The sequence below is a fragment of the Rhinopithecus roxellana genome, chromosome 9 (assembly GCF_007565055.1).
Source record: "Rhinopithecus roxellana isolate Shanxi Qingling chromosome 9, ASM756505v1, whole genome shotgun sequence".
Classification (NCBI taxonomy): domain Eukaryota; kingdom Metazoa; phylum Chordata; class Mammalia; order Primates; family Cercopithecidae; genus Rhinopithecus; species Rhinopithecus roxellana.
The window spans coordinates 117,615,364-117,759,542 of NC_044557.1; the positions used below are offsets into that span (position 1 = coordinate 117,615,364).

General features: G+C 40.2%; 2 protein-coding genes across 7 annotated transcripts in view; one reads left to right on the top strand and one right to left on the bottom strand.

Moving 5' to 3' along the window:
• Positions 1-29,085: 29,085 nt before the first annotated feature.
• JPH1 (junctophilin 1) lies at positions 29,086-111,502 on the bottom strand. 5 transcript variants are annotated; one of them, XM_010366004.2, is made up of 6 exons: positions 110,879-111,502; positions 104,820-105,579; positions 48,773-48,891; positions 38,989-39,635; positions 31,597-31,692; positions 29,086-31,146 (listed from the first exon to the last, which is right to left on the bottom strand). In XM_010366004.2, exons 1-5 carry the CDS (start codon positions 111,255-111,257, stop codon positions 31,612-31,614), a joined length of 1,986 nt encoding a protein of 661 aa, XP_010364306.1. In that variant the 5' UTR covers positions 111,258-111,502; the 3' UTR covers positions 29,086-31,146; positions 31,597-31,611. The 5 variants fall into 5 exon arrangements, with proteins under 5 accessions (XP_010364306.1, XP_010364304.1, XP_010364308.1 ...); XM_010366002.2 differs by having other exon boundaries at positions 29,086-31,426; XM_010366006.2 differs by having other exon boundaries at positions 29,086-29,869; positions 110,879-111,499.
• Positions 111,503-141,359: 29,857 nt separating this feature from the next.
• The window catches only part of GDAP1 (ganglioside induced differentiation associated protein 1), a 15,120-nt gene continuing 12,300 nt past the window's right edge, over positions 141,360-144,179 (top strand). Inside the window, exons 1-2 of one of the 2 annotated variants that reach the window (XM_010366007.2) lie at positions 141,360-141,550; positions 142,236-142,428. In XM_010366007.2, coding sequence (XP_010364309.1) covers positions 141,434-141,550; positions 142,236-142,428 — 310 coding nt within the window. In that variant the 5' untranslated portion in view covers positions 141,360-141,433. The remainder of the gene's footprint in view (positions 141,551-142,235; positions 142,429-144,179) is intronic. The other variant, XM_030937994.1, reaches the window with a different exon arrangement.

Sequence of the window (144,179 nt, forward strand, 5' to 3'; positions counted from 1 at the left end):
CTTTTGCTGTATCCTACTACCCGCTTTATACTATTTAGAGTGCTGAGGATTTTTATTCATTCTTGCTAATCTATCTATTGGCTCATTAAATCAGCCAAATTCCACCTGTTGTCATATAGATTGTTGAGGGGTCAGGGTCCAGAAGCAATGGGACGAGAGAAGGCTAAGTGTTGATGGTTGAGAAGCTGTTTGGAACCTAAATGCTTTTAGAATGTTTAGGATACTGGGCATTGGGTACAGAGAGTGTTCTAATGGGTGATAGAAGGTTCTGAGGCACAACTAGTCTGGCTTCCATTCTAGGAATGACTCTATTGGATTAGGCAGTGGAGTTCCAATTGTGCTCTGCCTTAACAAAATATGTGCATGTGTGTATTTTTGTGTTGTTGTTGTTGTTGTTGTTTTTGAGATGGAGTTTCGCTCTTGTTGCTCAGGCTGAAGTGCAATGGCACCATCTCAGCTCACCACAACCTCCACCTCTGGGTTCAAGTGATTTTCCTGCCTCAGCCTTCCTGAGTAGCTGGGATTACAGGCATGCGCCATCACGCCTGGCTAACTTTTTGTATTTTTAGTAGAAAGGGGATTTCTCCATGTTGGTCAGGCTAGTCTTTGAACTCCCGACCTCAGGTGATCTGCCCACCTCGGCCTCCCAAAGTGCTGGGATTACAGGCATGAGCAACCGCACTTGGCTTTGTGTGTGTTTTGATTAGTCAGTCAAAAATATTGTCTGGGGTCTGCTATTTGGCAAGCTGTGTTCTAGGTACTGGGAATATAGGAGACAATGAGATGACAAGGTCCCGTCCTTCAAGGAGAATTCCAGAGTGTGTGTGTATGTATGTGTGCATGCATGTGTGTATTCCTGCATAAATCCAATCCTGAGATTTGCAGCTGTCTAAATCTGCTCCTGCAACATGCATACTCTTCTGGATTTCCATAGCCTCTCCTTCCACACATCAGAGCAGCTTGGTATATGGAACAGAGCACTAGGCCAGGAGTGAAAAGGCTCCATTCTTAGCTCTATATTAACCAGCTGGGTCACATTAAGAACTATACCTCATGTCTCTGAGCCCAAGTGTCTTCATTTATAAAACAAAAGTGTTGGAATACATATTCTCCATTTGCAGAATTCTAGGGAAACATTTACTGTGGGTCTACTATGTGCTGGGCACCTTCGTGGTATCTCATGAGATTCCATTTTCTCATTGAATTATCAGTGGAGCTGCTATCCTCCTTGATTTATAGATGAGGAAACTATTGAGTTACCTTCCCACAGCCACTTAGCAAGTCAGTGTCAGAGTCAGGATTAGACCCATTAGACCTGAACTCATGTCCAGTGCTATGCTTCATCATAACATCTGCTTCTCACTTCACTGCAGTGCCTGCCACTGACAGGAAGTGAAAGGTGGATTTGGTGGGGAGAAAAGAAATGGGCGAATCCCATCTGGATTGGCTATGACACTCCTACTGCCAACCTGCTTTAAATCCCTGTCTCCACACGTCCATCCATGCTGGGGCAGCGAGGCAGTAGCATCGCTGGGAAGGAGAGCCCCAGGTAAGGCGCTGGGCAAAAATGCACAGAATTTAGTGCTGGAGGCTAACCGAATGCATGTTCAATGATGTGCACAATAGCTATTATATTCTATAGTTTTTAAGAATCAATAGTAGTTTATGTAAGTATGATAAATATTAGATTTTAAAAGTTAAGCCGAGTGCTGTTAGTTTTAGAAGAAAAGTCTCAGCTAAGATAGAAAATTCTTCACATTCAACTTTTCCCCTAAATGATTTGAGTATCAGCTCTGGCCTTACCTGATCGTGTATTCTTGGACAGCGGTTCACTGCGCCCACTGATACGTAGTTTCGTCATCTAGAAAATGGGGACAACAATAGTAACTATTTTGGAGGGCTCTGGTAAAGACCAGATTATGTCATGAAAACAATTTTGTGAAGTGCCAAACAAATGTTCATTTTTATTTTGTGGTAGTTCTTGTGCTATCCTAGTTGCTGGGGATATAAAAATGAAGAGGACACAGCCTTCTTAATAAGCCAGGGTATCTGGAGACACTCCTCAAGTACTTGGCTTTTTGATGACCTTTAAATGCTGTTTCCTTGAGGCCCTTGTGGGCAGGACTGCCTTTGACTTGTGTGTTCTAATTGCTGCAGGTCATATAGTTTCCTAGTCCTCTCACTCCGTTGATTTATGTTACCCATGGAGCAAACAGTTGATTTAAGGGAGCATCTCATTTCCTGCCATGCAAACCTCCAGTCTTCTACCTTAGATTTTCCTGTCAGATTGCTTTCCTAACACCTGCATTCATTTGTCAGTGACTGATAGCACAGCAGAGAAGCTCCATGCAGAGTGGATTGCTGGCATGGGGTAAGGAGGAGAAGCCATCCAGAGTGACCTGGCCCAGCGATTGGGAACTAGGGACCTTGACTAACTTTGTCCAGATATAAAGGGTGAGTATTGCAGAGGCTGCCACTGTCCACTCATAACAACCTCCTTTCTTCCTTTAGTCAGATATCCCCCAGTTTAAGCTGGGTATGTGACTTCTACTCTCCGTGACACGTATGTGTGCTTGGGAGGCTAAGTTCTATGATGTGAACATGATTGACATGTGCAACCCCCGGGTTGTGTCCTCAGGGGAAGGGGTTTTTACCCAGCCTTCTTTTCTTTCTGCAGGCTAGAATGTTGGCACGATGGTTGGAACTGTAACAGCCATCTTCAACTACAAAATGGAAGCTGCATGCTACAAATGACAGAATGACAAGATCAAAAGAACCTGTGTTCCCAGCGCCCGCAGAGCTGTCGGAAATAGACATAACTGTTACATAAGAAAGAAATATACCATACTATGTTTAAGCCTCTGTTATTGCAGCATGTGTTGTAGCAGTTGTATACTAAGTAACTACTGAGAAAGAGTATTTTGTGCCCTGGTAAAGACGGATATCTCTATATAATAAGAACCATTTGATGAGGTAATTGTAATTTAGTAGAATAGTATCAAATATTAATGTCAAATGACTAGTTTGGAATTGCCACATAGTAATTGTTGGGCAAGTTATTAACCTGTGTCTCAGTTTCCTCACTGGTAGAATAGCAGTAACAGACACCATGGTACTAGTGTCAAACATTTTACCGAATATGTAGCTTGGCTCAGTGCCATACATTATTTGAATTAAAGTAGAACAAGAGAGTCCTGAGTAAATATAACCCAAATGTAAATTATTTTTAAACTTTATTATATATGTGAATATTATTATTTGAGTTTTCTCATCCTGACTTCTTATTTACTTAACTGATTCTAGGCATTGACCACTCCTGAGATTTTACATCCATAAGCCGTAAAAGATCTGGTCCAAAATTTGCACATAATACATATTTAATGAGGGTGTAGCTTATTTTTAAGTGGATACCTCTATTCACAGAATGTTTCTCTCTTGATTAAAAAATTAATTGCATTATATACATAACATAAAATTCACTATTTTAGCCATGTTAAATGTGCAATTCAATGGCATTAAATACATTTACATTGCTATGAACCATCACCACTATCCATTTCCAGAATTTTTCATCATTCCAAATAGAAACTCCATATTTATTGAATAATAAATAACTCTCCATTCTTCCTTCCCTCAGCCGTTGGTAAACTCTTTTCTACTTTCTGTCTCTGTGCATTTGCCTATTCTGGGTACTCCATATAAGTGGATTCATTCACTATTGGCCTTTTTGTGTTTGACTTATTTCACTTGAGATAATGTTTTCAAGGTTCATCATGTTATAGCACAGCCTGTGTTAGAATTTCATTTGTTTTAAAATTTATTTTACTTTATGTTCTGGGAACATGTGCAGAATGTGCAGGTTTGTTACATAGGTATACATGTGCCATGGTGATTTGCTGCACCTATCAACCCATCATTAGAATTTTATTCATTTTTAAAGCTCAATAATATTTTATTGTAGGTATATGCCATATCTTGTTTATCTATTCATCCATCAATGGACTTGGATTGTTTCTACCTTTTGGCCATCGAACAATGCAGCTATGAACAGGGTGTACACGTTCTTGATTTGTTGTTAAAGCAGCAATTTTGACTTCATTGCAGGAGTTGACACTGATGTTTCTCTGGGGTGGTGCAGCACACCGGAACCTGCTTGCTGTGTTTCTGTTTCCGGTAGAACAAGCTGGTCCAACCCATGGCCCATGGGCTGCATGTGACCCAGAATGGGTTTGAATGTAGTCCAACACAAATTTGTAAACTTTCTTAAACATTGGAGCTTCTTCTGAGGTTTTTTTTTTTTTTTCCTCCTCATCAGTTGTCGTTAGTGTTAGTGTATTTTATGTGTGGCCCAAGAGAATTCTTCTTCTTCCCTTGTGGCCCAGGGACGCCAAAAGATTGGGCACCCCTGTGGTTAGCACGATGCTTGGAATATTGAGTATTTCATTGGTGCCTAGACACAAAAACTATCCCTGGCAGAGCTGTGAGAATGTTCACAGTATGAAGCCATCTCACTTTGCACAGAAGGACTCTAAGTCACAAAGAGAACATGGAGAGGGTGACATCAGGGTATACAGGCACAACAAGAGTTTGTGCAAATGAATTTCTCTCTGTTCCTGGGTATAATGTGTCACACCTGATACTTCCAGACTGGATGTAGGGGTGCTTCAATTTACTGAACAGAGTCAGAGTTGGAGATGGGAGCTGCAGGTCAGGCCTTCCATACCCAGTACTGTAAATGCTGTGCATGTGTTTGGCCGATAATCCTTCCATCTCTCAGTGTTGGCTCCCTGCTGTAGAGGCAGAAGCTGATGACTTTGAAGCTGCGTTACAGCAGAAGATTGCCTGAAGAATGTGACCATTACTCCAGCTTCTGCAAAATGCAGTCATGAGGATTCTCACTTAGGTCGTTTAGCTCCAAAGACATGGCTCCCTAGGCCTGTAGTTTTTATACTGGCTGCCAGTCAATTTTAGAATTGGTGTCAACATAGAAAGCACTGCATGGCCTTGGAGTCTCTGATGTTGATCCTGCAGTCTGACAGATCAGATTCCGGGATGATGGGATTTTGACTGTCTCTAAATTTCAGCAAAGTCAGATGAGGACACCACAGGCAGGTGCTCTCATACATCCCTGATTTTAGCTCTGTCCCTTTGAGTTTCAGTCATTCAGTACAAATTCATATCCTTTTATGTATTGTAGTTTAAAATATTTTTGATTGTTTACTGCTTCTTAGGCTGTGTAAAAGACCTAATGAGATATACTAAGAAAAGTAAGGATGTTGGGCTGTGCTAGAAAAACAATGGACTTATATTTCATGTTTTGGTTAACTGCAGAAATAAAAGAGTTTATGGAATGAAATAGCTCCCAATCCTCTGGCTGGGGTCCAATGCCCTCATTTGTGCTCTGCTCACTAGGTTTCTAATAAAAAAAAAGAAGTAACTAGTTTTTTTAATTGAAAAAGAAATACATGCCTTAGTCTGGGAAGCCACCTGAAAAAAACTGAAGTGCTACTGCTTAATTGGTAGGTACAATGCCAAGGCAGCAGGAGCAAGGGAAGGGGTGTTGAGGCAGGGAAGGATGGAAGCAAACACCAGGTGGTGTGTTACTGCACATATACATACAAGGTGGCTGCTGTTCACAAATGCGTCAGCCCTTGGAATGGCTCTGGACAAGATATGCAGAAACACCATATCCTGCAACAGTCCATGGAGGGATGAATGACGAAGACATTTATTTGTTGGTTCTTTCCCATTTTCTGTACTTCCATAAGTTAAAGTTCACCCTATGGGCTGTTATTGACCCGGTACCCTCAGGTTGCATCCCCTGACCGCTTGGCAGCTGTTGTAGAAGTCAGACTCCACAGGGTGTCACTTCATCTGAAGCAGTGGGAAGAACCGGAGACTTTGACCATTGATCTCACTGGGGTAGACCAGGTGGGTGGGGCAAGCGAAAGAGGTCAAGGAGAGGGCTGAAGCTAGAGTATCTCTGGTAGCCCACAAGATGGGTTTCCTACAGACAAAGTAAAAATTTCAGCAATACCAAAGAGTATACAATAAATACATTTTCCTTCCAGCTCAGACCACCAAGTCACTGTCAGTGGTTTGCCCTAACATCTTGTGTATACCAAACATTCGTCTATGTTTATAAGATCATATGTTACAAGATTTTGCTGCTTGTAACAGAAACCCCACAAACATGGCTAAAACAAGAAAGAAATTTATTGTTCTTTGTCATGTAAAAGTCAGAGGAAGGCAGGAAGGCAGACTAATGGCAGCTCCCTGGTGATCATTCTGCTTCATCATGTTTAGCATGGCTTCTATCCTCAAAGCTACTTTATCAGAGCAAAAAAAAAAAAAAAAAAAAAAAAGAAAAAGAAAGGACAAAAGATCGTGTCTTCTAGCTGTGTTAGTCTCATTTAAGCAGTTTTCTCAAAGGCCCTACCCAATAATTTTCACTTCACTTTCATTGGCCAGCCCTAGCAGCAAAGGAGGCTGGGAGGCTGCGAAATAGAACCTTTTAGACAGATATTTTGCAGCAAAATAAAATCAGGGTTTATTTAGTAAAAATGAAGGAAAGAATGAATGTTAGGTAGACAACTAGCAGGTTCGTTTTACACAAATTCAACACCTTGCTTCTTATAATGTAATGTGTTTTGGATATTGTTCAAGAGTAACGCATATAGATGTACTTCATTAATTTGAATACATTCATTGTATTCTATTGTGTGAAAATACTAAAATTTACTTAACATATTCTCTGCGGGTAGATATTTAAATTGTTTCTGATCTTTTGGCTATTATAAACAGCACCACAATTAACATCATTAGACATATATATTTACTCATTATTTGAATATATATTTCTAGGATAAATTTACAGATGAAGAATCATTAGATTGAAGGGATAACTGCATTTTGAATTTTACTATATATTGTCAAATAGCCTTCCAAACTGCTGGTGTCCATTTGTATTCTCACCAACGGTATATAAAAGTACCTATTGCCTTCCACCCCAGATAGCAATGTGAGTTATTGAATGTTACGGCATTTTCCAATACAATAAGTAAAAATGGCATCTTATCAATTTGGTTTTCATTAATTGTCTCATTAACCTTCTAAGTGATCATAGAAGTGGTCAGTTTCACCTATTTCCTAGCCCAAACCAGTTTGGATCAATGGGTGTTTATATTACTCTTCAAAATTTTACAGACAGGGATAGATTCTCAATATGTAATCCATTCTAGTCATGAAACATTTTTGAAAAAGAACAGCTTTATTGAGGTGTAATTCACATATCATAAAGTGTACAATTTAGTGTACAATTCACAGGTTTTTAGTATATTCATAGAGTTGTGCAACCACTGCCATTATATAATTTCAGGACGTTTTCATCATCGCAAAATAAATCTTGTATCCATTAACAGTCACTCCCATTCCTCTTCCCTTCTTATGTTCCTTGGAAATCAATAATCGACTTCCTCTTTCTGTGGATCTGCCTATTCTGAACATTTAAATATAAATGCAGCTATACAATATGTGACCATTAGTGTCTAACTTCTTTCACTTAGCATAACGTTTGTCAAGATTCATCCATGTTGTAGGATGTACTAATACTTCATTCTTTTATTTCATTTTTCATTGTGGTAAACTGTATATAACATAATATTTATTATTTCAGGCAATAAATATACAGTTTAGTAGCATTAAATATATTGACAGTGTTGTGTACCTATTACCACCATCCAATTCCAATCTTTTTCATCTTTCCAAACTGAAACTTTGTACCCATTAAACACTAAGTCCCCGTTCTCCTCTCTGTGTCTATGAACTTGACTACTCTGTGTACCTCATATAAATGGAATCATACAATATTTTTCCTTATGTGTCTGGCTTATTTCACTTAACGTAATGGCATCATGCTTTCTAGACCATTCATATTGCAGCATATATCCAAATTTCCTTCCTTTTAATGGCTCAGTAGTATGCCATTTTACATATATATCACATTTTGTTTATCCATTAATATGTTGATGGACACTTGGGTTGTTTCTATCTTTTGACTATTGTGAATAATATTGCTATGAACAGTGATGTACAGATATCTGTTTGAGTCATTGCTTTCAATTCTTTTTCATATAACTTAATGGGTGTGAAGGAGTATCTCATTGTGGTTTTAATTTGCATTTCCCTAATGACAAATGTGTTAAGCATCTTTTCATATAATTATTGACTATTTGCATTTTTTTCCTCAGAGAAATGTCTACTCAAGTCCTTTGCTCATTTTTAAAATTGACTTGTTTTTGTTGTTGAGTTAAAACAATACTTTAAACAATCTGCATTTCCATATTGTTCAGTGTCTTCTCCTGACTATTTATTTGTCAGTTTCCTTTTTCCTCCTATTATCCTCCTGTGTCTTAGTTCGTGCAGCTGTGGTATCATAAAATACCATAGACTAGGAACTTTATAAGCAATGAAAATTTATTACTTACAGTTCTGGAGTCTGGGAAGTCCAAGATTTGGTGTCTGGTGAAGGCTTCCTCTCAGCTTTTAAGATGGTGCCTTGTTGCTAAGTCCTCTAACATTTCCCTTGTACTTCTTTTGCAAGAAGAGGTGAACATTTCCCTTGTACTTCTTTTGTAAGGTCACTAAACCCATTCATGAGGGCTCTGCCCACATAGCTTAATCACCTCCTAAAGGCTGCACTTCTTTTTTATTTATTTATTTTTTTGTGATGGAGTTCTGCTCTTGTTGCCCAGGCTAGAGTGCAATGGCACGATCTTGGCTCACCAGAACTTCCAACTCGCAGGTTCAAGCCGTTCTCCTGCCTCAGCCTCCCGAGTAAACGGGATTACAGGCATGCACCACCAAGCCTGGCTAATTTTGTATTTTTAGTAGAGACGGGATTTCTCCATGTTGGTCAGGGTGTTCTCAAACTCCTGACCTCAGGTGATCTGCCTGCCTTGGCCTTTGAAAGTGCTGGGATTACAGATGTGAGCCACTGTGCCTGGCCATGGCCCCCCAGGGTGATCAAGTTTCAACATACGAGTTTCCTCAACATATTTAGACTCTAGCATCTTGCTTTGATGCTCTGCGATCATCCACCTCTTAGATGTATCTGCTCTTTATAGAAGATCCTTTGATCAGAGTCATGCATAGCTCTCCACTGCCTTATTTTTATTCTCCATATACCCTAATCATTCCAGGTTACTCTTATGATTTAATTTTCAAACTTTTATGACCTCAGGACTTGCTTTTTATGTAAGATAATCCTGAATCAATATGTGCCCTGATGTTAAATTTGTAGTCAATTTGATGTATCCAAAATTAATGTATATGATCATTTTTTTCGCATTGTCTTTGTCCTGTTCCCTCTTAACCAGTTGTGTGCTGGTTAAAGGGGCATAGAGCCCAAATGAATGGCCACTGGAAAATTTATTTTCTTTTTTATTATTTGTCATTTTCAGTTAGTTATCTTGGTAGATGTGAATTGGTATTTCAATATGGTTTTGATTTGCATTCTCCTAATAACAGATGATGCTGAACATCTTTTTGCATGTTTATTTGTATATCTTCTTTGGAGAAATGCCTATTCAGATCTGTTGCCTATTTTTAAATTGGGTTATTTGTCTTTATATTTTTGAGTATAAATGTTCTTTATATGCTCTAAATACAAGTACTTTATAAGATATATGACTTGCAAATATTTTCTGTCATTCTGTAGGCCATCTATTCACTTTCTTGATGGTATTCTTTTTTCTTTTTTAAAATTGTAGCTTCAGGGAGTTCATATCCAGGTTTGTTACATGGGTATATTGCATAATGCTGGGGTTTGGGCTTCTACTGAACTCATCACTCAAATAGTGAACATAGTACCCAATAGGTATTTTTTCACCCCTTCCTCATCTCCTCCCATTGGAGTCCCCAGTGCCTATCGTTCCCATCTTTTTTTTTTTTTTTTTTTTTTTTTGAGGCCGAGTCTCGCTCTGTCGCCCGGACTGGAGTGCAGTGGCCAGATCTCAGCTCACTGCAAGCTCCGCCTCCTGGGTTTACACCATTCTCCTGCCTCAGCCTCCCGAGTAGCTGGGACTACAGGCGCCCGCCACCTCGCCCGGCTAGTTTTTGTATTTTTAGTAGAGACGGGGTTTCACCGTGTTAGCCAGGATGGTCTCGATCTCCTGACCTCGTGATCCGCCCGTCTCGGCCTCCCACAGTGCTGGGATTACAGGCTTGAGCCACCGCGCCGGGCCTATCGTTCCCATTTTTATGTCCATGTGTACTTATTGTTTAGCTCCCCCTTACAAGTGAGAACATGTGGTATTTGATTTTATGTTTCTGCATTAATTCACTAAGAATAATGACCTCCAGTTTCATCCATGTTGTTGCAAAGTATATGATTTCATTCTTACTTATGGCTAAGTAGTATTCCATGGTGTATATGTTCCACATTTTCTTTATCTAATCCACCATTGATGGGCACTTATGTTGATTCCATGAATTTGTTATTGTGAATAGTACTATGATAAACATAGGAGTGCAGGTGTCTTTTTAATAGAATGATTTCTTTTCCTTTGGGTGTATACCCAGTAGTGAGATTGCTGGGTTAAATGGTAGTTCTATTTTTAGTTCTTTAAGAAATCCCTATCCTGTTTTGCATAGGAGTTGAACTAATTTTCATCTCCATCAACAGTGTATAAGCATTCCCTTTTCTCTGCATCCTCACCAACATCTCTTACTCTTTATGTTTTAATCATACGCATTCTGACTGGTGTGAGATGGTATTTCATTGTGGTTTTAATTTGCATTTCTCTGATGATTAGCATTTTTTCATATGTTTGTTGGCCACATGTATGTCTTCTTTTGAGAAGTGTCTGTTCATGTCTTTTGCCCACTTTTTAATGGGATTATTTGTTTTTTGTTGTTGTTGGTTTGAGTTTCTTATAGATTCTGGATACTAGTCCTTTGACGGATGCATAGTTTGCACATTTTCTCACATTCTGTAGGTTGTTTACTCTGTTAATTGTTTCTTTTGCTGTGCAAACTCTTTAATTAAGTCCAATTTGTCAATGTTTGTTTTTGTTGCATTTGTCTTTGTGGTCTTAGTCATAAAATATTTGCCTAGGCCAATGTCCAGAAGAGTTTGTCCTAGGTTTCCTTGTAGCATCTTTTAATGTGAGGTCTTGCATTTAAGTCTTTAATCTATCTTGAATTGATTTTTGTATATTTTGAGAGGTAGAGGTCCAGTTTCATTTTTCTGCATATGTCTAGCCGGTTATCCCAAACCCAGTTGTTGGATAGGGTGTCCTTTCCTCATTGTTATTTTTGTCAACTTTGTCACAGATCAGTTGGTTTTAGGTATGTGGCTTTATTTCTGGGTTCTCTATTCTGTTCCATTGATCTAAGTGTCTGTTTTTGTACCAGTACCATGTTCTTTTGGTTACTACAGCTTTGCTTGAAATCAGGTAAAGTGATGCTTCTGGCTTTGTTCTTTTTGCTTAGGATTGCTTTGTTTATTTGGGCTCTTTTTGATTCCTTGTTGGTGTTCTTTGAGCACAACAGTTTTAAATTTTGATAAAGTCCAAGTTATTTAGGGTTTGGTTTTTGTTTTTGTTTCTATTTGTGCTTTTGGTGTCATATCTAAGAAACCATTGCCTAATCCAAGATCATGAAAACTTATTCTTATATTTTTTTGCTAAGAGTTTTATAGTCTTAGCTCTTACATTTAGTCCTGTGATTCATTTTGAGTTAGTTTTTGTATGTGGTATGAGCTTAAGGTGAAACATTTATAAAACCATTTTTATAAAACAAGAAGGTTTTTATTATATCTAAGCAGTATACCTCCTCCCTTAGGTTTAGCTCATTTTCCTTCAGGAAAGATTTGTTCATTCATTTATTCAGCAATGATTTGTTGAGCAACTGCTTAGTGCCAGGCTCAAGCACACAGTGTGAAGGAGAATAAGGAGTAGTATCTATTTCCAGTGAGCTAACGCTGGAAGAGAAAAAAAGAGAAGGAGATCAACAATTACTGCATACTACAGCAATAGGAGGGGTGCTTAATTCTGCTTGAGGAGGTCAAGGGGGAGTGTTTCTCTGGAGAAATAATGATTAACTTAAGCATTGGAGAATGGAGTAAAATTTATCAGGTGCATGAGTGTGGTGGGAGAAAAATGATATTCCAGGAAGGCGAAAGCACGTGTAAGAAAGTCACAGAGCCCATGAGGAAGCATGGTACATTTGCAGACATGAACGTGCGGTTGTTATTTTTCAGGGCATCATACTTGGAAGCTGTAGTACAGTTCTGGTAGCAAAAGCAGAACAAAAGAAAAACAAACAAGAAAAACATAGGTGAACAGACCTTGTTCAGGAAGTCCTTTGCTATAATGCAGATTAGAAGTTATTAAAGGCTTAACTGAATCAGAGTTAGTGAAAATGAAGGGGGAATGTAGATTCAAGGAATACTTAGGAAAGTTGAATTGATGGGAGCTGGTAATTGATAGATTTGGACAGTGAAAAGGAGATGCCTAGGACACAGCTTTGCAGTACGGAGGGATTGGAGTGCAGTTCACTGAGATGATGAATTCAGTTTGGGACCTAACTATGGTTTCTAAACTTATCTACCACATTTTAAATAACCCTGGACCAGATCCAAAGCTTTCAAGAGTTCCCAATAATGTCATTTAAGTGCTTTACTCTTCAAAGTCCAATTCAGTTCTTTTACATTTGAATTATTAAAATAGAAGAGTTCTTAAAATATTGCTAACACATCTCCGAATTAGGCTTATATTCCTTTCCCTACCTCTGTCCTGCCTTCAAATTTTTTTTCCCCCTTTTCAATACTCTTTTTAAAATTTGTGTTGAACTAGCCTATTGCAGGCTGGGGAAAGAAAGAGCAGAGAAGTTCTGACTCCCAGCACGGCTTTTCCCCACTGCTTCCCTGTGTGGAGTTTTGTCTCCATATTGAAGAACTTGCCAGATACCAATGGATGCAAAAGAATTTGCTTTGCTATTTGTTCCCTTCGTAAAAGCATTGCATGGAACTAGCAGATGCCTCACAAGGAGAAAACACTGCTTGTTAGCATAGGAAATGCAGATAATTGGCATGCTTCCTTTCCTGTCTGCCAACACTGGCCTGAAAACAAGCCATCATTGAGTGCAGCTTTTCCTCAGTGCAGCTGTGGCTCCCAGCACTCAGTGTCTGTTCTTTGGGGATTAGAAACACATTGATCTGAGCTGTAAAAGCTGATGGCTAAAGACAGTTCAATTGCATAAGTCGTCTAAGAGGCTCTAACTAATGAATGCACTGTTCGGTCAGTGGGGCTGTCCGGGTGGTGAGTGAGCCAGCTCTTTACTTCTGTTTCTCCTTTCCCGTGACCCAGCATTTCAATGGCAAGGTAATGAGCATCCTTATGACAGGGCCAGGAGACCCAAGGGGAGCCAGAGAGGCAGTGTGTATGTGTCTCCTTCGCTAGAGTGTAAGCTGCTTGAGGACAGGGGAGTAGAATTTATTTTTGTATTTTCCATAGCACCTAGCATGGTGTTCTTCCAGGAGAAAAGTTAGTTTACATTGATTCACCTAAGTACCCTTGCTCCGAGAACGTGGCAGATTGGCTTCATCTTTGATTCCTTCTCTTTCTTGGCTCATTCTTAGGTGAGCTAATGGGGCTTGAAGTGGGTATTTGAGCTATGACACCAGATGTCTAGAGAGAGCGGGCACAGGATTTTCTTCTCCCTGGTATCTGGAGAGGGCTGAGGGACCAGCAGAAGAGAAGAACTTGCCTTACCTTGAGGTCTAGGCAACACTGACCTTTCCTGGTTCCCCGTGGAGGCTGAAGTTGGAGAATTACTGCCTATGTTACTTTCATCTGGTAATCCTGATGGCCCCTTCCCTGAGCCTCAGTCGTGTAGTCCTGGTGTGCTGACTGGCTTGTGGGTCCACCTGCTCATGATGGTCCACTTCCATCCATCATTGGTTTGCCAATGTGCCAAAGCCCCCAACAGCCTAACTTGGTTGCTTGCAAGGCTGGGGTGGACACAAAATCATGAACAAAAAACCACAGTCCCTGGATATGAAAGCCAAGTGGGACATCTGGCCCAGGTGACTCTCTCCAAAGCTAAGCTCTTTCCATAAACAAGGTAAAAAGGAACTTGAACAAAATATATCACAAAAAGTCTTAAGGCATTGAAATCACAGCATTAGAAAGTCTTTCTGAAACAAAAGAACTATAATTTTTAAAGAAATTCAGCAGATGCATTTTGAGCACTTAGTATTTAAAAAAACCCTATGCTAAGTGCAACGAATACAGTGATGACTGGGACTGTCCCTTCTCTCAAGGACTTTACAATCTATTGAAGAAGACAGACTTATGGATAACTAGACATGGTACAAAGGAGGATGACATCAGAGCTTATGTAAAGTAGGAAGAAAGTGTTTTGCATACAGAAGCAGGACCTATTAATTCTAAATGCAGATAACGGAATGTTTGCAGAGGAAGTGTTGTTGTAGCTCAGTTCTGAGAGACGAGAAAGGTCTCAGCAGTGGGAGGATGAGTGGAAGGACAAACAGGGCTGTGAGGAGTGCTGGGCTTGGGGAACAGTGTGTGCAGGCCTGTGAGGCTGGAGAGAGGTCACAGGAGATGCAGCTGGAAAGAGGATTCATTCCACAGGTGTAGAATCAGCATCAGGGACCTAAGACTGGCATCAGGTACATATAGTTTTCAAGGCTCATTCTGTCACTCACAGCTGTGTGCCCTTTTGCAATGGCATTGTTACCATGAAAAGAGGAATGCTGTAAGAACTGGGAATAATACATGCACAGGGTGTAAGGTACATCGTGGTCTCTTGGGGTAGGTTTGCGATCTGAATAAACAAACCAGAGAGAGGCATGGGTATGTTATCTCCATTTTTATAGTTGGGCTATTCGAGATGGAAAGAGTTGAAATAACTTGTTTAAGCTGTTTCAACAGTAAGAATTCCTGTCCAGATTTGAATCTACCTTCTGCCCCTTAAAATACACTGTTTCATGGGGAGAAGGCACGATGTACGGAGGGGCAGTATAAACAACGTGTGTCGCTGCCTTCAGAGCATACAGTCTGGTTTGTTAAACATGAAGGTTGGACTGCAAAACAGAAGGTGCCACAGAGTGGCAGTGCTAGAGGGGCTTAGAGGAGGCATAGTCCCAGTGAGGGGCAGTGGTGGGGGGGACTTTCTGGAGGAAGTGGAACTCTCCCCTGGAGTTGCTGAAGACAGTAAGCAGAGAGGGAACCCCAGAGTGGTGGCTGCTGTAAAGGCCCCAGTGTCCTTCTTAGGAATGAGGGACTTACTCTCCTGGCTGTAAGACGTGCTGCAGGAAATTGGCCCTCAGCTGCCAGTCCTTTGGGGACTGCCTCTACTGAAGAGACTACCTCGCCCACAGTCCCACCTCCTTCCACACCCAGGAACTGAGGCTTGGGTCTTTTGCCCAACTTGTGCCAACTTTGAAGGCTCTCTCAGAGCTCAAGGTCCTCATGGAGTCAGCTGAGATCCTCTTTGGGGCTGCACTGGGGCAACATAGTGAAGCCACACACACACACACACACACACACATATATATATTTCATAACATTGTGTTACTTTAAATACACACATTGTATATATTATATATTCTATACACATATAACACTATGTTATGAAATGTATATATAGTATAATAAAATGGTTACTATAGTAAAATAAAAGAACATATTCATTGGGTTAAAATAATTAAACAGGCATAAATAAATAGCACATCATAAGGAAAAAAGAGTCATGCTTGAAAGGATCACAGATGTGCAGAGTGGAGAGCCCAACTTCTGCAAATCCCCTCAGGAGAGATGGTTCCATTGGGATTTATTTTCTGTAGTTTGGATCAAGAAGCAAGTTATTCTTCATTCTACTTAGTGAATGTAAAATTATGATTTGTAAATCAGAGACTCCCCTTTGGAAGCACAGCAGCTTGAGGCTATATGTACGTGAAGCTGGAATATCTGAATACACGGAGGCCTGTTTCCCTGTTTCTTCCAATGTGTGCGACAGCAAAGAAGCTGGTACACATTTTTGAATAAGGAAGCATGAGGCTCAGAGCTCACTTTTGGAAAGATTTGGCTTCGTATCTCTGGCAAGTCCTAGCTGCAGCAGTAGAGAGGGCAGATTGGGGGCAGGGAGACCAGTCTGGATGTGCCTGTGACCCTCCAGCTGGTGGTAAGGAGGAGCTGCACTGGAGTGGTGGCTGTGGGAATGGAAAAGGGGATCATCCGAGGTGCACTGGAGGCAGAATGTGTGGGCAGCAACAATGGCTCAGACACAGAGAAGTCTGGTTTCAGCCCTGAGGGAATGGTGGCTGATAATGCCATTAAAAGAAACTGGGAAGTCAATTCTCACAAACCCTGTGAGACAGGCTTCAAAAATAGATCTGGTTTCAAATTCTAGCCCTATTACTACCAGCTGTGTGGGTGCCACTGGATATACAAGTCACCTTACGGAGTCCAATTGTGTGTGTGTGTGTGTGTGTGTGTGTGTGTGTGTTTTAGATGAAGTCTCTCTTTGTCACCTAGGCTGAAGTGCAATGATGTGATCTCGCCTCACTGCAACCTCTGCCTCCTGGGTTCAAGCAATTCTCCTGCCTCAGCCTCCCGAGTAGCTGAGACTACAGATGCATGCCACTACACCTGGCTAATTTTTGTATTTTTATTAAAGATGAGGTTTCACCATATTGGCCAGGCTGGTCTTGAACTCCTGCCTTGTGATCCGCCTACCTCGGCCTCCCAAAGTGCTGGGATTACAGGCTTGAGCCACTGCACCCAGCCCTTGTTGTTTTTTTTAATTTGTAAAATTGGGGATGATGATGATGATGATTTCATAGTTACTTATTGCAAAGAATAAAAGAAAACATCACAAAATATTTTCAAGAGGACAGCACACAGTTGGCACTCAATAAATGGAAGTGACTGAAGTAGAGTCTGATTAGTGCAATTTATGAGGTTGTAGAGGAAGTCAGACCCTCAGAGGAGAGTGAAGGTTCCAGTTGAGCGGCGCACGGAAGGCTCATGGAGGAGCCAGAGATTGTGCTAGTGTCTCTTCAGGGTTTTTGAGGTCTTAGAAGGCCAACTCTTCTAAGCACAGAAATGAACCAATTTATAAAATGGTCTCTTATTTTTCAGAGTTAGACGCAAATGATAAGCATGAATACTGTTGATAATCTCTTTCATACATAAGGTAGAAATAATTTTCTTCCTCTTTTTTGCAATTTTAATAGCAGCTGAGATTTTTAAAACAGGGAATTAAACCATAATGACATTTATTTTTTCCTTAACATGAAACATTCAACAATGTTATTAAGGAGCCAGCCTCTTTCCCAATTCTTTTTGGGTTTTTCATCTTATACCTGTTGCTTCATGGTTGCAAGATGGCTGCCATAGCAGAAGGGATCACATGTATGTTCAAGACAGACAAAAGAAAAAAAAAAGAAAAGAGGAAGGTGCAACACCATTGAGCTTGCTGATACCTAGCCCTCTTATCAGCAAAGCAAACATTTTCTAGAAGAGTTTCATTGGCCTGAATTAGGTCACATCATCACGACCAAGGATTAAAAATGTCTGGGAAAGCAAATATCTGGCAAAGAGGAATAGGATTGCCTGATAATGATTCTGTATGCTAGTGAAAGATTTTTAAGCAGCTGAGATTTTGGCAACTTAGAATTTTGGTTTATCCGGTGATTTACCATTTAACTGTAGATCAATAACATTTTAATAGATGACTGCTGTTTTCCAAAGCATAAGAGAACTGAAAGGGCATTTGAGAAGAAGAGATATTTTTGCCTTTTTGGTTTTCCAGGGCCTACAGATGCTTTAATTCTGCTTCCTTATTTTTTTTTTATTCTTTTTTTTCTTTTCTTTTCATATTTCAGTAAGTAAATAGAAGACTCTTCAATTAGATAACTAAAAAATATTGGTGGACTTCAAGCTTAAACTTTGTGGTTGGTTTTTAAATTTATTTCTGAATTCAGCAGTAGACTCAGTTGCACTGGAAGCTGAAACAACAGGAAGGAGGAAAAAGATGCCCATGTCACCTCGTGCAGGAAGGGGCCTGTGCAGTAGTCATCAGCAGCTGCTCCTCTTGTCCTGATGGCAAGGCCCAGGTTCCTTCTGGTAAAGAAAAACCCTCCTCATCCTTCATGATTAAGCTGAAGATAGCTTAAGCATCCACAGATACTTAACAGTAGTTTAATTATCAAATTTCTTGTTCTAAAATGACTTAGAAAAGTTGTATATTTGATTTGGTATTCGATAACTTCAACAAGTTACGTAATAACTTCAAATGCCTCTGTAGTAAAAAAGAGCTTCTAATAGTGACATTAATTACAAAGTAGTTATTTTTTGAAAGGCAATTTTAATAAATCTTAATTTAAAAAATCTACTGAAGATGGGTAGTGGTGATGGTTGCACAAAAATGTGAAAGTACTTAATACCACTAAACTGTACACTTAAAAATCATTAGAATGTGTATTAGACCTTTTTCATGCTGCTGATAAAGACGTACCTGACACTGGGAAGAAAAAGAGGTTTAATTGGACTTCTAGTTCCACATGGCTGGGGAGGCCTCAAAATCATAGTGGGAGGTGAAAGGCACTTCTTATATGATGGCAGCAAGACAAAATGAGAAAGAAGCAAAAGTGGAAACCCCTGATAAACCCATCACATCTCGTGAGAGTTATTCACTATCATAAGAATAGCACAGGAAAGACCTGCCCCCATGATTCAATGACCTCCCCCTAGATCCTTCCCATAACACATGGGAAATCTGGGAGAAATAATTCAAGTTGAGATATGGGTGGGGACACAGCCAAACCATATCATTCCGCCCCTGGCCCCTCCAAATCTCACATCCTCACATTTCAAAACCAGTCATGCCTTCCCAACAGTTACCCAAAGTCTTAACTCATTTCAGCACTAACCTAAAAGTCCACAGTCCAAAGTCTCATCTGAGACAAGGCAAGTCCCTTCTGCCTATGAGCCTGTAAAATCAAAAGCAAGCTAGTTTCTTCCTAGATACAATGGGGGTACAGGTATTGGGTAAACACAGCCATTCCAAATGGGAGAAATTGGCCAAAACAAAGGGGTTACAGGACCCATGCAAGTCTGAAATCCAGTGGGGCAGTCAAATCTTAAAGCTCCAAAATGATCTTCTTTGACTCCAGGTCTCATATCCAGGTCATGCTGATGCAAGAGGTAGGTTCCCATGGTCTTGGACAGCTCCGCCCCTGTGGCTTTGCAGGGTACAGCCTCCCTCCTGGCTGCTTTCATGGGCTGGCATTGAGCATTTGCAGCTTTTCCAGGTGTGTGGTGCAAGTTGTCAGTGGATCTACCATTCTGAGGTCTAGAGGATGGTGGCACTCTTCTCACAGCTCCACTAGGCAGTGCCCCAAAAGGGACTCTCTGTGGGGGCTTTGACCCCACATTTCCCTTCCGCACTGACCTAGCATAGGTTCTCCATGAGGGCTTTGCCCCTGCAGCAAACTTTTGCCTGGGCATGCAGGCATTTCCAACATCTTCTGAAATCTAGGCAGAGGTCCCCAACCTTCAGTTCTTGACTTCTGTGTACCCACAGGCTCAACACTAGATGGAAGCTGCCAAGTCTTGGGGCTTCCACTCTCTGACGTCACAGCCTGAGCTGTATGTTGGCCCCTTTCAGCCACAGCTGGAGTGGCTGGGGCAGAGGGCAGCAAGTCCCTAGGGTGCACACAACATGGGCACCCTGGGCCTGGCTCACGAAACCACTTTTTCCTCCTGGGCCTCTGGGCCTATGATGGGAGGGGCTGCTGTGAGGGTCTTTGACATGGTCTGGAGACAATTTCCCCATGGTCTTGGGGATTAACATTAGGCTCCTTGGTACTTATGCAAATTTCTGCAGCCAGCTTGAATTTCTCCCCAGAATATGGGTTTTTCTTTTCTATCACATTGTCAGGCTGCAATTTTTCTGAACTTTTATGCTTAGGTTCCTTTATAAAACTGAATGCCTTTAACAGTACCCAAGTCACCCCTTGAATGCTTTGCTGCTTAGAAATTTCTTCTGCCAGATACCATAAATCATCTCTCTCAAGTTCAAAGTTCCACAAATCTCTAGGGCAGGGGCAAAATGCCACCAGTCTCTTTGTTAAAACATAACAAGTGTCACCTTTGCTCCAGTTACCAACAAGTTTCTCATCTCCATCTGAGACCACCTCAGCCTGGATTTCATTGTCCATATTGCCATCAGCATTTTGGGCAAAGCCATTTAACAAGTCTCTAGGAAGTTCCAAAATTTCCCACAATTTCCTGTCTTCTTCTGAGCCCTTCAAACTGTTCCAATCTCTGCCTGTTTCCTAGGTCCAAAGTTGCTTACACATTTTCGGGTGTTTTCAGCAATGCCCCACTATGCTGGTACCAATTTACTGTATTAGTTTGTTTTCATGCTGCTGATGAAGACTTACTTTAGACAGGGAAGAAAAAGAGGTTTAATTTCACTTACATTTCCACATGTCTGGGGAGGCCTCAGAATCATGGCAGGAGGTGAAATGCATTTCTTACATGGTGGCAGCAAGAGAAAATGAGAAAGAAGCAAAGGCGGAAACTCCTGATAAACCCATCAGATCTTGTGAGACTTATTCACTATCATGAGAATAAGCATGGGAAAGATGGGCCCCCATGATTCAATTACCTCCCCGTGGGTCCCTCCCACAATATGTGGGAATTGTGGGAGATACAGTTCAAGTTGAGATTTGGGTGGGGACACAGCCAAACCACATCAAATGGTAAATTTTATGTCATGTGTATTTTACCATACTAAAAAAAATTACCGAATGTAGCCATGTTAAGCTGAGAGGTCTGCTTCAATAATGGATAAATAATTTGTAAAGAGAAGAACAAACAATTGCATTTAAGTGTTTTCTTGTCTCTCTACACTCAGTACATATCTTGGTCACAGTATTCTCTTTAACCTTGGACCTGTACATTCAATCTACTTGGCACGTCTCATAGACACCTCAGGTCCACCATGTCTAAAAGTGAATTCAGTGTCTTCGGTTCACCTGCAGACACCTGCTCCTCCTCTTCCATTCTCTATCCATGCAGCCAACTGCCCAAGCCAGAAATCTGGATGCCATTCTCGAATCCAACTTTTCCTTTATCCTCCACACCAACTGATCACCATGTATGGTTAATTCTATCTTCTCAACGTTGCTCTAATCTGTCCACTTCTCTTACCTTCACAGTTACCATGCTAAGGTAAATAAGGAATCAGGAATTCTTTCTCTAAGCTCCTAGCATCCATTCTGCCAAGCACTGATCTTAATATGAGTCTTTCCAAGGAAGTAAGAAATCATTTTCTTAGTCAAGGTAGATGATCTGCTGGCCTTCTTGGAGATACTATCAAGTTGCTTAGCAAACCAATTTTACAAAGGTACTCAGCCATAATTTTTGAAGAATGGAAATTAGTGATCTCTCAGCAGGACTTTTGCATATACTTAAAACTTCTTACCCTTCCACAAAATATTCAACCCCCACTCCCCACTTAGCATAGTAATACTGATTGTGTGAGACAAAAGAACTGGGGATCAGGTGGTCAGGGAGTGTTATGGAAAATGGTTATCTTACATTAATATGTGAGTTGTCCAGGACAAGTTTATTTTAGTTTCATCAATTTACTCACCAGTTAGTTAACATTTATTCAATATCTATATGTATGGAGCACTGTTAGGAATAGAGAGATGGGACAGTCTCTACCTGCAGAAAGCACACAGCCTAGGGGTGGAGACGGATGGAAAAGCAGATGATTGCTTTGCAGGGTGGAGTGCTGAGAATAGAGTAAGGTGGTCTGGAGTCATGGTGAAGGGCATTTCTCACAGCCAGGGATGATCAGGGAAAGCTTTCCAGAGCTGGAAAGTAAAGAAGATCTGAATTTAAGATCCAGTCCTGATCTCACATCTGGCCTTTTTCCCATTTCAGCTAAGAATGTAATCAATGTGACAAGGCGCTGGACTTTAATAGTCTCAGTATTATTTCACTTCGTACTTCCTGCCTACCAGTCAGGCTGAGCATCTTCTCACGTTTATTGACCCTCCGCATTTTCTCTTCTGTGTATCATTTAGTTTTATCATTTGTGGAAAATCTTAGTATTGAGAATAAACTCTCTGAGGCAGATAGGGAGCTTGTCTTTTGCTCTTTGAAGGATTGATTTCCTAAGTCCTACACACATCTACGGACAAAATAAGAATCAGGATGTTTTTCTAAAAGCCCCCTTGCTTCCTGCCAGTCTCTGCCTTCTTGCCAGTAATCTGGCTTCCTAAGGGAGGTCAGCAGGACACGATGGAATCTGTATGTGCAGACACCGTCGTCATTTTTAACAGTTTTTTTCTTTCAAAAGTAAGCAAGAAAGTCTACCCAGATGGACAGAGGGAGTTATGTGTAGGTTTGCAAATGTGAGAACTGTCTGATAAATCGAAGTATTTGAGTGTGCAAATGTTAAAGAATGAGGTCCAATTTCATATCTGGTGTGAGAGAAATGTCTATAAACTACTATACGGATTTGAGAATGTCTCTCATTCATGTAACAGAAAATGCAATGCCTTCAACCAGTTATCAATGTCCCAATTAACACAAGGACTCAACATTCCCGCTCTCTTGCCTGATGGCAGGCAGAAGGACTCTCCAACTGTGCTTTGTGTTTTAAATGCCTGGTGGCCAGAGGACAGAATTAAAGCTGACTGAAATGTAGGGGAAGCAACACTCAGGACTTGGAGCCAAAAGTACCTGGGTAGGACTCTTGGCTCTGTTACTTATCAGCTGTGTTCTGTTAAGCAATTCTCTCTACCTCTTTGTGCCTTGGTTTTCTCAAATGCAAAGTAAATGAAACACCTCTTAGCTTCCTGAGTTATTATAAGGATTAAATAACATGATAATAAATTGTTATACAGATGTTAGATGTGTGTACATATTCTTTTCCACTCTTCCTTTTCTTTACTCTATCACACACACAGCCAAGCAGAAGGCCTTGAGTGTGTAGTTGATGCCTATACTTGTTCATTGCTTGACTAAATACTACAGCAATTCCTTTGGGGACCACTCTGATGTGGCCACCTGATTTACAGCATTGGCATCACCCGGGAACATATTAGAAGTATAAATTCCTACACCTACTTGATCAAAAACTCAGCAAGCTGTTTTCACTTCTAGGCAATTCTAATACTTGCTAAAGTTCAAGAACCACTGAAATAGTCTCCTTTCTATTGTGGTCAATATAGAATGAGATTTGGTAAAATACTTTTTTGTCTTTTTTTTTTGAGATGGAGTCGCGCTCTGTTGTCCAGGCTGGAGTGCAGTGGTGCCATCTCAGCTCACTGAAAGCTCCGCCTCCCAGGTTCACGCCATTCTCCTGCCTCAGCCTCGGGCGTAGCTAGGACTACAGGTGCCCGCCACCTCGGTGTAGCTAGGACTACAGGCGCCCACCACCACGCCAGGCTAATTTTTTGTATTTTTAGTAGAGCTGGGGTTTCACTGTGTTAGCCAGGATGGTCTCGCTCTCCTGACCTCGTGATCTGCCTGCCTCGGCCTCCCAAAGTGCTGGGATTACAGGCGTGAGCTACTGCGCCCAGCCGGTGAAAGAATGTTTTAATGGGCCAGGCGTGGTCCCAGCACTTTGGGAGGTCAAAGCAGGCGGATCACCTGAGGTCAGGAGTTGGAGACCAGCCTGTCCAACATGGTGAAACCCTGTCTCTACTAAAAATACAAAAATTAGCCGGGCCTGGTGGCAGGCGCCTGTAATCCCAGCTACTCGGGAGGCTGAGGCAGAAGAATTGCTTGAACTCAGGAGGCGGAGGTTACAGTAAGCTGAAGAGTGTGCCATTGCACTTCAGCCTGGGCAACAGAGCGAAACTCCGTCTCAAAAAAAAAAAAAAAAAAAAAAAAAGTTTTAATGACACAAAGGCTAACATTTAAAGTCCTAGGAGGTGACTTTCATCTAATGTCATATTTTCCTTAAAATATAAATGACATGTTTAAAGGATAATTGTTTCTTGTTACTTATTGAAGAAAAGCACAAGAGTTTAAGCTTAACACCGGATTTGAGATAAGCTATCTGGATGTCTGCACTGAACTGGAATAGATATATGTTTTTATCTTTTCTGTTCTTTATACAAATGAATCACTGAACTTATAAACTAATGGTTGCTACCCTGACTACTCAGCTATGGAAGATCTGACATGATACTTTGGCATGCTATTATTTCTGATTCAATGTATTAATGTTATTTAAAGCCAAAACCATTTGCTCGTATTCATGACCACAGTGATTAAACATAATAGCTAGGCCCATTAACACATTTCTGCATATCAGTGAAAATCCTGAGGCTGTACACGCACCAGGAAGTTCATTCCTACAACCAAGAGTGTAATCATCGTGGTGAATCTTTGTCAGGATCATTTCTTATATACCTTAATTGTATCTTTTTATCATGCAGTCTTTGTAATAGACATGAACGCACAGTTGTACCTAGTGCATATAATGAGTGCTCTGTGTTATTGAATATTCCTAGGCCTCTTACGAGAGATGCCTCAGTAATCACCAGTGTACCTTCTGATGACTATTAAAAAGCTTTGAATTTTATCTGCCCTTTGCTTTAGAGAAGAAACCCATTTAATTGTATAAACTACAATTGATTCCGTATGAAGAGTACATTTCTTAGGGCAGGACCTGATGCTTCATGACCTAAGGCTGGTAGAATTTTTTTTTTCAATGAATTTAAAGAAGTATCAATTAAGCATATAATAAATGTTTGATGAAGTCAAAATTGCTAATAAGGCAATTAAAATTGCTAATAAGGCGCGGTGGCTCATGCCTGTAATCCCAGCACTTTGGGAGGCTGAGGCGGGCGGATCACCTGAGGTCAGGTGTTGGAGACCAGCCTGGCCAACATGGTGAAACCCCATCTCTACTAAAATTACAAAAAATTACCCGGGTGTGGTGATGGGCATCTGTAATCCCAGCTACACGGGAGGCGGAGGCAGGAGAATCCCTTGAACTTGGGAGGCAGAAGTTGCAGTGAGCTGAGATCCTGCCGCTGCACTCCAGCCTGGGCGATAAAAGCAAAACTCTGTCTCAAAAAAAAAAAAAAAAAAAAAAAATTGCTCATAAAACTGAGACTATTAATGTAATAGTATCTATGTTGAGAGTCTACTATGTGTTGGGGAGTTAACTAAAGTTACCTAATTTGGTTCTTATAAAAAACACTATGAGGCAGATATTATTGTTCCCATTTTACAGACACCAAAACAATCCTTAGAGTTTACCAGAATTGGGCATGTGGTGTTTGGTGCTGGCAAACCCAACAAATGGTATTTGAGAAAGGAAGACCAGATGCCCAAATTTCAAAAAATGGCATCTGAGAAAGGAAGACCAGATGCCCAAATTCAGTTCTTCTTATACTTCTCTATTCGAGTTAATATCACCAACTAATCTGATCTGCTTGTCAAACTTCACTGGTGAACTCTGAACATGCTACTGGTGTGGTGATGCTGACAAGGCGCTATGGTCAGGTGAGAGGGAGAGCTCAGGTTTTGCAGGGGACTAAGGGACTAAAGTGTACTGAACACACAGGCAATGTTAACATTCCTGAAAGCTAGCAGCAGGAGAGCAGAAAGGTTTGGAGTGCTTCTTTTATAACCTACTCAGGTAGTCTTTAGAATGTCAAAACAAATCCAGGGGAACTGTTGATAGTTTGAGTGAACCAATGAAAACTCCCAAATATAGCCTGCCATGGCATTTTGGATTAGTAATACTACTTTGTGAAGAAAAAAATGAACATGATTGTTAGTAAAAATGGAAAACAATTTCTATACACAAAAATTTGAATGGAATAAAGCTGACACCGAGACAAGATTATGCTGAATTCCTCACATTACTTGCTGTATCATGACAAGTTGAATGTAGATAACATCAAATCTTATTTTGAGCACATAAATATCTCATTCTTTGGTGCTCTATTGTGTGAGATTTTGTAAACTCTTGCTTTGTTTCAGTGAGTAACAGCACACTTACATATTTATCCTTTTGGATAATGTATGAATTAGAATGTTTTCAATCTTGACTTTTTATTTGGCCTAATTATCTGATGTAAAACTGCTTTTACGATGCATCTGTAGTTCTTAGGTCATGGATTCCACCACCTGCTGGCTTTACAGCAATTCTATGTCTAAGCGCCTCCTTGGGCTTTATCAACTTCCAAAGCAGCTATGCGACCTCTAGATAGGTACTCACTGTACTGGTCGGAAACAGTTGTTAAAATATGTCCAGAAAATAATCATGTCCAGAGAATAATTAATCTTTGGCTTATCCTCACCTTTGCTTCTGCTTTTATTGTGCAGATGATGTGATATTTATGACTCTTTTCTTCCAAATATATGTTGTAAGTGGCAAGGATGTGGCATATGCATTCCTGAAACTGAAGACCTCCACTGTTTTCTCATAAGCAAATATCATCATGAAATCCACTGCACATGTTCAATATCATTCTTCACATTTTATGAATGAGTTTGCTTGGGTTGAGGCAGCGGACGAGGAAGAATGTGTATATCAGTGCTATAATCTTCTGTTCATCTCTGTCTCCATTTAAGGATAGATATGCTCTTTACCACAGTATGCAAACAGCTTTATCAACCACCAGCTGAACAAATTTCAGGGCCTCGCTTCCGTGTTAATTCCATTATGGCTTACCTAAATCAGACTTCAGATTCAAGGGAATACCAAGGAAGTTTTATGGAATATTGACATAAGGTATCAAAAGAATACCACAGCATTGGGCCAAACCTTTTTATGTCTTCTAGGTACTCTATGCAACTTCTGTGTTCATTATTGAGCTTAAGTTCAAACACAGATGCCAAGTTCATGTACAACATGCCTCTTCAAAAACACCATTACTTATATGTTAAATTTTAGTAATATTTAGTATAAGGTTCAAATATATTACTATATAAATATCTTGCTAAGTGATGAAACAGGATTGTAAATACATGCTATTCAGAACTTTTAAAAGACTCTGCTGTAGTTATTATTAACTCAGTGGCTCATTAAGGAGCTTATGACAGATAGAAATGGGCCCATTCAACCCGCACTCCTACCTTGGATTTCACGGTATTTGCCATCACATCTTCATGGCTGATGAGTGGCAATGTGGAATAATTCTAGCCAATATGTGAAATGAAAAAGCACAAGATGTAGTGTCAGATCTGGGACTCTGATACAGATTTTTATGACTTTATGGCTACGTGATCTTGTGCAAGTCATTTAACTGCAGGAAAACTTTCCAGGAAGATTGCAAGAATCCAGTGAGACACTGATGTGAAAGCTCTTTGTAAAGCAAACGTCTTCGTATTCTCCTATATTGGAAAACACATGTTAGCAAAGAGAAGGAACTCTGTAGGTGGGGCCTTTAATTTTCCCGGTGAGAAAGACTGACTTGTCATTACTGCAGCAAGGACATCCCATGACCCATGACCTAATTAAACATTACAAAAAGACCCTTAGAATGGAGTCTCACTGTATTTTTCAATGTGTCTGAGACACTAATAGGAATTTAATTATTTTATCCCTATTTCTTTCAGTCAGTAAAAAACATACAAAGCAGTTACTATGTGCCAGGCACTACAGTAAGCATTTAACATAAATAAGGTCATTTCATTCTCACCATCACCCTGTGAGGCCAGGTAGTGCTATGACTACACCCATTTTACTGATAAGGAAACCAGGGGCATGGATTAGAGAAGGATCCATAATCAATCATGACCAAAGCTGGAATTTCATCTATATTGACTATATTCATCAGTATTCACTGTCTTCTCTATCTCTGCTATTTTCTCCTATTCCTATAAACCAGACCCCTATCATAGAGGCCACTGCATTTCAGTACCTTTGGGGTGAGAGTGAATTGTCAGAACAGATAATTCTTAAACCTGGAATAATCAAATGCAGTCTGATGAACCGTGACACTGTACTGGCAGAATACGCCACATCAACAGCCACCTATTAAGTTGGGACGATGAGGCTATGTTACTTTCCAAAGCATGGCAGGAGAGCTGCAAATGGCAGGGAGGGTATGCCTGGGGTGCCTGCTAGCCACAACTCTTGAGAAACAGTTGTTGCATTAAAAGGGCATGTAGAATATTTTCCAGACTTCCCAACCACACAAGCTTCACCCTAGCTTTGGCATCAGCGCTCACAATGTGTGGCTTGGACACGAATCTGGAATCAATAATCTCTCTAGCACCTTGTGCTTTCCTTCCCTGCTTCAAAAGTCTGTTCTGTGTTCTCCTCCTTTAGGATTTGCTAGGAGGCTAATTACTGAAGTTGAGTAATCTGTTCAGCCCTAGAGTCAATAACTCTGTGCATTATTTATATGAGGGGCTCCAAGATCTTAGCCCTCAACAGGTGTGATGAATTTGGGAATTTAAAAGCACCATGGCACCTCCCTGGAAAGCTGTTTTGGAGATGGTCCTTTTATCACAGTGCACAGGTGGCTTGCCTACGTGTCAAGCCAGCAGCTTAGGCCAGCACCCTGGATGGCTTCAAAGGGAGCACAGTGGCTGGAAGTCCCGGTGGCGGCAGGTTTATTCAACCCATATTGTGCTTAACCTTCCAGGAGTGCACCTAAGCAGCAGGGGTCATAGCAACATATTATTTGGGGCACAATGGTAAAAAAAAATTCTAATTAATTGAAAAGTGCCCATGTAGGAGGGAGATTTACTTCAACTTTTCTTTAAAAATAAGAGCAGTCTTTAAACTCTGGATAAGGCACTAATCCAATTAATGAAGGCATTAAGCAGAGCAATGAACCTTATTTTGCAAAATTATTTGAAAGGCCCAGGATGAAAGAAATGTAGAACCAATTGGTGGTGCAGTATAACTACCTTCTGGCACATGGCTTCTTTGTGCTTTTTTTCCTTCTATTTCTGCTGTTAATTTTTCAGCAGATCTCTTTCAACACCACCACCGAAGCATTCCACATAACTCAAGACAGTAATTTACTCACAAAGAAAACACACTTCCGACTTTATTAATAACCAACTTTTTTTTTATTAGAGCAGATACAGTTGTGAAAACTGTACATTATACATTTTGGTTTTGAGAATTATAAATAAAGGAACTCACAGGTAAGGAGTTCTTTTTCACAGCAAGAAACTTTAAATAAACAAAGTCATGTTTTATTAAGTACACTGGCAGACTTCATGTGCTGTCCAAAATGTTGAGTACAGTATAACAACCCATTAGAAAGAGCCTTCATGTAAAATACAGCTGTGCACATTTTAGAAAAATACCAACAATTTGAGCTTTGTTTTAAAAAAGCTTATAAATCATACATATATTTATAAATGGGACCAACATGCTCACTTTATAAACATATCCTCTCGCTATCTGTTACCCATGATTTCCAAAGCATTACACATTTTAAATAAACACTTAATAAGATTAAATATTTTATTATTATTTTTTTAAAAAACCAGCTTTCCCAGCATAAGGAGCTACAGGGTTTGGAAGGGGCGGTGAGAATACTGAGAGTGACACAGGAACTTTAAACGTTTGTTCTCAGGTAAAAACGGACTTCCTAAATTTAAAAGTCAAAGCAAAATGTAAAAAATGAATATACAAGTTGAAATTTTTCATTTGCTCTCTTTCTGCCTTCTTCTTTATTCCATATTGGTCACACCCAGGATTTTCAACATATTGTGCTTCTGTAAGAAACATCACTGGGTTACTACCCTGCAGGTGGCAAAGCACTCAGTCCACATCTGTGCTAACCAGGGAATTGTGTGAACTGTCTTCTGCATTGAAAAGGTAGCTAATACGGTAAAAAAAAAAAAAAAAAAAAAAAAATCTGATTAAACCATGCAAATCATGAAAATATTTAGGAGTAGCTCCCCCTCTGCAATGTAATGTTTTAAAAAGATTTAATAGATTAGATAGATACTTTTCCTCCCCTGATTTCTTTTTAACTAATTACTTTTATAAAGACCATTTAGTTTCTCTAAGTAAGCATGCTTCTCAATATAAAGGGTAAATTATAAAACAGCAAAAACCCAGAAATGTCAGAATGACAAAAGACTGTAAAAGACATATATTTAAAATAAAAATGTCTAAGCCTTTAAAATGGGAAATGAAATTACAAAAGGACTTTGAAAAACAGGAAAGGCAGAAAACTGAGAGGCAGTGATTGAACAAGGCTTTATGTTCTACCTGAATGTATTCAACAGAAATTTAAGTTGGAAAAAGAAAACAAGAAAGAGCAGAGCAGTTTATTAATAGCATCTTGCTTAACTTTCATGGGAATTAACACAGCCACCGACAAGATTTTATTTGGTTGTAAAGTACGTCAGCAAAGAAACTGAATCCTTTAAACACTGATTACTGCAATCCATGCAACGTTTGGACTATACTTCTTAGAATTCTGTTGTGTTTCGGCTTTTAAAATTTAGCACTTCCTAAGTGCATAAATAATTCACCTCAGTAATGTTAAAAATATTTAAAATTAAATTAGTTCTTAGGAAGGCATAGTGTCTTCAAATCGCTAAAATTTAAAGATAAATAACCTTTTACAAGTATAGGAAGAATAAATGACATAAAAGATGGTATATTGCTATCAAAATAAGCACATGTTCACTAGCATTTTGTTGTTTCTTTTCCTTGAGATGCAACACGTGTGTTTCGGTCCGGCCAGGACCGCAGGTGGTAGATGACTATACATCATATTTAAATAAACAGCAAAAATGAACAGAGTCGTGCACAAGCAAACGAAACGTTCTCTCCCAGAACATTCCAGGAGATGTTAAAGCAGCAGGTCATGGCATAAGACTGGTGAGTGATGCTGCTACCTATTTCTTCTAATGAGATAGGAGTGAATGTTGGAACCACGTCCACAGCAACACAATCCTCCGACCGCATTCCTCGGGCAGTCGTTTCCCCAGCTCCCTACTAAAAACGTCAGATGGTAAAATAGTAAGGCAGCTGTTGACTTCCATCAAAAAAAAAAAAAAAAATGCAGCTCCATACATTTCCAGTTTAGTCACACTCTGCTCGGACAGATGGAGTAGCCAATGCCAAGAACTTCGCCGGATGGGGCTGCTTCAGCAGATTTTAAAAAAGAATTATTATTAAGTTTTGCTCTCCAACATGGCCGTGCGCTTCAGCTCCCAGAGGACCCCAAAGCCACAAAGCACTCCCAGGGGAACCGAACAGGTCCTCTGGCTGAATTTTCCAAGTTTCATCTCTCTTGCGATCCCATCCTAATTCCAAGCCTCCTTCCCTGTGTCTGAGTCTGCCTGGGGTGGGCCATTTAAAGGGCTGACGGCACCACTGCAGAGAACTGTGGGCTAACACACCACTAGTTGTCAGGACTTCACTGAAGGGTCAAAACAGTTATAGCATTAAGTAACTATGTTGAATCACATTCAGGCATAGCCAAAATTAAAGTGAAGGACAATATGTCATTGTTAAAAAAATAGCAAATTTGAATATGAGAAAAGAATATTATTTACTATGATTTTAGATAGAAATTAAGGCGATTCTTACCTTTCCTAATTCCAATCAAGTTAGAAAGTGAACAAAAAGAATGGCCAACCCGATATTCAACAGCATGACAAGGACAATCATGATCGAATTAGGGCCCTGAAAATGAAAGAGAACAAAATAATTCTAACTTTTCCATGTTAATATCAAGATATTACCAAAGCCAATTACTGAAAAAATAAGAAAGTTAACATGATTGCAGTAAATAAGGCATAAAAGATGACAGCAGTTCCAAAAGGTGTAGACTAAAAACAGCAATGCTATGTTTAGATGGAGACATTTCAGAACCTTCACTTAAAAATGAATCCAGGCTTGAATTAGTTTAAAAACGTTTTAAACAACTGATCTACTTCATTCACCTCAAAACAACGGACAACAGCGTGGGCTGAGAGACACAGCTCACCATAATGGGGCCTACTAAGGGCTGGGAGTTAGAGGTACATTTGTTGTTAGAAATGCAGGTCAGATGAGGAAGAGCTGCTTCCTCCTCAGGGCAGTTAGAACAGGAGAGCAAAATCTGTAGGACAAAGCCGCCTCCAAGGAATAATTCAGGGAAAACTCAAAACGAGGTTCTCTACCCCCTGCTTTTTCCCTGGTTCTCTGTTTGGACACCACCCTTTCCGTTAAGTAAAAGCTGTAAGTGAGAAGTTGGATACTTGCAGAAGTTATCTTACAGGCCTAGCTTTTTAAATTTCTCTAATCACAATCACAACATTTTAGAAATCAAGTTATATTTTACAAACTACAGGATCCTATTTTGATAAATATCATTATAATAAATACCGGATAGTCCAAGGGCCCCAAATTTTACTTGTTTAAACAAACCAACCTCATATAACCCATCTTTTCAGATCTGCTCCATGAAGAAGCCACCTTTTTTTACAAAGTCATGGTATTTACTGTGAAACAACCCACATCCACAGCATTACTGTGAAAATAGTGTCCAATTCTTATATAGCATTAAAAGTGTTCTAAACTGGCTTTATGAGGTAGGTAGTTTTACTGTCCTTATTTTACAGATGAGGAAACAGTGGTACTCTACTTGGATATTGGGTAGGACTACACTGAAACAATGTTACAGAGGCCTCAAAAGTATTGATGTGTTTTGGGTGTGGGGTAAGTGAATAAGGGAGACTGGAGCTATCATTGGTCAAGCACTCTCATCAATTCGGGTCTAGGGTTTGGGTCACACATCATTTACTCAAGAAGGTCTCTTTCCCTGACTGAGCCCACATCTCTGTGGTAGAGGTCAGAGTGCCCTGCTTTCTCTATCACAACGAATTTCACACTTGACTGTCCTTTGTTGTTTAACTGCTATTTTCCCCCACAAGACGCTGAGCTCCACAGTGGCAGAGGCCTTGTCTTATTCACTGCTACGTACCCAGTGCACAGACACGTGACATTGCCCAGTTCATTCAGGCAACCAATATTTAATGAGACCCTACTATCTTCCAGCACATTTCCAAGTGCTGTGGATGTGGGTTGTTTTGAGACAGGCTCTTGCTCTGTCGCCCAGACTGGAATGCAGTGGTGTGATCTCAGCTCATCGCAGCCTTTACCTCCCAGGTTCAAGCCACCCTACCACCTCAGCTTCCTGAGTAGCTGAGACCAACAGTGTGTGCCACCAAACATGGCTAATATCTGTACTTTTTGTAGCGATGAAGTTTCACTATGTTGCCCAGGCTGGTCTCAACTTCCTGGCCTCAAGTGATCCTGCCACCTTGGCCTCCCAAAGTGCTGGGATTCCAGGCATGAACCACAGTGCCTGACCCAAATGTGGGTTGTTAAACAAAACGCATTAAATCACTGAAATGATTTAATTTCATTAATCATTTCATTAATCATTTGCATTAAATGAAGAACAAACAGGGTGATGAGTAAAATGGGGGAGGGAGAGGAAGTAAACATGAGTCCCCTTTAAGTGGGGACTATTAAGAAGAAGAAAAGCATCAGTTCCTAAACCTCAAGTAAATGGGAGGAAAATAAACATTTATTGCAGGTTTTTATAATGCTGGGCAGTGGGCTAAGTATCTCTGAGTAGATTTTTTTGTTTATTCTTCACAAGTGATTATTAGTTCCATTTTACAGTGCTTATGAGGATAGGTGTCTTGCTCAAGTTTCCTCAGCCAGTTTGAGTCACTTTGGAGCTCCATGTTCTTTTCTCCATATGTCTATTAAAGATACAGGCCTTAGTTTAAAGGCAGTTTCCCATTCAGTTATTTAAAATGACATTTTTATCTATATCCTATAATTTCCACAGTATCAGAAAAATATCAAATTGTGATAACGACCAACTGCTCTTTTAGAATAGTTATGTTCTAAATTAATAGGAGAGTCCTAACCTGTGCAACTCCTCAATTATGGTTAATTTAGAGCATAAAAATAATGCAGGAAACTCTGATAACTCAGAAAATAGTGGAGATGATCTTTCAATGTCACAACAGCACAGAGATTAAGGAAATGCTATTACAAGCTGAATATCCCTTATCTGAAATGCTTGGGACCCTAAGTGTTTGGGATTTCAGATTTTTTCAGATGTACGGGTTCGCATCCCAAATACAAAATTCTAAAATGGTGCAATGAGAATTTCCTTTGAGCATCATGTTGGTGCTCGAAAAGTTTCAGATTTTGGAGATTTAAAAAATTTTAAAGTTTTGTGGGTACACAGTGGGTGTATATATATTTTGATACCGACATACAATGTGTAATAATCACATCAGGGTAATGAGGTATCCATCACCTAAAGCATTTATTCTTTGTGTTCCAAACAATCCAATTATACTCTTTTTAGTTATTTTATTTTTTCATTTTATTTTATTTTTTTGAGGTAGAGTCTTGCTCTGTCGCCCAGGCTGGAGTGCAGTGACGCGATCTTGGCTCACCGCAACCTCTGCTTCCTGGCTTCAAGTGATTTTCCTGCCTCAGCCTCCTGAGAAGCTGGGACTACAGGTGCTCACTACGATGTCCAGCTAATGTTTGTATTTTTAGTAGAGACGGGGTTTCACCATGTTGGTCAGGCTGGTCCTGAACTCCTGACCTCAAGTGATCTGTCCGCCTCAGCCTCCCAAAGTGCTGGGATTACAGGCGTGGGCCACCGTGCCCAGTTCTCTTTATTTTTATTTATTTATTTATTTTCAGTTTTCTTTATTTTAAAATGTACAAGTAAATTATTATTAACTATAGTCACCCTGTTGTGCTATCAAATACTAGATCTTATTTGTTCTATTTTTTTTTGTATCCATTAACCATCACCACTTCTCCCTCCCCTATGTCTTCACTTTTCTTCCAGCCTCTGGTAACCATCCTTTTACTCTCCATCTCCATGAGTTTGATCGCTTTAATTTTTAGCTCCCACAAATAAGTGAGAATATGCAAAGGTTGTCCTTCTTCTGTGCCTGGCTTCTTTAGCTTCACATCACGACCAGATGTTGGAACATTCTGGATGTTCCACTTGTACTACTATACGCACTTGGATTAGATTTTGTTCATGAGTGTTTTAAGAATTTTGGATCATTTCAACTATTCTGGGCTACTGGGTTTATTTTATAATTTTCAAAGGTAATTTAGTGATATGAAAGATGAGGAAAAATACACCTGGTCAGAACAATACAACGTAGACTTCGGTGTCTTACGGTGGACCCAGGAAAGTGAAATTGCAGAGAACATGCCTTCCATGAAGCTAACTTCTAAAGTCCAAGGTGTGCCTGAACCTTAACTCCCATTTCGTAAATCTGTATAAGATTCTGTGAATTTATCTAACCCCTTTGAATTAGTATTTTGAATTTGTATATTCTCTTGGTTCGAATTTAGTTTACTATCTTTTCTCCAGTTTTTAGCCCACATATCACTGTACTGCAATTCAGATTTAATGAATAATGAATGAGTGCTTTATCCAAAATGAAAAATACATACATATATATTTTTTTCTTTTGCACACACACACACATTTCTCCTGTATATGTTCTAATACACACACACATATATATATTTATCCTACCAGGGTGGTTCCACTTAGAAAGCTATTTTTAAAGGTGGACTCAGTGAAGATGAGGGAAAACTAGACATGAAAGGTTCAAACAGCAACCAGGGGAAAAAAAAAATCCAGGATGCTATGTTCAGTGGCAGATACCAAGCCCTGGCCTCTGTGTTCTTTATATACCTAGGCACAGGATACAGGGTGAAAAGCTTTAAGGTAAAGTCCCATAAATATGACTGTGGTGGCCAGTTGTAGCTTAAAATAGCAAAATGAAAAAAAATCTGTCTTGCTTTTCAAGACTGACTGGGACAGGTGTAATACAAGAAGCTGTAGCAGGGCACAGGGTAAGTCTTGATTGGAAGAAATTTTCAGGAGGTCAGAAAATAAAAAACAGGAAATCAAAATACAGAAAGAAATCCTAACTCAAAAAATTAATCTTTTATTCCTTTAAGAGACTGTCATTCATAGTAAAACTGTAAGGAATTTTCTGCTAGAAGAGTTATTATGGTTTATGTGAAATCTAAAGCTTCTCTAGTTAGAAACACATGAGAAAAGCAAAGTTTAATTAAGTATTAATAGCAAAGTTTAATTATATATATTTACCTCTTTTTGGGGTGAGGTTCAAACCCGATTTGATGGGGATGCTTTAAATTTTACACACATTCAAATAAACCTCAAACTTGGATGCAAATCACAGGAATGGCTGAGAAAAAAGTGCAGTCGTTTTTCAGAATGGGCTGAGATACCTAATTGGAAAATTCCCCCACTTGATGGTAAGATGCTAAAGATGCCTCTTCTGACCCTACCAGAGTTGTCATGTTGCAAAATCCTACAAAATTTCGGGATCATACTGAATGTGTGTCTCTAGGACATGAGTCCATACGCAACCATTGCCCACAGGGGTCACAGAAGTTTCTTGAGGAAAATCTTCCTCAAGAAAGTAATCAAAGCCAGAGTCTCCCTTCTCCTACCTCTCATACTCAAGTTAACTAATTTCCTGTGTTAGTCTGTGTCCCAGGAGATTTTCTGTATTTCTAGGAGACCAATATCCAGGGTGATCCTGAGGATGGATCAAATCTACTTGAATATTTCTGAACTGCTTATGCTTCAACTAGCATTGTGTTGAAACAAACATCATAACAGCTAAGGTTTCTTCATCACTTATTCTGCGCTAGGCACTATGCTAAGAACTTTTAAAGTACTTGACTCATTTAATCCTCACAACAACCCTGTGATAGGTACAGATGAGGAAACTGAGGCACACAGCAGTAAGGAAACTGTCCAGCGTCACACAGCTGGTAAGCAACAGAGCTGGGATGTGAACCAAGGAAGTTTGGCAACAGAGTTCAATTCTGTGAATTTTAAAATTATTTATGAATGTCTAACTTACACCATGTCTTTCTCTCAAAACTATGTAGTACTCCATTGTCTTAAAGGTCATCCACTGACAACATTTATGATGACTCTGTGACTGTGACACATCCTGACTCTCAGGAGTGGGGAAGGCAGCTTTCTGTTACTATTAGGAAGACAATGTTAATTCTTAGAATCTTCGCGTGAAGGTGCCAAGTCAATCTCGAATTTTGCAGAGGCAGTCTAAAGCTCAGGGTGGTTGCAGAGCTGCTGGGGCCTCCTTTCCCCCTTGGGGTGTAGAGGGGAACCCTCTACAGGGTTCAACTACTGTCCTCTACAAGGACCAACTACTGAGATGGAGGATGCTTGGCTAACTCCAAGAATCTGAGAATTCCACAAATAAATAAAACAAATGATTTTTCTAAATGAGGAGGCTGTGAATTTACCAAACATATGTATACTACTGTTTTACGGAGAGACTCTTTCAGCTAAGAGCTGGGTAATTCAACTTATTTTCCCCCTACCACAGCCTAATATACAGGACACTGGGGCATACTCTTCCCCTTGTAGAGGTCTAGAAGTCAACTAAAGCCCACAAATGGGTATCCAAAAGTATAAAAGATATGGCCTTGCATTGTTTGAATTTTTCTCCTTGTAAATCAGGCAAACTAATACTGATATATGCGAGGCCTTATTAACTTGGGGATAAAAATGCTGAAAGTCAAATGAGAAGTAAACTATTACATTTAACAAATTCAATAGTGATTATTACAGTTGTAATGTCAGGATACTGACATATTAAGGTTTCAAATCTTTAAAATGAATGCCTACTGAAGAGTCAGAATCTTAAAGTTAGTCTGTTTTGAAAACAATTTTTCTCCATGCAAGTTGACTCTTAGGAAGTTGGTCCAGTTAATCTGAATAATTTATGTCCAGCTAATTAAAAAGTTGAAAATTTGAAAAAAGAAGACAACCAGTGTTTTATAGATACTAGCAAAATAAACACACTTAAGAAATTTTAAGCATAAGTTAACAGAGGAATTTTAATTGCTTAATCATGTGAGTAAATAAAACAGACAAAAATAAGAAACTGATGGCTGTACTATATTCTTGTTGGCCAAGATATTAATCCGTACCATTATGCAAATATGTCTCTATAATTACTAGTGAATACTAGGTGTGTAACATTCAACACCTCTGTTCTAAAGGGATGTGACCAGGTCAAGAGGTCATTTTTTAATCAATAATTAGCTTCAGATTTTACAAATTCTATAGCATTTGATAAAATACTAATTCCATACATTATTCAAAAAATTTCCTTTGAAAGAGGGTATAAAGATTTTTCAATAATACAGAGCTTTTCTGGCTGAATAATAAATATCTTAAATGCTTAAGACTAATTGATACTAATAACCTGCATCTACCAGAAAACTGAAATTGTAAGAGTTCTCACACTTTGAAAACACAGAAGACCAAAGAAATTCTCTTGAACTACTGGAAATTTTCAGTTCTCTTTTGGGGAAGAAAAATGTTCTAGCTGCAAAGGCTGGCTATTTAAAATCCAAACTGGGTGTGTATGAGAAGAATGCACAAGGGCTAGAGGAGAGGTTCTTTTGTGTAAAGATGCTGACCGCTGTGGTGAAAACAGGAGGGCTAAGAACTTGGTGGTGTCCTTTTCCTAGAGCTCTGAGAGCGGCTGGCCCTTGGCAGGGGTCATGATTCATTTCCAGCAATCAGAGAGCAAGCTACCAGGAAGCTCACCAAGACACGCTGTTTAAGCCTTGCTAAAATGTGCTAAGACTGCTGTGCTAAGCTGGTCAGATCTTACCTACCTGAATTACATCTAAAGTGGGGCCGGGTGAACACAGGGGTAGTGGGGGGAATTTCTGTCTGGAGAGCTCTTTGCTGTCTCAAACTACAAACATGTTATGTGCTGCTTTAAACAACCCTGTGCTTCTAGAACTTTGGTTAGCCTGGCTGTGATCAAGATGCACAGTCACACCACACAGCTCACTGAAAGAACCAAAGGGAAAAAAGAAAGAGAAAATGCTACTTGCAGTACTTACTGAATTGGCTTCTTTTTCCAAAGCAGGGCATGAATCGTTGCTTGCGGGATTCTTTGGTATAGCAAGTTCAGACTTCTTAGCTTTTGGCTCAGCTTTGCTTTCTTTGGCAACTGGTTTTGTCACAGATTTGGAGGGACTCCACTTGTTAGCGGATGGCTTGTGCACCAGTGCTGAGGAAGACTGGCTGGATCCATCGCCGTCCTCCACGTCTACTGGAGGGTGCTGGGGGGCGTTCAGCTTCACGTAGTAGCCGTGATACTGAGAATGCAGCTCCCCATTACTGGGGTTGGGGATGTGGTGGCGGCCAGAGTACTTGGACTGGGGCACAACCGCTCCTGCCTCCTTCGTGGGAGCCTTTGACATCAAGGGCTTATTGACAATGGCCGTCACCTGCTCATCAGCCACACTCCTTTTGTCTTGGTTGAGTCTCGCCCCTGAGCTGGGGTTTTGCTTCTTCAGGGTCTTTGGGGAGGAAGTAGGAGAGTGGCTGTGTTTGGGACTTGCCTCAGGAGATCTTGGGGGTGTCGTGCCTTTGCGATAAAAATGAGGAGATTCCTTTGGTGTAGGTGGCTTTTCTGGTACCTTTTCTTCTGGATTTTCTTTAGCATCTACACCTTCCTGAAATCTCTGTTTGACGTAATCAGGGCCTGGCCAACAAATAAAAAATAAAAAAATAAAAAGGTGGTATGTATATGTATGTGTATATATATGTGTATACATATATACATATATTTTTTGCTAAATCAGATTAACCTTTTCTCTTTTAAAAATAATATATTCATAAGGTTTTGACTAAGTACACATTTCATTCTCTAGGGGAAAAGTTTATTTATTATGGAAAGGTTTTAAGATAATACAGAATCTAAACAGTTCTGACTTTCCTGATAATTGCATTCTTTCTGCCTACTTGCAGAATATAGAGGCGAAATTCATGTTGATGGAACATTGGTCACAATATCATAATCTAGCATAATCTGCTAATTCAAATTATGTGGTGTAACTAAGACATAAAGTATACACTTGTACAAGGAAGTAAGCTGATGACTGTATGTGTCTGAAAATTTAATCAAGTATACTGCAAGAGGGGAACCTGTAGATACTGTATTTTTAATGATTTGTCATCAAACATGCATTAAAACTTCCTACTTAGAAAGCCTAAGTCTAAGGCTTAGGTTGCATGACACAAAGTCACTTCCATGTAATCCATTCACAGTTATGGAAAACATGGATTTGCACAAGCAGTGTTTTGCAGATATCAAAGTCAACACAAGGCAGTTGTCTCTGGTTCTGTAGCTTCAAGATTTTTTTTTTTCCTTTTTTATATACCTCTGGATTGTTTATAAAAATCTTGTTATTTTTTATAAATGGGAACAAATTTTCATCAAAAAAGTGGCTATTCCTCTGACAGAGGAGAAAAAAATGAAAAAAAAAAAAAAAAAAAAAAGTGGTCCCGCTGCATTGTTATTTTATGGGGAGTAAGCTGTAAAGAAACAGGGTGTGTGCCACAAGATGTCCTGGCCCTAGGAACTCGAGGAGGCTGTGGTCTGGAAAGGGGCATCTCTGGGCTGACACAGAGACCTTAGACTTCCAGGGCCTTCAGATCTCAGTAAGTCATGTGCATACTTTGGCTACCACTCCACCCATCTGCCACTTTTCGCCTCATGAGGTCAAGGTCACACGCAGTGCAGTTGACCCTCTTCCTCACAAATGGGCAGAAGCTGACGTCTCTTGAGTATACATGGAAGACACTGACCCCACTGACATGCTTATAGAGAGTTGACAGGCTCTTGTCAATTCCACAGCACTGCATCTGTTCATTTTCCTTCCTGCCTTCCACCCCGCAACCCTTCACCCCAGACAAACTCACTAACTCACTAAAAGATTTACAGAGGGGCTGAACAGCAATTATCCCTAATTGTGAGAATACATACTGCATACTTATACTTTAATTGCTCTTCTCATGGTGGTCTGAGTAATAAGTTATTGTAATGAGACTGCTATTTAATTATACAAGGAATTATCCAAAATTTAGAGCCTCACCAAAATCTTAGGGAGTACATGTTATTATCCCCATTTTACTGAAATGGAAACAGCTATAGCAGCTGAAAAATAAAAAATCACATAGCTCCCATGTATCTTTTAAGAAAAAAGCATAATGCAACACATAATATTTTAAAGCCAGAGACAAGAATTCCTGAGCACCCAGCATTGCAAGTTATACTCAGGGCACAAAACATAACAGTATTATCACAGTTTCCACCTTCTAGAAGATACATCCACTCCTGGGGATTCAAGTTTCCCAAATCTGTCAAGATCGCCCATCAACAATTGAGACTTCCTTTCTAAACTGCGTAAGCTCCCCCTTTATATAACTGACAATTTTCTTTTAATTCCTCCATCAAAAATGGCAGTGTGAATTCTTAGGCCAGTGAAAGGTATCTTGAATGACGAAAAGGGGCAACTGCTAGCATTCAAAATGTGATGTCCTTCTGTTTCTGAATTCTTTCTTGGTGCTGTGTGTCTGGACATAGCATTAAGGGGAAACAGGGCAGCATGAGCACAAAAAAGTTATGTCTTCCATCAGCTGAACTGCCTCTGCTCTTTAAAACTCATCAGGTCACTGATACTAGTCTGTCATGGAGAAGCCCCTCGTGATTCAACTGCAGGCGTATTTTAACAAAACCCCTCTTCTTCTGTGATAAAGTACATTCTCTAATAGATCTTGATGCAATGTGATGTTTACATAGTTTCCCCTCACTTCTCTACCCAAAATTTCACTACAGTTGGTTTTATTTGTGCTTTACTGATATTCGACTTCACAGCTTTACTAAAATACCCATCTACGTATGGTAGTGGATGTACTGTGCAAAGATAATTAAAATAGTCAAGGGCTTTGGAGCCAATGGACTTTTAATTTCAGCCACTTAATGCTGAAACAATTACACAAAATACAAAGTACTTTTAACATCTTTGATCTAAAGATAAATGCAGGTTATTTTTGCCAAGAAAAACTGGCAATATCTACTAAGATTAAGGCACATTAAAAGCTAATGTTTAACTTAAATATACAGAAAAGAGTGAAAAAAAACTCTGGCAAACATTATTCATTATACATTCTCAAAGTTGGAGGGAAAAGGTAAAGAGTCACTGCACCTTGAGAAATGCAGCTGTCACAAAGCCCATGCATTTCATTTAGAAGACGTGAGATCGTGAGATCGTAGCTTACAAATTTAGGATTTAAATCTTTGTGATGTCCTCATCACAAAAAAAGTGTCATTTTTTGAGGTGATAAATAGGTTAATTAGCTTGATTTAATCATTCTGTATTGTATTAAGAAATTGTAACATCACTTTGCACTTCAAAAATATATACAACTATCACTTATCAATATATACATTAAAAACATTAGGATGCATCCTAGTGACCTTCAGTACCACCAATATAGGTGGAGAGGCCAAGGTGAGACTGATTTGGCCATTGGAAGAATTTGTATTAATGAACTTATGAAGCTACATTTTAGATTCCACTCAAAGTATTTATTGTGATATTTATCAACTCTCAAATACTGGTCTAATCACTTCTTTAACCTTTAGAAATCTGACATGTCACCTCTTTAGACAGTTTTCTTGTCCTCAATGTAGTAAGAAAGGCATGTCTTACATGATTACTCATGCCCACTCTGCTAAGATGAGTTTAGGTATACTTACTCAAATTGATCTACAGGGCTTCTGATGATACTCAAAATCTGTTGAGCTCAAAGAATTTACTAGAATGGTGGAAGTATATTTTAGCATCAACTTTCCCATCTAAAAAATTCCCAGCTTCATTATGCATTCAAAAAATATCTGGGTAAGAGAAAAAAACGCATTCCCAAAGCAGGGGCGCCTATGCTTGCTGCTTATCAGAGCATCTGAGGTGCTATGTCCAGAGATTTTAATAAGTATGAACATTGAAGCCTAGAAATATTGTTTAACAAACTATCTGAGTGATTCTAACACTCTGGGTTATAGGCATTTGACAGTATGCAAGCAATATGAGCAGAGGTGGACATAGCACCAGCCTTACATGACTATATCCCGTTGGAAATGGTACCAATGTGGCACAGTCATACAAGGCCTAGCCAACTAAATGAGAATATATGGTTAGATTTTCCAGAAGAAGATTAAATGCTTTTAAAACAAGACATTTAATATAATGCAGAAGACAGAAGTTTTTCCTGGACTATTTTCTCTTGGAAGGCACATGTTGTGCCTGCTACTTGTTCTGTGTAGTAAATGTGTGTGTCAGTATTGCAGAGCCAGCAACATAAAGTTGATAAGATGCAGCGGTTCATTAAAAAGCCTAGTCAGAATATTGCCAGGGAGGGAAATTATGACAAATGTTGATAGTTGTTGTAGTCAGCATTTTCATCTGTTTATATAGACAGTATCTATGAATCCCAAAGGATTTTCTCCTCCTGGAGACTCATATTGGGAAGAAGTCAGATAGAGTTCACCCGCTCACGGATATGGCTGCCATACAATGTGAAAAAACAAACAACATTCAGCATGCCATCCACCAACACTCAAAGGTTACTCGTTCCAGTTGGCACGAAGGCTCTGAACAGATATGGCAGATGGTGGCAGCAGGGTATCCAGCTAGTTCTTCAGAGGTGAGCCTTGGTGGGCTGGCTATGGGCAGAAGCACCATAGATTCCCCAAAACAAATGTCTATGAGGACAGTGCCAATATCAAAAGTTTTGTAGCAACAGCAGTAGTCATTAAGTAGCAATTGGACATTTTCTGTGGAGACTGACAATCAGTGAAAAGAGGACCAGATTGAAAGAGTCTAAACACATTGTGTAACTGATAGCAGGATCACTTTTGTGTTGGATATAGAAAGAACACTCCTTTCCTATAGTACTTCACAGTCCCGTCTATAACAATCCTGCAATTTCTGTGACTACAGTCATATTGCTCTGGTCTGCAAACTGTGGGACATCCTTTCTAGTACCCTGCACTTGGCTCGCACTCAATACCCATTTGTGAAACTGAATGTACCAGAATGAATATGTGGTATGAGTAACCAGCAAACTCATGAATTATTAATTTCATGTCATCTAGTGGATTATTCAGTTTCCCTTTTTAATGAAAAAATTTATTCAGAATTTTGGGTTTGGAAGGTGAGCTTAGAAGTCATCTATTCCAGGATGCTTCCCTTTTCTTAACCAAATCCATGACATATTAATGATAGGCATAGACAATTATGTAATGGAGATATGCTTTGATTTCTGAAGTCTTCTAATTCATACCAGAAATGCAAGCTCAGTTAACACTGGTCCATAAAAATCTGTGCTAAAGACTTCACTCTAAATAGTCAATACACTGTGTGTATGAGCACATTTATGCTTACACATGTGAAGACAAAGCTTGTTGGGGATGACACCCAGGGAAGCAGGCTGGCTCTCTCCCAAGAGGGCTCCAAGTACTAAATTTACCACATTCCAGGGCAGTGTTTTAATGTAACTCATACTCAGCCCCTGCCCCATCAATAAATATAAAAATTTTACATGCTACTTAATATCACTTGAAATTAAAATGAATTATCTTGACTAAAAGGATTTTTTTTTTTTGAGACGGAGTCTCGCTCTGTCACCCAGGCTGGAGTACAGTGGCACCATCCTTGCTCACTGCAACCTCTGCCTCCTGGGTTCAAATGATTCTCATGCCTCAGCCTCCCAAGTAGCTGGGATTACAGGCATGTACTACCAAGCCCGGCTAATTTTTGTATTTTTAGTGGAGATGGGGTTTCGCCATGTTGGTCAGGCTGGTCGTGAACTCCTGGCCTCACATAATCTGCCTGCCTTGGCCTCCCAGACTGCTAGGATTACAGGCATGAGCCACTGTGTCTGGCCTAAAAAGAAATTGAAACAGTGGGAGAAAGAGCCACAAATCTAGTCTCCCAATCCTCCTTCCCAGGAAGGGTCGCTGCCCCAGTCCCTCCTGCTTCCTTAGTGGTTACCCTCTAAAGCAAGTCTGTGCAACCTGTGGTCCAACACAAATTCACAAACTTTTCTTAAAACATTATGAGATTTTTTTTTGTGATTTTGTTTTAGCTCCTCAGCTATCATTAGTGTTAGTGCATTTTATGTGTGGCTCAAGACAATTCTTCTTCCAATGTGGCCCAGGGAAGCCAAAAGATTGGACACCCTTGCTCTAAAGCCTGTGTCAGCCTTGTTGGCAAAGAAACCTGATTTTCCAGCACTTTGAAGCAGAGCCATCTCTTGAGGCAAACTCACATTACCAAAGCTCACCAGACTGATGTACAATCCTAGAAGGCCAATTCACTAATTTACAATGAGGAATGTAAATGTCACATAGGTCAGGGGACTCATGTTGATACTACCAGTACACGCTCTCCGTGTTGGCAGAACTCCATGGAAAGCTCAACCAAAATTAGAAAGTTACTGGTGAACATGGAATCAGAACAAGAAGCATGAGCTGAATCAAATATGTAATGGCATCAAGCTGGGCTAGCCTGATACATCCATTTCCTGAGTCAGGGTGATCTTGCCAGCAAAGCCGTACACCAGGGTCACAGTTCCCCGCATCCTTCCCCATAATAGAAACGTCCTTGCCAATGTGAGAGCAGTCCTCCAAGGTTCTGGGTCAGGCTTCTCCTCCTCTGGACAGTGTTGGGATGAACACTGCCAATTTTTGCCTCTGTGACTCTCTTTCTTCTATACTTCCTTGGGTGACCAATTTTTCTTTAGATGTTTTTATAGCCAATCAGGTAACAAGGAAATCCTGTGGTTCTTAAAGCCATCCTATTACTTACCTGATCTACCTTTGTGTAGTTTCAGGGACTCATTTTCAAGTTGAACTCTCAGAGGGCAATCTTCTAAGTTCTTGGGGGATGACTCACTGTGTCACTCCCACTAATGGCAATTTAGGTTTCTGTGTTTGTACACAATTATCTATATATACATTCACAAACATCCATTTGTATGCTTTCTGTTTATTAGAGCTTAACCCTTTGGGGGAGAAAGCTGTCCCACATGGCTGTGTTTTTTTCTTTAATGACAAAAGTTATTATTTTATTTAAAAATTTTTTTGATTAATCTACATATAATCTACTAGCAACCTTTTTTTTTTTTCCATTTCTCGCTTTTATAATCAAGAGGCTGTGTTTTTTCCTTAGTTTCTAACTGAATTGTAGAATAATACAGTTTTAAATTAAAGATCATAAAATTTAATTAAGATGGAAAATATCTGAAAATACTGCCAGCTCCTGAAAATAGGTAATTTGCCATGGAAGCGTTCAACATGTAAGCTATGATAGGCATCCTTTATTACAGGGTTAACAACTTCTATGCACGAACACATGCATTCCAAACAATGGAGACTTTTATATCTGAGATATGTAAATTAAATGGCCAACCTAATTTAGAAGTACTTGAAAGCCCTTTTCGAAAATGTCTAGCTGATTCGCTCACCCTGTAAATGCAAAGTGGAGAGCATGAGTTATGCTCCCTTGAGAAGATCAATAATACCCGTGACAGAAAAGGCTTTCTATACAGTTGCTGAAGGGAGTGCTGGCTGTGGGTCAAAGGGGACTGCAGCCTCCCCCACAAGCTCTGGTCTCAAATAGACCCGCTGTCATCCATGCTACTGTGATGTATTCATTCCTGATGCACAACTTGCTTATGCGAAGCTGTTTTAGCTAAGAAAGGGTGGAATTACATTTTCCCACAATATTTTTTTCCCCCTCAAATGCTTTTACACCAGAAAAGCCTTTTAAAATCATTCAGACTGGGAAACCGAGATGATCTTTCGTATCATTTACCTCTTGTTAACACCTAATAGGAATCTAAAGGGACCCCATTCCCCAACAGAATTAACAGAACCAAGAAATCACCATCTGCAGACAACAGTAAGTTTGTGTGCTTTCAGAACCGCTCAAGCCCAGTGTCTCCTGATCAGTCAGGTTCTTTCCAATGCAACACTGCTGGGGAGGAGAGAACAATTTCTCCTGGGTGGCTGAAGTCTTTCCCCAGCTCTCACGCCCTGGAACAGCTAATTTGCCAATATAGTTAGGTACCGGGGAAGTATGAGTTCATTTCATGCCAGAGGAGAGTTTATTCCTACCAGAGGTCGCTGCAAAAAAATGGAAAGGTTCCTTTTCCTTAAAAAAATGCATATATATATAAAATGATTTAAATCTCAATCAGAGGTTTAAAAGAGATGCATGTGAAAGAAAACACCCTTCTCAGTGGTTGCCTTGGACTTGAACTCTTAGACGAGTCACTCTGTGATGATGGTATCTATCATTCAATAACCACCCTGGGTCCCTCCTCAGCCTTTCTCTTGTAAAAACCGAATCTTCTTTGCCTGGCCTTTTACTGTCTTCTTTCTTTGCAGGAACCTCATGCTCCCATTCTCCAGGTCATTTCTCATTGCTCCATCCTTGATTATAGCCAAGTTTCTAGCTTTTCTACGAATCTTGCTATTTTGTTCACTTTGACTTATGTTGTTCGTTAGGACTCAGTGATACCCTATGGGTTCCAACAGTGTATACCCCTCACCAGAACCAAACATGTATCGAACACCTATCTCATGCAGGGTGCTGGGCTAGGGACAGGATGCTAGTTATACAGCTTGATTTCACAAAAACCAGGGTGGAAAAATTCTTTACCAAGAAATGTAACTTTTAATAGAAATTGAGAACATTTATTTTGGTTTCTTCACCTAGAAATCTGTTGATGCCTCGAACAATCACTAGACAGATGTTCTTTAGAAAACAATGGAATATATATAAAGGTGAATATTGCCTTTTTGAAATTCAAAACAAAAACACTAGTATATTATAGAGAGGGGTGGAAAGAGTCTACTGGGAAACTACTAGAAAGTTAATTAAATATTTAAACCTATTGCACATATTTGTTGATTGCTATTTACTAACATCTGAGGGGGGGCAGATGACCAAGATCAATTTTTTTGAGGTTGTCACTTTTATTTCTTCCATCATGACATGCATTTTCCTCTTAATCTGGGCAGATTAATCTCTTTAAGTGGTATGCTAATTATTTCCTAACCACACTCAGATACGTTGAAAAAACAGTCACAGTACCAACTGGCTCTTCTCTTAATGCTAAAAGTGCCTCTGAATTTGGGAGTATTTGTTAGAATCAGATATTTCTTTTAGATTCTTGTCTAGTTTACTGCTATCAGCTCAAACTTTGTTGGTCATATGTAGAGGGGAGGAAGGGCGAGACTCTGGGGAATAACCCATCTCCATGGCTAACACTCAGACTTCAGGTGATATTTATTACTACAAGTTGAACATTCCTAATCCAAAAATCTGAAATGCTCCAGAATCCAAAACATTGTGGGCACCAACATGATGCCACAAGTGGAAAATTCCACATGATCAATGGTCACAGTCAAAATGCAGTTAAAACTTTGTTCCATGTGCAAAAATATTAAAAATATTGTATACAATTACCTCCAGGCAATGTGTATAAGGTATCTATGAAACATAAATGAATTTCGTGTTTCAACTTGGGTCCCCAGCTCAAGAGATCTCATTATGTATATGCAAATATAGAAAAATATCAACAAATCTGAAATCTGAAACACTTCTGGTCCCAAGGATTTCAGATGAAGGATCCACATGCGCCACTGTTTATTTTGTATAATAGTATTGCTGGGATTCAGGAAGCACAGGCCTTTATGTTGAAACGAAAAGGAAATAAACGCAAACCAAAGCCAGTGCTCCTGCCTCGCTCATCAAAGCACTGTTTTACCTGGTTGGTAGAAATCAGGTGACAGCTCCCTGGCCACAGCTCTCGCGATGTCACACTCCTGGCGAGCGGCCAGCGCGGCCTGGTCGGCAGCATCGGCCTTCGCCCTGGCATGTGCAGTCCTACATGGGGTACAAAAGGACGAATCAGCATAGATGGCCCCTTGTTACTTACACAGGGACAAGTAAATTGTAATCTGGGAAAAGAAATGTTAATTATGATTATGGTCCGACACCCAAAAGAGCAAAAGTTTTAGAGTTCTATTGCCATAAAATTTCAATGAAGATGCCATAGATGAAACTAAACTTCCTATGAATTGCCTCAGCCCTTCTCTCAAGGGAAATGAAAAGTAAGCACAAGGTCTGTGTAGCCTGATGCTAAGTGTGGTTTTCAAAACTTACTAGATCAAATCTCCTGTTGACTTTGGTTGGCATTTCTCCCCACCCCTAAAATTATGGAAAGTAGAATTAGAACATATAAATTAATACAGTGTTTATTGAATTAATTTCTATGGTACAATCAGTGTAAGAATTTGACTAAGAAAGGTCTGCCCACTGGCATGTTGGTGAAGTAGCTCTTTGAAGAAAAAAATTAGCGAAATGGGGATTGGTAGCGTTTACTCATATCTATGTGTAAATGCTCTCACCGTGGCCAATTTCAGGCTACCAGCATGATGCTGCTGGATGTATAGCGGGGAGATGTGCACTACTGGCGCTCGCCAGCAGGAGCAAACTCACAGGGTCCGCTCTAAGAACATGCTCAGAAGGGTTCCTGAGGAGTCCATTTAGCTGACTTTTAGGCATGTTTCTTGTATGAACCAAAAAGGTGACAGAGAGGCAGAACTGGCAGGGATGAATTGGATCTTTCAGTCTTCCGTCACCTCCCTGGCCTGTCCTCACTCATGGAAACCTCTCATCTTTCTGGATAACTAGGGTTATGGGGAAGGTGGCAGGAAAAAGAATAGGGTTTCTTATGGCTGGACCAGGGAATGATGTCTACCGGTCCCAGAGAGGGTTGGAGGGAAGAAAACAACAACAACAACAACAACAACAACAACAACAAAAACAACAAAAACTCTGGTTTATCTGCTCTGCAAAGGGGAAGGCCTTGTTCCGTTAGTCTTCAGATGTTTATGGGTACCTCTTTCTTATGGCTTTGTAAACTTTTGATTGTATTTTATTAGCACTAGGTAGGGCTATAGATAACTAGCAGTGAAAACTTAATGGAAGTCTGAAAAAGGTGCTTACACTTATGTTGGAGACAGCAGGAGACAGGAGGAGTTGGGAAAAGGCAAGGACTTTGGATGCTCTTCAGGGAGAACACACAGGCAGCAGCTGGAGGAGGCTGGCAGGCGCAACTCCTGGGACCAGACTGCAGGGGAAAACATGGGGAGAACTGGGCCTGGCCTGAGACAAGGGGGCCAACTGGTAGGAGGCTCCCTTTTCACATTACTCTCTTCAATAACCTCCTCTCGTCCTGTGCTCTCATGGGGCCCCTTTCACTTCTATTTAGGCTCTAAGCAAGCATGGAGGCTTGATGTATTCGAATGCAAGCTTTGTGAAGATGGGGATTTTTAATTTTTGGTCCTCTGTCATAATCCCAAAGTGCAGAACACTACATGGCACATACTATTTATTGAGGGACCACTTTATGAATAAAGGAATAAATGATGCTTCCTTAGGAAAAGCTGAGTAGTTCTTAAAACTGAATGGAAGGACAAAACCATAGAGACCATAAAAAGATCCGGAGTTGCTAAGAGTTCGGGGTGTACTGGGAAGAATGAATTGGTGGAACAGAGGGCATATCTGGGGGAGTTTAATTATTCTGCATGATACTGTAGGGGGGGACATTACATATTTGTCAAAATCTATAGACTGTATAACACAAAAATGAATGAAGCCTGATGTAAACTATAGACTTTAATACTAATGTATTAATACCGGTTCATCAATTAGACCATATGCACCTCAAAATGCAAGACGTTAATAATAGGGGACACTCTGTGTATGCATGAGGAGAGGAGGTATATGGGAACTTTGTAGTTCCTGTTCAATTTTTCTGATAACTTAAAACTGCTCTAAAAAAATAAAGTCTATTAATTAAAAATGAATCACCAAAACTGCTATTTCTAAACCATGGAGGACGCTTTAGATTATTTGTGTACAGGGCATCAGGAAATATGAAATGGAAATAATATCAAGAGGGGAGGGACATATTCTTAAACAACCAGCTGTCAGGATAATCCTGCATGGGTGCCATTGCTAATCTATGATGGGTAATGCCTTAGTTCTGTGTGTTGTGCCTGAGAATCAACGGATGCCCTCTACTAATGTTCTTTCAGTTTCTCAGAATCTAAACTTTTTTTTCCCCCAAATGATTTTCCATTTTGTCTGCTATTCTTAGCCAGGGCCTAATTATGTCTAGGTGTCATAATTAATGAAGCCATAAGAATACAGCTATGCTGCTTTATAATACAATCTCTTAGCCCTTTAATAAATTTACAAAACTCAAGTACAGATAACTTACTCTGATCCAATCACAACACACCACTATACAGTCAAATAAACAGTAGTAGTATATCTATTAGTTTTTATAATATGCTAAACTGGAGAATAGACAAATACAGCTTAACCTTTCTGCAAATATATTTTGGAAGCACAGCATCAGTGAAGGCTGCTAGTATTTAATCCTTTACTTTACTTGCTGTTTCCTGTAAGACCACACAGCAAAGGAGGACCTTTCTATCCAGCCTAGCTCTGTGGCTCAGTGCTACTGGATAGCTGGCCAGATGAGTCAGGACCACATTCAAACCCGAATCCTGAAGTCTGCTCAAGAGCTTTTGGAACCGATGACAAGAAGGAAGAATACGAACCCACTGTGAGTTTGCTGTTAACACCAGCCTGTAGAGCTAAGGCCACTGGCATGTCTAGATTTTGCCCAGGAATAATCTGGACTTGCCTCTGGCTCATGTTAGTGAATTCATGTGATCACATCCCAGGCTCAGTTCCAGAGTGACACACGACCCCTGTAATCAGTCAATTGTGATTGTTCTTGTGTTGGGGGGAGGGTTCAGGTTAGGCAGTCTGGAGAGATAAGCTGAAACCACTCAAACTGCATGCCCTGATGCTGTTGCTGGTCACAGGCAAAACATGCATACACCAAAGCGGTATACGTGCCCCAAAGCATTTCATTTATCAAAAGACTGCTGACATTTACAAATCTTCAGACCTTCAAGAATCTCCAAATACCATTATCTCAGATACTTTCTGCCATCAAATGCAGTAAAAATTAACTGAAAGGCCACTTCTTTAAGTTAAGCATCAGCTGTTGACTTTCTTTTAGGGCTATATATTTTTAACAAATAAACCAAATTTTTAACCTGTGAAGAGCTGCACCTTATGGGTGAAGACGCCACAGCCATGCTGGCTGCGGAGACCTGGGCAGCTGGTTATGCTCACTGAGCAGCTATAGAACTCCCTCCTGGACATAAGCTCTGCAGAGGTCAACCGTGACCAGCCACAACAATAAATGGGGAATTTCCTAACCAAATTATTTTCCTAACCAGCAATTTGATGAGTATGTGAGGTTTCCTTTTCTTTAATGACTGAAATAGTGTTTTATGAGCTCTCTAGTTGCCTTAGGAGAAAATAATCTAGTTTCCTTTTCTTAAACGTTTAAGACTTTAACAAAAAGCGTACTCAATCATACATGGAGCATGCTGAGCATATTCTCCTCCTGCTAAGGTACACATGGGTCCCTGAGACATCTCCAACCTCCTTTCAATCTCTTATACATCTGTGAACTCTCACATAGCTGATAAAGATTTTCATCTAGAATGGAGAACAAGTCTGCTAAAGGTGAAGCGCTATTTCTACTTTTTATATAGTCTTTTCTCAACAATAAACTGCTTCAAAATTGTGCTGATATTGATGTTTTTAAAAATCTGTGACATATTAAGTCTAAGTTGGTTTACTGATCTGACTCTGAAAACTTGACAGCAGAGGCGATAACCTAATTGATTCAGGGGCTGTCCTTGTGGTTTGCTTTGATGTACAAGTATTTCAAGAAAATTATTAGGAAAATTTAAAAATAAAAGCAATTGGCACATAAAAACCCAAGTCTTGGTTGATGGCAACACCATTCTTGCAGTTGCTCAAGCCAAAACCTCTGCATCATCCTTGACAACTCCCATTCTCTCATACACCATATCCACTGTCAGCAAATCCAGCCGGCACCACCTTCCGAGTATCTTCCCCCACCCAGCCATTTCACGTTCTCTGGTTCACTGTCACCTCACCAGGGTTAGTACAAAGGTAACTGACCTCCCTACTTCAATCCTCCTCTCTGCCATTTTATTTCCTTCCAGGTGGTCTTGGAAATGCCTAATAACCAAAAATTCATTCCTGGGTTATGGCACCATGGGTAAGAAAATGCAAAAAATAGGAGCCGTTAGCCTTTCTTTTGGACTGTGACATTATTCATTTATGAGAGACCTAGATTTGAGAAAACCAATTATCCCGTGCAGACAGTTGGAGCTCTTAAGAAGAAATCAGTCTGTTAAGCAAGGAATACTCTTGATAGGGACAATAACCACTGGCTCCACAGGCATCGGTTTAAAATCAGAGGTGTGATTTCTGAGTTACCTGCACCTAGTAAGAAATGACTCTTTCAATCTGGATTTGGGTCTCTGATAAGACAGACTCAGCAAGGCTCAGCACAGGTACACATAGGGCCCTGAGATGTCTGTCCCAACTTCTAACTTGCAATCTTTTATACATCTGCTAACGGACAAAGCTGATAAAGATTTTGGTCTAGAATAGACAATAATTCTCCTACAGCTCCATTCTCAGTAAACTTGATTTGGGAAGATGACTATGTGAACCCATCTTCACCATCTATTCATTACTGAATGTTAATTTTCTCCATAAATTTCTTTCTTTCTTTTTTTTTTTTAAAAAAAGATAGGACCTGGAATAATAACTTTAAGACAGAATTCTTATGTCCTGGTTTAAAACAAGTTATATCACCAGTGAATAGTTGTCCACTTTGCCAAGGCAGGAGTTCCTGTCTTCCTTTTCTCTAAAAGCAATATCAAGTTATTTAGATATAAAATGTAAACTATTATGTTATTCAGTTATTTCTAAATAATATAAAATGTAAACTATTATGCCTTATTTTATACTAAAGGGAATAATATCCCTAATGAAGTCTGGTATTTGATATTTCAAGGGCCTAAACTTTTGCAGAGGTGTTATGATATAGGCTTTGAAAGTATTAATAGCCAGAGAGTAGGTGAGGCCATTCTGAGCCACAAGTGATTTTTGTCAACGAGATAAAAAGTTCAACCACATTACTCCATCCTACAAACGCATCCACAGATTCGTAGGGAGAGGAGAGGAGCCCAGATTCACATGAAGAATGTTCATATGCCTTTTGTAAAAGGCTATCCACTATGGGGAATCATTGTCATGTTTATAAAGATCTAGGTGATACACTCCTCCTTAGAGTCTGGTGCCAGGAAAAATGTGGTCTCTGATGCTTAACTCCTGTGCTTCCTTGTATCATACAACATGAACTATGGGATTGATTGCTTCTCTTTTTGTTAAGGCTACCCGGAAACTTGGAGTGAAACTATCCTCAATGTATGAGCACAGTAATCCTTTCTAACCACATGACTTTATTTTTATACCCAATATCAGGAATTCTATCATGTATGTAACTCATGATAGAGTCCTGCAAATACTTTTTGGAAAGCAGGATAAATAAATGAAACAAAACATTCCTGGATTAATAAACTCTTGTAATACTAAGTTTTCTGAACTCTAGCCCCCTGCAGTGTGCTTCCTGCTCAGGGGACATGTGTAATAATTTAGGAATAGCGGTGTCTACTATTCAGCCTCCTTTTATCAGATTTCTTTTTCTCTATCACCAGAACATTTTTTAAGCTTGGAAAATAAGTACTTAATTAAGTACTTCATAGACTTTATTCCTTAACACTTGATCAAAAGCTTAATAAGCTTAAAGGCTATATTCTCTGGATAGGACAGATCAAAGGCACATTTCTAATCCTTGATTGGAATATGCCAAATTGGTTATTCTACTTCATTGAGCTTTATAAAACTTATCTAAGATTTACCTTCCCATGTTATGTGTTGAGAAAAATCTGACGTAGAAATATTTAAGGGATGTTTTCTTCTTGGAATAATTTTTGGAGAAAGGTCCGTTATAATGAGAGTCATTCAAAAGTTCAAAAACATTACCATTAAATAAGATGAAAACTTCTCTTTAAAACATAATCACTGCAACCCACCGAATGGGATAAAATGTTTGCAAATCATATGTCTGATAAGGGGTTAGTACCTAGAATATATAAAGAACTCCCACACTTCAACAACAAAACAACCTGATTGAAAAATGGGCAAAGGACTTGAATAAACATTTCTGCAAAGAGGCACAAATGTCCAATAAGCACTTAAAAAGACACTCAGCATCATTAAGCATAAAGCAATGCACATCAAATCCACAATGAGATACTATTTCACACCCATAAGGATGGCTACTATAAAAAAAAAACCAGATAATAACAAGTGTTAGCAAGGATGTGGAGAAACCGAACGCTCTGCGCACTGCCAGTGGGAATGGAAAATGGTGCAGTTACTGTTAAAACAGGATGGTGGTTCCTAAAAACATTAAAAATATAATTACCACATAATCCACCAATTCTACTTTTCAGTATATACTAAAAAAAACCTGAAAGGGTCTCAAAGTGATATTTATACACCTATGTTCATAGCAGCATTATTTATAATAGTCCAAAGGTGGAAACAATCCTAATGTCAATGAATGAATAAACAAAATGTGTTGTATGTATTCTAGATACTCTTTATCAGAGAGATGATCTGCAAATATTTTCTCCCATTCAATGGGATGCAGTGATTATATACATACTGGAATATTATTCAGACTTAAAAAGGAAATTCTGATACATGCCCCAACGTGGATGAATCTTGAAGACATTATGCTAAGTGAAATAAGCCGGTCACAAAAAGACAAATATTACATGCAGTACCTACAGTAGTCAAACTCATAGAGACAGAAAGTAGTACAGTAATTTCCAGGCGGTTGGAGGGGGGAGAATAAAGCATTATTGTTTAATGGGTATAGATTGTTAGTTTTGCAAGATGAAAATGTTCTGAAGATTTGTTGCACAACAATGTGGGTCTACTACTACTGAAATATATACTTACATGGTCAAGATGGTAAATTTTGTTATACATATTTTACAACAACTAAAAATAAAAGGAAGTCACCTAATGTACTACTATTTACAGAGCATCTTATATATTCAGAGGAAGTGAGGAGAGAAAAAACCAAGGCTGGGCTCTCTGTTGAGAAGTTGCTGCATGCAACCCAGCCCTGGCATGCTAAGAATCTAATAGAGGAAACAGCTGTAACGTAAAGCAATAACTGATGGACATTTTAAGGAAAGAGGGATCGGAACTTTGTAAAATGCGGGCAGACTTGTGCCTGTTTCTCAAACTTTTAACATAAGCCTGGCATGGAGGCTGTCTTCAACAAATATTAGCGGATGAATAAATAGGTAAAAAAGAGAAAAACATAAAAGATAACTCCAAGATTTCTAATTTGGTGTACAAATAAATGACCTCACTATGGTCTGGGAGTGATGACAAGTTCTGTTTTAGACAAGTAGGATTTTACACGACACAGGCATCTGTAGTTGGAGATACAGGGCTGCTATGCAAATTAAAGGTCAAGGTTCTAAACGGAACTATGAGCGTCATGTCACAGAAGATGAGTTCAATGAAAGGTGATTGAACTCACCAAATAAGTGAGTCAAAAAAGCAAAGAACTGAGGACTGAGACAAAAGTGTCCTTGGGTGAAGGAAACAGGAAGGTAAATGGAAACAGCAGTAGCATACAGGTGGAAGGGGAACTTCTAATAAAGCTGTTCACAGTTCTTTTTCTTGCATAAATCCTGGGCTTCTCTTAGGAGGTAAGCGGGCCAGATCTGAATTTGCCTTATCTCTGGGGCAGCTGCATGTTTCTCAGCCTGCCTGGCAGATTTATGTGCAGTCACTGAAATGAGTCAGTACTGGAGAAGGTGAGAGCTAGGGAAAGTTTGCTGAATTTGATAAGAACCTTTCAGAGAGCAGTTCTCACAAGGAGACCACCCCAGAAGCCGGACTGAAGGGAGTTGGCGAGGAAGTGGGCAGAGGAAGCCGAGGAAGCAGGTGTGGGCCACATGCTGGAGACTTTTGACCCAGAAAGGAAGGAGGAAATTTGGACAGTAACCAGAAGGATTAGCTGGATCAAGGAAAAAGACGTTTTACTAGTATTTTAAGAAAATGAGAGCTGATCCTGTTGGAAGGTGGGAAGGATGCCCAGAGAAAAGGAGAAAATGAAGCAGCTCTGAAAATGTGACAATTGCTGGAATTAAGTCCTGGATAAGTGAAAGAAAGGAAACAGGAAAGAATGTAAGAACAGTGAAAGGGGTGATCCAGTGATTTTAAGGATCATAAAACCTGAAGGAGCCCAAGCTCAAAAAAGACCTAAAGTGTCGTGGGCTTTGGAACCAGGCAGACCCAGGTGCACACCCCACTTTATCACATGTTGGCTGTATCACCTTAGTCTCAATTTCCCCACCTGTAAAATGGGGAGAATATTACTTCGTAGAGTTGTTCTGGGATAAGAACGAATATATATGAAGTACTTAGTATTAACACAGAGAGGTACTTAGTAGATAAATGCCTATTATTGATCTTCTGTTGAAATAAATAGCTGGCAGGGGAAATCTGGGGCTTAAAGAGGTAAAGATTTGGAGTCAGCACTGTACAGAAGTTCTCAGAAATGTTAAGAAAGGCACATTAGAATATATACGATTCTGCATCGTTCTCTAGCAGGGCTGTCTCTTCTGGGAGAAGAGAAGGGAAAAGGTGGCTTTGATGCAGGGTCAGAGACATGGAGCAAGGAGGATGGGGAGCATGGTATAACCCATGACAGAGTTCTGGGTAGGAAGGAAGGAAGTGTATAGAGCCAACGGGGGCCTTTGGACCAGAGGAAATAGAAAGGGTGAAGTTAGGATCAAGCAAAAAATCAGGCAGGCCAAATTATTTTAAAATGGATGCATATTCTATAAAATGATACTAGATATAATCCTGACTCCATGTTCTTGTTAGCACTGGAGCAAACATCTGAAAGTGCTTGATAAGAACTTCAGAACCTGAGAAGATCTTCTGGGTAATGATGAGAATTACCAACGTCAATGCTGTTTTTGTTCACCTATCAGTGTTGTTATGCTTCTTGTCCTTTACCAATGGTCCACTATGGGTACATATTTAAGCATGACTAGGAATTAGAGCAATTCAAGACTGCATCATGGGCAAAATACATGATGGCAGCTAGGGCTATTCAGCTGAATGACACACTGACCAAGTGATCAGATCATAAACTGACCTAATCTCCACTTAGCAGCTGCAAATGCCCATTAAATGCACACTGTGGTGCTCAAATGATTCCATTTTATACATACTTATAACTACATTTTTAAAAATTAAGCAAACACCATTCACTCCTTAAAAGTGACATGCACCCTCTAGAACTCCTCCTTGAACTCACAGTTGAAAAACATTCTTTAAGGTAGTATCTGTTTTATATGATCTAAAATGGTTATCTAGAAATCTCAAATCCACCAGTCTGCCACCTCACTTTGTTCTGTCTAGATATGCCCAACCAGTGAAGAACAAAAAGATCTATTCCTCTATCAGGCTTTTGATGCTGAACAGTATGAACATGAACTTGCTTGGGACTGGCTGTACAAAACCATTGTGCATCTTAAGCTCTATCCTTGTCAAGGCACACATTTTGAAGTTACAGAATTTATGAGAGAACTGTTTTGTGAGGAACGTTAAAAAATTAGGGGTATAGTTATTCTCTCAGTGAACTTGTTTTATTCACTTCATGTTTCCTTGTAGGAACTGTCGCTCCGTCACTCTGTTTATTTCACATCTGTTTGATGACAAGGAATCATTCATTCTATAGTTCAACTAAGAAGCCCATGCATATTTTTACTTTAAATCTTCAGTTTCTTGCTGCAACAGATATTGAGGACAACAATATAACAAGCACAAGGGTATTTGCCTTGATTTATATTAAACTTCTGGTTTTGCTCTTGAAACTTCTGCTTTAACAGACATATTAAAACACACTATTTGAGCTGAACGGGGCTCTGAGAGTCCACATGATCCCTCGTGGTGACCAGGCAATTACTTTTCCTTCTGTAGAGACCTGAGACTCAGCGAGATTAAGGAATATATTCAAAGTCACACAGCAAAGTCATATGGCTACCCAGAGGAATCAATGGGGAGAGCCCAGGTCTCCTAACCTTTAGGATGAAGACTATGTTGTTAAAAGAGATTTCTTTATTACCATCTTCTAGATTTGTTTTAGCAAACATTTTGTTATTATCATCTAGTTATACATTTTTCTTTCTACTATAGGAATTCATTTACATCTAGAGTTCATCTTCTTGTATTCATGCTTTCTCTGTGAATCTGTCACTGCTCTCCTTACTTCTCTATTCAATCTTTTATTTTAATACATTTATGCCTCTTATTGAAAAATGCATATTTTGAGCTTTCTTCTCCCAATATATATATTTTTTAACCAGTTTCAGCTGACCTTCAAATGAAATAACACAGCTTAGGAAACATCTTACTAAAGACTATAGGACAGATTTGGTTTTCATCAAGGTTATTCTTTAGCAGGAACATTTTTAGGTGGTGTTAAAAATACTACAGATTCATCCAACTCATAGTTGCCTTCCCCAAATCACCAAATTAGTAATCAACGCCTCCAAGTTTAAAAGGAAATATCAGAAGATCATCTAGTTCTTCCTGAATTCTTAAGTTTTCTTATTTTTCCTCATGGGAGTCTCAAATTTGTTGAGTTTACCTATTTTTAGCATTTGCTGTGTTACACCAAAAACAAATTCTTCATCCCAATACTCAACAGATAAAATAATAGCTTATCTGAGGACATTGAGAAAATGGAAGCAGAAACAAGTATGTAAACCAGGGTGACTCGTTTCTGTTTAGTACCCTTAAATAAAAGTAACATTGGTACAATTTGGGGAGCAAAGTCAGTTTTGAAGATGAATGCATGTACATCAAGATAAAAATGTTCAATTCTCCTTCATTAAAAATGGTGGTAGAAATGCAAGTCAGGATTCAAGCCAACTAAGTACAAGAATCATGTTAAACCCTGGCTCAAATAACAGGATCTTTTCCTCTGGTTCTCATAGATTGTTAGTGAACTGCTTCAAAGTTTACATACTTACCACGCTTATAGGACTTGGGATATTCTTGACCAGGAGCCTGCTGTCTGCCTGGGTAGATCCTCTAGACACACTTTGATGAGCTTTTAACCTTTATTATCTTCGTGGTGGGATTGATTCTGGGCCCTGGGATGCCACGGCTGTCGGTGGAATGGATGGACTCCTGCTGCAGCCACTGAGGAATGCAGGGTCTGCCCTCCTGGACTCCATTCCTTAGTGACAGATGCAGTAACTTGAATGGAACTACTCCTCACCAATACGAGGTTCAGACTGAGTCCAAAGAATCTCAAGAATTATTCTAGGCACAATGGGAATGTTGCACATCCCCCAAACAAGGGGGAAATTTAGGACATCATTTCCACCGAGGCAAGAATTTCTAGAGGCCCAAGAATTCAGAATCTATGGACTGCCATCTTGTAACTGTAGGGAAGTCGACTGAAACGGGAGGAGTAGGGAAAGTAACCTGCCAACACCCCAGGTCCACCCTCCCCCTTGTTGCAAGTTGTCTAGTATTAGTTTTCGGGTCCAGGGCCTTGCTTGCTGCTTCGCTGCTATCTGACAGCTACTTTAGTGGGGTCTACAGGATTGCCCTAGACATCAGGCTGTACTTGCCAAGTTAGACTTGTATAATGTGCTAAGTCTTGGCCAGCGATAGGAGTACTGGAAATAGTTCTTCCTGTCTTTTCAATACAATCATACTCGTCTTCTGACATGACAACAGACTTGGTGACAAAAGGATGTGCTCTCACCTTACTGGCTGACTCTGCCCTACCTGAAGCACAAATGTGAAAAATCCCCTTCCATTTAAGGCAGAGAACCCTGTAGCCATGAAGCTCTCCAGGATTTAAAAATACATTTTAAAAATGTATTTAAAAATTTGGACCTAAATGTTGCTGCAACAGGCACAATGGGAGATGGGACTTCACAGGCAATGCTTTGTTATGGCATGAAGAAAACAGGGGCACAGAAAACCCTTTTATAGTTTCATATGGAGTCTCGTGGGCTGGCCAGTAGCCCTGAAAACATGAGGGCTGTCAGGGCAAGGAGAGGCCTGTGAGGTCCATCACGTTGTCTGGAAGAATCACATCCTGCAGGGGCTCCCACTGCCCTGGCAGACAGGGCTTCTTCCAAGAGCTGGAACACCATGGAAAATGGCATTTGTTCCACAGAATAAGAAGGAGAGTTAAAAAGCCCCTTCCCATCCAAGACAAAGAGGCAGGCAACTGCACAGAAACTCAAAGGGGGATTGCTCACTGCTTGCAGCTATGCCGTCAGGAGCTTTTACTAATGCTACGCATGTCCTGCTGCTCCTTGTCTTCCTAGTGACACTTCTCCAGGTTTCAGATAACTTTTGACTTTGTGTTCCCTAAAATACTCAACCCTGGCCTGTCTCCCCTGAAATTTTTTCATTGCTGTCCAAATCCTCATTGCCTGATCAACTATATTTTCTATCTCCAACAAAACCTCAACATACTTAATGATCTACACATGTCTAGAAATGCTTTTACATTATTTGCTACTCTGGGCACAGAGGTAATTCTGCCTAGTTCTAAATATCATGTTCACTCTTCTTTCCCTACTTATTACATACATTGCATACATCATTCTGCTCCAACCCGTCTGTAATGCTGGGGTGAAAAGAAAGCTTCTTCTCCCTTAAATCTCTCACTGGCAAAAGATCACTGCTGGCAACAGTCAATTATAAATATGAAGTTTCTCTGTAATGTTTTTCCGAGACGTCATAGTAACAACAGCTCAAAGCATGATCTTGTATGGCAGAGTGAAATGAAAAGCTTCTGATTTGATCAGAGATGCCTCTGTTGGACCCTTAGCTCTGAGATACTACAAGTACAGCTTCTTGCAAGTTACTTATTGAAATATATTTTCTAGGGTGCTGGCATAATTCCAGAAAACAGTTTGTCTATCTTGGCTGTCAAAGTCTGAAATTAATTTTTAAACCAAAACTTTGTCTACTCTAATTATAATGGAAAGACCTAGATTATTTTTAAGATCTTCTTTGTAATCCTAGAAGACACTATCAGTTTAACCACACCATTTGTAACTACCAACTTAAATGTTATAAGGTGATGAATCCCTTGTATAATGAAAAATCTCTCAACTACTGAATGTTTGCTCGGTGGGTTTAATATGATTGTGAATTTTAGAGAAGAATATATAAACCTGTACACACATTTTAAATATGTATACATTATATTAGATTGAAATATGTATATATCTGCACCAACTGAGGAGTATCTGAAAGTTTTTTGTTTTCATTTGGGGCAAATACTTAACTGAATTCTTCTTTTAATCTAATGTTCTTTGGTTTTGTTGAGTCCCAGGAAGAATGACAAGAAAAACTAATCAACAACAATGATGACAAACCCAACCACACAAAACACTTCAGGAATGAATAATTTAACCAAAATATTAAATACAACTCTTATATTAGCACTGCCTTGACAACAAGTCAGGATCGCTCATATTTTTAAGTTATAATTTCATTATCTACAGTACCAGGCTCCTCTGTCAAATAAGGCTTTATTACAGAGCTATTATGTAATTCAATTCATAGCTTAAAAATGTCTCCTATGTCTGGAAAACCTAATTGGAATGGTACTGTCCTTGCCTCTTGGTAAGAAATCATTAAACTGGAATTCAGTAACCAGATATTATTTTAAAAATAATACAGCACATTTTATTCAGTTTTTGAAATACCCTTCTAAGCTTTTGAGTGATTTAATCAGTCTTTTTTTTTTATGCTCTGGGACCTTATGTTGACCTAAAGTTTAAGTTATGAAGGAGGTGTCCTATCTTCTGTTGTTACTTGAGCCTCTACAACCTCTCTCAAAAGCCCATTTTTCCCGTCCCTTAGCCATCTCCTGGCAAGGAGCCCCACTCCCTGCCATTTGCCACTTGTTCTAGGCTATTTTAATTCTGGACAAGTTGTGGTAGTAGGACTATATTTAAATTGGCCTGCTCTGCGAAGAAACACGGCAAATGCACGTGGCACCTTTTCCCTTTTTGACATAATCCAATTGTGCGCTGGCTCTGAATCAAGCTGTGAGATTCTGTACCACACACCCTGGCTTGACTCCCACTCCCTGATTCCCAGGTGTTTACCACCCAATAGGTGGGGCAGTGGGTGTTTTCTGGGAGAAATGAGCCATGGCAGGGACTGGTGGCGCAGTCACCAGAAACTTAAAGAGACTGAATTGAGAAATATGAACAATAATGAAAAGTAAAGATGCTTTCTGGCTCCAGCTGAGCACTGCTGGAATATTTATAGAATAATTTTTCAAAGACCAATTTCCAGATATAAATTTTGTAAGGTGTAATACATTTCTGGAGAGAAGCTTATAAGAAACTGTATGCACATAAAAAAGCCAGCTTTCTCAAGTTTCTGAGCTTTTAGACGTGGACATTCTAAGAACATTTGGTTCTAAGCTGTGCCTCCCTTTTGCCCCTCCACTGCCATTAGTTTAGACATTTCTGTGCTAGACAGAGGGTATAACTTCTTACCTAGAGTTATGTTGTTGCTTCAAGAAGAAAAATAGGTCAGAAATGCCCTGAATCATTAAGAATTAAATAAAATGTACAAAACATCTTTCTAGAGAACAGCTGTTGAGGGCTTGTAAACTTCCACAGTTCAAAGTTGACCTAAAGCCAGAATTATCCCTCTATCATGAAAAATCAGAAGACAGTTAACTTTTAAGGAAATGTTTTACATGTCTAGGACTTTTGCCTAAAGACCTAACACACATGATGCTGATATTAACATCTTCATTTTGCTGGCCAGTGGAATTAAAATCCAGCTTAAATTATATGATCATATTCACCTAGCAGATCTAGAGGAATTTTAGTACGGAATCCAAGGTTTCAGCCTATTTACTTTTAAGATGTTTATTTTGCTTGCCTAGGCTATGAGAATTTTCCTACTGTCAGCCAAATTTCTATTTGATTTTTTGTTGAATAAACATTACTACCCAAGCAAGTAGTAAATAACAGAATGGGCTCTTGTTTTCTGGAATAAGCAGGAAAACCATCTCAGAAATGTTAAGTTAAAAAAAGTTTTCATCCACCTAGAGTTGAATTAATTCAAAGCCACTTTTAAATGTCCCTAACACAGGAGGGACCATTCACAGACTATTTGGTTACATGTAGTCAGGGATACAGACTTTCAAACTTATCTAGCAAAACAGAGATGTCTGTTTTTACTGGAGGGCACGTGTTATTGAATATAATTATGGTTTGAATATCATGAAAACACAACTCCAAATAAATCCCATGTTACCCTTAGCGCTCTGAGCTTTCAAAGAGCAAATTCCAGATTTCAGTAAACAAGATGTCATCTTCTTTCCTGAATGCCTTCCCAAGCTCTCTGGTATTCTTTTAAGTAAGAAAATTACCTAAGGTCTTCTTAGTTTTTCTTTTCTTTTTCTAAGATGTTTCTCCAAGCTCATTCTTAAGGCCAGCATGACAACGAAAAATGTGAGCGACTCTTCCACCGTAACTATGCAGAACTGTACTTAGCAAGAGGTTGTGTATTCACTAATCGGGATCAAGAACCTGCCTTGGAGGCCCACTCTGTCTACAACACAACAGACAATGGGAGCATAAGGTCCTTAAAGGAACTTCCAATCCTTTAATGTAACAGTCATCAGTTTTTCTTCACAGAACAAGGATATGAGGCAGAGGCACTTCCCCACCCTCTGCTCTGAGAATGGGGAGAAAGGTTTCTGAGTCTTCTTTCTTACATCAGAATCAAATCAGGAAAGGGATCAACTCTGGCCTTAAAAAACAATCGAAGTGGTTATTATTGAGCTTTTATTTAATTTTTATTTTTTTTTTGAGATGGAGTCTCGCTCTGTCGCCCAGGCTGGAGTGCAGTGGCCGGATCTCAGCTCACTGCAAGCTCCGCCTCCTGGGTTCCCGCCATTCTCCTGCCTCAGCCTCCTGAGTAGCTGGGACTACGGGCGCCCGCCGCCTCGCCCGGCTAGTTTTCTGTATTTTTTTAGTAGAGACGGGGTTTCACCGTGTTAGCCAGGATGGTCTCCGTCTCCTGACCTCGTGATCCACCCGTCTCGGCCTCCCAAAGTGGTGGGATTACAGGCTTGAGCCACTGTGCCCGGCCTGAGCTTTTAAAAATATTTTTAAAAAGTATTCCTAATTATGGTTCAAATTTGATTATATTGTATGCTTCCCTGTAGCATTATCAACTATAAACACACATATAGCTCATATATGCTCTAAGATTTAAATGAATGAAAGGGTTATGGGTCATTATTTCTAGGAATGAGAGGGTAAAGGAGAAGTTAAGAGAAAGTGTATATCCTTTTAAGGAGGCCAGGAGAGAAACTAACATTAAACAGACACATAAAACCATAGGTGCTAGGAGCTGGAAAAAAGGGGCACGGGCCAAGGTTTTTAGGTAAAAGAGTCGTGACAGATGGGACAGGTCTCAGATGTCTACACTAGCCACAGGCTCATGCTCCACTCATCCTGAACAACAGGCTGATCCGAGGCTGTGAAGGTGGGAGCAGGGAGATGACCTGTGAACTCTGCCCTTTGTAACATGGAGGTCAAGCCCCAGGCTCTTGCCTTTATGTGGCAGTAACAGGACAATATATAAAGGAGAGTGACAGACTCTTCCTAGTCAATGACTTGCAACCTATAAATTACTACCATTGCAAAAATATAAATACCTGGGATATACTGATGATATTAAGTCAATCAAGTAAGTATTGATAATAATGATAATTACTGTTAACATCGAGAGCTTATTATATGCCAGATTTAACTAGCATTATCTGAGGAGTTTCTGCATAACATCTGTAATCTACCTTGGGCCACCAGCTGGTGAGTGGCGGAAGCTAGGGTGGCCTGAAGGTAAGAACTGCACATGCGCACCTGCACCCCATCCCACTGTCCTAGTCGAGCTGTAGATTTTTGCTATGGTGGTCTTTCTGTCCATCCTGTCTGTAAATCCTTGGTTTTCCCCATCATCTGAATTAATAAAAGATGAACATTTTCTTCCAAATGATTTTTAAAATTTTTCTCAAATCAACATAAACAGTTCTCCTTACTGTATGAGTTGATTCTTGCATATAATGACTTTTTAAGAGACGAAGAGTTTTTAGTTTAAATAAGAGTATAATCGACCATAACATGTCATAAGTGATTGTTAGCTACACTAGCTCTTCAAATTATGTTACTTTAAGATAAAAAACTTATCAGGTTTCAACATCTCCCTTAAGCCCTTGTAAGATGCTGAGGTGTTGCCACTGTTGTTTGTTCTCGTTCACTGAGGTTTCAGCAGGTGACGCAGGCCAAACCCCCTCTAGCAAGCACTTTGTGATCTTGGGGTGGCATATGAAGCCCTCTGCCTGCAAGGCCACCCTGAGGCCACACTTGCTATTCCATCCTGGTCGCCGCTGTGCTTCCACCATCTGGAGGCCCTCACTGTTCCCTTCCCACTCACTGCCCTCGGCATGTCCTTAGGTGTCTTGGCACCTGTAATATTTGGCATTGAAAAGCCGGCTACCTCAATCTACAGCATATTGTTACAACCACAGCATAAACGCAATCCTTGGATTAGATAAGCATAATGGAATTTTAGTCTTCCTGGACTATAGATGTAGACACATTATTTAGGATTCACAGACTTCAAAAGTGCCAAACTCCAAGTACCTCTTACATCATACTTGTACATTTCTTGCTGTTTGTCTAATCCATTCCTATGGCGGTTAAGAGCATGGGTTCTGGAATCAGACTGCCTGGATGTGAACCAGCTCTCACCACTCACTAGCCTGTAACCCAGGGTAAGTTACTTAGCCTTATCGTGCCTCAGTTTCTTATCTGTGAAACATGAATAGTGGTAGAACCCACCTCTTAGGGTTAGATGAGGCACAAAGATGATATACATAAATCCTAACAAAAAATACACACAGTGCTGGGCAAAGAATGAGCATTCAAAGGCATGCAAAGAATATTTATCCATTTGATTAATAACTTAAAAATAAGTTTCTAAATAAGTAATATATTCACATGGCTCAAAGATATATTTTGAAAAAAAGGAAGAGTCTCCCATTCACCCTGATACTAATCCAGCCATAACTAAACAGGGTTTTTTGTTGTTGTTGTTAAGCAAAAGGATTTTTCCCAGAATTTAAGTATATACAAGAAAATATGAATATAAAATCCTATTTCCCGTTTCTAAACAAAAAGAGGCAATATATATGATATTTATTGATATAGCTTGGCTGTGTCCCCACACAAATCTCATCTTGAATTCCTGCGTGTGGTGGGAGGGACCCGGTGGGAGGTAATTGAATCATGGGGGCGGGTTTTTCTCCTACTTTTCTCATGATAGTAAGTCTCATGAGATCTGATGGTTTTAAAAAGAGGAGTTCCCCTGCACAAGCTCTCTCTCTTTGCCTGCTGCCTCCATGTAAAACATGACTTGTTCTTCCTTGCCTTCCACAATGATTGTGAGGCTTCCCCAGCCAGGGGAACTGTAAGTCCAAAATATGGTACTGTTTCTCCCATAGCCAGGATTCACGGGTCCAGAAATCAAGGGGTGGAAGTGGAAGTGGCACCACTCACCATTACCCCTAGTGATCCACTAGCAAAAGTTTTGCTTCCGGTTCCCGTGACATTACATTCTGCTGGCCTAGAGGTTTTAGTTCCAGAAGGAGGAATGCTGCCACCGGAAGACACAATTCCATTAAACTGGAAGTTAAGATTGCCACCTGCACACTTTGGGCTCCTCCTACCTTTAAGTCAACAGGCTAAGAAGGGAGTTACAGTGTTGGCTGGGGTGACTGACTCACACTAATACACTTATGTACCTTTGTAAAATGCTACCAGAAAACAGTAACCAAGCTTAAAGTAATATGTTACGCCAAACTACTGTATCCTTTTCCCTTCTTCAGGGATGACAGAGAAACAGGACAGCAGAGAGCTAATGGGGTGCTGGTCAAAGACTTGGATTAGGGTCTTGTTCTACCATTTGTAAGCTGCGTGACTCTGGCAGACCACTTAAAAGTCTTGGATGTGAGGAAGTGGTATTGCCAATATGTTTGTGTGGGAATATAATGAGGGATGTGTGTTAAGAGTTTTGTAAATTATGAAGCAAGACAGACACACACACACATAAACACAAACACATGGGCACACACACACACGCGTGCACACACAGCATCATTTTAAGTTAGAAGCTGCCACAACCCACAAGGCCACTCTTCCCACTCTGAAAATACCGGTATATGGCTGTAGAAATACCAAGTCCCTATTTCTGACTCAGTAACTGGCTGGCCAGAGGACATTCCTTGTCTAGGGTCCCAAGGCTCTACCAATCCTTGAGAAACAAAGACCCGGTGTGAGGTGACTTAGCTCAACTTTGTTCAACGTTTCCAATATGGATTCAGTTTCTTTGGGAGCTGAGCTAAAATGTCATCAACAGTAATTTTTACCTAATGCTAGGCTTAAGGTTTGAAAATAAACAACAGGTAAATTGGGAAGGGGAGCAGAAGATGACACCGAAGACTTCCTAGCAGTTTTTACTTCCTCAGAAGCAACACAACCAGGTTAGTCTAAAACCAGGGCTGCCAGACTTTAATCCCTCTGCGTTCCTGACACTGGCAGCAGCTGGGATCTTAGGTTCCCAGGGGCTGAACACAGGTGGAGCAGTAGCTCTGCATGGGGGCTTAAGACACTGGATTCCTTCTATTGCAGACTCCTCGCTACTTAGGCCTAGGGCCTTCTATCTACCTGTGATATATTCGTTTCCTCATTTAAAATTAAGGGGTGAGAAATACCGCAATTCCAATTCATTTCTTATACAAAAATCTAACATATTCTCTCCCCTTGCTATAAAAGCAGATAAAAGTGTGTATGTTCCTGGCTTACAGCTACCCATCTCCACCCCTTGGCTTTCCCCTGCCTCCAACAACAGCCCTTCAATAAAACCTAAGAATTCTGAGGAACACAGTTTGAAAACCACTGGAAAACTAAAGAGTTCTAAAGTTCCCTTCAACTTGAATATTCAATAGTTGTGGTAGCTGCATTTTTATTTTTAGAGAAATTCATTTATTTGTATAAATGAAAACTAGACCTCTTTATTGTTATTTAGTGATGATAGTCTTTGTATTAAATATAAATTTTTTTTTTTTTGCTGTGGTACATTCAACAAAGGAGAGGCAAATACACCTTCTAACTAAACTTTCCTATCATTTGAATGATAAAGAATCTTAAATAATGGCCTATGCACAGCAATGAAATCATCTGTAGTAAGTAAAAAATTAAGCTATATGTATTTGCAACTGTAGATTGTAAAGTCTAGCAAGATGTTTATGTGTATTAACATAACACTCGAGGATGAATAGTTGATTATTTTTATAAGTGTATGGTAGGAGGCGTCATAATAGAACCATACAGGGTGCAAAGTACAAATATCCCTAATGGATTGGGCAAAAGGTATCACTTCCTCAGCCGTGAGGTGGTGAAAACTTGGGGGCTTTGCCATCCTCATGGGATAAAAGCTCACTATGTGCAGAAATGGCCATTTTAAATTTGACTTCCCAGAACTGGGCTACTTTTCAGCAAAGCAGACAGATGGTTCACATAATATTGGTTTTTAATTTTTGATTATTCTACTGACGCATTCACCTTTCTTATTAGTGATGAAATGAATGGAGGTGGGAAGGAAGAAGGGAGGCAGGAAGGGAAGGAATAGCACAGAGAAAAGTGGATAACAGGGAAACTGAGGAGGAAAGGAAGGATGGCAATACATTGTCTACTGTGGATTCAGCACGCCAGAGGGTAACTAACAGAAGACATTCTAGAGTTAAATTTAACATCAAAAATCCATCTTAAGTTCTCAAAAATGTGGAAATTAAAAATCTAAGATTTATATAAGACTATAACATGCATGAAAATATATACTCAAATGATACACATATATAATACTGCCTGCCCTGCAATTACTGAGCATCTATATTTTGGGAATTTTGCTAAACACTTTATGAACCAAATCATCATGCTGGACTCTCACAACAGTCCTGCAAGGTTATTATTCCCTCTATTTTATGTGTAAGGAAATATGCTCCAGTAGGTAATGGTTTGTCCAAAGTACACATCAATAAACAGCAGAATCAGGACTAAACCCAACTGTGTTCAATGATTCAGCTCATGTTTCTTTCCTCCACATGGTTCTGTCTTTCACTTGGAAATAATTAAAATGTTATAGGGAAATATCTGCCAACTTGTGCTGCTTATTTGCTTATTATACTGGTTCTTGTGTTTAAGTCTTAAACATCCTAAACTTTTCTATTTAAAGTCTTAAAATGAACTTTCACTAAACTGATCTTTCAGATAAAGATGACTTTGATCAATTCTGTGAGCTACAGCTAAAACTAATAATCAACTGGAAATTAACTAGTATTGCTAAACTAGCTCTGCTTACTGTTATCCTCCCTGGATCAGAATGTTACCAGTGGTTACTTGGACATGTAAGTCTTAATATAGTAGGAGCAAAAATCCTACTGATCCCTCAGTGAGCCAGTTTGGTTAAGAGTGATGAAAATATTAAGTGGACAGATGTGTCTACCCAATAATTTCAGTTGGACAGACCTAGCCTTAGTACCCAACACACTGAAATAGCCCCATACTTCTTTAGAAACAAGTGACTATGGACAACTTTCTAACTCGTTTGATACGAACATTTCGTTTTCATGAGAGTCTATAAAAGATGCTAAGAGTTCTGATTGCAGGGGATCCAAATTCCAAGACTGAGGATGACTGTGATGTCTTCCAGATTCGTTCTCATCTGTCCTGTGTGGTTAGCAGGAGCTACCCCAACCCTGACCTGACTCATTCCACAACTATCCCCTCACATTCATACTTCTGTGGTCTTAGGTCATGCGATAAATCTTCTTGGATTTCCCCCTCCCACACCCTGCCCTTTTCTTATAACCACTGGTACCACCCACTGCCAGCCTCTTCCTTCCCAGGAGAGCTGAATGGCAGCCACCTTTGACATTATAACACACTGGAAGATGGGGAAAGGCTACACAGAAATGCCCAAACCGGCTCTTGGAAACATGCTTAAGAAGCTGTCTAATTCAATCTGAGGTTAGGAGACTTTCCAAATGTTCCATAGTTCCCTGTGTTGAAAGGATCACCATGCATCAGGCATTACACAAGATCGAGCTCATACATGAACCTACCTAATCCTTTTGATTTCCCTATCAGTATCCTAAGGTTATTGATGATGACACCAAGGCTCAGGGAAGCTAATTTACTTGCCCAAGGTGGAGTCAAGACTTTGCTTTACCCCAAAGCATGTGTTCTTCCCACACTCCACTATCTTAAATCACTGAGTTATTCACTGAGTGTGGATAAAATCAATCCCCCTTGCATGCCTACCAGTCTAGATCTTCCACCAAGTTTTCTCTATGAAAGACCCAAAGCTATTATTCAAAAGATGTGTGAATATTTTATTCTAAAACAGAACACTCGGGGCAATCTGCCCAACCACAGAATGTATTCTATAGCCCATTGGAAAGTTTAAGTTTTTTTCTGTGCCATTGGGACTGAGATGTCATGAATATGCATGCATGCTGAGGTGGATACCAACAGTCTTTTAAACTGCAGGAAAACATTTTAAATTAAGAGTTTTAGAATGTACATATTTGAAAATAAGCCAGGCACAGAAAGGTAAATACCACATGGTCTCATTCTTTTGTGGAAGCTAAAAAAGTTAATCTCATAGACGTAGACTAGAATAGTGGTTAACAGAGGTGAAGAAGGTGAGGAGAGAGATGAGGATAGCCAGAGGAGGTTAACTGAGGCAAAATTACAGTTAGGTAGGAGAAATACGTTCTAGTGTTCTATAGCACTACAGGGTGACTACAGTTAACAATTCATTATGTATTTTCAAATAGCTACAAGAGAGGACTGGGAATGTTTCCAACACAAAGAAATGATAAACGTTTGACGTGATGAATTTCCTAATTACCCTGATTAGATCATTACACATTGTATACATGTATCAAAATATCACACTGTTCTCTATAAATATGTACAATTATATGTGTCATTTAAATGAATTACAATTAATGAATTCAATTCATTATTCATTTAATTCATTTAATTCAATCAATGAATTAAAAAAATGAATACAATTAAATGAATTTAAATGGGTACAATATTTTACTAGAGGTATTTTAATGAAGGGCATCTTGACTTTTAAAAGACAGTTAAACAATGTTTATTGTAGCAATACTTATGACAGTGGGGCATTAGGGGTCATTAGGGGAGTGGTAAGTAAAACGTGTACGTAGACTTTACTATGCAGCAGTCAGAACGAACCAGGTGTACATATGGCTACATGGATAAATCTTAAAACGGTGTTGAGTGGCGAAAAGTACATACAAATACAACTTAAAATGCATGTAAAATATAAAATGTTGTTAATATCTTAAATATATATGTTTAAATTATAAATAAAAGAAAATGGCCTGTGTGGCATAGTATCCTTTACATAAACTAAAAAATAAAGAAAACACTACATTTTTCATTGTCTACATAATAAATGACATATAATAAACATATTACTGAGTGCTTATACAGGGGAATGGGAAACAGGGAGCGCAAGAGAGGGGCTTTGCACTGATGGTTGCATATAGAAAGCCAGAAATGGAGGGCTGTGATGACGTCAACTCTCTACACTGAAAGGTTAAGAAAAGGGAAAGGAAGGTGGGAAGGAGGAAAGATGGGCAGAAATATAGGTAGGCAGAGGATGAATACAAGTTATGAATCTAACTTAGAGCTTTGGCTCTACACACTCTTTTTATCTTTTGGTTCTATTTTTATTTTATAGTGGTATAATATACAATCATCAGTTTCAGAAACTTCTTTAACAGCGTGCCGAGTGCACACATAGCTCCCCCTCCCCAAGCCCTGATTAGAAGCCCAGATTGCAGCTTGAATACTAACATACACTGAAAGTGGTACTTGTTGGCATTAGAATTGAACTCTTGGATTTAGTCCCATAAAAATGCTCCTTTTTCTTTTTATAAATATATAGACTGGCAGAATATAAACACCACAGAGCAAAGAGATGGAGGAAATGAAAAGAACAGTGGCAAGCTAGCGTTTGGATAGGATTTAAAGTCTGAGTCGTTTTTCTTTTCCTTACATTCCTTCTCTCCACCCAGGGGATTCAAGGGGTGGCAGCGATTGCAAATTTCCTTCCCTTGGACCCCGGAGTCCTCCTGTCTCTGAACCTCAGGCCAGCTGAGGAGGGCTGTGGTGGTTGGGGAAAAAGCCCTCAGGAGCCAGGGCTGGTGAATGAACTCCTAAACAAACTCCCTATTGACACATCACTAAAAATAAGTATGCTTACATGCATAACACATTTTTGGAACAGTAAACTGAACTCTCTCCTTTATCCTCTCTAGAGACTTATGTTTCATTCTTATTCAACTTTTTATAAAATAACATGCAGGTGCAACATCTTCCAGCACTGTAGGTAGTAACTTTTGACGTGATGAACGCACATCTGCTGAGAAGTTAAGGGATTGCGGAGAGAGTGGCTGGGTGGTGTATATCAGCTAGCTAGCCTGTATTCCGGTCAAACGCTGATAAGGCTCACTTGGGCATTGCCTTATTTAGTCAGACTTCTCTGCTGAAACACCGGTGCACAGCGACAACTGTGCATGCTATTACAAGGCTTTCTCCTTTCAGTCATCTGCTGACACACCAATTAAAAAAACCGTCTCCATTATTGAAACAACCTTTCCTACTAGCAACTTTCCTACAAAGAATAAAGATAATGATATTATAAATAAATCTGAATATATTTACCTGGCAAAAGAATTCTCATAAGGAATAATACAAATTGAGTTCCAGTTCTTAAGGCTTTTTTCCCCCAACACTAAACAAGTTATAATATTGAATATTATTACTCTATTAGCTTGGTTAAACTACATTTTTTTTTTTTTTCATAGACCGGTACGCCGGTATGGTTACTATTTCTTTCTTTCCTTTTTTTTTTTTTTTTAAGACAAAGTCTCACTCTGTCGCCCAGGCTGGAGTGCAGTGGTGCAATCTCAGCTCACTGCAACCTCCGCCTCATGGGTTCAAGTGATTCTCCTGCCTCAGCCTCCTGAGTAGCTGGGATTACAGGCAGGCGCCACCACACCCGGCTGATTTTTGTATTTTTAGTAGAGATGGGGTTTCACAATGTTGTTCAGGCTGGTCTCGAACTCCTGACCTCATAATCCACCCACCTCAGCCTCCCAAAGTGCAGGTGTGGGCCCCTGCGCCCAGCCTATGGTTACTATCTCTAACTGGAGATTTTTTTTTTTAAACCAGCAGGCATTATGATGTTGTAAAGAACCTTACACACAAAGTTAGTGACTTGATCTAGACCTGATTCTGCTATTAACTGCACATACACACATACACACACACAAATGAATTTTTCCATATAAATACTATAATACTATATGAATTTTTCCATATAAATACTACATATAAATACTATATGTATTTAAAATATTTCCTACAAGTCTAGCATGTATGCCAGTACTACTTCTAGAATGAAGAAGCTCTTTATGGAATGAATTCCAATATATAGTATATTGTTAAATTAAAAAAAACAAACAAACTAGGATGCAGTGTTTTCTGAGCTAGAATCCTTTATCTGCAACTCCAAGATCTTGAAGGCTTTAAAAACCAAAATTTCCTTTTTATAAATTTAGTGTCAAAACTTGACAGTAACACCTGAATGCAACTGACATGAGGCTATTTATGATTCTGCTTTATCCCACTTAGTGTGACTACTCAGTTTCCCTGGAGCATTAATGTGTCTGATTACTTGGTGCTGCTCAGACCCCCTGGGGATATTATGTAATCTGTATTATACGCAACATGTTGCTTTTCTAAAATCCAGTTCTGAATTCTAAAACATATCTGGACCCAAAAAGTTTCGGATAGCAATTATGGACTTGGAGCAAGTAGCCATCTGCATCAAAGAGGATAAAACATATTTCCATATATGTAAACATCAGAAAAAATTTTATGAAGATACTTCACTGCCTTCAGGGAAAGGACGTAGTCAGCTGGAGTGAGGAGAAGATTTATCACTCAATCTATACCATTTTGTACTTTAAATTTTTTTTTTTTTTTTTTTTTTTTTTTTTTTGAGACGGAGTCTCGCTCTGTCGCCCAGGCTGGAGTGCAGTGGCCGGATCTCAGCTCACTGCAAGCTCCGCCTCCTGGGTTTACGCCATTCTCTCGCCTCAGCCTCCCGAGTAGCTGGGACTACAGGCGCCCGCCATCTCGCCCGGCTAATTTTTTGTATTTTTTTTAGTAGAGACGGGGTTTCACCATGTTAGCCAGGATGGTCTCGATCTCCTGACCTCGTGATCCGCCCGTCTCAGCCTCCCAAAGTGCTGGGATTACAGGCTTGAGCCACCGCGCCCGGCCTGTACTTTAAAATTTTGAACCACGAACATATATCATTTATTCAAAAAATACGGAGTTAAATGTTTAAAAATCATCACTTGTAAATATAGGGCAAGAACCTCGTCTATTTAAAATACATTCTGTTAACAAGACTTTCATATGCAATGCTTCACACCCATTGCTGGTGGTTACCTTGATCCACATCCTGCCGGTCACCATAAACTCCCATTTCTCTTGACTGTCACCTTACACATTACCAAGTCTTTCCAATGTAGCTGTCCTTTCCTTTAAAACACTGTCAACAGTTTTTTTTCTGCTTTTCTTAAAATTAATTTTTAATATTTATAATTGACAATGATTGTACACATTTATGGGGTACAGTGTGACGTTTCAATGAGTGTATACATTGCATAATGATCAAATCATGGTCATTACTGTATTTATTACTTTCAACATTTATCATTTCTTAGTGGTGATAACTTTCAAAATCTTCTCTTCTAGCTATCTTAAAAGTCTACACTACAATGTTGTTTGCCAGAGGCACCCCACTGTGCAACAAAACACCAGGACTTATACTTCCTAACTGTAACTTTGTACCGATTGGCCAGCCTCTCCTGATCCCTCTTCCCCACTACCTTCCCCTACAGTTCATTTCTTAAATGAAACTTGTATCTCCCTAACCTATCTGATGTTATAATTATGTCTGTAACTCTATCAAACATATAAGTAATTGACCAGATACATGCTTATTTCTCTTATCTTCTCCATTACACTGGAAATTCATGAAAGCAGAAATAAAATAATCTGGTTTTAAAATTTTTACTTGTTACAGTTTTTCTTGCATTGATGGGTAGTTAAATGGTGTGTATGTCTGATCTTCCTAAAGAGCCTTCCAGGGCTTGCTCAAACAGTAAGTGATAAATATTTGCCAAACTGAATTAAGCTTATAAAACACAATCATTTCCCAGGAAAATGGAAAATAAAATGGAAAAAATAATCAAGGCAGGCTTTTGAAGACTCACACACCACCTGTAATGACAAGAGTCTATGTAGGAGATAGAACCCTGGGCTAACAGGGAGCTACTTTGAATTTATAACTCGCGAGTGCTGAAACAGGCACCTGTGGTGGAGAAAACCCGGTAACGCTTTTGGAGCTCTTGCATGCATAAGAAATGGTTTAATAAGAACTACTGTGAGTTGGCCAGGTGTGGTTGCTCACACCTGTAATCCTAGCACTTTGGGAGGCTGAGGCAGGCGGATCACCTGAGTTCAGGAGTTTGAGACCAGCCTGGCCAACATGGTGAAACCCCATCTCTCCTACAAATACAAAAGTTAGCCGTGGTGGTGCGTGCCTGTAATCACAGCTACTTGGGAGGCTGAGGCACGAGAATCACCTGAACCTGGGAGGCAGAGGTTGAACTGAGCTGAGATTGCGCCATTGCACTCGACTGGACAACAGAGCGAGACTCTGTCTCAAAAAAAAAAATAATAATAATAATTACTGTGAGTTTAAAATTACATTTTTTTCTTGTAATGTTAAGGAAAAAGGTTATCTACTGATTATTATGAGTCCAAAGTACCTAGGGTTGAAATCTTTAAAAATCACAGGCTACTAAATTTAGAAACAGCCTAGATCTTTTTCCTAGAATTCTTGAAATCACTTCAAAATGATTTCTGAGAAGGTCACTAAATTGCATTAGTTTACACATACGATTTAACAATTAGTCTAGTTTCTTTCTTTTTTTTTTTTTTTAAGGCAGAAAGCGGAGACTTTTAAAGAAGGGTGAAATTCCACCCAGTGACGTAAAATTTCCCTGTGACTATACATTTCATTCACATCCCCTGTTTTGGCACTGGTAACAAACAGCTGCATTCAAAACCAGCAAAAAAGAAACAAAATAACTTTTTTTTCTTGGAAATAATCTTACTGAAGAAATTCACTTTTAAACTATGTCCCTATAATCACAAACTGAAGAGAAAACATCTATGTAATTTTCAACACAAATATGTACTTGTTTTAGGTGACAATATTTCTTTTTCAGCTAGAAAACCCCTGACAATAATTCTAAGTCACCAGTCTCACTTTACTGCAGAGAAAAATAACTCTAGGGAAGTCACAGTTTATTGGATGTGTTCTATCTGCAAGGTACGCAATTATTAAAGAGAACTGGTTGGACTCAGTACGATACTGTCTAATAAGTATTACACCAAAACAGAGGTCTGTATTGAATGCCATGGAGAAGAGGGCAGATGGAGGCGGGTGGAAAAGCAGCCCCAGGAGGGGCTTTGGGGAGGACAGGTTTCATCTTCCTATCCTCCGTGGGTTGCTAAGCCTCCGCCGCCCTCTGCAGCAGAATTTCAGCTGCACCGGCACTTATGCCTTGCAATTAGCTGTGTACTTATTTGTCTCACCCAAGGGCTGCCTCTGAAAACCCATTTCTTCAACAACATGCACGTCATGAGCATGGAGTAAGCTCTCAATCAACATCCAGTAAATGAACTAGATCGATGAACGACTTTGGGGTGAAAATGGGGAAAGTAGAGCCAGACATCCAGAAGGACAGAGGATTGTAGTCTGTAAGTGGGGAGGTGGGAAGAGTAAGAAAATGGGGGTGGGCAGGAATGGCAAATTTAAGTAGAAGGCAAGAAAAAGCAAGAGGGAGAAGGAAAGGATAGTGAAGGAGCACAGGAATAGTCAAGGAAATGCTTCACTAGGAAAGTGAAACGCAGAGTTAAGCCCATGGACAATTTCTCAAGAGAATGTATGTCATCTTTGGTAAATATCCAGGTTGGTGCAAAAGTAATTGCAGTTTTTGCAATTAATTAGGTTGGTGCAAAAATAGCAATTACTTTTGCACCAACCTAATAGTAAATAAACAGAGGGTGTGAAACCACGGACTTATGTAACTGTAACAGTCTTAGGTTATTTGAATAACCTTTTGTTTGCACATTTCAGGTAAAAGCTTGTCGATATTTTAAGTATGTAGAGAGCTGACTTGGCCTTAAAAATGACACTCAAACTATGCCCTTCTTTTGTGCATGGAGTGAAGACTTTACCTAAGAGTTTAGTGCTGGGTCAATGTGGGCCCACCCATCTGTGAAGGGATGGGGAAGCTGCTGGGGAAGCTGCAGCATAAACTCTGAAAGATAGAAACTAGTCCAAGGAAACACATCTATACTAAAACCACAGGACCCTATAAACCAAGCAATCTTCAGTAACGGGAAAGGATGTTTTCTATAGAAACTCCTGTTTTGAGAAAATGGAGCAACAGTCCAGTCAGATTTGATTTTCATTTCTTTACACGATTAATAGGAAATGGCTACTATGGCCTAACACCACTGGTGTCTGGTAATGCCTGTGTCCATTCCACTGACACCACTAGCTACAGCAGAGCCTTCTTCAGAGAAAGGTAACACCATCTTAGCGAGGACAGGCTAACATATTAATAATGGTAATTCATGCTTTGATTGAAAAACAAGGAGGAGATAATCCTAAAGGTATTTAAATTAAAAATATGCAATAAACATAACCCCGCAGTAGCACACTAAGAACTGGTGTTCCCACAGTGCTGCTGGCACCCCCAGCACCTGCACTGGTGCCCTTTTCTCATCCTCTTTGCTCTGTTTAGAACACTCTCTCCCCATTTCTACCTGCCCAAATCCTTGTCATGGTTCAAGATCCATTTCTAACTCCCCTTTCCCCATGACCTTTTCTGATGCTGCCACATGGATAAGCCCTTTGCCCTTATGAACATTACTTCGCACTTAAAAGGTTCTGAAATAGCTCTTATTATTTTGAGACATGTCCCATCAATACCTAGTTTACTGAGAGTTTTTAGCATGAAGGGCTGCTGAATTTTGTCGAAGGCCTTTTCTATATCTATTGAGATAATCATGTGGCTTTTGTCTTTGGTTCTGTTTATGTGATGGATTACATTTATTGATTTGCATATGTTGAACCAGCCTTGCATCCCAGGGATGAAGCCAACTTGACCGTGGTGGATAAGCTTTTTGATGTGCTGCGGGATTCGGTTTGCCAGTATTTCATTGAGGATTTTTGCATCAATGTTCATCAGGAACACAGGTCTAAAATTCACAGCCAATATCATAGTGAATGGGCAAAAACTGGAAGCATTCCCTCTGAAAGCTGGCACAAGACAGGGATGCCCTCTCTCACCACTCCTATTCAACATAGTGTTGGAAGTTCGGGCTAGGGCAATCACGCAGGAGAAAGAAATAAAGGGTATTAAATTAGGAAAAGAGGAGGTCAAATTGTCCCTGTTTGCAGATGACATGATTGTGTATTTAGAAAACCCCATCATCTCAGCCCAAAATCTCCTTAAGCTGATAAGCAGCTTCAGCAAAGTCTCAGGATACAAAATCAATGGCAAAAATCACAAGCATTCCAATACACCAATAACAGACAAACAGAGAGCCAAATCACGAGTGAACTCCCATTCACAATTGCTACAAAGAGAATAAAATACCTAGGAATCCAACTTACAAGGGATGTGAAGGACCTCTTCAAGGAGAACTACAAACCACTGCTTAATGAAATAAAAGAGGACACAAACAAATGGAAGAATATTCCATGCTCATGGATAGGAAGAATCAATATCATGAAAATGGCCATACTGCCCAAGGTAATTTATAGATTCAATGCCATCCCCATCAGGCTACCAATGGCTTTCTTCACAGAATTGGAAAAAACTACTTTAAAGTTCATATGGAACCACAAAAGACCCCACATTGCCAAGACAATCCTAAACCAAAAGAACAAAGCTGGAGGCATCACGCTACCTGACTTCAAAGTATACTACAAGGCTACAGTAACCAAAACAGCATGGTACTGGTACCAAAACAGAGATATAGACCAATGGAACAGAACAGAGCCCTCAGAAATAATACCACACATCTACAAGGCTACAGTAACCAAAATATACTACAAGGCTACAGTAACCAAAACAGCATGGTACTGGTACCAAAACAGAGATATAGACCAATGGAACAGAACAGAGCCCTCAGAAGTAATACCACACATCTACAACCATCTGATCTTGACAAACATGACAAAAACAAGAAATGGGGAAAGGATTCCCTATTTAATAAATGGTGCTGGGAAAACTGGCTTGTCATATGTAGAAAGCTGAAACTGGATCCCTTCCTTACACCTTACACAAAAAATAATTCAAGATGGATTAAAGACTTTAATGTTAGACCTAAAACCATAAAAACCCTAGAAGAAAACCTAGGCAATACCATTCAGGACATAGGCATGGACAAGGACTTCATCACTAAAACACCAAAAGCAATGGCAACAAAAGTCAAAATTGACAAATGGGATCTAATTAAACTAAAGAGCTTCTGCATAGCAAAAGGAACTACCATCAGAGTGAACAGGCAACCTACAGAATGGGAGAAAATTTTTGTAGTCTACCCATCTGACAAAGGGCTAATATCCAGAATCTACAAAGAACACATTTACAAGAAAAAAATCAAACAACCCCATCAAAAAGTGAGCAAAGGATATGAACAGACATTCCTCAAAAGAAGACATTCATACAGCCAACAGACACATGAAAAAATGCTCATCATCACTGGCCATCAGAGAAATGCAAATCAAAACCACAATGAGATACCATCTCACACCAGTTAGAATGGCAATCATTAAGAAGTCAGGAAACAACAGGTGCTGGAGAGGATGTGGAGAAATAGGAACACTTTCACACTGTTGATGGGACTGTAAACTAGTTCAACCATTGTGGAAGACAGTGTGGCGATTCCTCAAGGATCTAGAACTAGAAATACCATTTGACCCAGTCATCCCATTACTGGGTATATACCCAAAGGATTATAAATCATGCTGCCATAAAGACACATGCACACATATGTTTATTGTGGCACTATTCACAATAGCAAAGACTTGGAACCAACCCAAATGTCCATCAATGATAGACTGGATTAAGAAAATGTGGCACATATACACCATGGAATACTATGCAGCCATTAAAAAGGATGAGTTCATGTCCTTTGTAGGGACATGGATGATGCTGGAAACTATCATTCTCAGCCAACTATTGCAAGGACAGAAAACCAAACACCGCATGTTCTCACTCATAGGTGGGAATTGAACAATGAGAACACTTGGACACAGGGTGGGAAACATCACACACTTGGGCCTGTCATTGGGTTGGGGGACAGGGGAGGGATAGCATTAGGAGATATACCTAATGTAAATGACAAGTTAATGGGTGCAGCACACTAACATGGCACATGTATACATATGTAACAAACCTGCATGTTGTGCACATGTACCCTAGAACTTAAGGTATAATACTACTACTACTAATAATAAATTAAACAGAAAAAAAAAGGTTCTGAAAAACACAACTGATTTCCTCATGGCACTTACTCTCCACCTTGTATCAGAGTGATGTGGAATGTTCCACTACTAACTAGTACGCCACTTGAGAGCTGGCACTATTCCATGCTCACTTGGAACCCCCTGAATACCCAGCAGTGTTTACTTGAGGAAGCAACATCAAATGGCCAATAAGCAAGGGGCTTGGTCTAGGTCTTCCATGAACTGCCACTAATACCCATGGCGGAGGGGGCTGTGGGCACTGACTTCTAGCTCCCTGTGTTTTACCTAATTCTTCTGATGACATTTTGCAGATTGCAGTCAACTAACTGCATATGGGGGAAAAGAATGGCTTCAGTTATTTCCTTAAAGCCTAAACAGATACACTTACAAACGGGTAAAATGAAGATGTTTTAATAATCTTAACACAGACATTTCACATTGCTGTTAAAAAACAAAACAAAACAAAAAAAACAAAACAAAAACAAAAACAAAAACAAAAAAACCCAGAAAAGTAGTGTAAGGAGAATTTCCTACTGAACTTTAATGTTACTTTCTCGTACTTTAAATTCTATTTCTTCTGAATAGGTTGATCAAAGCCATATGAGGCAGCAACACAGAAATGTAGATGTGTAGGTGGGCAATTGTGTTGAAAAGGGAAGTCCAATCAAGTCCTGTTTAGCAAGGCAAAAGGCAAGACAAAGACACAGGTGTTCAGCTCATAGCTGTTTAAACTTCATAGCAGATGGCAGGCAGGGGTGAAATCGGGCTGGTCCGAGTTTTAAAGAGGAACCCTTCATCAAAGAAATCTGTCTTTATAGCCACAGTTTGCACACACCCTGGAGCAGCCTTTGGGAATGTCAAACAGAGGTGTGGTCATACAAACTGCAGGCTGGGAGTTTTCTTCATATTTGTATGCAAAGTATTAGGAGAAAATCATTTACCCTTTTCCAGAATTTGGGTAGGAACCTGTACAGTTATCTTTCTTAGAGACCTGATTGCCAATTAACTTCTACTGCTAATCCAGTAACTGGAAAAATATATATTATGACCTGTACTTCACAAAAGCCTTGGATAATGCCTCAAAGACACTACTGTATCCTCGGATAGGCCCAGTGTGGCAGCAGGAAAACAAATTCACCAAAAATCTCTTGATGTGACCCATACGAGTAAGGGCTCACACCTGCACAGAGTTTACTAGCGTTGGGCACCGTTCCAAACACTTAACACACACCAACTCATCAAGCACTCATTCTAACCCTGTGGGGGGGGGGGGGGCACTAAATATCATGCCCATTTTACAGATGGGGAAACTAAGGCTTGGAGAGGTGAAACCGGTTGCTCAAGGCCACTTAAAGTGACAGAACCAAGATCTCAAGTTGCACAGCTGAACAAACCACTACCCCATCTTGCAGAAATATTTCAAAATAATTCCCTAAATTTCTCTCAGCAAAAACCAGGCTGTCATGTTAAAGATTTTACAGGCATGCTTTGCCTTTTCTGCCTTCTGTAACACTTGGTGATGGAACTCACATTCACTTCTTTGATTTCTGGCAACCATAATTGAATTAGAGTTGACTTACCACCTCTCCTTCCAGGACCAGACTGACCATAAACAGGGGAGGGCACTTTATCAGAGCTGAAACTATGAGACTGTGCCAGGCTTAGACCACTGCCCATGAGATAGTTCTGGCAAAAATAAGGTAGTCTAGACTCAATTGTTGGAAGACAAAGACACGGGGCCAACTGACACCAACCTCGCATTCAAGAGCCAGCAGCTCCTAGGTTGGGCATGGGGTGTCTCTTCTGTAGGGCACAGACCAGGGTCCCCCTTAACTGCAGGGGCTGCCTTCATCTCAGCCCCGACTTCCAAAACACAATGCAGGCCGCACTCTGGTCTGTCCTAGGGGGCTGGTTGTGGGAGAAGTCCTGCATCTGAACGTGGGAGGCAGGAGCACAAATGGCCACAAGGGGAATTATGCGAATGTGCTCCACAGCCAGGGCCTGGGGACTCCTCTGTAGCCTAATTTCTTCTCATTGAAGATAAAGTTCCCCAGGTGCTGCCTGCCCTCTCAGCTCCTGCTCCTTCTGCACCTCCTTCAAGCAGCTGAGTGATAAAACTGATAAGTCAAACCTACCTTATTCACCTTTCCAGCTTCACTCTAAGTGAAAGATTTGAACACTGTCCAGGTAGACTAGAGAGAAGCCAAGATAAAGTCGGCCACGGTGAGGAAACAAGGCCAACAGCAGGCCCAGACGTCCCTGTCCTGATTCACGTACGACCAAGACAAAGCAAGTCAAAATGAGCACTAGGCACAAATTCTACACCAATCTCTCTTCTCACAAGAATTCTTCCTCTTCCTCAGAACAAATTTCTTTTTTGGTGATGCTCCCACACATTGTCTGAACCTCCATGTAGCTATTACTCAATTTCAAGCTGCATTGCTAGTTGTTTACATATTCATCTGTTTCTTGGTTATAAATTTCCTGGAAGATACAGTCCATATCTTTTTCATTTTGGTTTCTCCCAAGGCACCTACTGTACATGCTTTACATAGAGCAGGTATGTGGAAAATGCTGGTTCAAATGATCACAACATTTACTCTAAAATGAAATATTTAGTGTCCACTTTCTACTTCAAATTTATTAACTCTTTAAATTTTCACACTGGTCCTCTGAGTAGCTATTGCTGTTCTTTTCCCATTTTGCTGATGAGGGAGCCTGAGACGTGGAAAGGTTAAGCCATCTGCCCAACTCACAGCATTGGCAGGGCCAGGGTCTAAACGAATGTCTGGTGGCACAGAGTGTGTGCTTAACCACTAACCACACGTGCTGCTTCTCTGTGCCCTGGACCTACACAAGTTTGAATGACAATAGCACTTTAGCAGGGAAGAAACAGATGAGAGCTCCTAATTCTCCATGCTTTTGCCAATGCAGGTCCCTCTGCTTGGAAAGCTTTTCTTCCCCTATTTCTAGAAACTCCTACTGGTTTCCTCCAGGCCCTGCTGAAGACTCAAGTCTCTAGAAAGTCTCTTGGTTCCTCCAAGTGATTAGGGACCCTCTGCTGGGCTCATGTATACATCAATGATATAGTCACCCATGTGACTATATGTATGAGTGTGTGTATATAGTTCTATATGTGTGTATATATAGTTCTTTGCTACATCACAGCTCTCATCACATCATATATTATATGCTGGCTTTTTCAATTTCTTGGCCCAGAACACTCTGAGGACAAAGACTGTCTTTTCACAATACTTGGCATGAAAATATTTAACAACTATTGGCTGTAACAGTTTATTTAGCACCTATTAAGTGCTACTCACTGTGTCAAGGGCGCTAACATATACTTGATCTCATTTAATTCTCCTAAACTCCTGTTAGCTGAGTACCAAATCATCCCATTTTCTGGGTAAGAAATCTAAGGCTTAACAGATCTCATAGACGACACTTGAATGAAATTTTCCCCCCTTAGCTCAGTTTAATAAGGTCCCTGAGTCTTTCTGGCATTCTTGGCCCTAAACATAGGGCAGGACTAGTATTCTGAGGAAAAGCAGGATATTCTCTTGCAGTTAGACTGCAGATGGGCCTTTTGGATTCTTGCTCCTAGGTCTTGATTTGAAACCTGTTCAAGGAGTGGGTATAGTCCCCAGGTCATGAGTCAACAAAACCTCCAAAACTGCAACTCATTGGTTTTATCTCAAACCACTCAGGTGTTGCGTGTGTGTTTTACCCGAGTCCTGTGAAATCATTGTCACTAACCACAAACGACTTTCAGTAACGAATAATCACCATTTCCACTAAATGGAACAACTGGTATGCAGCAATCTCAGTAAGGACACACACACACACACACACACACACACACACACACACACACGGAGTATTGGGCTAATATATGAACTGTCAGAAACCTGATTAAATCTTAGCCTAATACTGCCTATTCCAAATCTCCAAGGAAGAATATTAACTCAAAGGAGATAAATCAAAACCAAGTATTTGGAGTGCCTACAATGTCTTGGCATCCATGCTGGGTCCCGCGCAAGGTACAGAAAACAGAGTTATTTTTATTAGCTATATAGTATATACTAACAAGCATAAAGTAAGTCACTGACATCTAAAAATGACCTATTCATAATTATCACTTTCTTTCCCAGAATAGTGTAAGCAAACATTTTATTCTGGGTACAAACCCAAAGTTAGTTCTCACTAAAAATGATCCTAACTTGCTTTAGATTTATGCTTAATTACTGGAAAATAATATTTTATAGTAACTCTATCTGGCTTTAAAGTTCACTAGTTTAGTATTTATTCAGCCTTCTAAAAGTTATTTAGAATTTAAGTGAGCAGAATTTCATACTAATCATAGAGATGCAATGAATGGGGAAAGGAGGAACAGAAAACTCAAAGGAAAAAATTCTTCAAAATGTCATGAGAAAATCCAGTTATGCAAAGCCTATTTTAAGTTCTTAAAGGTCTTCATAGCTGCTTGGAGGGCCTGCCAATATATCAACTTGCCTAAAAATTTCATTTTTTCCTACCAAGAAATCCCTTCTCTTCCCCCTTTTACAACTTAAGATATAATTAACAAATAAAAATTGTATATATTTATAGTATATAACGTGATGCTTTGATATATGGATACACTGCAGAATTATTAAATCAAGCTAATTAATATATCCAAGAAATCCCTTCTTAACCTCCATGGCTTGAAAACTTAAAACTTTTACATCTCTGGCTAACTCAAAGTCCACATATAGACAGAAAGCATAAGGCATGATCCAATGCAAGATATGATTTTGCAGGAGAAATTGATACCTGAAGAGTTCAGGACATAAACAATTTTATATTTTGACTCATTTGTTCATCATTTAGTAAAAGTATTGTTTTCTTTACATATTTTCATGTTTGATGAACAGTAAAAAAAAAACTGCTGGTGGACTAGAGCAGAATATTCACATAACTAGTATTATCTTAACAGAAAAATCAGACTGCCCAACAGAGACTCTTGTACTTCATCAAACGCACCCAACACCTGGCTGTTCCTCTGCAGGAGCAGGATGGATCAGACTCGGATGGGCAAGGAGTCCTCTCAAGTAGACACTTGCCATCACCAAAGATTTGCAGCTGGACTGTGCTCCAGACCAGCTTTGGAGACTGTATAGATTCTCTATTACAAACCAGAGAGGGACATCAAACAGAGTAAACATGAGAGAAGTTCCAGCAAGGACTAAGGAACGTAAAGACACAGATGGTACCACAGAACGTAACACAAAACAGACCCTCAGCTCCCCTTGCTCTTGTTCTCAAGCTGCATCCAACTGTGCTTCGCAAGACTCTTAACTCACTCACTGTTCTTTGCCCTACTGACTCCATGCAGTTAAAATGCCTAGTAATGTCCTCCCAGAGGTACAGCCCCAGACCATAGCGTTTGGGGCCTGAAATTAGCCATTGCAAAGTTTTCTACACTGCTTAACTGGTAAGACAAGTATCTTCATGTCAGCCATGTGCTCATTCTTTTGCTCCACTTTGCACACAACTAATCAAAACTGGAAAATGCCTTTTCTAAGGCAAAGAAAGTCAGAGATGTGAATTTCATTCTTTTATATAAATGTAGTCAAAGAGTCAGCATGAAGAGTTAAAGTTTTGATAGTGTGTGGCTATCTAGATAATGTGATGACTACTCTTATTACACCTTAAATAAAAAGAATTTGCTAATTTGATTTTAGATGATGAAATTATATAGAGAAATTACATTTATAACAACAATTGAACGTTGTCTAGCATTTTGTCTTAATAGCAGCACAAAAATAATTCTCTGCTTCTTTCCACACACAGGTCACCATCTCTGCCTCCTCTTTAGAGATTTCTCTATGCCAGCCCCCTCTACTCACTTTTCTAATAATTGCTGTTATAAATGACAGTGCCAATCTCTGATTTTGATTTATTCATATCCTCGGGAAGCTGCTAAGTGCTCAAAGCTTCAAAAAGTGCTGTTCTTACATGAAACTCACGTTATCTTTTTTATCTTCCACCTTGAATGTCCACACATCAGATTCACGATCTTTCTCCCCATAATGTCTCCATCAGCCTTTATGGTGCCAGTTATGTTCTTAGCTAATTGTATTCACATCATTAACAGTGTTAACTCTCTTGTACATAGCTGGTTGTTGTATACAAGATGGGTTTTCCTTTAAAAATTTCAAGGGTGCAGTTCTTTATTGCCTATATGCATTTATTCATGTCCTTTATGATCTCATCCCCTACTTCTGCTGCTTGCAATCTACCTTGAGCACTGTAGCTAAAATCACTCTCCTTAGATACTGTTTTGCTCCTGTTAATAACTTCCTCGGCACTCTGAAACGGTTTCCACTTGTGTGTTGCATAATACCTTGGTTAGTGTTTTTCAGATCCTTTAATAGTCAGGCACCCCTTATCTAATTGTCCTCTTCTCTTGCCATGACTCAGCTGTACTCGACAGCATGCAACGCGAAATCCAGGTGGGTTTGTTTTAAGACTTTTCAAAAGAGGACGAAGCTACAGGGTACAAATCTGACAGGGCTGTGTCCAATATCTCTACCACTTTCCTAACTTTCCTACAACAGCATTCATTTTCAGAAATATGAGTAGTCACACCACTGCTGTTCTCCCCAAATTTATTACCTTTCTGGATGTTTTTCCTGGTGGTAGAATGAGGGCATGAGAGAGCTGTGTGCATATGAAAGATCCTTGTTTTCAGGTTCTACTACTGGCAGTGGGAGTCATTATGGAACATCAACCCAGAATACGAGGAGAAGATCAAACAGGCTATGAAGCTAAAATTAAGACCTACTACAAAAAGTCACGAAGACAACACTGCCCACAAATAATAAACACTGGTGATCTTCACTGCCTTTGAGGGGGTTTCTTTCTCCTTGGGCTGTACCTCATTAGATGTAGTCTTCTCCCACCTGGTAAAATTTCCATCCACTGTGAACAAATCTTGCCTTGGCTTCCCTTTAAAATGTTGCTGAAGGACCAAATTCTTTACAAAGTCATTCCAGACCAACTCTTCCTGGCACCAGACACTAATCATACTGGGACTTTCTTTATTCACCTTGACTCTCTAATATTTCTCCCTTTTTCTCATTATTCAGCATTTCTTTAGGGTGTTAAGTTTAGCCTAAAGCTGCCTCCTCACATATTTTACGTTCAGCCTAAAGGTTTCTCTGTACATCACGAACTATAACCTAAATGGAGTTGTATACAGACTGTAGCTTACTCTTGTGTCAATCACTGAGTTTTGGGCCAATCAAAGGGGGTCAACGGTTCCAGCCGTGTTCAAATAAGGCAAATGACGAGCTGCAGCCAATCGGCTGTTTCTGTACCTCACTTTCCTTTTTCTGTCTATAAATCTTCTTCAACTATGCAGCTGCACTGGAATCTCTGAACCCATTCTGGCTCGGGTGGCTCCCTGATGTGAGAATTAATTGTTCTTTGCTCCATTAAACTCTGTTAAATTTGGCTAAAGTTTTTCTTTTAACCACAGCCACATATGCATATTTACATATACACTGTTTACAGGGAGCGGGGTGCTTGTCTGAGGCTTGTTTTGTTTTTACCCTTTGTTGGTGTATGTCTTCTCTTTCCCTTGAAATATCTTTAACATGTTACCATTGGGTGCTGAATACAGTGGCAGATCTGTAACTGTTACAAATATAACAACTGTAATTTAAAGAAAACTTTTAAACCATAAAGTTTAGTAGCTGAACTTTAACACCACAAAAGTGATTCCTTACTGAAAAGTTTAAAGAAAAAAAGAAAAGAAAACCCCTTCAATGTGTTCTTCTCACCCTCATTTTCGCTTATGGAATTAAACATTAGTGACTACTTACTCTAGAATCACATTTTCATAGTTCCATCAATGGACTGAAAGTTACTCTGATCTAGCAAAGAGTTAGAATAATTTTTCAAAATGCTTTTACTGTCAAATTCACACAGTACCATGAAAAAAACGAAAACAAAAACAAAATATCACTAGGCTATAGGCCAAGTAAAAAGTCTTTGGAACTGCTTTATAAACAAGTCAATCCACTCTTTTGTAATTCCTAGAAGACTAGCCATTTTGATGTTTATATAAACTATGAAACCTTCATGGAATGTGGCAGAGCACTAATAAACAAATACGGGACTGACAGAACTGCTTCGCGTTATTTTTTAACTACCTCCCATGTACATGCATTTTTCTCTGACTCTAAGCTTGTGTGTGTGTTGGGTGGGGCGGTGGGGGTCAGACCCATGCTTTTTTCTCCCTTCACATCTAGCACAGTACTAAGTGTGTAAATATTGATAATACTTCTGATATAAACAAGAATAACTGGTGAGTTGTGCGTGTGGAATGTTTACTGGTACTTCAAAATGGTTTTAATTTCGGTTAGAGGGTCCTAACCAATTATAATCTTGTTCCTAAGAGTACACAGGTGGACATTTTCCTTTTTATACCATCTTCTGATCGAGGAAAAATCTGGAGTTGGAAAAGTAAAATGTCAATGATGTCTCACTACATTTACTGAGTAATTTCTGTAAGAAACATAGGTATTGTTATGTAAAGTCAGGTTCAAAAACAGGCGAAAGGAGAGGAATTAACAAAAGAATAGAGATCCAAACTCAGGTTTTCTGTGACAATCTGGTCAAGTTTCCTACTTCCTCACCCCTGTTTTATTGATAAGAAAGAGAGACCCAGAAAGATTACTTGTTTCATATGTACTTGTTTCATATGAATGATGGGGCCTTACTGCCCCCCCTCCCCCGGCCATTTCCGCCACCAGCCATATACTGGGAATGAACCACAACATTTACTAATTCAATAATTTATCACTCATATACTGGGAATGAATGAACCTTTTTCATTAACCCTAATGGGGGTATTACAGTATCAGCCACACAACATCTGACTTGCCTCTGTTCCTAACCCACTACTTGCAGTCCATCAAGTCCTGCTAATTGTATCCCTTGTGTTCTGCGACCCCTGCCCTCAACCAGGGTCTTTTATCACCTTCTCCACAGACCAGGCCTCCAGTCCTGGCCCCACTTAATTTCTTTCTCCATGAAGTAGGCAGACCATCCATTCAAAGGCAGATAGCTCCCTTCTCTTGGCTTTGAAGACTCCCCAAAGCCAAGAGTAGAAAATGCACCTCCCAAACCTTGGGAATTTTGTTTCCTATCATATCCCCCCAATGCACTTACAAATTTTAGTGTGCCCAAGAATAACCTCGGAAGTCTGTAACAAATGCAAGTTTCTGGACCTCATGCAAAGAAACATTAATTCAGTACTGGGTGGAGGACTAGAGAATGTTCAGCACCCCTTGTGATCTGCTGCAGTGGGTGGACAGATCACTCCTGGAGAAAGCGTTCTTCCACTATCCAATTGTTTGCAGGAACTCACACTGTACACTTTCATTCCACTCCACCCTTGCTCAGGATCTTCCTCCTGCATGCAACACTGGCCACTGTTTGCTCCCTAACTTCCACTCATTCTCCACGTGCACAGGCTCAGCCTCATCCCTGTAAGCCCCATATGCCCTCAGTGTTCTTCCCTCTTTTGCATTGTCATCGTTTTTTTTTTTTTTTTATAGAATTTACCATTTTATACTGACCTTATATTTTTATGAATGTTTGGCTCACAAGATTTGTGGTTGTTGAATGAACAATGTCTGTTAAATGAAACAGTGGCCAAAAGAAGTCTATGACTAAATAATGCTGTTCCCAGACAGATCTTCTTTTATGAGCCTAAGGAGGGTACGTGGGTTCAAAAAAAATCCCTGTACCAATTCTCAAAACCCAGTGGAGGGGAAGGGCTTGGGGCTCTGACGCTGTCGTGTGCTTGCCATGTGAATTTTCTATGCCTCAGTTTCCTACCAACTCACAGGGCTGCCATGGGGATGAGATGAGATGACAGATGTCAAATTCACAGCAGGTAACCACTCAAGACCTTTTGGGTCTGTTTGTGTATAGCCAAAAGTTATCACCCAAATTACTCTCCTCAGACCACAAGGAGAGAACAATGTGCACCAGCGCATAACACACTTAGGGGAAACCTAGTAGCATCTACATTGTTTCCCTATCTGGAAACACTGCCAAAACATTCATTTACTGCGAATTGCTAACTTTAATGTTTCTGTACACAAATACTGCTAATAAGATCCTGCTACCACCCAAAATTGTATCTTATGGATTCTATGCAGAAATAATTTTTAAAACTTTTTAAAGAAACCACTAGCAATTTTCCCTTTTGCATTATAACATTTGTACACATATTTTGTGTGCTCTATTGATAGCATTCCTGTTATCAGGTGTAAAATTACTTACTGGAAGAGACATTTTGTTTCTTAACGCAGTCCATGCCTGCTATGGACCTTGAGTGTAATTGCTAAGGACTGACGGGGCTTAGGCAAGGAGGGGGACAAGGCAGAAGACATTGAGGCAAGGAGCACTGCTGGTGCGAAGAGCTCCAGGACAGTGTCTATGACGAGCTTACCCAGGATGGGTCACAGGTGTCTCTCGGTAGGTCCCTCCAACCTGCAGCCCCACAGCACCTGCCAGTTGCACAAAGGTACTGTGAACCTGGCAGGGTATTTCCTTTTAATGACAGGTTTTGTTTCTTATTCATCTCTGTATTCCCAGGGCCTAGTGCCATATTTGGACAGAGCTGGCACTAAATAAATGTTTGCCAAATGATGTTTCTTTTTTTTTTTTTTGAGACGGAGTCTCGCTCTGTCGCCCAGGCTGGAGTGCAGTGGCCGGATCTCAGCTCACTGCAAGCTCCACCTCCCGGGTTTACGCCATTCTCCTGCCTCAGCCTCCCGAGTAGCTGGGACTACAGGCGCCCGCCACCTCGCCCGGCTAGTTTTTTGTATTTTTTAGTAGAGACGGGGTTTCACCGTGTTAGCCAGGATGGTCTCGATCTCCTGATCTCGTGATCCGCCCGTCTCGGCCTCCCAAAGTGCTGGGATTACAGGCTTGAGCCACCGCGCCCGGCCGATGTTTCTTTAGTATAATAATTTGTGAGAGTGATATTTTGTTCCAGTAGGTTGCCAAGAAAAGAAAAAAAAAAAGAAAAACAGTCCAACAGAGTTTGCTCACTGGGTAGGTCCCTTGAGCACAAACCTTAGAAAGCATAACTTCACAAATTCAAGAATAGAAATTCAGATACCTGAATTGCATTGTCATAAGGCAACAAATTCCTAGTCACTTAATGTGAGAACTGCTTTACTTATACTTCTTAAAAAGAGCTGTGTCTAGTATTACATACACAGATTTCCTCTTTCTCTGCATGTCCCATAAGAGTCTTCTCCAGGGTTTGGCTCCAAGCTCTGCAAGCACAGCTCAAATCTCTGAGTTCCAGATACATCTTCCCCCATTATCTTTTGGGCTAGCATCTTGAAATTCAAGAAGCCAAAAATCCAAACTTATCTTCCTCCCTAAATCTGTCCCTTCCTATCCGGTATCCTTCTGAGTAAACAGTACCACCATCCATTAGTTGGCTAAGCCAGGAACTTGGAGCCACTCTGATGACTCCTTTTCCAGGCTTACCATGCTTAACTCAACCAGCCACAGGTCCTAGTGAATCTGCTTGGGAGGCTCTCATTCAATCATTTGCTTCTTTCCATCCCACTGCCACGGCTTAGCCCAACACATAGGCTGTCACTCAGATTACTAGTTAGCAGATAACTATTTTTTTATTTTTAGAGACAGGGTGTTGCTCTGTCACCCAGGCTGGAATGCAGTGGCATGATCACAGCTTACTGCAGCCTCAAACTCCTGGGCTCAAGTGATCCTCCTGCCTCAGCCTCCCAAAGTGCTGGGATTAAAGGTGTGAGCCACTGTGCCCAGCCCTCTAAGAAGTTGGGGGACGCCGACCGCTCGGGGGTCGCGTAACTAGTTAGCATGCCAGAGTCTCGTTCGTTATCGGAATTAACCAGACAAATCGCTCCACCAACTAAGAACGGCCTTAAATTTAAAATAAATTTAATTTATTTATAAATTAAATAAACTGGAGATATTTATCTCCAGTTTCACTGCCCCTTACTGTCCCCATGCCCTTATACTACCTGCAGCCAGAGTGATCTTTCTAAAGATGATGATGTAATTCTGCCTAACACCTATCAATAGCCTTCCCCTACCCTTGGGATAATGTTCAAACTCCCCCTTATAGGTTCAAGAGACCCTGCTCATCTCTCAACACCCTACACCTAGCACTCTTTTCCAACCATATTGCACATTTTACCAGACCCCAAATACACATGGTCCACTGTCCTTTGCACCCACCTCTATCTTCTGGAAAATACTCACACATCCTTTGGTTCTCATTCTGGATGCAGCCTGCAGACACTTGCCTCCAGCCGCAGGCTATGATCAACCCCTTCTTATGCATTACCTAAGTAATGTGCTGATAATCCAATGGATAATAACTGCTTTTTCATCTGTCTTAACCAGACTCCATGCTGAAAAGGATTAGGTCTTAATCATAATTTTACATTTCCATTGTATGTAATGGATTAATGTAACTAAATGATTAAGGTTGGTATTTCTCTTAAGAACTGAACCTTATAAAATGGGCCGGGCTACCATCACCCCTTCCAGGGTGTTTGAGTCTTTACAAAGTAATCTATCAGTCCACAGTTCAACTGATTTTCAAATCATTTGGGCTGAGTAGGAAGTGGGCTGGGGAGCAAGTGTCTGGGGCTGCTGGAGGAAACAAGGTGGCAGTAAGGTCCCATCACCTGAGGCTCTTCCATTCTTATCCTTGAACCCTAAATTGCTGGCTTCCATGGGTTATCCTAACATGTCAAAACATGTTCCCCACGTGTATCTCAAATGTTTCCCTAATGGATGGAGGGTTTGAAATCTTGAAATAATAATTCAAGAAAGTTCCCACACCAATTTGAAAAATGGCATTGATAGGGATTTCTAGATCAAGCAACTGAGATCAAAATTCTATTGATTCAATACAGTAAAAGTCACCAAAATTTTTACCATATTTGAGTTTAAAAATTAACAAAAACATAATAAAATTGTTTGTTAATCTTTGACAATCTATTGTATTAAAAGTGCTAGAAAGTGCATTAATGTATTTTACTTGGCTTAAATAACTTTCTTTTGGCCCACATGGAAGTCCTAAGAAGATTGACTTCAAAGAGTTGTACTATTTGGGAGCCAATCTTGATTCCTTACATATTAATTAAATTTTTGTGAAAGCAGCTTATTTTTAATTTAGCATATTATACAAAGAAATGTGAAACAGCAACTAAACAGAAAGGTGAAATTATTAAAAGCTGATTTGACTTTTTTCTCAAGAGGCTGTTGTACTAAAGCTGAATGACTTACATAAATACCTTTGGCATTTGTTGGATCCTGTTCCTAAACACAATGTTCATATTTCATCTATAATAAGAAAAGCATCTCAAAGATTTGCAAGGCACTAGTCTTGCAAGCGTCCAGTTTGGTGTCTTGAGTAAAGTGAGATTGGCAGAGTCAGCTTAATCCATAATGGAAAGTTGTGAGCAGCGTGCTTCGGCTGCCTGGCAGCTGCTGCTTGGAAAAGTCTACCAGCTATGGCAGCGTGCAGGCAGAACTCTGCCACTTGCTTAAAAACAGAGTTTCTCCAGGTCAAAGCTGAAACTCACACAAAGCATACAAGATAAAATATGAATGCAATTCCATTTTGGGGGGCTTTCCAGAAGACATAGGAGTAGGGTGGTTTTCATTACAAATGATGCTATACTAAAAAGAAATTGCTGCTTTAATTCTTCATATTTGTACTATTGAGAAAGGGTCATATTTCAGGGCTAAATGAGCTGGAATCTGTTGAAGTTTGTACTATTTAAGCAAGCTCAGGCTTCTACAGTTAAAACAGGGTCAACATGTGTCCCCAAAACCTGGCTTATTGTCATCCTGAAATTTTAGTTTTCCCTTCCAGACTTCAGTGCCAGCTTTCACTAAGTAGGTCTCTGCAGAACTGAATATTGCCTCATATCCCATTCATACCCTATAGAGTCTCTTCTCCTTGCCCTCCCTGTTTAATCAAAATGGAAGTCCATGTCTACACAATTCGAGTTTTTAAAATCATGTTTTTAATGGTTTAAAAGTCTGGAGAACTGTGTGACCTTCCCATTTATTATGGCCTAAGACTAATTTTCATTATATTTGTATTCTCTTGAACCTACTTATCAGTCACTAAAACACATGTCCATCTCAATGCCTCCGAGTGTCTGAATGGGCCTGGACTTGGGAAAGCTGGAGAAAGTTTTTTTTTTTTTTTTTTTTTTAAAGAAAGATCTTCCTGTAATCCCAGCACTTTGGGAGGCCGAGACGGGCGGATCACGAGGTCAGGAGATCGAGACCATCCTGGCTACTAACACGGTGAAACCCCGTCTCTACTAAAAATACAAAAACTAGCCGGGCGAGGTGGCGGGCGCCTGTAGTCCCAGCTACTCGCGAGGCTGAGGCAGGAGAATGGCGTAAACCCGGGAGGCGGAGCTTGCAGTGAGCTGAGATCTGGCCACTGCACTCCAGTCCGGGCGACAGAGCGAGACTCCGCCTCAAAAAAAAAAAAAAAAAAAAAAGAAAGAAAGAAAGAAAGAAAGAAAGAAAGATCTTTAGAAACGAGATATCCTAAGGAGGTTTTACAAGGCTGTCACAACACAAAGTGTTCCCATGTTATGCATAATGACCAGTTGCATGGTGAGTGATATGACATCAGAGCTGAAGGAAAGGAGCTGGCCAGAGGAATTTCTCTGTGCTCCCAAGTCACACCTTTCAGTGCTATTATAACCGAGCCTAAACCCTTGCTTGAGGGGGAGTGGTGGGCAGGACAGAGCTGGTACCTACGTCATCTTTCTGGTTTCAGCTGTTCCCTCAGCGCATGCACACAGAGAGAATTCTGAATGATTGCTCCTGGGCCCTTGATATGGACAACCATGTCTTTCTTTAAAGAGCCCAGAAAAAATGTGAGGAAGTTAGACTAGGCACCCCCCCTTTCTCCCATGGGAAATGGACATTCTTTGATAAAGAAGAGAAACATATTTGAAAACTATATGTTCTTCTAGGAGCAGATTCCAGAAGTTTGGTTGAAACACCCGGACTCTGAACCTCAGAGGTTCAGAGTCCGGGTGTTTCAACCCAATGTATAAAGGATAACAATATAAAATATAAAAGGATGATGGTGATCTACACTAACTTTTTTTTTTTTTTTTGAGACCTCATTCTGTTGCTCAGGCTGGAGTGCAATGGCGTGATCTCTGCTCACTGCAGCCACTGCCTCCCAGGTTCAAGCAATTCTCCTGCCTCAGCCTCCCGAATAGCTGGGATTACAGGTGCCCACCACTATGCCCAGCTAATTTTTGTAATTTTAGTAGAGACGGGGTTTTGCCATTTTGGCCAGGCTGGTCTCGAACTCCTGACCTCAAGGGATCTGCCCGCCTCGGCCTGCCAAAGTGCTGTGATTAAGGATGTGAGCCACCACGACTGGCCTACACTAACATACTTAATATAAAGGTAAGACCTTCATTATCCTGTGTTATCTTCAGAATACATTGATATAAATGCATATGCCATTTCCTTGCTCACTTTTCAGTCTTAAAAAAATAAAATTGCCTGCTGACTTCACACAGATCTGGTGCTGAAAATGGGCTGAGTTCTGATACATGGTCATGTCTGCACACAGGTGGTCAAACTCGGTATATTTAACTCTCTTCCTTTGGTTATCCCCATTCCTGCTTCCCAATCCTTTCTTCCCTTCCTGTTTTCTTTCTCACTTCATCTTTACCTCCATTCCAGTTTAGCTCCTTGGTCTTCTATCAACTTTCACTTGTGAAAATGGTACTTCTAGGATTGTAACATTTTCCTAAATAACAACTGCTATGTGTGGCTTATAGTTTACAAAGACCCATGATACCCACTCTTCCATTCAATTCTCAAAACAACCCTGCCATGAAGGGTAAGGTAATAATTGCTCCCTGTTCACCATAACTTTTCTGAACCTCAGAGTCTGGGTGTTTCAACCAAGCTTCTGGAATTTGCTCCTAGAAGCACTGGTTACAACAGTTGCAAAGAGTGACAGGCAGTCAAGGTGCAGATATGGAAGAACACAGGTAGTAGAACTAAAGAAAATAACCAATGCTTTCCTTAGCAATAAATGCCCACATTTTTAGGTGATTTTGTCCTAAAATTTCTTTAACTATTTAACAATCTATTCATTAAAATGACCCAGAAGGCATCAGAAGGATTTCCCCTTTCTGTAAAAATCACTTGTGATAATCACTGAAAATGAACCACAGCACCAGAAGAAAAAAAATCCATAGAAAAGGTGATCTAAACTTTCTGTTTAAAAATATAACACAACCACTATCATTACAGTACAGATATAAAGATAGCTTATAAACAGCTTTGACTTGCAAAAGATCCCTTTGTTGAGGATAATTTAAGAATTTCAAAGACCTGGCCCTTTATAATAACTTAGCAGAGAATGGGCTTTCTTTTTTTTGATATTGGTAATAGTCAGTTTAATTTGGATCCATAATGTGCATTGACTCATAGTTGACTTTGGGTTTTAATTACTTATGAGTGAAATGTGAATCAAGTCAAGTGATCTTGTGAATAACTGTTGTATCCCAGCCAACTTTATGTGTTAAATTAAATAATTTTCTTTAAGTCTAAGAAAAATGACGCCCAAACAAGAAAAATCCCGCCCCCCCCCCCCAAAAAAAAAGCTCCTGCATTCTGGCATATTACATGTTTTGGTGCTGTCAAATATGGAAGCTAAGCCAACTTCGCTTCCTGGAGTTTCCACATCTGGAAGGGAATCTCTCATATACCTGTAGCACACACTTGGCATTTTCTGCACTCCTTGACTATTGTCAGATTATAGCATGAATTATGAGAGCTAAGTTTCCATCCTTAAAATGTGGTTTTGCCCAGCAAAACAAAATTAGGAGCACTGGCAGTGGTCATACCCTAAGTCGTGAGAATTTAATTAATTCATTCACCAAATATTTACTAGAGCACTTACTAACGTGTCTTAATCTAAGCTCACTGCTGGGTGTACAAAAGTGAGCAAAGCTGACTTCAGAGTCAGCCGATCCTTCCCAGTCTAGTTGGGGTGAGAGATATTCAACAAATACCATTAAATTAATATCAATTTAGACTAATGGGGGGGATTTTAGACTAGAAGTGGGCTAAGAGGAAGTGGGGTTGAGGAAAACTTCCACTACGAAGGGACCTAGGCTTAAAGCAGAATAAGGACCCAGTAGCCTGAGGAGCCAGCCAGAGGGAGCAGGGACAGGGGCTGAGACCTTCTTTCCAACAGAAAGCAAGCTGGCATGGTTGAACCATTCTGAGCAGGCGGGAGGAGGGGAGATCTGCGTGAAAATGCAATATATCCTTTTTTATGCAAACGTATGGGGAATGGCTTTTTAAAAATCCTACAGGAAAAGTATGTATCATTTTTATATTTAAGTCCAAAACTGGCAAAGGTGACATCCAACCTTAGTTCTGGGCTGAAGAGAGAGCAAAAGAGACTCCCTCCTAAGATTACATGTCTAGGTAGCCCCGATCATCACCTGAAGTGCCAGTAATGGTCAGGGAGAGGTTGGCAAAAGGAGCAGCAGAGTCCCATGTGACTGGCCACCTATCCCCATCACTGACACTTCCTGGTAGTACGGGGAGCCTGCTCAGCTGAGTACCAATGAGCTTCACTAGCTTAAGTGAGTCTGGTCAGAGTTAGTCAAATTTTGCAAAATGGAGCAGTTACCTATTAACTTGCTAACCTCCTCACTTTATAGTATTTCTTCTTATCTGTCTAATATAACAAAGCCAGTACAAGCAAAGGCTTGTGGTTCTCAATTGCTTGAGGCCAGCTCTCTCCCACTCCTCCTACATCTTCTATCTTCTTGCAAGGTAATTATTTCTTCTAATATTCAGATCACACCAAGCTCTGCTTCTGTCCACACCTCTTCCTAAGTGATCTGTTCATTTCTACAGAAGTGGAGTTCTCTAAGGGTCGCTTCTTATTTGCTTTCTCAACCAAATGTCTTACCTTAACATTCTTTATTAAAGTATTTTTCTCAAGGAGTAGTGACATCTTCGAACATCTCATTTAAGGAATTATTGGAGATAAGAGTCGATGGAGTAAAAATTGGCAAAATGAGAAATATAGTTGAAATGAGAAATACAGTTAAAATGACAGGAAAAGCTGAAGGAATTAAGGAGGCAAAAGCTAAGAGAATGAAAACTGAATGCCTAAGAAATAGAGCGCAAACAACAGGGACGGTGGGATGATCTTGGGCAGAGCCTCAGTCCCTGCCTCTGAATGTGAGGGACTTGGACTAGATATTCTCCCTTGCCCTTTCCAGATCTGAAATTGGGGGCCTTCTGTCTCCTCTACCAAAACAGATTCTGCTTATTACAGTTTCTAGAAAGTAAATTCGCATATTGGGGGATCCAATTCTAAGTTATAAGGCTCTAGTTATAGTTTAGGGCTCTAAAACAGCACTCCAGTTACTCAAAAGGGTCTGGTTGGCCAAGTTACCATCAAGGGTGCACAAAGGAAAGACCATGGAGCCTGGGCTTAGGAACTGGCTCCACTCTCCCCAGTTCTAACATCTATCTGTCAGAGTAGCACCTTCATCTAAGAACAGAGCAGTTGGGATCCAGAACTAGAGGTGGTATGTCAGCTACTGGCATGGAGCGGTCTCAGTAGCTGCTAGGTATACTCATTTCTTGAGATATTTAGAGTTGCTCTTCTACCTTTTGAACATTTCTTAAAAAAAAAAAAAATGTTGACACTCTTTCTCAATCCCAGATGATGATGTGTACCCTCAGTACTAAGAAAAAAAGGAAATAAAATTTTGTAAATCTTATAAACACAGTACCTTTTGGAGCAGAGCAGAGGCCTAAAAATAAGTTCCAGGAGTCAGTAAATTATAAGTATCCCTTATGGTCTTGACTCTAAGTGTTAACCTGCTGGAATCTATTAAATACTCTATATCTACTATGTGATATCTACTATCTACTGTTATGTCATCCCCACAGTTCTTGATCTGTCGGAATTATACAGGGGCCCATAATAAGCCTTCTGAAACAAGCCTCCTGTATGTGTTTACTGCGGAGCAACACAACTCCCTCTTCAGAGAAAGCAAAGGTCCACAGATCCACCATGCCTTCAGGAATCTTCGGGCCAAAGATGGTAGGTTCTGTGTCTCCTGTAGACATTATTGGAGAATATAATTGTTTTCCCTTAGAGTCAACTTGAACCTTTGCTTCAAGATAAAATAGGATGATGGTACAAGGGTGCGTCCATTTCCCTGGGACTTAAATAATAAATAAAAGTCCCTAAAGCATAAGAAATAACATAAATGAAATGAAAACATTACAGGGAGTGTTGGGATCTTGGAGACAGCCTCAGTCCCTGCCTCTGAATGTGAGGGGCTTGGATGAGATGCTCTCTCTTGGCCTTTCCAGATCTGAAACTGGGGGCCTTCAGTCTTCTCTACCAAGCCATCCTTCCACCTCAGTCTCCTGAGTAGCAGGGACTACAGGCGTACGCCACCACACCCAGCTAATTTTCTTATTTTTTGTAGAGATGTGGTCTCACTATGTTGCTGAGAATAGTGATTTACACCAACTGGGTGGACAAACTGAATAGCTGATAACTATTCATTGATCATCTCCTTTTGTTGCTAATGATGAACTGTGACTTCAACAGCAGCAGCTGCCAAGAGACTTAGTTTCTAGTTTTTCTTCTGTCTGCACTGGGCTAGGTGGGAAGAGTGTCATCTTATGTTCTTAAATTTTCAGTAGTTTTAAAAACAAAAACATTGGTAACAGCAACCACAGAGAGGTCATAGAGATGTTCTGTACAGATACTGTGTAGATATTCTGGCATTAGAAAGAGCCATGGTTAATGACAATAACGTAGCTAAAAGTCCTATCCCCCAGGCAGCAAATCTTAAAAGAATCTTTTCTTATGTTTAAGGGTTTTAAAAGACTGTAGGACTCTAAAATCAGAGCTTTTATAAGGGAAATGTCATTCCTTTAACTGCTTTCTCCAAAAACAAGTTACAAAGTTCTAATTGGAAGTATTCATTGTATAATAGTAAGGTATCTGGGAAAATGACTAAAACAATGAAGGTAAGTAAAATATAGAAGGTTAATTGAATATTTTTAAGCTGTTGATTGTGTCATCTGAACAGTATTTATTGTGGTAAGAACACTTAACATGAGACCTACCTTCTTTTTTTTTTTTTTTTTTTTTTTGAGACAGAGTCTCACTCTGTTGCCCAGGCTGGAGTGCAGTGGCCGGACCTCAGCTCACTGCAAGCTCCGCCTCCCGGGTTTACGCCATTCTCCTGCCTCAGCCTCCCGAGTAGCTGGGACTACAGGCGCCACCACCTCACCCGGCTAGTTTTCTGTATTTTTTTAGTAGAGACGGGGTTTCACCGGGTTAGCCAGGATGGTCTCGATCTCCTGACCTCGTGATCCACCCGTCTCGGCCTCCCACAGTGCTGGGATTACAGGCTTGAGCCACCACGCCCGGCCTGAGACCTACCTTCTTAACAAATTCTTTTTTTGTTTGTTTTTTTTTTGAGGCAGGGTCTTGCTGTGACACTCAGGCTGGAGTGCAGTGGCACAATCACGGCTCACTGCAGTCTTGACCTCTGGGGCTCAAGTCATCCTCTCACCTCAGTCTCCCGAGTAGCTAGGACTACAGGTGTGCACCACCATGTCCGGCTAATTTTCTTATGTTTTGTAGAGATGGGGGTCTCACTGTGTTGCAGAGATTGGTCTTGAACTCCTGGGCTTGAGAGATCCTTCTGACTCAGCATCCCAAAGTGCTAGTATTATAGGCATGTACCATAGCACCTGGCCTTGACAAAGTCTTAAATGCAAAATACAGTATTGTTAAGTATAGCCACAATGTTGTAGTACAGATCTTTACAACTTACTCATCTTGAGTAACTGAAACTTTGTATCCGTTGAATAGCAGCCCTCCATTTTCCCTACCCTACAATCCCTGGCAACCACCACTTCACTCTGATGTTTTAGCAGTTGTAGAAGTGTTAAACTGTTCTGCACAGGTTCACTTTTCACCTGCCAAGACTGATCTACCTTTAGCATATCACTAAGTTGTAACGAGAAAACAACATGTGCATTTAAAATTAGAGGTTAGGGCCTAACAACATGTATATCACTAGGTCTAAAAGTAAGCCAGCAAGATTAGATGTGCTGAGTATCTGATCCATAAGAACAGTGAAAAGCAAAGTAGATCCAAAACAGTGATCTGAAGTAAAAGATGCCTGGTAGAGAAGACAGGAGAGAGAGACACTTCATGAAAGTTTGTGCTGATCAACAAAAAATATTAGCTTTGAAATGAAATTAGTTTGGGATAAAGATGAAAATCTTGAAGCCTTTTAACATAATTTATAATATTATATCTAAAAGTAATGCAAAAAATGCAACCTTATTTAGTAGCCCTACTTATTTTTTAAGTAGGGGCATTTAAAAAAAAGAACTCTAGAAGTACTAAGTTGAACCACATGATGTCACCATTTTTTTTTTTTTTTTTGTACATTAAAAAGTTTGAACAATGGAAATTTCATTATGGCTCCACCAAAAAAAAAAAAAAAAAAAAAAGGGAGGTTCATTAATTCAATGCCAATAACAAAAACTTGAAGACATGCTAACATTTTGTGGTTTCAAAAGAGCGTTTACTTCTGTGGAAGAGTGTTATTGAAGCAGAAACAGGATTTTTAACATTCTATGCTAAATTTATGCTTCAAGTCTTACAAAGCTGTGGCTAGTCAGTACCCACTTAAATAAGACTAAAAATAAAATTTTCCATTTATAAACACACCTTTTTCTTTTTGTCTCACCTATAATATCCTTCCCTAATAGAACTTTATTCCCCATAGATTTCTCCATCCCTCTTGCTGGATCCCTGAAACCAGCTATTAATGGTAAAACTTCAAGCACATAGTCCTTCTGTGCCCACACATACACCCCACTTGTCAATCTATTATTCACCGGTTTTCTCCTACTCACTCCAGCCCTTCTCTACTGCTCTTCTTTCTTCCAACCTTGGCACATTGAGAGTCCCATCTGTCCATGTCAGGTTGTCAGGTTCTCTCCACCCCTTTCCTTTTAATACACCAGTGACCTAATCTCTTCTGCATAGAATGTGGCGATTCTCGTAGGTCTCTTTGCCTTTCCCATATAGCTGTTGTTTTAAACAATGCATGCCAGATTTTGTCATGTTATTTTCCACTTTTGCCATATGTAGATTTGGTGGCTGTCTCAAAACCAATTTTACCTATAAGATTTCATAAACAGAATCTGAATTGTATAAGCTAGGCTTAGTGTACCTACCTCCAATGTAAATATTAGAATAAAGGTACACATCTATACTAAGTATGTGTCTACGTGGATTGCTATTTTCTTTTGGCACACAAAACACAATGTTTTCTATGGCAGCATTTCAGAGGTCCTTCTTAAAACAAGGAAAAAAAGAAAAGAAAACAGCAACTTCCCGGGCTCAGGAAGATGAGCACAGGGTCTCAGTGAACTCCCTCACGCTGTTTAATATGAGGGAAGTAATTTAGAATGGGAAGGGGAGCTCAAAGTGCCTTCAACATTTTTTTGACGATGGGAAGTTTCAGAACAGTGCAGGTACATTTCTGACTTTGACTCTACTGAGGGGTAATCATTTTCCACCTTTGATGTTTTAGCAGTTGTAGAATGCATTTAGCAATGTCACCGGCAGACAAACATATTTGATACTTCATTTTTCTGACCAACCCGGCAAAACCAACCACCCTGCATTTACTTACCTTGAATTTGCTATTTCCACTTTGGTTCTCGCCATGGCAGCTGCCCTTTGGGCGCCTTCAATTGCTCTGTCCACCTTCTCCCTAGTTTTTGTATGTCTTATTGGTATAAGCTGCTTCCTTATCCCACGGACCAGAATATTATTTTTGTATTTTCCCTCTTCTTTGGAGCCGTCAGGAAACACGGTACAGCCATATCCATGCCTCTTGTTATTTGCCCACTCCCCTTCATACTTCATGCCATTGGAGCGCTCGCTAACGCCGAAGCCGTTGCGCTTGTCGTTCTTCCACTCACCCATGTAGGTTTCCGTGGTGGTGGCGTCCACGTGGTCTTCCACCGGGCAAAAATCACAATCTACATCGCCGAAGCTGATCGTGGAGTTGGCATCACTGGAACTAATTCTGCTCATGGCCGCGTCGCTGCGGACAGAGCTGCGCTTGCTGGAGATGGAAGACTTTGATTCGGATTTGCGAAGTTTCATGCTTCCGAGAAGTGAGCCCCTCCGGAAAAGGCCGCCCTTCTTCTTGCCCGCTAGCTCAGCGTCTGCGTGGAAGTTGAGCACAAAACCACCGCGCGTACCAGCCGGGCTGTCGGCGGCGGCCGCGGCGTCGTGGAGCACGCTGCCATTGCTCTGCTCGCTGCGCAGCGAGGCCAGGGAGGTGCGCAGCGGCGAGCGTATCACCGTGGCCATGCCGTAGGGCACGCTCTGGCGCACTCCGTAGCCATGCCGCATACCTCCGGCCCACTGGCCCTGGTAGGTACCTTGGAGAGAACGCAAGAAAGCACTGTGAGTCGGCGGCAGAAGCTGCGCAATCACCTGCACCATCCAGCGCACACTGGCGCAGGCCTGCCCAAGGTCAAATCTGACCATTTCCAAGTCAACCCTGGAGGATACTTTGCATCCACTTGTGAATCCCCGCCCTGTAATTTTAGGTGTAAGGTTTTAATGTCATTGTACAGAATTTTCCAGTAGTCAGACAATTTTTGCTTTTCATTAAAAAATTTATGCAAGTATTTCAGAGGAAAACCACTACCTTCTAATACAAAAAGTGAACACTGGAAAACAACATTCTCCTCTGAAATTAATGCATCAAAAATTCCTCTTAGAAAGGAGGCAAGGAAACAGGAGAATATGAAATGAATTCTATTTGTACATTTTATTCTAATATTACTAATTTAGCTGGAAAACTCTAAAAAATGACTTTTAGGTCTATGTCAGTATAACATTCCAAAAAGCACACAGGCTTAAATCTGAATACTTGGGACACAGTCATCAAATGAACGTCTTAAATTTTCTGCTACATTCAGCATCTCTTTTTTTAGTGTAGAGAAAACTGTTGAATATTCAGGATTATCATTTGAATTTGGGTGAATCTTTTTGAGCTAAGAGTGATTTGACAACCACAATGTATATTATGAATACAGTGAACTATTATGAAAAAAATGAGCAATTTAACATTTTTGTGCTTCTAAGTGAAAAGGTCAAAGCTTTGTGCCATGTCATTTGCCAAATCTCTGCATCCTCTATGGATTTCCCTAGCTGCCACTGCATTGTAAATCACACCACAGACTAGAAGCACCCTGAGGGCAGGAATTACTTCATACGAGAACACAAAATTCTCATGTGTCCTGTGGTCTGTGTTTGTGGACAGAGGGTGTTTGATGACTATGTTGACTGTAAAAAGCTATGGTGGCTAAAAGGTATACCCTTTACCCTTGGAGAAACTGATGTAAGGCCAGATGAAATCTTTTACTGTTACCATTTTGGACTTCATCTCAGAGAAAAGGTATATTTGACACTATCTATTACAATGTTGATACCAGATCACTCTGTCAACAAATATTATGCTTTTTCAGGATAATCTGTCATCTAAAGCATTTGTAGTGAATTTTTTGCTACTAAATAAATAACCAAAGACATTAAAAAATAACCTGGTACAGGTTTTAAAATAATCTTAGGAGGAAATGAATGTTAAATTAGGGAATTTAGAAGTTTCTTTTTAAAATCAAGGCCATTTCCTTTAATTAAGGGTAAATTTTAATTTACAGTATCCCTCAAAAGAAGCTATCTGGAAAATTTTAAATGTAATTACTTCTGTGTTATTCATAACAATTCACAATGTCATAGAAAACAAATAATGATTAGTCTGTCTTGACCTCTTTCCATTTCTGATTATATAGGTCTACCCTGCAGTCACTTTGCATTTTATATTGCCATGTACAGATTTCTATTGCATGGCATATATTCATTTTTAAAACACTGAGCAAAAATGCTAGTGGTTTTATATAACTGTGTTGAACAATGGCTGGTTATTTCATTGCACTTAAAAGTTAAAACCATAACAACTCCCACGTCAACAGTTTTGACCAATTTCAAGACTACCTTCTCTTTTTGTTCATACTGACATAGGTGACATAGGCAATAGTAGATATACAATGAAATACTAAGTGGGTCTGGTACTCTAACTGTCATATTCTGGGTAGATGTGAAGTCTTAACCTGACATCTATGAACTTCTGAGGAGGTGGGTGGCTCATAGTTTTCTCCAAAAGATTAACCCAAGAGGATAAGATAGTCATGTAAAACATTTCAGGCTAAGAAGATTCCTGTTGAATATTGGCCATCTCCAAATACCACCATCTCAACAGGAATGGGAATGGAATTCTTAGGAAATTTTGATTTTGACTTTTCCTTTGCCGAGACACGGTAAAATTTAAATTCTAGGATGAAAGTTTCACAATCTGGCTTGAACATACTAAAATAAACCACCTTATTTTTAATATTTTGTTGGTTAAAAGAAAGCTGTAATCATATCCTCCTAACTTTTGTCTAGAGTGACAAGTTAATTTTGCTAGAACAATCTGGAGACATGCTGTTTGATATCAATAAGTATCTACACTTTTAAAATACAACCATACCATCTTGGTAAATGTTTAACACTGATGGAAAATTAACAGCTAGTTTCCTTAAACTGTTATCTTCAAAAATAAGACTAGTACAGTATTTAGAATTTCCAAAAAAGTATGGCTTGAAAATCCAAGCTGTTTAAGGCAACAGCAATAATTAGAAAGTTTAAGTCTCTGCTTAACTGTCAAACAGGGAAGGGGGGACAAGAGCATTGGCCACATTCCTCTCCCATTTTGTTAAATCACAGTATATGAAAGAATTCCTCCACAGAATTGCTAGAAACCAATTTACAGTCAAACTGTTAGCAGTTCATCTGAAATTTAAAATAGGTTTAGTTTAGTCAATGAACCTAGAAAAAAAAAAAGGGCTTATTTCTTTATGAAGCAGGTGGGTTCCAACTTCTCCCTGCTGCTCAAATAAAGTTCTAATTAGTTCCTCTTGATTCCTAAAATGTAGATGCATATTTCACAAGTATAAAAATTACTTTTACCAGTTTTAAACTGTGTTCATTTGGGAGCTAATTTTTAAGATTTAGTCATTTTAACTACACAATCTTGTAGTGGAAGGCATCCAGTTTAGGAGTTTCAGTCAAATTTGCACTGCACTATGCCAAACTTCAGTTTATATGCTCCGAATGGGTATGTGCAAGTATGCATCTAGTTAACAAAACATTATGTTTTCCCAGAAATTTTCAATAGTTTTACGGGAAGTGAAAAAACAAAGTACAGATCAGAATTAGCACAAAAAATTCTGGGCACCTAGACTTGGATTTCATGAGTATGAGACTAACGTATTGTTAATATTCAGGGGGTTTCTATTTCAGCAACACATCATACACAAATCACTAATAAAATAAGTGATACTTCTCACATGGAATTACTGCTTCCTTCCTCCTCCAGTTTAATGTCACCACAAAAAAACACGGAATCAGATTTTCCCTGAATCTGATACAGGGTGTACAGGGATGGACATGTGGCAATGGGGAGAGTGGAGACAAAAACAAGCTAACTCCTTAGTGAGAACAGCAGAAAACAAGCTAATTTTTTAGTGATATTCCTATTTTGGCCAAAACCTTTGTATGAAATAAGTTATAGCAATACACTTGCTTTAGACTCCCCTTTTATGATTGAGGACTTTCTAATGAATAAAGTTACATATGAGACAGCAGAAAATCCATTAGCACAGAGTAGACATTCAGCCGTGATTTTTAAGGTTTTTCTTCCGAACTGTAGCATATTAGATTTTTTTTTGGTAGAAGAAGAAAACCACAGTACCACCTAGCATGATGCCAAGTTCTAAGCTTTTTTTTTTTTTTTTAAGTTTATTTTAAAACTGAAGGCAGATTATTCATAAAATCATTCTGGAGACTTATTTGGGCTTCCACGACATGTACACAGACAACCTCTACTGTGCTATATATATTTTGATTACTAGGTATAATGAATACTCTAAACCAAGAGAGTGTGTTTAATGAATAGCATCTTTAAAAGGAGACTATTTTCAACTTTCCAAAACTGAAGAGAACCATCCCTGCCCTTCTTAAAAGATTATAAAACAATGCACACATTTAAAAAAGTAAATTTTGCCTTCTACTTTTGAACATGGAATTTAGTTATACAATAGAGCTGGGGCCTCCAACAAAATCCAGTTACCAACTAACATTTATAGCGCTGTCAACCAGGTACTTTATGCCAATTCAGAACATTTAAGGGTCCTAATTAACTACTGTGAAACTCGGTACTCAGCCCCACAGAAAAGTATTAGAGGACGTTTTTTTCTTTTAATCCATGAGAACCATATGCTTAATTTATACTGTAGGATGAAAAGATGTCCTTTTTAGCAAGTTCTACCATTCTGCCATTTTGCATTTGAAACATGGCCCAAGTGTTCTGACTAAGTGAAGTGTACAAATTGTGTAAGCTTTTATATAAGCAATGGTATAAATGGGGTTGCAGTGGGCTGGAGAAACTTTCAATTACATCCCTTTAATATCCTCCAACTCTGAGCTGCTTAATTCCAAAAAGTGATGTCGCCTCCCACAACCCTTTTCAACTAAATATGATGATGTTTATCAGGAAATGCACTTTGCTAAAGCATAAGCTATTCATGAATATCTTTCTCAGCGTATTACACAAGGAGATTCATCAAGTTTTGACACCTGTTTAAGTAATGTATACTTTTCCTAATAAAAGAGGAACTTCTGTCCTGGTATATACACAATCCCTTTGGCAAATATTGTTAAGTCTTAAAAGAAGGGTGATCTTTGTTCACAGCCAGGCATACTGCTTAGGTCATACATAATGCAAATTTTTGTTTCAGTATTGCCATTCTCAGGAGTAAAGTAGCTGGTAACTTAGCAGCTATAGGAACACACCTGCCAATTGTATTTTTTTCAATGTAGACCTCATTGCCCATTTCTAAAGTATCTTCCTAGTAATTTGTCCAAGATCTCCAGGTCAGCAAAGACTGCTACTCTTTTAAGACCAATATTTTAAGGAATGGAATGAAAACTAGGAACTCACACACTCTGAACTCCACCTGCATCAAGTGGCCTTTCTGCTCCCATAACTCGGACGTTTCCAAATGCACCCCCAATTAAGGTACAATTCCCTAACATTCTAGTTACGGGGTTCTGGCTTCTATCTTTAGGCTACTAGAGGACCAGAAGCGAAATACGACTCCACGTGAAACCAATCCGGGGAGCGGTCAGCACGGACCTCCAGCCTCACCCGCTCAGGGTGTTCGCTCTAACTCCACGGGAGTGGCGATTTCAAACCCAGCCGGGAGAGGGAGGGATCAGGAACGTAATGTGACGGGCTCAAGTGACAGCGTCCTCTCTCCAGCCCAACCCTCCCGGGCGGCGCTCCCTCCCGGTGGCAGCGCAGCGCTGGCGCCGGCCAGGTACATTCACGCCTAGCTCCCCTGAGTGTGGACACACGGTCCGCTCCAAGAACGGGGTCAGATCCAGCCCTTGCGCCCCAGTCCGGCCCCAGCGCCTCCTCTGGGGAGAGCTGGCGCGGGCGGGAGGCGCCCCCAGGTGTTTTGGCGGGTTTCCGGACACGTGCGCCCGGCGTCCTCCCCACTTCCCCACAGCCAGGGCAGAGCCCACCGCACCAGCTCGCGGAGAAGCCGAGCCGCCCGCTACGCCGCTCACCTCCGTCCCCGTAGGTCTCCACGCCGTACCCGTCTTGCAGCCCGTTACTCCAGGTACCCTCGTAGCGAGCGGGGGTGCAGAGGCTCTGCCGGACCCCGTAGCGCCCCTTGAAACCATGTGACCACTCCCCCCGGTACATCCACTTGCCCTTCGTCTCCACCCCCAGCCCGTGCCGCTTGCCCTGCGCCCAGTAGCCCTGGTAGGTATTGCCGCTGGGCCAGGTGTAGCCTCCGACCACCTCGAAGCCGTGCGACCAGGAGCCCGAGTACTCGCCCTGGCCTTTGGGCCCCGTGCAGATGCCATGCCCGTGCGCCTTGCCCTCCTCCCAGCCGCCGCAGTAGGTGCCGCCATCGTCGAAGTCGAACCTTCCGCCCGTCATTCGGGGGGCAGCCCCGGCGCGCTCCCCGCAGGGGCACGGACGCGGGCAGTGCTGGGCACGGCAGGGTGTAGCTCGGGGGTGGGGGCCCGGCGGGCGAGCTCACGACAACGCCCTGGGCAGCTCGCGCCGCCGCTCGGCTCCAGTCCGACGCCGCCCCCGTCCTCCCTCCTCTTTTGCCGCCGCCACCGCCGCCTTCCTCCTCCTCCTCCTCCTTCGCCGCAGCCGCCCCGGCCAGCGCCGCGCGCGAGAGGACAGCCCAGGCTCCCGAGCGGACCTTCAGCTGCTCCCGCCCGCCCACGTGAGCCGGGCGCCGCCCCGCGCCCGCCCCTCGTCCCCTCCCCGGGCGCCAAGGCCCGGCCCCGCGGCGCTCCCGCCCCACCGGGCCCTGCCCCCAGCCCCGGGAGCCGCCGCTTCCCCGGCGGGCGGGCGGGCGCGCGCGCGCGGGGACCGGCTGGCGCTCATGTGTTCGCGCAGTGGGATGCCGGTGGGAGGGCGAGTGTACCCGGGGACGCTCGAGAATCCCTGCCTGGAGATGAAGGCGCGGCTGCCTGTGTGGGGGCTGCTCGCGGGCGCTGGAGCCTCCGGTGTTTGTGTTTGGGGTTTTTCAATGTGGTTAAGCTCCTGTGAGTGCGGCCACTTGTGTGTTGAGGGAAAACTCATTGTGTGCGTGTTTGTCTGCATGGGGTTTGTAGTTGCATTGTTTCCAGCGTTCCAACTTGTGTACTGTTGCATTTGTCATGCTCAGCTGTCATCGTGAATTGATATCTCCTAGATATATGTATGCATGTGATGTAAATCTGCGGCAGCCTAGATATAATTGTGCAGTGTTCTTTTACACCTACCCGTTTCAAAGCACACGTGTTTGCATTTATTTAATGAAGACACTGAGGGTGAGCAGTACAGTTTGAAAAAGCACGGAATATATTGGTTAGTTTTTTATTAATAGTGGTGAAGAGGATTTTTAAATCGGCCTTTGAAGCGGTACAGGATATTCCTTTTACATTAAAGCCTGCTCCCTCTCCTGTCTCGTTTGTGCTTCTTAACAACCTTAGAGATTCTTGAGTTTGGAGCTGTGTGCCCAACAGGTAGACGGCTCGGTCTGTGTATATTGTGTAAGTGTCTGGAATGCACACCTCTCCACTGGTATCCACTGTTTGAGAAAGTAAACAGAAGTTTGCAAAGAGGAATATGGTAAGTAAAACACTGCTCTACACTTGCAAAGGAACTGTGACCTACAAAACCAGGGACAGATGTCAGCTGATCTACTTTCTAGCTACAACACTGCTTTGTCGAATTCACTTTAGACAACTCTTCTAAACTTTTAAACCTCGATTTCACCATCTTCCGAATGGGAATGACAAGATTTGCTTTTCTCTTTCTATATTAGGTAATAACTGAGTATATTGTGGCTTCAATGCCAAACCAAAAATTAGAGATTTGGTAATAGGCAAGTTGAATCAGCACTGTCTCTGGTGAGAAAAAGCATTATTCTTCACCTCACCCTCAAAATACCCATGGGAGACACTTCTCCCGCGTTCACAGCCTAGGGTCTCAGGTTGGCCTCTCAAGGAAACTGATTTGAAGTGTATTCCTGTTATTTCTTAGACTGAGAGGCCTTTGGATGACTATGTGAGCATCAGAAGCTGCCAAAGGTTCTCTCACTAAGTATTTGATAATCAGATACGGATATAAGGACAGGTGTCAGGAAGACAGCCTGGGAAAAAGTAGACTAAACTGCACAGAAAAGGAACTCAAATTGACCTTGATTGCCTCTCTCTAAGGATGAGAGCCGACTTTTCCTGCTTATCTGGCTGAAAAACTGAAAGAAAAATCTCAGTTTATGCGGAACCAAATCACCAAAGAGAATTAGGAGCCCTCATCCATGGCACTGCTGGCAGAGTTGCCAGGAATAGTGCTTACCCTAGTGGCCTGAAATAATTATGCATCTCTCGAAGCATCTTGTCCTGGACTGGGGATTGATTTAGGCTGCTGGGAAGATGAGGGCCAGGGCTTTGTGGCTGAGCCATAATTCCACTTCCCTGTTAGGGGATACACCAGAATCAGGAGCTAATGTAGAAAGATGTGTTCCCATTTATTTTGAGGTTCTGTATGATATGAGAAAAGGTGTGGTTGGTCAAGCCAATATTTTGAATGGGGGAGTCTCCTTCTAAACTAGATATCGTCACAGAGTAGTCTTTGTCCCTTAACCTCTTTTTGTTGTTGTTGTTGGACCCACCCGGTGTGTTAGGACCCATATATGTTCTTTAAGGTGATAAATTTGGGAAACCTTTATGTATTTATTTATTACTCTTTCTAATTAGTTGTCATGTAAATGAGGGATTTTCTGGAACATACAGCATGAAATAAGTTTCTGGCTTCTGTGATGGATATCTAGTCCATTTGTGGTGGGAGGTGCACATACATCTGGTTTGAATATGGAGATTTGGGGAGGAAAAAAGACATGGCCATTTATTGCTTACTCTTTTCCTGTGGCTATCCCTAATAGATGCCTTGCAAAGAACTTTAATTAAAAGTGAGACTTTACCACCAGATATCTGTGATTAAATTTTAACAAATCTTAATCCTAGCCTAGCTCTGATGTTGACTTTCTTTATGAAAGAAAGTTAATATTTTTGGTAAATTACTAAGCAATTTTTGGCAAATAACCATATAGGCCATGCTTCCATTTACCAGCTGCCATCACAATGGAATGTTTCCCCAGTCACGAAGACGTATGTGTTCATGTAAGTGTTCAGGGTCAATGGTAATGGTTGGAGAAGACTGGGAGAGAGAACTAGGAAGAGGAAGAGGTGCTGAGAGTGATGGCGTAGCAGATAGTAGACGGTGGAATAATGTTGCAGTTTAATAGTCAGGGTTAATGTCCTTATTTTCCCTCTCCCTCTGAACCTTTGCCCTGGATAAGGGGGGTTGAATTTAGCTTTAAGAAGGGATTAGTAAGAAGAGAATGTGAATGTTGGTTTGACAGGTGGAGTGGGAGAGGCCATGAAAATCCAGGGGCCAGCAACTGCCCTAGCAGTTTGTTTTCCTCCATGTTGAAAACCTAGTTACTATGTATTTCCATTCTAAAAAATTTTATAACATATTGTAAGCTATTTTGAGTGTGACTGTGACCAGTTAACAACATATTAGTAAGATGTTTTGCTGGGATTTAATGATGTCTTTTAAAAAATGAAGGTGCATTTAAAAATTTATTGGTGACTTCATTTTATTTACATATTAGATTAATAATTGGTTGGATGAGGTGACTCTTGCCTGTAATCCCAGCACTTTGGGAGGCTGAGGCAGGAGGATCATTTAAGCCCAAGAGTTTGAGACCAGCCTGGGCAAAATAGGAAGACCCCTATCTCTAAAAAAAAAAAAAAAAGAGAAAAGAAAGAAAAAAGACTGATTATTGAGAGTTGTTAATAAAAACTTTACAAATGACTAAAAGCTAATCTGTAGGTGTTTATCGTCTAAAGACCATGATTCAAAGTGTGTAGAAAAGCACATACAATTACAATCACTTGATAGATAAGTCAAAAAGTATTAACATCTTGATTTATAAAATCAAATAATCAAAATTTGACTATTAGCAATATAGCATTCACAAACATTCAAGAAATTTGTCCATGATAAATATAAAAATTAAGAAATATGGTGAGAAACTTTGCAGGCAGCGTGAAATCAGAAGAGGAAGAGAATTCCAAGATTAATGGTCTTCAAATCTTTTATGGTAACTACTGTGTGACAGATACCATACTAAGCTTTTCTTTACAGGTATGAATTCACTTAAATCTCATAATTGTAGATGATTTGTACTAGTCATACAACCATTTTATAGAAGGAGAAAATAAAGTTTAGCTTATTCATATGCCCAGAAGTATTCAAGGTAGAAATGGTTGAGGAAGGATTCAAACCCAGGTCTGTGTGACTTTAGAGGAGGTTCTTTATTCCTGTCCTTGATTGGGGAGAGGATGAGAACACATTGAGAGCTTTCAGATGTTCAGCGGAGAACAAAAAGGTGTGGTAAAGATGACTTTTCTTTCTTATTTTTTTAGATTAGCTGCCTGGGTTAATGATAATGTTGCTGTCTAGATTTTTTTTTTTTTTTTTTTTTTTTTTTTTTTTTTTAAGGAGGAAGAACAGTAAATTACGGGGGCAGGGGAAGATATATTTATTTAGGAGAGAATGATCCAGAAGTATACCCCAGAGATGATCAGTAGGCAATTAGATAGGAGAGGTCAAAAATTAAAAATAAGTTGACAAGTAAATAATGCCCATTTTTCTCCTACCTTTGACAGCCGTAGTTCAGTAACACCCCCTTTTGAGACTTGCAATATTCACTCAGGCCTCGGACATAGCCTGGACCTTACTTTGATCCAGCAAGTAAGGTCTGGTAAGGCCAACTCTCTGGAATTTGAGAGTAAAGGTCCAGCTGAAAATTGTAAACTGGGATTTTATAATTCCACTCTTGACAGCATTCCCTCCTTGCCACTGTCACTGAACACACCATTGGTTCTCATCAAAGTCCTCCATGCTACATAGCACAACTTTTCCCAGGCAACTTCCAGATATTTATCACCATCCTGGAGCCCATCTCCATCCCAGCTTTCTCCTGCTGAGCAGAGGACACTGTCTTCTGTCTTACAGAGGAAGAAGGAGCTAGGAACACTTGCACCTTTCCTCTCTTCAAAAACTTTACATAGGTTCCCATTTTCTTCCTCTTCCCATTCACCTGCCTCCAAGAGGAAAAGATATCCTTTTTCCTCCCCAGGTTCTGGGTCAGTTCCTTTCTCTCTCTCTCTCTGTCTCTCTCTCTCTCTCTCTGTCTTTTGAGATGGAGTCTCACTCTGTCCCCCAGGCTGGAGTGGAGTGGTGCAATCTTGGCTCACCACAACCTCCGCTGCCTCCCAGGTTCAAGCAATTCTTCTGACTCAGTCTCCCAAGTAGCTGGAACTACAGATGTGTGCCACCACACCTGGCTAATTTTTGTATTTTTAGTAGAGACAGGGTTTCACCGTGTTGGCCAGGCTGGTCAACTCCTGACCTCAAGCAATCCACACGTCTTGGCCTCCCAACCTTCTTTCTTTTAAATATGCTTTAATTTGTTCTCTTTCAGCCAAAAAACAAGCTCTTGTGTTTTCCGTATTAAAACAGTCCTAATTTGCTGGTCTGCCATTTCCTTAAGTCTATGTCTATACTTGAAACTGCAGATCTTGAAAGAGTATATTCTGGTCTTTACGTCCCCACCTTTGATTTATGTACTACTTGATTTGGATTCTGTTCTCACCGGTCTAGTGAAGCTTGTCTAGCCATTAGGGAACTTTTGTTTGACAGATATGATGGCATCTCTTCAGTTCCTGTCCTGCTAGTGGCAACAGTGAATTTGATACTTGTGAGCACTCATCTCCTTGGCTTCTATGATGCCCATATTTCATGCTTCTCCTCTCCGTCTTTATCTCCCACCACTTCAGCTGTGTCATTCCCTGTGTATTTTTCTTCTTCTTATCCCTTTCTAGTCTCCTTAACTTTACCTTATCTGTTGTATTCCAACTATTAGCCTCATGGTAGCAGAATTTTGTATAGTTGCTGGATTCTTGTTGGCTTGTCTTGTATAACTAGGCAATCCTGCCCTAGAAGCCAAGAGTCTGATTTAGAAATAGTCTAATTCTGATCTAAAAACACCAGCAGAGCCTATTTAACTCTCAAGGGCAATGCTTTGGTTTCTTCTCATGATGTGTCTCTTGTGGCCCTCTGCCTCCTCTTCCTAATGGGGAAAGCTCCACATAGACATGGACACCATCCGTGTCCAATGATGAGACTCACAGAGGGTTTCAGGAAAGTTCTAACAATAAAAAAGGTAACCTCAAATGAAAGGGAGAATTGAAAGAGTGGTAACTTAAAGACAGAGTGGATTGCAGGTCTGTATTAGAGATGTAGTGCCTGAACCAAACCACAAAATGTATATGTATATGTATGTATATGTGTGCTTATGTTTATTCATCATATATATGCGTACATGATTACTATCAGGTTTGGAGACATAGAGAAGTAAGGCCCAGCCTTTGCACTTAAGGATATAAAATATCTCTAAAGAGACATGAGATGAAAAATAATAAACATACAAGGGCGATAAGTACAAGTAGCCAATAAGTGCCAAGTATCATAAGAGTTCAGAGGACAGAGTGATTTAATGGACTGCTATGGTTGAAACAATTTTGGGTAGTCAGTGGCACGTTGTTTGTGGATATAGTAAAGGCATACCCTTCCAGATATTTATAACGCAATGATCTTCTTGAATTAAGAGGCACCCTACCAAGGGAAGGAATGAAGGGAAGGAAGGTTTACCACTCTTTCAAGTCTGTCTTTCAATCTGTGATTGTAAGAACAGATGAGACTTCCTGAAAAAGAAGTCCCAGGAATCTGAGGAGACATGGCGATGAGTTCATCTCTCATCCTACATTTAAAATCACAATGCTTTGTTCTGAAACTATGTCTGAAAGGCAACTCAGTATTTGAAACTGCACGACTTGGAGATAGCAAGGGAATATAAAAGCATTTTGAAGAGAGTCAGTATTGAGATGTTGTTAAAAGTTGTAAAAATTGATGAGATAACCTTTTCATAAAGCAGTTGCATAAAGAAGGGAGGTACACAATATTGTTGAAAGCAAAGGAGTAAGTAGCTACTAAATGACTCATAGCTGAAGGAAAGAAAAAAGAAATCAGTTATTAGGCAGTAAAAGAAATGTAAATTATAATCGAGGAGTGAATGGTTCCAAGAGTTTGGGAATGGGATTTGAAACAATAGGCAATGATAGAAGAGGCTTTCCTCTAACTGAATGACAAGGGGGGATGTGGTATCTTTGCCAAGCGTTGCAGTACCAATGTGCATATCAGCTCAGCATGCACACCTCAAAGCCCTTGTAGGATTCTTCAGATACTGATTGCATTCCAAATAAAGCTTAAATTCCTCTTCCTTTCCCTCATCACAGTCTAGCATTTTTGTCATCGCTTGCATTTTGCATCATTTTCACATGGCAAGCACTTTTTAAAGCTTACAGAGACATCAGAACACCCAAAGAGTGGCCGTGGAGGCTCACTGCTCAGATATCCCTTGAAGAGAACCTACAGTTTGGAGGGTACTTGGCAAACAGACTCCAGCTGCCACAACTTCACATCTCCTATGGGTTTTGCATCAAGGCCACTGCCCCTGAGAGCCTCTCCAAGTTAAGGGCAAATTGATGTGTCTTGCATCCTCTACTGCAAAAAGGAAGCAGAACACCCGGTAGGCCTACTCGTTGGTTCTGGAAGCAACACATACACACTTAGACAGTACTTCAGCTTATGTGCTAGATGACACAGAGGGGAGGCCGCCAGCTTTGAGAGGGCTCAGAGCAGGAAGGGGTTTTGCCAGAGGCCCAGGTTGTGATGCAAGCATCCCTGCCTTTTGGGCCATATGATCAGGCAGGTCCTATGGTGTTGGAGGTATCAGTGGTGAGAAAAGATATATGAAGATTATGCAAGCCCCTGTGGAAGAATCATAGTTGCAGGTCTATGGGGATCTAAAGCAAGGATCTATATCATCTGCAACAGTCAGTCTCACATCTTTTGAGAAACAGTTTCTTTGAAAGTTACTTGGCCTTGGTAGTAAAGGAATGCTTGACCATGGGACAAAGTGCCAGTTCATTCAGAATTTCCCATTATGAGCTGAGTCCTCTTGACTCTGACAAGACAAAGTTGGACAGATCCAGAAGCAGTCTATTGTGAGTTGGGACTGGAATCTCTGGGAGCAAGCTGAGTGGGACCAGAGGGCATGGAAAGCTGCAAGAACAGGTTGCCCTTTCTTGAGGGCTGAGTGGGACAGACCCTCATGTCCCCCACCAGGGTTCCACTGGTTCGCTCCTCTGAGCAGATTGGGGTTTCAAATAACCAGCTGAAGGGGGAGGAAAAACCTGTGTCTGGTTTATGGTTGGACGAGCTCAGTATGTGGATGAAGCTGAAAATGGATGGAGGCTGCATTATATCTATATTCAGGAGTGGTCTTGAACTTCTGTAGACAGGAAAAATCTTTCCAGTGGGCAGAACTGTGAATGTTGAACTAGTCATGTATTTTGTGTGGAAGGGAAAGTGGCCCCACGTGGGAATATTTATATAGATTTCTGAGCAGTGGCTAACAGCCTTGCCTGGTCAGAGGCTGGATGGAGAAGGACTGGAAGACTGAAAACATGGAGGTCTGGGCTAGAGACATGTGGATGAACATATGGGAATGGACACAAAGTGGAAGAGGCACTGAAAACCTAATTAGATGACAGGACTCAGCCAGTTAATGTCAGCCTTCCTCAACAGACATCCCAAATCTGGAGCAAGGGGCACATGAGCTTAGTAGACTCAGTGGTAGAAATAGAAGTTGCACGTGGGACCAAGAGCAAGGACTGCTGCTTGTTGAGGTCAGTTTAACTTCTCCTAACTTTGCAAGTCAAATCTGTTAGTAACAGAGAGTATTCCTTGTGAATATCAATCACCTACTTGGTGGTAAGTTGACTATATCAGACTCATTTGGGCCTAGAAGAGCCAGTGGTTCATCCTTATTAAGGATAGACGTTCTGGGTATGGATTTACCTTTCCTCCGCACAGAGCCTCAGCCTGTACCAGCACTGTCCAGGGGGCTTATAGAATACCTGATTCATAGGCATGGAATTTCACACATAAACTCCAACCAGGGAATCCACTTCACAGTGAAGGAGGTGCCAGAACAAGCCCTGATTGTGGGGTCCACTGCATCTTAGACTCTGTATTATTGCATACCTCTGTAATATTTGAGGGGCTAACCTCATAGAATAATGGAATGGTCTCCTAAAGGCACAGCTATAATTCTGGTTTCTGGTAGTAATCTGCAAAGATGGAGGGGCATTTTTGGGGATATGATATATGCACGGAATCAGATTTCTCTATGGCACTGTCTCTAATAGGGAGGACATATAAGCCTAGGAACTAAGAGTTAGAAGCAATAGTACCTCACTTACTATCATATTCAGTGTCTTTCCTATCCCTGCATCTCTGGGCTCTGCAGGGTCCCCAGAGGGGAAGCACTCTTGCCAGGGGACAAAGCAGAACTGCAAACTATGGCTCCTGCCTGGAAGATCCAGGGATTGTGCCCAGGGATCAGCAGGTAAGAAGAGGAATCACCAAATTGGCAGGAATGGTTGACTTTGATGAGCAGAAGGAGGCTTTTATATAATGGGGACAGAAAATATGTGCAGACCCAGGTGATCCATTTGGGTGTTTCCTGGGACTCTACAGATTCCTTGTAACCATGGATGCACTCATTTGGCAACACTGGTATGAGAAAGATATGACTTACAAAGGGTTCAGACCTTCCAGAAATGAAGGATTAGGTTACACCATTAGGTAAGCCACTAGAACCTGCTCATGTGATAGCTGATGGTGAGGAGAATGAAGGAAAGGAAAGGGAGAAGATGAAAACCATTTTCAACCGCAAGGCTGAGTTCAGAAACAGGGACTGCTATTTGTCCCATTAACTTCCCTTATCAGAGCTTCCCTTTGGGAAGAAAGGCCCCCAGGGACTGCCCCCAGATACATGTGAAGACAATCTCTGCAGTGCAGTGGGAGATAGTGGTGGTCATAGATGTGCACCATTCAGAACTTCCTTCAGGAGAACTTGCTGTGAGAGAAGAGGTTGGTGAACAGCCTGTAGCTGCTGTACCTTTGAATTCCAATAGCATTCATGCTGAGGCCACACTCTGTCTAAGCTGTTTCCAGCCAATAACCAAGCACAGTGGGATTCCAAGAACTGGGTCATTCCTTCTCAACACAAACCTCCTCTTATGGGTGAGATTTCCTGTGCTCCCCACTGACCTGACTAAAACCTTTTAAGGGCTACACTGCAGTCTGAGCCTTCTCTACGCAATTCTTCCTTCCCTGCTTTCCTTTCACGGGTTTCCCACCTACTCCTGTTTCCTGTGGCCTTTATCCTGCATGTGTGTTCCCCTGGTAGATCTCTGATATGTCTGAATGTATCCTGGAATCTGCTTTTTGGAGACCTTGAACTGATAACACTCAGTGATCTTTAAAGAACACACAGATAACACACACATGCACACATACACACTTATATTTACAGGTAGTTTTTGGTCAGAGAGAGATGGAAAGTCTGAATCAGAACTTACTAAAACTGGGTTTAAAATCAGATTTCCAGGTTCTTAAAAAAGAATGGGGAAGCTTTCTATGTACTGATATGGAAAATCCCCAAGATCTATTAAATAGAAAAGAAAGCAAGATATTGAACAATGTATGTAGTGTGCTATAGTTTGCTGTATTTGTACATATGTAAAAACCTATAAAGATACAAATCAATGGGGTGAGAGTAGGAAAGCTTTACTGAAGAAAATTTGAAACTTGAAATTATAGTACTTATTACTAATTAAATTGAAATGTCAGTCTTCAGCATCTTAGCATTTTATTATTTTAGTTATTTGAAAATTCCATTCTGTATATGTGACTGGATAGAACCACCATTTGGTAGATGATGCAGTAGCCTGTGTAAAGCAGTAAATAGACTTGATAAATTTTGGGACCCTCCAAAACTTACCATCTGAAATGGAAAAAGACTGCCTGGGTAATCCAGATGGTATGAGTGATTTCCGACTCACCAACTGATTGAATAATTCATAGACTGTTTGCCTGTCTGTGACAGAAGTGGACATTTAGAAACCTCCAGCTGTGTCAGTCCTGCCATTTTGGTTGTTCTGAAAGTTTTGTTATTTCTAGAAAGAAGTATGCACCATCATTTCCTTCGATGTAACAGCCTATGCTAAATCATGCCTTGTTTCCATACCTCGGATCCATACTAAATGTTCCTTTAGGGCTGATAATTTCATCAAAGCAAAGGTAAGAATCATTGGGTGAGCATTTTCAAAAGATGCTTCTGTAGGTTCTGCTCTCCTCTAGCAAAATGTCAGAGTGGCCCCATCTCATACATTCTGAGAGCTTTCCTAGCAATCCTAATGTACTTATCTGATAGAGAATCATTATCATAGGGCAATTTCCAAAACTCCCCTACTGACAGTCACCAAGGGGAACTTATTAAATACAAATGCTCTTTGACATACTATGGGATTATGTCCTGATAAACCCATTAAACCCATCATAAGTTGAAAATATTGTAAGGTAAAAGTGTACTTAATACACCTAACCTACTGAATATCATAGCTGAGCCTCGCCTACTTAAAAGGGCTCAGAACACTTACATTAGCCTACAGTTGGACAAAACCATCTAACACAAAGCCTATTTTATAATAAAGTATTGAATATCTCATGTAATTTATTGAATACCGTACTGAAAGTGAAAACCAGAATGACTGTATTGGTACTTGAAGTATGGTTTCTATTGAATGCATATTGCTTTCACACCATTGTAAAGTCAAAAAAATCCTAAGGTGGGGACTGTCTGTATACACATGCCCAGGTGTCCAATGCCAAGCCCACGGAATCAGAATATATCTGATGAATTCAATATCAGAATTCATCTGATTCCGTGGACTTGGCATTGATGTTCAGGAATCTGTTTTCAAGAAATACACTGAATGCTCTTCAGGGAAACATTGCTATAGGGTAATCCTCTCCTGTGGACTACCTTAAATTCTTAGATTCTTTTTTTTTTTTTTTTTTTTTTTGAGACGGAACCTCGCTCTGTCACCCAGGCTGTAGTACAGTGGTACGATCTTGACTCACTGCAAGCTCCGCCTCCCTGGGTTCACGCTATTCTCCTGCCTCACCCTCCTGAGTAGCTGGGACTGCAGGCACCCACCACCATGCCTGGCTAATTTTTTGTATTTTTAATAGAGACGAGGTTTCACCCTGTTAGCCAGAATGGTCTCAATCTCCTGACCTTGTGATCCACCCGCCTCAGCCTCCCAAAGTGCTGGGATTACAGGCGTGAGCCATGGCGCCCGGCCTATCTTAGATTTGTTAAGCTAGTCATATAAGTTCAAAGTTGTCTGAAACTAGTGATCCCAACATGACTTTATTATTTTTTTTGCATGCATTATCTCTCAAAGTGCTTTCATAGTTATAAACAATATCCTTCTCCTTGTAATTTTAAAAGCAAAATTCAAAGGTACTATGTAAGAACATATCTTCTAAGGATAAGTGTACAATGGATAGTTGATATTTACAAAACAAAACTAGCCATTATGAGGTGGCCTTGAAACCAAGACCTTAACAAAACTCTGATAATTAGGCCAAACCAGTGGGTGGACTTGTAAGTTCTCTTCTCTTGCCCAGCATCTGGTGACTGAACTCAGGAGGTGCTGTGTCTAGGGACCAGCACCGTGGGAAGTCTGTCTCTTTCATCCACCTTGGAGAAGCAGTGGGCTCAGTATCTGGGCTAAGTAAGCCCCCAAAGAGCTCTGTTCTTAGGCCATGACACAGCAAGGTACTCCCTGCCCCAGCCCTTGTGATTTCCAGCCACTTTAGAATGGCTGGAACCCTTGATTGAGCTGCGAGTTTCACATGGCCCTGGACTAGCTGGACATTGTGGCAACTGGGCACACTGGCCTGTCCCTGCTTCTGAGTATCAGCATCTGGATTACCTGGATTTTCTGTCCACCACTCCTGGTGGTTAAGAGCAATGTTGAGACAGGAGGGGTGTAGGGTTGAACACACAGGAAGAGAGTATGTCCAAGTGATCCTGGGACCACCTCTTTCAGATTTTTTTCAAGATGCTTTTTATTGTTGGATGAAAAAACAAATTTTTCTTTTCTACTACTATAAGCACGTGGTGACTGCTGAATCATATATATCCCAAGAACTATTCTGTCCAAGTAGTAGTAGAATTTTGCTTTAAAAATACAGCTTTTGAGGTAATTTTCATACTGACTATGGTGTATATTTTGTCTCTGATTAATGTCCAAGCAGGATCATCTGCAAATGCTGTTTCGGTTTATGATTCTCCCTCTCAAAGGCCACAGGTTACTTATCCTCAAAACGTATTGTTCTTTTAGATTGTTCCATGTTAACATAATTCATTAATTAAAATATTTAAAAATGTTAGAAAAGGGCTTTTCCATTCTTTATAGCTATTTCAGTGATGTGAATATAATCTTCAAGATTTCCTTTTGTTCATTTACTCAATATATATGTAACAAATACCTTCTAAATAGAGTGCTTTGTAATGGGTATAAGGTCATTAACTCCCTACCCTCAGGGAATTTACAGTCCACTGAAAGGATAGATATTAAATCAATATATCATTTCCAACTGTTGTGCTACAGAAGAAAAAGTAGTGCTACAAAAAAGAATAGCAAGGGATACTTTCAGTTAGATTGCAAGATCAGGGAAGGCCTCCCCATCTATCCCTGCACCCACCTACCCATCCATCCATTCATTTGTCCATTCATCCACCATTCATTCATCTATCTGCCCACCTACCCATGCATCCATCCATCCATCCATCTACAATCCATCCACCCACCCATCTATCTGTCCATTTATTCATTATCCACCCACCCATTCATCCATATATCATCCATCCATTCATCCATCCACCTACCCACCCATCCATCTATCTACCCATTCATCCATCATCCATTCACCATCCACCTACCCACTCACCCATTTATCCACCCACCATCTGTCCACTCATTCATCCATCCATCCATCTACCATCTATTCATTCACCCATTTATCTACCCACCTATTCATCCTTCATCCATCATCCACCCATCATCTATCCATCCACCATCCACCCATCTACACACCCATCCCTCTATCTGGTCACCATCCACCCATCCACCCATCCATCCACCCACCCATGCATTCTTCAATAGATATTTCTTAGATGCTTTTCTAAAAATGTGACATTTAAGCCAAGCTCTGGAGGATGAGTAGAAGACAGCCAGAAAAGTAAGTAGATTAACTGGAGAAGAGAAAATACTTATGAAAAGAGTGTGGCACAATGAGTATGGCACATTGAAGGGACTGAGAAGGCTCATTGAGCAAAGGAGAGGATCTTGGTGAGAGATGATGGTATGGAGGAAGGCAGGGACCAGGGCCTGTTTGTGATCTTACTCTAAGAGTTCAGTAAGAAGCAGTGACTATTTAATTACCCTCCCATAGCTGAGGTGGGGCAGAGAAAGCAAAAGAGGCAGAAGTGTAATATTAGAAAATATGAAAATGTTGTTAAATTCTAGCCCCTCTCTATTGGTTCTGATACATATCCTGAAGCAAGATGTGACCCCTCTGCGATAGAACAGTGTTTATTTTTATTTTTTATTTATTTATTTTTTTGAGACGGAGTCTCACTCTGTCGCCCAGGCTGGAGTGCAGTGGCTGGATCTCAGCTCACTATGAGCTCCGCCTCCCAGGTTCACGCCATTCTCCTGCCTCGGCCTCCTGAGTAGCTGGGACTACAGGCGCCCGCCACCTCACCCGGCTAGTTTTTTGTATTTTTTAGTAGAGACGGGGTTTCACTGTGTTAACCAGGATGGTCTCGATCTCCTGACCTCGTGATCCACCCGTCTCGGCCTCGCAAAGTGCTGGGATTACAGGCTTGAGCCGCCGCGCCCGGCCAACAGTGTTTATTTTTAAACTTGAGAAATCCAGGAATAACTTTTGAAAGAAAACAAAAATGTGTCCAGACCCTTCTCCCGTGGTGGATTAAATTTTATTATTTTATTTAAACTTACAATCATTGTATATGTGTACTTCAATACATAAAATATAAGATATACCTCTGTATGCTTACAGTTTATTTAGAACATAAAGCTAACATAATTGAAAACAAATAATATCAAAGTTAACAACCTGAATTTAATGTGACAGATGATGTTTTTCATTTTAAAATGTTATGGTACTACCCATGGAGCCACACTCCTAATTTCAGCCCATGTGTCTTGCTAGATGCTGTTCAGGACTCTGCTTTGCTATCTAGTAGGAAGCCTTTCTTTGTACAGTGTACCATTTGGCTATTGCTCGGTGGAGATGCATCAATTATGTATTAGGTCTGCTTTTCTTCTCATTAGTCAGAATCAATTAAAATAAAAGGACTTAGTGCCAAAGTCAGCCTAAACATAAACATAAAATCAGCCTCTGAAATCAAGTAACAGCCCATGGAGATGAAAAATCTGGAGAGAATCAGCAGACCCCTTAGGATACATGGGTGAACTCCCATGGGTATGTGGACTTCTGCTTGGAATCCTAAGAGTGGATTATTCCTAAAGGAAAAACAAAAAGGAAACGATTTCTTCTCACATAGATCCATAGGGACAGGATAAATTATACCTTTTAATAGCCTAAAAAGGGATCATTAGACCCCAGCGTTTGGTATGGTCAAGATCAGGTGGTCATTAAGATCTGAGACTAAGGAGAGACCAACTTGGGTGAGATCACACGTCCCTGTGATTCCTGCTTATGGTATCTAGGACAGACAGGATTAGAAAAAGGCGACTGAGAGGTCTTTGCCTCCTTGGCCATGTGGCTGAAAAAGGCGTAGAGAACTAGGCTCCAAAGTCAAGTCCACAAACTGATCCACTGGGGTGTGGGAAGAAAATATAAGAGCCCTGGAAAACCTGAGCCCTGTTCTCAGGCACATAAAGAACAGCTCACAAGGAAGTTTGAGTAAAAGCCTTCTAAAACTGAGAGCTCCAAAACACTTTGTATAACTTGCCAAATGCAAAGAGCAGCCAATAAGAGAAATGTACATTTCATGACACAGCAGAAAGTGGTGTAGCCTCCATTTGTAAGCTGATCAGGTTAATATATTTGAAATATCAGCTTAAGCTAGTTTCACTGTTTTCACAAGTCTTCTCATCATTCAACAATGTTGATTACTTCAGGAGCAGAAGAGGTCAAATTACAAAGGGTGTAAACTTGAAACTTTCAACTTGCAAATGGATTTTAACTTTGGAAGAAATGATGTGCAAGAGATCAAGGCTAATATTTGTAAGATTCAGGTTTTGTTGAAAGGAGGAAAAAATGATTATGGGGTTCCCAAAAGTTATCAATTGGAGAATTGAATACAGGATTTTAACTGTGAAACATAGATGAGAGAGGATGTAGGACATGATATCGGAGCATTTTGGAGACATCTTCAAGAGGGAGTGGGGATAGAAGTTTCCAGATTTGATTATCTGAGGGCACAAGTGTCTCAAATGAGACTTCCTCCCAGATGTCTTAGGAGAAGCTATGGCAGCAGCCTCATTAAATATTCAGAACCAACTCAGGACAGCCACTGTAGAGGGGTTGGTTTTGGGTATTTAGGCAGAGCCTGAGATAGGCCTGTAGTGGACCTTGTAGTGCTGCCCAGACACACTTCTGGGATCCAGCATTCAATCGCTCTGTTGATGTGAGTGTTGGCAGCTGATGCCTGTAACTAACTCCTTCTCCCAGAATTGCCCTTAGCCAAGGAGTGCCTCCTAGTGAGAGGTCATGCGAATTCGCTGGGGGCAGCCCACATCGAATAACTGATAGGCTGTAGGGGAGATAAAGGTCTGGCTCCCTTGCTTCAATTGGAACAACTCACAAAGGCTGTCCCAGCTCCAGTTCCCTGTACAGTCAGCTTTTTTTTGCAAGTGTGTGGCAGTTCTAACTTCTCTCTGCTCAACCTGGCTCCCTTCACTTCTATAGATGTTGTATGGAGAACTCTTGCCAATAAACCTTCTGTAAGCAAATCTCAAAGTCTGTTTCCTATGAAGCTGTAGCTACAACAAGCCTCTGTAGGTCTTCTGGGTCATGAGTTGAAGTTTGGAAGAAACTGGAGATGAGTTCTCCTGGCGTAACCTGGGTAAGAGTTGCAAGCTGGTGGGCTGCTGGTGGGTTTCTGTGGTATAGTGAGAGGTGAGGCTTTGGGTGTGCATCACAAAGGGACAGCCTGGATGGAAGACATGGTTGTATTTCACAGGATCAGTTAGAGCCAAGATTGAGTCAGCCTTAGGAAGGAGGAGTGGCCACCCACACGCTGACTGTGCTGGGAGGCTTGACCATGAGTGACCTCAGATATGAATCTTTCAGCAGATGCAGCAAGGCCAGAGGTCAAGTGCCAAAGATCCTGTTGGAAAAGACACTTCAGGGGAGGCCAGTGAGTACCAGAGGATGTTTCTTAAACCAGATGCCCTTCCCTTGAGGCAAGCCACCTGAAAACTAGATCCTTTCTCCACCCTTCCTCCCACCACCAGAGGACAGAGAAGGGTGACTGAATATTTACCCCCGAAAGGATTATATTATACTAGAGGTAGCTAAGTTTCCCTGAAAGGGACAAAATGAAGTGTTTTTCCACGCTTCATTTTTGTGACATTTAAGCCAAGCTCTGGAGGATGAGTAGGAGACAGCCAGAAAAGCTACTTTTTTCTACAGACAGCTAATTTTTTCTACAAAAAAGTAGAAATGGGTCTTTAGAATTACTAATTTTGGTCCTAGAGAAATAAGATGGCTTCATTTGTACACATCTGTGATGTAATTGTGCAGAAATATGCAACTGAAAAGAGAGAAGAAAGTAAAAAACACATCAGTGCAGATAAGCCATATGTGTGATATATATATTTATTTATTCTAAGATTATATATTTACATATTATTTTATTTATATATATATATAAAAAATCACTTTCTTGGCACTAAGAACCAGGTCCTCTTTGAAGGCTTTTATTTAAATAATTCTGTAGTTTATGGACTTCTCAGATGAAAATTAGCCGAGCTTTCAGCTGATAGTGCACTTTAAATAATACCCTGAATATTCAAAAGGTATTTCCCCGGCAGACAGCCAGAAACATCGGAATCTGGAGCACAACTCCTGTGTATTGTCATTTTAAGACTGAACGGACAGGTTGAACATGAACTACAATGGATCCAAAGGAAACTTGTTAGAGGGAGGTTAAATGCCCCTGTACTAAAATGTAAACAAGGCTCTTGTTCTCAGCCTTTTAATTTTTCTAACTGCTTTTACAGAGATTTCTTTGATTTAATTCTCACAACAAGCCTAGAAGGTGGCTACGCTTATGACCTTAATTTTACAGAGGAAATGGAGTCTTCAAGCACTTCCACACCTGGCTTGTGGCCAAGCAGGGCTCTACACCCACAGCCCATGCTCATCACCTCTGCAACCTGCTGCCTCCGCTATACTGTTCTGCTTCTGTGTACATTTCAAACCAAATTTGCAGAAGAGCACAAGGAATCTGAACAGTCATTTTAGCTTTGCTAAAATGTCACATGCGTATGATGAACTAGGTGCATACAAACACGGAGGGGTTATAAGCTATGGTAGAAGATTTTACCAATTGGTAATGAGTATGGATTAGTGGTTAAGTCAAAATCACTCTCATTTGTTGTTTTTCTTTCTTTCTTTCCTTTCTACAACCTCAAAAAGCAGGGAGAATCCCTCTCAGTTGGTGCATCATGTAATGCATGTTGTAATTAGTTATTTATGTATCTAAGTCCTTCATTTAGAAAACCTGTATATAGTTACTTCCCAGGAGCCGTCACCTGTGCCTTGTATCTTTTTTTTTTTTTTTTTTGAGACGGAGTCTCGCTCTGTCACCCAGGCTGGAGTGCTGTGGCCGGATCTCAGCTCACTGCAAGCTCCACTTCCTGGGTTCACGCCATTCTCCTGCCTCAGCCTCGCGGATAGCTGGGACTACAGGCGCGACCACCTCGCCCGGCTAGTTTTTTTTTTTGTAGTTTTTTTTTTTTTTTTTTTTTTTTAGTAGAGACGGGGTTTCACCGTGTTAGCCAGGATGGTCTCGATCTCCTGACCTCGTGATCCGCCCGTCTCGACCTCCCAAAGTGCTGGGATTACAGGCTTGAGCCTGTCGCGCCCGGCCCGCATCATTTTATCCTTAATTGGAGTTTTGGTGTCTTGTCATTTAGTTTATTTCATGTCACAAAAGAGGAGTGTCTTAGGAAGAGTGGAGAGACTGAGCTCACACATGGGCAAGTAGAAAATCTTGGACACTCCCAACACTTAACATTGTGTTGGTGAAAAAGCCAACATTTGCCAAATTTCTAAGCTGTGCTTATCAGGTAAGTTGTTTTTTTCACCTCCCCCCACCCGCCCCCACCCCGCCCTTATCCATCTTTTCTTTGCTTAACAAGGTTACCACCAATAGCTGTTTATGGTACTAGTGGGATGCTAACAGTACACATTTAAAATGTAGGTCAACAGATTTTGAAGCTTTTGATGACATACCGCAGATAGATTTGGAAATGCCTAAGAACTTCTCATTTTAACTTTCCTCTTGATAGAATCTATTTGTATCACTGGTTTTAGTCTTGTAGACTTGGAGGGAGTGGTGAAAGATGAACAGGCAGGGCTCAGCCACAAGGGGAGAAAAACGTCATCCACCCCCCAGAATAGCAACAGCAATAAATATGGTCATGTCGCTCTTCTGCTGAGGCTAAAACGACAGACAGGATCACATTTATGGCACCCAGCAGGCCCACTGGCTACAAGGGGTGGCTCAGGGCTTTGGAAGGAATGTGTACAAAAGTTGGTGCTGATTTCAGAGCTGTGACTTAGCACAGAAAGAAACAGGGCATAGGGTCTAGACCCCAACTCAGAGCTAGAAGGGACTTGGCACCCTCTTGGCCACAGGGGAGGACATTCTAAATCAGCTTTCAGGACAGCTGGCTCAGGGCTCTTGAGAGCAGAGCTGAGAACTTCTCTGCATGTCTGCCTGAGAACTTGCTGTTGTCTGCAGCTGCCACAGCCATCAAGGCACAGGCGTAATCAGGAAGGTAAAAAAGAGGGCTCTCATTGGTCATCAGTTATTTAAAGAGGGTCCATCAGATTTCAGTGACTTCTTTGCACAGAATCAGCACTTTTGCTCTGGGAAGTCTAACAGGAAGGAACATCTCCCTTACCTCAAAACTCATCAAGGCTTCCCTTCCAGACCAAGCAGCTGGGTTCTAGCCATTTCAGACTCTAGATGCCTCATCTTCATCTCTCTATTTTCATATATATTCCAATTTCATATACTATATGGCCATATCTCTGGGGAGTTGTGGTTTTACCATCGTCTTTTGCCACTTGAAACTGGCAGGATGGGGCTTATACATTTTCATAAGTTGCATACAGCAGGAGTCTCTCAGGCCGAATCGTTTTCAAGCTAACATATGTAGCTGGTTCTTCCCGTGTGCTTTGGAAACCAAAGCATCACCTGGATTTGACCAGTTTCCCTTTTTTTGTTAAACTTCCTTGCTCTAAAATGATGCAATTTCATAAAGCCAAGCTTTTCCTCTCTGCGATCTTTGCGGTTCACTGACTTCTCCAACCTGTCCCCACAGGGAGTCCCTGGAAGCAGGTTCACTTTGGCCATACCACCCCTTTCTCTCATAGAGCTTTAGTAACCACAGACTCAACTCCATGCTTTCATTTGTTTCAGTTACATACTGAGGATTTAAATTGATCTTTTCTCTGTGGATTGCAATATTACTTTTATTTGAAAAATATAGTACTTAAGAAATGAAAGCCAATGTTGTTTTACACTTTGGTGTCTCTGTAAAATTCAGCACTATATTCTATTATCACTGATATCTTATGCTTCTTTAGGATCTTATTAAGACAAACAAGATAAAATGAAGTATGTTTTTATAGTACTGTAATCACTCTCATGTTTGTGCTCTCACTGTCCTTGGTAATGAGTGGTTAAGAAAAAAAAAAAAAATCATGCCAGTGTGTTGAAGCTGGTGCCAAAGGAGCATAAATGATTATTGCTGCTTAGGGTCTGCTGCTGCCCAGAACTTTAACTTGCCCTATTGATACCATCAGAAAGCAAAACCTTACTTAGAGAAACCTTTGCAACATTAGCATTTTCTTTCTTTAAAGCTTATGTCTCTGAGTTTTTATGCTGTGTTTCTCATGTAGCCAGAGACTATGCAGACATAAATTAACTTTTCTATATGTTATTTAGTGACAAAAAGAACACAACAGCAAGGACGTTTGAAAAATAAATACCAATGTATTCTCAAATGCTCTTAATTTGAATGGCAAAGCTATGTTTCAAATGATCTTAAATCTCTGGAAAGATTCCTTTAAATGTGAAAAGAGAATGATAAAATAAGATGTCCAGGAAGACTACTTGGATCATTTATTGGGAAATAGCAAGAAAAAGGCACTCTCCACTGAGAGGATAGTTAAAATGTACACAAACATATTTTAAATTAATAAGAAAGCACTTAACTTTAGGAAATATATAAAAGCTGCAATTTCAACCTAAGCATTAAGTATCCTCTTTGCAATGTGCGTTTCTAAGATTGTGTCTAACATATCCTACAGGCTTTTATAGTTGCATTTATAAATATACCTCTTAATTATTCTTAATAAGACAAATGTTTGTGATATTATTAGTTTTATTCAAATATTAGACAGTGGGAAGTGCCTCCTTTTTTTCTCCTAGATTTTTCTTACCTTCATATTATAAGTGATTTTTGCAGAATATTAATATAACCATTGAAATGTTCTTTTAATGATTTTCAGCAGGCATAGCATGAAGTCAAGAAATGAATCTGTGGATATATGTGTAGTATCTAAGGATTTTTATTATTTGTTATTTCCTTCTTGATAAACTGTAATTTCCAGCTAGTAGTGATTATTTCACATGTATTTTTGAAGTGTAAGTACCTAAAATTCATTGTAAACCATTAGAGAGAATTGCCAAAAATGAAGTTACAAAGTGCAGTCAATCTAGCAGGATACACTGGAGAACATATTATTAGCTGACATTTACCCAGAGTATTAAAAAACCAGTTATTTTTACCATTCTGTCATTATTATCTATTATACTTCTTATGTGCCATGTGCTAAAATTGTGTTAAATAGTTAACATGTTAAAAATTACAATGAATCCTCAAAATATCCCAATAATGGTGGTATAATTACTTTACCTGGATTGTAGATGAGGAAGCTGTGCCCATGATCACATAGCTGGTGAGCAGTGAAGCCAGGATTTGAATCCAGTTCTGGCTTTAGAATTTGAGCTCTTAACAACAACTCCATATTCTGGAGTGAAGGGTAATGCTATGTTACAGTGGAGAAATTGCATTTCTCCTAGAAATCTAGGAGAAAAAAAGGAGGTACTTCCCACTGTCATCTAATATTTGAATAAAACTTCGTCATGCACTGGGAAGATTCCATGACCCAACCAATGTGTCCAAAAGCCAAGAAACTGAACTGAAGTCAGGCTGTGTTGCCAGTAGGCAAAGAGAGGGCTCTAGAGTTGGTCCTGCATACAAGCTGAGGCAAGTGGTAGGCCACACCGAGGCTGTGGGACAGGGTTAGAGTGTACAGTGAGTTTGCAGCTAGAAGAATTGGGTTTTAGTTCCAGCTCTACTGGTTATTAGTGAGGTAGTGAACTTCACACCTCAGTGCTAATGTCTTATTTCTACTGGAAGGGCTGTTGGAAAAATCAAATGAATACTGTTTACAAAGGCACTTTGTAAGCTTTTAGAAGGAAATTAGATATTATTAGAGCATATATAATAATAATTATATTATTATTAAAAGTCGGTTTACTTTTAGCAGGATATTCTCTCTACTCTATTTCTCCCAGTTTTTTTTCTATGAACTCAAAACAATCTTGGGCAAAAATTTCCTAAGGGAGAACAATTAGTGACTTAAGGAATAGGTGATATTTGTATGTAGGACTAGTGAAATCGAGCTGATGACTGTGGTTGTGCCTCATATAGTAAGGCCAGATCATGTAGTGGTAAGAACACAATCCCTGGACCAGACTGATGGGTTTAATTCCTCATTTTGATATGAACAGTGTGAGTTCAGGAAAATTTTTGTTCCTCAGTATCCTCATCAGTAAAACAGGGATGATATTTCTCCCTGCTTTGAGGGATTTGCAAGTGTTAAGTACAATATACATATAAAGCCCTTAAGACATTTCCTGGCACACAGAAAACACTCCAAGAAGTATTAGCAACCAAGTGGTGCAAATGCATCTTTGGTCTATATTCGTGTACTTATTCTGAATATGTACACCGTTCATCACAGAAGAGGTGGATGAAAGAGCATAGATAATGTCAAATCTTTTTCACAAGAAAAGTGAATTTTCACTTAAAGTGAATTTCCTACTAAAAGAATTTAGTGCATCATTAACATTATTAGCCATTCTTTGGGAAACTAGAATATTAAACTATTATAAGTCCATAGTAACCTCATAGCAAAGATGTCCTGACTTAATGAGTTGCACTTGTTATTAAATATGATTATTTGTTCTGGGATGCATTGAAAGACCAGAGAAAACATTTCAGAGTTTCAAAATCAAGTCTAGGCTGTTCTGAGGTTGTTGAGGCTTTTGCTTAGAAGCCCTCAGAGGGTAATCTATGGTTTTTGAGGGGAAGGTGGTGGAATCTTAGCACCTTGAACCTGGGCACTCTAACTGGTGGCTTGACACCATGAGGTTTTACAGACCATTTTGTGGAGGTTGTTTCAAGTTATTTAACCTTTTCTTTTAGACTCTCACTATTCTGCTCTGAAAATTTTACAGATGAGGGAAAACTAGGGATTGAGAATTGGGACAGTTCATCAATGATACACTAAATTGATAGTTTGTAAATTTTATCTGCATGAGAAAAACCTGGAGGGCTTGTTAAAACAGATTTCTAGGCTCCACCCCCAGAGTTTCTGATTCAGTAGAATATGCATTTCTAAGAAGTTAGGTAATGTTGCACTGCTTGTCAGGGGCCCATACTTTGTGAGCCACTGCAATAAATCAAATACAGTACTGGAGTCAAGTTGATTGGAACTCTAGTAAACTAGCCAGAACCATCACAGTTCTTTATCAAATCCATGTACTTGATGAATCATCTTTTATCTTATTTAATTAGATAATATTTAGAATTTTATAGACACTTGAAATATCAGCTAACATGAATTGTTCACATTCAAGATAAAAATTCTCAAGAAAAAAATTTTAAAATAAGCACTCCCCTTTTTTTGGAAGGGGGGGCCACAGTGCTTCTTGGTCCCCAATGCATTGTTCCCAGCATATTGATCACAGAGCCCCTTTGACACAGTATACCTTTGTCATGGCACTGAACCTTTATCACTGAGCACCTGACCACAGTGTGCTGTGGTTCTAGTATGTCTTGGCCACACACAGTATGCTTGCTTTCTTAAGCCTGTGTCTATGTGGGTGAACACCCCTCCCCCACCCTTTATTCTTATGTGTATTCCAATTAAAAATCTTATGTAATTCACATGGATCAGATTACTGGCATAGGTCAAGGCTGAGCAGACAGTAGTTTCTGGGTGTTTATTAATAGTATTAACATTGCTACTGTCAGGAGAAAGTGAAGACAATTCTATTTTTTTCTACAGGTATAAAAGATCTTTTTTTAATGACTGAGCGTGGTGGCTCCCGCCTGTAATCCCAGCACTTTGGGAGACGGAGGTGGGTGGATCATGAGGTCAGGAGTTCAAGACTAGCCTGGCCAACATGGTAAACCCCGTCTCTACTAAAATTACAAAAATTAGCCGGGCCGAGTGGGACACACCTGTAATCCCAGCTAGTCGGGAGGCTGAGGCAGGAGAATTGCTTGAACCCAGGAGGCGCAGGTTGCAGTGAGCCGAGATCACACCGTTGCACTCCAGCTCTGGGCGACAGAGCAAGACTCTATCTCAGAAAAAAAAAAAAAAAAATCTTTTTTAATGTTGGAAAATTTGGTTTTGAACTAGCTTAATTAGATAAATATATTCTCTGGAGAGTATCACCATTTCTGGTTTCTAACTTGTCAAGAAAGAAAAATAGCAGGCGATTGGTTATTCTTAAAAACAGAGAGACCTCTTGTGGCCATTCATAAAAGTACCTGAAAAAAACAAATCCAGAGTATTCTAATTTGTCAGGTTTCTCTAGCTTAGTTGTCATTCTTCTTCTTCTTTTTTTTTAATATAGGAATTACCTAATACCTGTCAAAATATATATGATAAGTCAGTAATAGGATTTTTACATAACAGTAACTTACATAAATGTATACACACCTCAGCCGTAACAGTACTATAGGATAAAGTAAAACTTTATTGAAGCATAAAGCAAAAACATAGAATAAATTGCACAAAACATAAGTGTCTAGCTTGAGGAATTTTCCTAAACTGGATATTTCTGTATAGCCAGCATATCTGGTAGATTTTTAATCATAGTTTTATAGGTAAGATGACTCAGGCTCTGAAGTTATGTGATTCATTGTTTTATAACATCAATCAAATTCATGTGAACTTCCTTCACTCAGAAATAGGCAAAATGAAGAAAGAACTTGAAATAAATGTTAACATAAAAGTCAGTTTACAGAGCCATGATCTATAATCTAGATTTATAAATATGAAAATTTATCAAATGAAGTTACTTTTACACATATAATTTCTAGAGCAGTAGACTATTAGGTCACAATTTATTATTATTGTATTTGTTATTTGTTGTTGGTAGTGGTTACCTGCTATTTTTCTCCATTAATTAATAAGCAGTTTGGGTTCATCTTTTATGTACCAAGCACTTTCTGGGTTCCTGGTGACACTAAAATGAATAATATTGGATCTTTGCCCTTCAGAGGCTCAGAGTCTGATGCACCAGAAAGACATATAGACAGTAGTTTAATAATACAGCAGTTTGACAAGGACTCTAACGGAACAGTATCCGTCTGCATGGACTCATTTTCAATAAGGTGGCTGTATTTTTCTCCAAAGTCCACCTCAGGCTGGTTAAAACTTGCAAGTCCACAATTTTCTTTCTTTGGTTTAAGGCTAGCATAGTGTAGTAGAAGCTAATACTTGACTAGTAATCAGAAAATGTATGTCTGAGATTGTAGTTCTGTCACTGGCTCCAGGATTTTGGACTAGTCTTTCACTTACTAAACCTCATTTCTTCAGCTATAACTATAGTGGAAGCTCTTCTAACTTAGGGATAGTAGCTACCTCACAGGCTATCATGAAGATCAAATGAGATTATAAGAAAACTGTTTGTGATCTTTAGATGCAGACGTTCTACTTTATACCTTTTGTTTATAAAGTCTTAATATTGAACATCAGTGCAGTCATCAGTTCATTCAGTGTTTACTAGTTCATGATTTTGCTGCTGGGAAGATGTGCTAGAGGAAGTGCTCAGTGTTTGATAGTGGGCAGATTGACCTGTGCATATCCATGTTCTTCCTAAGGATAGTGAAGAGGATGAAAAGATAATAAGCATAGTGGGTGTCTCGGAAATGGAGAAGGAAGCAAAAACTGATTAGGAAAGGAAAAGGTACTGAAAACAAATTAGTATGCAAATTTACTCATTCACAAATTTATGCAGGGTTCTCTTTCTCCTCATCAAAACAATTTATTAAATACTAAATAAGATACATTAAATGGTATACTAGTAAATATTTAACAACCAACTTTCTGGGAAAAAGTTAAACATGATAGCATTTTCTGATTTCTGTAAAAAGTTCTACCATGGCCAATTTCAAGTCACTAACATGACATCACTGAACAGAGAGGAAGAGATATGCAAGTAGCACATCCTTATATACTATTTCCTTTGTATGGATATGATAGACACAAACTCAGGAGTATAGATAATAATACACATAATTAGGACGTGATGAGTTTTAAGTATTTGTTAGCTTTATTTTAAAAATTAATTAATTAATTATTCACCATGTTAGGCAGGATGGTCTCGATCTCCTGACCTATGATTCGCCTGCCTCGGCCTCCCAAAGTGCTGGGATTACAGGTGTGAGCCACAGCGCCCGGCAAAAATAATTCATTTAAATGCAACTCAGTTTGATTTAATTTTGACAAATAGCTGAGTTGAACATCCACTTTGCAAATTCCTGAAAATTTAACAATCAGCTATCATGAGCCAGTGGGGACACCCCCCCTGGATATATTGGTAATTGCATTAGTATGGTGCTAGTTATGGTAAAGATTATCACCGCTTCTGGGAAGCTTATCTGTGTTAGGTGCCTTTCTCTATATTCCTACTATAACTTTCTAGATTTCACAGCAAGTACCATCCCATGTTGGGATCTCATTTCTCTGCCTTCACACTTGATTTCCTTAAGGCTAGTGACTGTGACTGACTTTGAACTCTGTATCTTCTCTATCTAGCACTTAGGGCTCAACAAGTGTATATTGAAAAAAATTTACCTGGACCTGGCTCCTGTCCTCAAGCAACCTACAATAATCATATCTATGATCTACAAAATCTCATAGATACAGAATACACAGTGTAGTAGAAGCTCTGAATAAACATGTGAATGGATAATAAGGTTTTTATATTACCAACAGTGGCTTTTATTGGGATGGGAAAAAAATGATTATAGATCATTGGAAGTAGATGTAGCAGTTCTTCTATTGTGAGAAAACAAACAAACACATTTTTCCTTATGTCATCTATTTAATGATATTATTTTAGTGTTCACACCTTTAACAGTTAAAGGCAACACACATTCATTATAGAACAATTAGACTATGCAGAAGCATAAAGAAATAAAAGCCACCTATATTTTACAAAGTTGATGTATTAGTGAGGATAGGTTAAGACAGTAGCATCCAGAAAGCACCAAATAATGGTGCCTTGCACAAGATCCTTTGTTCCCTTTTCAAGTAAAGTTTGGAGGTTTGCAGACTAAAGTTGGTGTGGGTTCTGCTCCTCAGGGTCTTCAGAAGGTCAATTTTCCCCAAGCTCATGGCCCAGCTGTTCCTAGGGCGTGGCTCCATTCTTCATGGTCCAGGTCAGAATCCATTCTCTCTGAAGTAGCATGGAGGATGGGATGAACAAGAGGCACAGGGCTGATTGTCTCTTTAAGAAAGATTCCCAGAACTTGCCCTGTGGCACATCCATGACCTTCCCCTTGTTAGAAGATAGCCAGGAGACCATGTTTTGCTGCAATAGAGCCTGGGAAATACAGTCTTTATTCTCAGCAGTCATGTGCTCAGCTAAAATTTCTATTACCATGGAAGAAGGGGAAAATAGGTAGGATCAACTGTCAGAATTTGTCACAATTATTTCCTTAAATTGCAAATAGAGGAATTGCTAGGTTAGAAGTTATGCCCATTTTCAAGATTCTTGAAGCATATTGATATATTTGCCTGCAGAAGTTCTGTGCATGTTTACACTCCCAATGAGATCTATGATTACTTTGTACTAAACACCAAGTAATCAAGCCATTCAGTGTTTCTTCTATGGCTTTGCTGTGGGCAGGATGTGATGGAGAAAGTGTTCAGTGTTTGAGGGACCAGGGCTTTATTGTCAGGACTTTTTCAGCTGCAGGTGACAAATGGCTTATCATGAGTATTGGAATTTATTCAAATATTTAGAATGATTTAGTATTAACGGTGCAAAAGTAAGTGCGGTGTTTGCTACTGAAAGTGATGGAATAGAAAACTAGGAGTCTGAAGGTGGATAATTAAAAAATGAAGTTCTGAAGAGGAATGGGAGAGGGGGATTATATGGGTAGTTTTAAAAATTTTGAGACCTAAAGAGAGAGGATGAAATGTAATATGATATCCTCCTAGTGACAGTGAAGGGGCTTTTACACATATGTTATTATCAATGGCTACATTCCAGGCAATACCCTAGGTGCTTTATGTACAGCCTTTCTTGAATTCCCACAGCCATCTGGGTAGGCATATAATTTTTATGTATCCATTTTTTACACACAATGATGTCAAAGTTCAAGAAAGCTCAAGTTAGGGTAGAGCTAGAATTTAAACCCCACTCTGTCTGATTTCAATGTTTTCCTCTTTCCCCTTTTACTCTTAAGTGTGAACTGATAAAAACAATTTTGGCAAGGAGTTCACTTTTTCCATACCACTTGAATTAACTGAAGGATATAAAAAGACATTATCAAATCTTTAAAAATTATGAAAGAATTACAGAGAGTAACAAATGAAGTACTGTAAAGGCAAGCAAGAACCTCATGAGATTTTGTCTTTTCCAGGGGCCTTTCTCTGACCTGGGTTGGCTGCCTGGCCCTCCTTTCTCATTGTTCTCTGCGTTCACCCTAAGACAGTTCTTATCTTTATTGTGATTGTCTATTTCCTTGGTCGTCTCTACTGCCAGATTATATCTTGAGTGTTAGATATTAGATCTTACACATCTTTATATTACCAGGAGCCAGCACAATGTCTGGAACATTGTAGGTACTCAAAAAATATTTGCCAAATACATTGTACAGGCGTTTATTCCATGGTCATATTTATACATATTACTGAAAGAGATTTTTTAATTCAACTTACTATATGATGCCAAGTTTTCAGAGACAATAACTAGACTAATATAAAATTATGATTCTGACTATGGTTATAAACAGAATGTTTATAAGGCGACCGAACCTGTGACTAAGACTGAGTGCCTACAACGTGACAGGGTGTTCTGAGTGTTTAACATTTTATTATTAATTTTTCACAAAAATCTTATGAGAGAAACAGTAAAATTATTATTCTTAGAAAATGGAAAAACCAGGACATGAACTTAGGCAGTACTGTTCTAGAATTTTTGTATTTAACAACTAGGCTATTTTATATCGCCATTGTTTATTAGCTGTTTATGACAAAAACAGTTTTTTTGCATGACTCCATAGTGGCATCTTTTTTTTCTTTTACAAAGCACAGTTTAATTATCAAAATCAAGTACTTAACGGTTTATACAAGACTATTCTCTAATCTACAGCAGTTAGTCAAATTTGAGGAATTAGTCCATTAATGTCATAGTAGCATCTTATAATGAAAACTCATAGATCCTTTTCCTGTTGCTTTGTCGACTGGAACTTCCTTTCCAAAAAAGGAACAGGCTCTAAGACCAACCCTAGGTATCTTGGGAAATTGCTGCTTTTATACCTGAGCAACCTCCAAACCGAAGAGTAATTTGCTATCACCATTTTTCCTTACCGCCCTTCATAACCAGTGTCTCATATTTTTGATTTTTTTCTTCTAAACAAAAAACAAAAAACAACCGTTCAATTGCACGTCCCAGGTGCACTCGCAGGCTTGCCAGGGGCTTTCCGGGCGCAGACCATGCGTTTTCGCAGACTCGGCCGCCGGCGGAACTACATTTCCCAGCGGGTTGCGCGCCCTCCTTCCGGCACGGACGGCTCAAAACCCGGAAACGCCTTGCGGGGCAGTGTGGGAGGGAGAAGCCCAGGTCGGACAGGCCGGGCCCACCCGCGCTCGCCTACCCCGAGATGGCTGGGAGGCAGGAAGAGCAGAGAGGGAGCCCGCCCTTGAGGGCGGAAGGCAAGGCCGACGCGGAGGTTAAGCTCATTCTGTACCACTGGACGCATTCCTTCAGCTCTCAAAAGGTACAGGCCTTGGCGGCGGAGGGTGGCGCAGATCGGGCTTCAGCACTGGGACAGCTCCTGCTGGGTCCCGCCCAGAGAATCCGTTCCACCCAGAAACCCGCCTCCAGCGTCCTGACCCTGGAGGGGCAGGTGCTCCCTCCAGGATGCGCCCCGGTGGGGAGCGGGGAGAAGCGGTCTGAGATAATCTTATGTGGCTATGACCCAGGCTCTGCCTCTCGCGAAATGCGACAAAAAAAGCATCATTTTCAGTATTTGGCCTGGAGGCCTTGCCTGCTGGGCTTGGGCGAGAGGCAGAGGGAGGTGCCTTCGTGCACCCTTATCATCTGCGATCTCTTCTGCTCTCTCGCGTTCACTTTCTTCAGCAAGAGCTGATGTACCTACAGTTCAGGTTCTTGTCTGGGGAGGGCCCATAATCAGGTTTAGGACACCAAGAAAATGGTGGTGATGAGGAGGGTGACTGTTTAATGAATACAGTCAGAATCATTTCATTACTTATTTTGTGTTCTTCTCTTAATTTGTTGAATATTGTTCTGTACTTGTTAATTCCAGGAATAGGAATTGTTAAAACGACTGTTGGAAATGTCAGTAACACAGGGAAGCCCAGAAAGGCTGCTTAGCGGTGTCCAGGGAAGTCATTTAATTGAAAGCTTACACGTGTTGTAGTAACCAGTGTGAACTCTTCCAGGTGCGCTTGGTAATTGCTGAAAAGGCATTGAAGTGCGAGGAACATGATGTAAGTCTGCCCTTGAGTGAGCACAATGAGCCTTGGTTTATGCGTTTGAACTCAACTGGAGAAGTGCCTGTCCTTATCCACGGGGAAAACATAATTTGTGAGGCCACTCAGATCATTGATTATCTTGAACAGACTTTCCTGGATGGTAATGTTAAGGCTACTTGTGATTTCTTGGATTTACTTTCAACACAACTATGTGTTCCCTTTCTCTTTTTCTCTCTCTCCTCTCTTTCTCTTGTGTCATGATGGTGGTTTGGGATTAAAAACCTTTTCCATTTCCATAAGCACACAAATACCAAATAGGTCGATAACAAATTTTGTATAAACTAGTATAATGCTACTTAAAAGAATTTCATGCAAAGTACAAATGTTAATGTTGAAACTTAAAAAAATTCACTTGCAAAAAACTGCAGATGTGTGGTTTGTGTTGGAGATTTCTTAGCCTTAAATTCATAATATTCTAAATGTGCACTATGACAATTTCATCGAATAAACCAAATGGTTTCATCTTAAAAACAAGGGGGGAAAAAGAGCAACAAATCTTAAAGGAGAATAGAATGTTAGTATAGCTGAGTTCTTTGCCCCAGTCACTTCTGAATTGTTTGAATTTTATATATTTACTAAGGAATTATAGGGCTTAAATTTGTATAGTGCATTTAGGTAAATCATTTATTGACAGTTTGTTATGTGTCAGACATTTTATAATTTCTATATTATGTTGTCTTCAGAAGAATCTGTCTAAGTTATTCCCATTATGTACATGAGGAGAAAGCAACAGGGTTGCCCAAAGTAATATAGCTATTATATGGTAGAGTCTTTGGTCTCCAAAGCCTTCATACTACACTGACTGTCTCCCGTAGTCCTTGCCACTTACACATTATCTTGCTTGTTCCTAATAATAATCCTTTGAGGTGAACTGTAGCTTCAAGGATTTACCCAAGATTACACAGCTGATCACAGTGGACATTGTTGCGAGCAAAACAGGGGGGCTCAGAGCTTCCAGCTGAATGCTCTTCAAAAAGGCTGTGTGAGATTGTTACTTTTCATCTGCTAGCAATTATGTTCATGTTAATAGGGTAGGGTGAAAGCAGAGCCTAGCCCCAAACTACAGGAAGCTGACAAAGGAAATTACCAGGACAAAAAAAAATAAAAAAAAAACAGCCTCAGGTACTTAGAAGGAAAATGAGTATGAGGCCTAGATGGTGGGCAGTGGGGCCGGGGAAGCCCAGGGAATTAGATTAGCAATGGGCTACTCCTGTTCTTAATCTAAGTGCTGGTCCCCTAGGACTGTGATTGGAGGTTTTAATTAAAGGTAGTTTTGGCCTAAACCAAAACATTTAATGAGGTACTTTCTTTTCATCTTTATTTGCTATTCCTTGTAAATTAATATGCTGGGGACTGTACTGAAAATGACTAGTTCATTTAAGACAATGTTTCTTAATCTTGAGCTTTTTGGAAATGGATAAGTCTGTTAATAATTTGTATTTCTTGGGAGATGTAATTATAATTGAACAAAACAAAATAATTGTGTTAATAATTCTATTTTAAATGATCAAAAACTTTAAAAAGATATTCTAAATGGAAAATCCCATTTAAGTTTTTTGGTACCGTTGCTTGAACTGCTTCTACTATCATTTCCCTCCTCCCTCCCCTCCTTACACTGTTTTTCCTCTAAGAAATTCAGTGATATAAATTATATTTACAACATAGTAATGTTACCAATTATTAGGTTTTCTTACAATTTTCCTTATTCTTTCTCTTTTGCTTTTAGTACAGAATGATAACAAAGCAGAAATACGTTCTGTGTCCTGCTAAGTTGTATTTAAATAACCAAACAAAGGAAATGCTAAATTCTTTTGATTACTATTTATTGTATTAGAAGAGAAGGCACTGTAG

Excerpts from the sequence above, each read along its gene's own strand:
- JPH1 (XM_010366004.2), bottom strand. The coding sequence starts at position 111,257 with ATGACGGGCGGAAGGTTCGACTTCGACGATGGCGGCACCTACTGCGGC. Across the intron at positions 48,892-104,819 it reads GTGGAAATAGCAAATTCAAG|GACTGCACATGCCAGGGCGA; the intron begins GTAAGTAAATGC and ends TACCCCATGTAG. Across the intron at positions 39,636-48,772 it reads ACCTGATTTCTACCAACCAG|GCCCTGATTACGTCAAACAG; the intron begins GTAAAACAGTGC and ends TTTGTTGGCCAG.